The sequence below is a fragment of the Pagrus major genome, chromosome 4 (assembly GCF_040436345.1).
Source record: "Pagrus major chromosome 4, Pma_NU_1.0".
Classification (NCBI taxonomy): Eukaryota; Metazoa; Chordata; class Actinopteri; order Spariformes; family Sparidae; genus Pagrus; species Pagrus major.
Genome location: NC_133218.1, coordinates 14466854 through 14611032, shown reverse-complemented (window position 1 = coordinate 14611032; position 144179 = coordinate 14466854). Strand labels below are relative to the sequence as shown.

General features: G+C 40.1%; 6 protein-coding genes across 7 annotated transcripts in view; 2 read left to right on the top strand and 4 right to left on the bottom strand.

Moving 5' to 3' along the window:
• The window catches only part of hsd17b12b (hydroxysteroid (17-beta) dehydrogenase 12b), a 21457-nt gene extending 18219 nt beyond the window's left edge, over positions 1–3238 (bottom strand). Inside the window, exon 1 of the mRNA XM_073464607.1 lies at positions 2937–3238. Coding sequence (XP_073320708.1) covers positions 2937–3114 — 178 coding nt within the window. The 5' untranslated portion in view covers positions 3115–3238. The remainder of the gene's footprint in view (positions 1–2936) is intronic.
• A 16485-nt stretch (positions 3239–19723) lies between these two features.
• On the bottom strand, positions 19724–37370 carry ttc17 (tetratricopeptide repeat domain 17). The gene is made up of 25 exons (XM_073464010.1): positions 37187–37370; positions 36524–36613; positions 36096–36265; positions 35785–35896; positions 34453–34584; positions 33865–33974; positions 33607–33754; positions 33222–33361; positions 32594–32754; positions 32093–32205; positions 31686–31838; positions 30996–31111; positions 30701–30857; positions 30418–30489; positions 28701–28925; positions 27425–27644; positions 25264–25383; positions 24472–24767; positions 24223–24376; positions 23987–24107; positions 23300–23459; positions 22846–22929; positions 21602–21721; positions 20933–21076; positions 19724–20818 (listed from the first exon to the last, which is right to left on the bottom strand). The coding sequence occupies exons 1-25, from the start codon at positions 37355–37357 to the stop codon at positions 20687–20689; spliced, it is 3621 nt and encodes a 1206-aa protein (XP_073320111.1). The 5' UTR covers positions 37358–37370; the 3' UTR covers positions 19724–20686.
• An 86-nt stretch (positions 37371–37456) lies between these two features.
• On the top strand, positions 37457–45904 carry traf6 (TNF receptor-associated factor 6). 2 transcript variants are annotated; one of them, XM_073464011.1, is made up of 8 exons: positions 37457–37527; positions 39408–39733; positions 39981–40131; positions 41135–41293; positions 41426–41497; positions 41871–41948; positions 42101–42427; positions 43683–45904. In XM_073464011.1, the coding sequence occupies exons 2-8, from the start codon at positions 39408–39410 to the stop codon at positions 44286–44288; spliced, it is 1719 nt and encodes a 572-aa protein (XP_073320112.1). In that variant the 5' UTR covers positions 37457–37527; the 3' UTR covers positions 44289–45904. The 2 variants fall into 2 exon arrangements, with proteins under 2 accessions (XP_073320112.1, XP_073320113.1); XM_073464012.1 differs by lacking the exon at positions 37457–37527 and adding an exon at positions 37587–37627 and having other exon boundaries at positions 43683–45902.
• An 829-nt stretch (positions 45905–46733) lies between these two features.
• On the bottom strand, positions 46734–65627 carry trpm5 (transient receptor potential cation channel, subfamily M, member 5). Its single transcript, XM_073464570.1, has 25 exons — positions 65565–65627; positions 63810–63966; positions 63537–63717; positions 62913–63079; positions 62602–62779; positions 60643–60707; positions 60059–60244; positions 59625–59724; positions 59306–59424; positions 57347–57694; positions 56381–56524; positions 54125–54248; positions 53760–53905; positions 52859–52971; positions 52187–52288; positions 51524–51782; positions 49382–49500; positions 49083–49215; positions 48777–48951; positions 48223–48391; positions 47921–48099; positions 47552–47684; positions 47306–47378; positions 47102–47192; positions 46734–46967 (listed from the first exon to the last, which is right to left on the bottom strand). Exons 2-25 carry the CDS (start codon positions 63900–63902, stop codon positions 46822–46824), a joined length of 3543 nt encoding a protein of 1180 aa, XP_073320671.1. The 5' UTR covers positions 63903–63966; positions 65565–65627; the 3' UTR covers positions 46734–46821.
• Positions 65628–70521: 4894 nt separating this feature from the next.
• cdkn1ca (cyclin dependent kinase inhibitor 1Ca) lies at positions 70522–71263 on the top strand. Its single transcript, XM_073463797.1, has 2 exons — positions 70522–70981; positions 71093–71263. Exons 1-2 carry the CDS (start codon positions 70555–70557, stop codon positions 71191–71193), a joined length of 528 nt encoding a protein of 175 aa, XP_073319898.1. The 5' UTR covers positions 70522–70554; the 3' UTR covers positions 71194–71263.
• Positions 71264–77178: 5915 nt separating this feature from the next.
• kcnq1.1 (potassium voltage-gated channel, KQT-like subfamily, member 1.1) lies at positions 77179–130772 on the bottom strand. The gene is made up of 17 exons (XM_073464936.1): positions 130360–130772; positions 121737–121827; positions 111389–111515; positions 110810–110888; positions 109467–109563; positions 102462–102602; positions 98624–98734; positions 95037–95132; positions 94725–94841; positions 93070–93208; positions 88671–88727; positions 85872–86001; positions 81842–81917; positions 80200–80294; positions 79955–80001; positions 79780–79841; positions 77179–77869 (listed from the first exon to the last, which is right to left on the bottom strand). The coding sequence occupies exons 1-17, from the start codon at positions 130710–130712 to the stop codon at positions 77612–77614; spliced, it is 2076 nt and encodes a 691-aa protein (XP_073321037.1). The 5' UTR covers positions 130713–130772; the 3' UTR covers positions 77179–77611.
• Between the last annotated feature and the right edge of the window lie 13407 nt (positions 130773–144179).

Genomic DNA, 144179 nt, shown 5'->3' with positions numbered 1-144179 from the left:
AAAAAGATCAAAGGCAACTTCAGCTCACATCCTCAAAACATCTGAGTCTCTCAAGCAGACTGATGTGACCATGAATGCACAGGTTGAGAAAGACTGTGATAAAGATTGTAAAATGCAAAGGAGCCAAGTGTCCAGGTTAAAAGATAAATACAGACATACAATCTTTTGATTGGGAAATATGCATGAAAAATGTACCTCAAAACAGACATTTAACAAGAGTTTTGTTCTTCATCTTGGGATTCCCACTGACAATTAAGGCTGCAACTAATGATTATTTTCATTATTGATTAATCTTTTCACACTTAATTGATTTATTGTTTAGTTTATAAAATGTAAAAAAAAAGTTACAAAAGCACAGCACTCTTGCCATCATAAATTATAAAGAAAACCAGGAAATCCTACATTTAAGAAGCTGGAACCAACAAATATTTGACATTTTATGTTTGAAAAATGATTGAAATGATTTATTGTTTATCAAAAAATACATTTTCTTTCTCATGACTAATTGTTGCAGCTCTACTGACCATGTAGGACATGGTGTAATAGAACTGTACCTAAAAATACTTTAAATTTGTCCCATTTCTTTCCAAGCTTCTGTCTCTCCAAGCTCTTTTGAAATGCTGAAAGAATGATTATTAATCATACAGAGAACAGCTTTTTTTGTATTATGGTGTGAACCTTGAACACCAGACTTGCCAACAATATAGCAATCCCAACAGCAGTCTGTTCAAAGGTCCAAGGTTCAGTCAGTGAGCAGGTTGGACAGATGGACAGTATTCAGTCTGATTTGATAATCCCCTCGAGCTGTAATCCAATCACAAGATTTACTGCAATTTACACCTGATTACAAAAGGCTGATCATTCTCTGCCCGTTCCTTATTTAATGTGAAAAACATATCACAGACTGATGCTGTAGTCTGCTGTTGCTGGAACAAAGTGTGCTGAAATCATACCAGAAGACTTCACAATCATCAGTGTGAACCATGAAACAGTCAGGGTAGGACTTATTATGCAAGACAGCTGTGACACAGCTGTACTGTACAGGGTGTTCATGACGTGTTCAGATCAAGATGCAAAAATGGCATGTGTCTGCTTGCAATTTACATAAAGTGACCAATTTACCGGTAGGTACACCTGTACAATCTAATGCAATCCAACACAACAATTCTGCCATGAATCCTACCTGTATGAAGTTTATAATGTTCAGTCTTAGTTTAATTTACACATTTCTGAAAAATTCAACAATTTGTTTATTTCTGAGAAGAGCTGCAACAAATAATCAGTTGGTCAATTAGTCATCAACTATTAAATTATCTCGGACTATTTTCTGAAGTATTTTGAGTTGTGGACAAAACAAGACATTCGAGGATGTCATCTCGGGCTTTGGGAAACAACATTTTTGACATTTTCATCATTTTCAAACTTTATAAATGACTTTAATAGAGCAATTAATCATGAAAATAATCAGCAGATTATTCAACATTGAAAATAATCGTGAATTGCAGCCGTATTTCTGAGGATAGTTAAAAGTGGTGTTGTACTGGACTATATTATATTAGAGAAGTTTCAGATTTTTGTCCCTACCTTGTATACTTGTATACTGTAACCAGTATAGAACTACTGTTTAAGTCGCTAAAGTAAATTTTTTTCTTTTAGAAACTACAGGAAATAAATAGTAAATACACATATTATAGGCACAAAGTGTTTCCTAAACACAGTTCCTTAGGCAAGCTGGTTCAGAGCTTGCAGGCCTTCATTGCTCAATGTCCTGTTATCTGTAGTCAATAATCTGAAACAGCCAAGCAAGGTTTGTTGGTACATTTATGACCATGGAATTTAAAGATTTGATTTAATACTACATTTATAAGCCATTTAATAAAAAGGCTGTTTGCTGTTGCTACAAATAATCAAACATTAAATTGAAATATCATTCACAAATTCAATAAGAGGCTAGTGTTAAAGCTGAGCTGCTGCAAGAGCTGCAAAGATCAGTTAATTAATCCTTCAGTTTTGAGTATTTTGTTAAATCGATGATCATTTCATTGATTTCAGTCATTTTTCAAGCAAAAATGTTGAATATTTGTTGGTTCCAGCTTCTTACATCTAAGGATTTGCTGCTTTTTGTCATTTATGATTGAAAATAAAGAGTATTTTGGTTTCGACTGTTGGTTGTAAGAAGCAATTTAAAGACGTCATTTTGGGCTTTGGGAAATTGCGATGGGCACTTCATTATTGTTTTTGACATTTTAAAGACTAAACGATGAATCGAGGTAAATAATCTGCAGATTAATCAATGATTAAAATAAACGTTAGTTGCAGCCTTAGCTCCTGCATACATCACCTACAAAACAATGATATTGGATGTGGTCAGACTTGCATCAGACTATAAATTTTGGCAGTGGTCACTGAACAGTGCTTCATGTTAAGTTACTTTTTGACAGGAATGCAGAAACGTTTTAAACCCTGTCAAATCGTGACAATGAAAAGCTTTTGTTAGAGAAATTGTTGTTGTCACTTCTGAAACCTTTTTGATATTTTTCCGACTTTTTTGGCAGCTTGTTTCCATGTTTAAAGAAAGACTGGCTGATTAATACAACCACAATGGAAAACATGTTTCCTCAGCTTAACAAGTAGTAAACAAACCTCATGTTCAGATTAAAGTTGATGCTACAGCTGCAAAGAAGACACCAGAAATCTGAATAACATTTCTGTATGACTGTACTGATAAAATGTACACAGCTAAGAAGACATTATTTGCCTTCAATAACAACTTTGGCCCTTTTTGTCCTGTGTGCTTTGTAATATATCTTATCTTTAATGTAATCAATGAAAATACAGGCTACTATCTCTTTGCTTAAATGTTGCTTAAACGGTTTAACTGTCTGACACTAACCATCCTAACCTGAGTCAGTGAGGTTATTGTCCCAGTTTCTCACCTGCCCATTTCCCCAGTTTGGTGGGAGAGACGAGCCGCCCGTTGCCCAGCACCCACACCTTGATCCCGGACAGCAGCCGGTACACGGAGCACACAGACAGCCAGGCCGCGGTCAGAGCACCGAGCCAGAACAGCGGCGCCTCCAGGGCCCGTAACACTACTTCTCCGCTGGACGACATACCGGCAACACACTCACCTCTGTCTGTTTTATCTCTTAGTACTAACGCCTCGACTTATAACCTCTGTTGTAATGCGCTGAGAAGTGCTCAAAGTGCAAATGCATGCGTCAAAAAGGATTCAAGAAGCGACTTCCGCGTTGGACACTTCCGCATCAGCGCTTGGCTGTCCGTGATTGGCCCGTTTTCTTCTTCTCTTCCTGCTGTTGCGAGAATATTTTAACAAATCAGAGCGTTACTACCACCTACTGTTACACCACAGCCCTCCATGTCATCAGTCCCGTCTTCTGTAAACATGTCAAATAAATGTAATACGGCATTAACTGATCTGTTATGATGTTTTACAATTTATGCTTATGTCTTACTTATTATATAAAGATATTCATATGATTCATAGTCATAGATGTATTTATTTTTGTGTCTCCAGTCGCCTACAGTGTTATAAATCACACACGTTTTCTTTCCTCCTTTAACGTAGGTGCACCTAATTGCCTTTAAATGCCTTATATTTGACTTTTCATCCCACTACCTCTGTAGCTTTGTAAATTCTTAATTGTATCTCCCATTGTCTATTGTTCTGTGTTGCCTTCACCAGTTAAAATATCTGGAATATGTATTTTCACAAATGCTTACCATTTTTCTACAACTTCAGCAATACACTCTGTATCACTCCTTCACCCATCCGTTCATCTTTATTTTAGTAATAGTTGCTCATACTTTTTTTAATAATTTAACTTTGATTTTTGACAGATTGTGGCTGTTTATATATTCCATGAATTTCGGTAATGAGTATTTATCTTCATTTCAGTATCTTGTAATTGTTCTCAGCAGGCTCCAGGCACTGATCATTTATTTATTTATAATTTATTGAAATGTATTGAATGTTTTCTGGTACATGATATAAATCCTTCACACCAGACTCTATAAATCAAAACAAACCATACAAGAATAAAGAAAATACCACAATTTACATATTCAAAATTACAATATTTTCTACATTATCACAAATCAGCATTATAAATACAAAATATCTTCTGGTGACTTTAAAAGAGTTAACAGAAGGAGCCTACACCACATCGTCTAGAAGATCCTTCTATGCTTTAACAGCATAAGTTGTAAAGACGTTTTATCTCACTGCTCTTTTCAGAGAAACGCTTTCATCATTCAACCACAAGAACTGCATCAGTACTCCTACTGCCTACTACAGTATGTCTGTCATTGTACATGCATCATGATTTATTTATATTAAGTCGTCATGCCAAACCTGCTGGCTGTGTTTATACCCTTCTGGTGGTAAATGCTTGACTTCTTGCCTCACAGTAGCCAATACAACATATAAATGTTTTACATTTTCTCATTTTACAGCTTAAGACTATGATCAGTAAATATATTACACCTGCTTGCTGTGCAAAATAATACTTTCTAAACATTGATGTTATATTAACTGCTGTGGAGTCCTTTATTGATCACAGTGATCTGAGCAGATGTTTCAGATGTTTTGTAGTTTATGGAAAAAATAAGGTGAGTTTTATTTTTTTGAGTAGCTTGAAATACCTTGTTTAAAAGAATGTAACAGAAATCAAATATGAAATCCAAGCTCAGACTCAGTATTATACTACTGTGTAGAATTATTTCTCTATACTTAGTCAAAGCCTTGCTCTTAAACCCCTCACGTCTTTTAAGATTTTGTATTAATTCTAATGAAACCTGGCAGAATATATTGCAACATGAAACATGTTTTCTTGGTTTTATTTAAATACTTTGTAAACTGTGGATGGGGCTCAATTACAGTGTCGTGACAAACCCATTAACACAACAAACACTTGCCAAGTCCACTTCATCTACCCAGAGATTAACAAAGGGGAGATCTAAACAGTAATTTGTCTTCAAAACAGGCTCTTGCAGGATTTTTTTTGAATTAGACATTTGATGTTTGTTGTAAAATGTTTGTTGGATTTTAACATGTGTGATGCACAGCCTTGAAAACATCTGTTTTTAATCTCTCCTTTAAATTAATCTTTATTTCATAGAAGTTACAAGACATAATTGAATCCAACTTAGTCCACACACACAGAGACACACACACATGCACTGACACAACATGGGGAGTACGCAATTCAGCCAAGTGGAGCAGACAGCAGTGGTCCATAATGTGAGAGTGAGCGTTACATAAGAGCATTGCGTCTAAAAATAGAAATGCAGCAATGGTAAACAGGAGTCTAAAATGTTGGCTCTAAGCTTTCAAAGGAACCTGAATGAAATTTAGATTGAAGGGCCATACCGGACCTAAATGGACCACGTGTGAGTGAGTGTGAATGAGGCGGATGACGAGTGAGAGTTTAAACTGTTGCATTGAAAAAATATCAGGGGAGAAATCTCACTCGTGAGTTTGAGAACAGATACAAAAATACAGTTGTTTTAATATATTTGCATTAAAAGTGTGCAGACGTATTTAATCACACAATGTAGTGTGTGAGGCAGTAATTCAGCACCACATGTTGATGGACAGCTACACGTCATTTCTTGTTGTTGAGACCTTGTTGATGAAGTGAAAATTATAACTGCGCACAGTAAGAACAATCTGCCTGTTTTTGGATAAAACACACCGAGACACACAAGGAAAACAACACATTCATATTCGAGCAATTGCAAAAAAATAATACCCTTCATAAACTCTGTTCTTTGTGCAATTTACAGACGTATACACACTTCATTCTACGTCTTCTTTACCTCTGTCAGAATCCATTCACACAAAAACACAAACACATCGTCTTCACATGTTTTTATTCATGTTTATTTCCACGTTTTGCCAAACATCACAAAGGTACACACAGATTGCAATTTTTCTCAAAACATGGCACTCCAAATGCTGTGGTGTCATTTACTAAAACTTCAAATGAGGACACACGATAGAAGATTTCACCGCTTTTATTATTAAGCTCCTGTATAAATGGTTAAAAGCATCATTAATATTGAAACACAGTTCCTTCTGAAACAAAACACACAGTTAACACAGTTCCTTCTGAAACAAAACACACAGTTAACAGCATACAATTAAAGTGGGAATGCATTCGTAATCGGAGCAAAAGAGGTGAACTTACCATTAACACGTTGGGTCAGATATTTCCTTTTTTCTGTGAGATATAGTATAAAATTGTGTTAAATTAATTTTAACAAATGGGGGAGATAAGAAAGCACACACGAACAGAGGAAATAAAAAGTGTAACGTAAATAGAAACACAGACACACGTACATCTCACATTGCATGCGCACATCTTGCTCTCTCTGTCTTTTGTCTCTCTTGGTCGTCTGCTGTTAAGCTGAGAAGAGGAGCGCAAGTCAATGATTCAGCTTAATGACACATTCGAAAGAGTTCCACATTTTGAAAGTGTGACAGTTAATGTGTATCTGTTTTAGGGGAATATTTCCTCGACCCATACAGCATGAGTTGCAGATTTATTTTACTCAATCAGTGTTAAGTGTCTGCAAACTGCAAACAGGATCAACTGATTTTACTGGAAACACCTCTGCCTAACAGATAATTCAGGATCAGAACAAATACGTAGATGTGGTTTGCAGGCGTTTGGTGATATTTGCACATAAATGTCTCGAATCAATCACGTGGATTGAACAGTCGTGTTACCTGTGAGCTGCTGTTAATGTTCTGTCCGTACACTAAATTTCAGACTGTGCACACACATCTGAAAAACACAAATGAACTCCACTAAATAAAGCTGTAAATGTGCTCGGTGTCAGAACTAAATAGGTGATACTTTTGTCACAGCAACGACAGAAAGACAAAGCAGACAACATATCCTGATGCTTTTCTATGTAACAGGTCTTTGTCGACTTTCACAGGAAAGTGTTTGTCCAGTTCAAAACATTCAAAATGCGTACGTCACATTGCGAGTATCAGGATTTGTTCACACTCAAAAATGAAAATGAACTAATAAAAAAAAAAACACAAATCTTCTTTATGTTCACAAAGACATATAAATTGTGACCCTGCAAAAAAAGGACACACACACACACACACACACACACACATACACAATCTTGACACCCTGGATCTAAACTCCACTATATACAATTTTACTATGAATTTGTATTGTTATAATTCCTTTGAAATCTTTATAATATTCCTGTGTTTTGGGCGTGTTACTGTCACCACCCTCACATCGCACAAAACAGCGACCTAAGGCAACACACTGCCTTCTGACCGGTGTGTGTTATTCTGACTTTAGTGTCATTGTTATCACTCCACCTTTAGGCAGGTGAGCCGATTAAAAAAGATGGGAGTCCTGGAGGGGAAACTGCATGGAGGAGAAGGCTGAAACACATTCTCACTCTCCTAAACCAGGTGCTCCCTGATTTGTGAGCTGCAGGACTGCTCCACATGGAGCTGAGGGGGGGGTCACTACTTGCTCACGGGCGTGCGTGAGACCCCAGGACCAGGAAGGGGTGGGGCCTCGGAGCTGGAGCTCCTGTATGAAGTGACTCATTAAAGTATTTCACAGTGCAGATTTAAAGGGGTCGCTCACTTGTGTCACGTTACTAAAACATTCAGAAAGTATCATTTGTCACTTCAGGTTTGCCGAAGGATGTTCACATTTTGTAATCGATATTGAAAATAATATAGAAAATATGTCGCCAGTAGCGTAGCGTTAGTGGAAATATTGCCCATGATTGATTGTCAGCACAATGTCTTCTTGCGTCACATTCTCCTTGTTTTAGTGCTGAGCCTGAATGGGAACAAAGGAAATCCCTTACATGGCTGCTAACTATTGTGATTTGAGCTCATTATTAGTGTGATAATAAGCGGATGCTCTTTTCTGTTGCAGATAACACTGCAAAGCAAGTTTACTGCTTAATTTTAAAGGAAGAAAAGGTTGTGAAGACAAAACTAATTTCAATTCTTGTAATATTTGATGATCAATAACATTTATAATGAGAAGAAGAAGAAGAAGAAGAAGAAGAAGAAGAAGAAGAAGAAGAAGAAGAAAAAGAAAAAGAAAAAGAAAAAGAAGAAGAAGCAGAACAACAACAACAAAATCTTAGGGTGACGCACACAGTGGAAAATAAATGCAGTGTGGGGGGGTCACGTCTATGCTGCGTGAGCATCCATATTATTGAAAATCACTGTTTACGTCTCTTTTACAGTCTTTCCCACTCACTCTGTGGATTCCACCTGCTGACCCAGCTGTGGTTTGGTCACTGCTGCTGTCGCCCAGTGTCGTGTGTATGACGTAGATAGCCTGTGAGACCAAAAGACATAAACAAAAGTGTAAAAACATTATGAGAAAGGGGAGGCAAACATATTATCACAGTACAGAGAGCAGGTTTTTTCTTATCGAGCTCCTGCTTCAGATGGAAAAGGTGTAACTGGGAAAATGCACCAAATTCAAATTAGAAGAAATAGAACAAGAATAGGAATTCTTGCACTTTCCAACTTGCATTTTGTTGAGTTCTGAGTATATGTATATAAAAATAGATAAAAGGTGTGTTTGAAAAGGTGAAATATTTAGATTGCAAGAGGATTTCAGAATGAGGTGAGTGCACTTCAGGTGTCTCCAGTAATTCAATGATTTCTAGCACATGACGTCTACGCAGAAGTCTCAGAACCCCAGAGTCCTGATTTAAAGTTAACACACTTGTAACCTGAATCTGTCGCATTGAGGAAAGGCTTTGAATGAAAGCCTTAATAGCTATTTCTATAAACACAGGTAAAAGCAAGTCCTCAGAGCTGATTCATCTTCAACATTCCCAAATGTTTAGTCAGCAGAAATACAAGAATCAAAACAACGTGTTGCTAAAAATAAAAGCTTCAACCAGAGAACATGTCTGCATTTTCATCTGCTTGCGTGAACAACAAAATTGTTGCATTTTGAAGATCCTGTCAAAAAAAATTATAAAAACGAACATCAGATAAGAAGGCGTTACACGTCCAGAGAAGAAATTAGGATGATGTAATTCTGATGCAGAATAATGAGTCAATAAAAACTATTTTTTGTGTATAATAATGCACACATTTATGAAAAGCCTCCACATCTGCCCCTGTTTCAAACATGTTTATTTATAGCACAATAGAAACAAACATTGTGCATAATTAGGCAAATCACAGGCCTAACAGCAAACAATCCAAGGACTGCTGAATGAGTGCAAGACAGCAACACTCCTCATGATGTGTCACAGCTGGAGAGGCAGGTGATTTAAACCCATTTAAATGTTTAACATCATGCTGTTACAACTGTCTGTCGTGTGTGTGCGCGCGCGTGCCTGCATGTGTGCGTGTGTGTGTGTGTGTGTGTGTGTGTGTGTATGATGAGAGCATGGGGCACTTTGTGCGTCCAGACCTCCGTGTTACAACTGAGCCTGTGTTGACAGCAGCAGTGTGACTTCTCAGCCTCAACAACATGCACGACGTTCACATCCTCCACAAATGCTTTTTGGGGTAAGGGCTTCCCAGATTCGTGTATGCACAGCAAGCCCAGACCGCAAAAAGATTCGTGACGGACACAACTGTTCCAGCTCCCAAATCCACATCCAGTCCAGTCCACGACTCCTCGGGGCTCTCCATCCTCCAAGTGTTTCGAGATACAGAACACCTCGTGCATGCATTCAGGGTGTTTGTGCACTCGGTCGTTTGGTTCATCGTCCGCCAGAAGATGTAGAAGCAAACCCCAAACTGAGACCCGCTGGATTGGCATTGCTTTGCAGCAACACGCAGGCTTGTTATTAAAAAGAGCGGCGGTGAGGAGAGGCGGCATCTCATCGCCGTTATAGACTTTAACGCGCAGCAGAGGGATGGCCGCGCTCTCATTGGACGGGACGAGTCGTCATCCACCAATCGCGGCGCGGAGGAAAAGAGCACCTAAGCAGGAGGCCAAAGCACCTGACAGTTTCATTACTCCCCCAACATCCACTAGTGCGACATTACACCAAACAACAACCAATAAGAGAGTCTTTAAAGATGAAAATACGAGAGGCAGCATCCTGATCTGATGCGTAAATTTCTATTTTGGGATCATTTTTATGACTAAAAGAGAAACACCACCAGTTGAAATGATGATTAAAGGCTCCAGTTTCATTAATAGTAAAGTTCTCTTTATTTGCAAAGGGTTAATTTGGCTCCAAACCTCCAGCTGCCGAAGCAGGGGCCCCACCCTCGCTCCGTTTTCATTGGGCCGTCCAGCCCTTCACTCGTGGACGCGTCTCCCAGCCGGTCACGATTCCCCCCATCTGTCTCGAGCGCACCGGAGCCAGACGCCACTGACGCAGCACGCGCCTTACTCACTTTTAGCAGTCACGACTCGAGACTCATCGCGCACAAAAGGGAAAAAACCTGCAAACAGGCAGCGAATCGTGCAGGCGGCGGGCTGCCCTTCAGCTCCTGCGCGGAGACATCCGCGAAATGTGAGGCGATGGTTGAGATTTGCGCGCTCAGAATGGTTAAGAATGAAAAGAAAAAAAAAAAAAAAACAAGCATCATGGACGATATATCCTGATTTTATGTGAAATCTGGTGCGTAAAACTCATCAGATATGCCCCAAAGACGCTCCGTGTGAAAAGAGCGGAGGAGACTTCAGCACCACAGCCAGAGGACAGCTCCCCTCTCACACTGAAACTCCAGAAGAATCCACACACATCTTCCGTTCAAACACACTGACACAGATGAAATCAACCGGAGCACGCCGACAGAAGACACATCCACCCCTTTTTTTTAATCACAACTGAGGGAGATTCCCGTGTAGCTGCTTCACAGCGTGCTGCAGAAATCCGCACAAAAACACTCATGACATCGCGTTTCTCTCCGCACAGAATCAAACAATCACGTTCGCTGCTGTGGCGTGAATATTAAAAAAAAGCACACACAGGCATCACATTTACAGCAAAGAGAGAACAGGTGCAGCAGGAGAGAGAAAGGGTTCACACAACTCACCGGTGTAGCAGCGGAGCCTCCTTTAAAAAAAAACACCAAAAAAACAAATAAACAAAAAAAAAAAAAAAAAAACGCGTAAAGTGCCACAAAAAAGCCCGTTTTCTCCACAAAACATGCTCTGGCTTTTCGCTCCTTCAAACTGTGCACACACTGTACTCTTGAATGGTGTGCCTTTTATAGGAGTGATGCCCCCTATCTATTTCTGGATCACGATCCAACCCCGTTTCTATTTTTAGCACCGCGCGTGATGGAAAAAAAAAAAAAAAAGAAAAAAAAAAGAAAAGCTCGCAGAGGTTCCTTGGAGGAATTTCGAGCGTGCGGCGTTTGAGAGCTGGCGCGAGCTCCCGCTTCGATTCCCCCCCTCACCCACCACCATCGACCCCCCTCCGCCCCCTCCCCTTTTGCACGACAGATGCGCGTGCACGATGCAGCATCTCCTTTAATAATGATGATGATGATGCTGTTGGGGGGGGGGGGGGGGGGGGGGGGGACAAACTTGCACGCAATAGAATCGTAGAAGTGTGCAGAATTTGGCTTTTACTAATTCATGGCGACCCCCCAACACACACACACACCACCACCCTCCTCCTCCTCCACCCCTTCCTCCACTTTCCCCATTCACGCACGCGCACACGGACGCCACCACCCTTTATAATTAGAAAACTGTGCCTGGATAAATTCTCAAGCTCATTGGCTCACATGTCTTGTTTTGTGTCTTCTATTTAACCCCCCCAAGAAGAAAGCGAATAAAATAGACTTCCTCTTCCCCGGGGGTGGGGGGTTGATGGGGGGGCTATGTCAGTCACTGTTGACGTCAGGTGGAGAATCTCCCACTTTGAAGGTGGAAGCAGGAGCCACCGTTGCCTATACCGCGGCTAAAAAAGCGGCGGAGGTCCAATGAAAGACCTGCTGGAGACGCACAACGGCAGAGGATAGGCTACAGAAGGCGCAGCAACCCTCCTCCTCCTGCTCCTGCTCCTCCAACCTGGAGAGGCCATTGTTTGCAGGCTCCCTCTCATGTCACAGGAGGAGCCTGCCACACAGATAACATGGTGAGTAAACTATGAGCTCCACTGGTCATCATGAGACAACACTATGGCGTTTATTTATTTATTTTACGCATCCTCCTTATTTCAGATCACAGGGCATGGTCTATGTAAATGACTCCACCATCAGAGCCAGAAGTGGCCCCTCAGTGTGATGATGCGGAGCTCCACACAAAGGTGGAGGGCTCATTACAGGCTGCCGCGGTCTCAGTCCTGCAGACTCCCCCTGCACAGGGCAGAATGCTGAAACGCGTAGTAACGGAGCGGCGCTTGGCCGACCGATGATGCTATTTTTAACTCCCATCCTCAACATGCCTGGCGCTGCGGGTTTCTCTGCTCAGGGTAGCCTACTACTGTACGAGAGGCAAAACATAAACACAGGACAGCTTCCAGGCTGCATCTGCTGGTCTCCCACAGCAAAAATATACAACCAGAGAGAGAAATAATCCTGGGCAGATCATGAGATGTGGTCTTTTTTTTTCTTTTCCTTTATCAATGTGTCTCTTTAAGAATGAGAGAGTGTCTCATTCTTTAAAGCTGCAACCTGTAGGATTTATATGGCTTTACATTCACAGGAGACTTAACCTTTGGAGCATCTGATAGTTTTATGTTTCCCCCAGTGCTTTATATTCATATCTTTTCATCATGTATACTTCATTTATTTTCAGATTTTATAAACGCAAATATGATTTAGATCAGACCTCCGAAGAACATCACACACATTATGCACACCAGTGTAAGTTTTGGTGTGCTGTGTATGATAAACCCTTAAAAGGTACATTTCATAACATTTCCCGGAACAGCTAGAAGGCACTCAGTAGAGCGCACACCTCCCCTTTAATTCAGTCAAGCCTCATCCAAAAATCAAACTCCACAAACTGTATCACTCTGAATTTTAAACCACTCATATTTAAAGCTCACCAGATCTGTCACAGCCAACCACTTGGGCAACAAAGCAATTCAGATGCACTCACAATCTCCATTGTGTTGTGGAAGAGTAGCCTAATAGGTCGATGAAAAGAGAGAAGATCATGGTATTTATAAGGATCTGCATCAAACTGTACTCACTCATGGATAACAGCCGCCTGAACACGCCTGAGAAATTAATGAAAATATTGAAAAACACCCCGTCTCACAATGTTAAAGAAAGAGTCATCCCATCCTGTTTGTTTGAGTATGTTCTTATTCCATCTGATCATGTTGTTGGTCAGGAGCATTACGGGGCTCACAGTTGACAGCAGGCTGGTTGTTGTATTCCACAAAATGTTGAAGCAGTGAACCTTTCACTTGCCCAGAGCCTGATTGTTGCTGATGAGGCTCACTTTGCAGACAAACATACTACCCTCTGTTCATACTGTATGTATGGTCTCCACCAACAGCTTTTAAGTGTCGATGTTAAGTTTAAACCAGGAGCTAAGTTGCAAACAGGTCCTGATGCCCATTAGGACAGAAAATACCTGCTCTGATGAAGAGAAGGTCTGTGGTTATACCAGGTCGCTCAGAGGTCTTCCATATGAGTGTTACCTTGCAGCTCTTGCATACTGTGAGTGTGTATGAGCATCAAAAAATTAATCAATTATTTCAAGTGCAAAAGCAAAGATGTAAAGAGATAAGAGAGTCCTCACTGCTCTTAAACCAGCCCAGTTGCTGGGTAAAATGGATGGAAGGATAAAATGACGTTCCTGCAAACCACTGATACATCCACATTTGTACGTGTCTTACGTATCATCACCATATTGAATTTTCTATAAGTTTATGAGCTGACTTTACTGTCAAAAGGTGGAGGGGCATGCGTTTCAACATTTGTGAGCGTGACACCCAAGGATCTTTTTAGGAAGACCTTGGGACAGTTTCTGGCAACAGAACCGAGGGATTTTAACAAGACCTCAGGATATGGCCAGACATGTTTTCTCGTGACCAAAACAGGTATTTTAAGCCAAAACACGATCTTCTCCTAACCCTAACCTAGTGTTTTTGTGCCTAGACCTAACCAGACCATAAGCAGTGTTGTCAGAATATAAAACTGAAAAATGAACTTAAGGAAAAGTAAAGCTTCAGCATATCTGTGGTTTGCAGAAACATACACTGCCAACATTTTCCGTGTGTTGTGCACACAGAAAAACTTCAAACTTCAACACAGATAACTCTTGACTTTATATTTTTATTTATTACTTTATTTTATTACTTTATTTAGCCTTTTGACTTTACACACTCCCCAGGCAACGGCAGGATTTCTGTATGATGTCACATGACTTCTACGTCAGGGTGCACTGAAGCTGTCCTGGAAGCATGTGGTCACAGAAACACCTTTCCAAGACATTTTATGTATGTTTTTTTTCCTCTTGTCATCTGTCTGCATTAAAAGGTAGTGATGGAATGTAACTACCTAGATACAAGTTCAATTTTGAGGTACTTGTACTGTACTTGGGTATTTCCATTTTCTGCAGCTTTAAACTTCAACTCCACTACATTTTGACAGTTACTTTACTTTTAACTCTACTACTATTTTTAACTGCTCTAGTTACTACTTACTTTGCAGAAGTAGCACATTTTTAGAATAATTTATTTTATTGGCAGTCAAATAAAAAAAAAACACCACTGCTTCCGATAATACTGGATATCAGATCTGATCATCGTCCAGGCCGATAATCGCTCGGTCCATAGTATACAGCATACATGCAGATATATATACTTTATCTGTACCTGTACATTTGATACCGAGTAATATTTTGACTTGATATCTTTACTTTAGCTCACTTGTGATTTGTACAACACTGTGAGCGGGGCTGTGACTTCAGTGGTGCAGCTGAGGACAGAGTGTGATGACACTACTTCGGAGCTGTCCATGGTACCAAAACAACAGTGACGCACGGCCAGGACTAAATTCAGATTAGACGGGGACAACTGTTTGGCTGCAGAGAATTTCCACAATGCATTAGCCACTTTAAGTAAAACACAGAGTAATATACAGCAATCGACTGCAGAACTAAACTGATTCAGGCTGCAAGTAAGGAGGATGGCGAGACAAGAAGAAGAAGAGACTTTAGTGTTAATGGCAGTGAAAACTATTGTTCCCACAGGGCCAATGCATTTTTATTACACTGAAGTAGAGAGAAATGGCCAGAAAATCCCTTGTGGATACAGCCTAGCAAAACATAATGCATGCTTTATGAATGTCTAGTGAACTACTGCTGTATTGAGATGAATTCTAACCAAAACATAAAGGGCAAATTGTGGAGAAAATCGATTTTTTTGCTGTATTCTATTTCGTCGTATGGACTCAGAGATCTTCAGATACTCTTCTTCAAGTTCAAAGATCAGAAGAAGCAGACACTGTCCATTTATTCTGTGCATAAAACTGGTAAAATGGGATTTTACTATGGTGTGTATATATACGCAGATGTATGGATACGTTTACATGTAAAATAAGAACTTACATGTACATATCAAAAACACTTGTAGTGCCTTCTTAACACAATGCTAATGACAAGCCAGTTTTCTTCGTATACACTTTTATTTGTTGAAGCTATAAACTGTAATTTTCTTCTAATATCTAGAAAAGTCACCATATCCTGTCTCAGATCCGGTCCAGTATTACTCTGCTGCAGCATCTGAGAAGTCACAATCTAACGTCATGAAAATAAAAACAACAATAAATGCAAGTGTTTTTTCAGTCTACACAATAAATGAGACAGCCTCATTCAAGTAAACATTCTGTCCTTGCGTGTTGTAATCTCGATCCACTCTGAATACACTGCGTCTTTAAATCAGTCATCTCCTTTCATGTCAGTGTAGGAAATTCACTATTATTATGTAATATCTTGCAGCAACATCCATTCAGTGTTTCTATATTGAGCCGTGGTGAGCCAAATATATCTACACACTGTGAGGTGCAATAACAAATTCCACCGTGCTGGAAATGGGCATCAGAAGTTGAGCATGGGAACAGATGACGACATCAAAAACCTCAGAGAAACTTTGAATGTTCCTTCACCCAAAATGTCTATTGCATCATCTCTTTGGATATATATAGATGCAAAAAGAAAACAATGCTGTTTATCTTCTCATTGACCAAGTGTGTGAAATGACACATTGGATTATTGCATTTTCACTCATTTTACTCAAATAACACATATCAAATGTAAAAAAATGTATGTTGTATGTTTTTTAGATATTTTCGTGCCTTTATCTAAAACTTTGTATCTTGCTGGGAATTAGGGGTGTCACGATATTCTGATATTAACGATGGAAAAGTGATGAAGGTGCAGTAAATAGCGGGCTAGCTTCTGCCACAGTGTGTGGATCCTGCACAAAATCAAGTTGTGAGTTGTGAAAATCCATTATCGTGACATTCCTACTGGGTATATTCCTGGTAAAATAAAGGTTAAAAAATAAAATATATAATAGTATTGTTGAATTACGAGTTTCATTTTCAAGATAACATTTGAATTTTAATAAAGTCCCCTATGGGCTTCCATACTTAGATATCAGTGTTGAAATTTTTTTAAAAACAACCCTAATACTAACATGAAACTGATGTTTGTGTGATTGCTAGATTAGTATCACACCCTATCAGACAGTATACACAACAGCAGCTCTACATTAATATAAATATTTTGAGTTCCAGTACACAGTGAAATGCATCGATATTAGTTCAAATGAATCTGGATGCTAGTTTATCAAGATGAAAACGTTTAATCAATATTAAACATGAGCACACTTCAGCTAATGAAACATAAAGTGCATTATTTAAGCGTATACATTGTTTAAGTTCATGTTTGGCGAATGCAAATATAAAATGAGCTGCCTCAGCTGCAGCAGACTTAACAAAGGACTCTCGGTGAGTATACTATCACTCTGAAAACACTCAATGGGAACAGAGCGTCACACACACACACCCATTCAATGCAGTGTCTCTGTGGTGTGCCAACTCACATGCCTATTACATAACAGGGCTCCTACTCCCAGGCCTAACGCCCCTGACAAATCCACGCACGCTTTGCTGCACATGAGCTATTTATACACTGCACCCAAGACAGGGTTGGTCAAAAATACCACTCCAGTCAATTATTCATTGAGAAACATTCCAAAACAGAGAGGGGAGTGGGTTCGCCTGCACAGGAATAGAGCATGGGGCTAACAATAAATAATGTCCATTAGCAATGCAGCAGCTCGTTTGTCCTCAGTGGTTCTGAATCTGAAGGAGAAGGGCGGGAAATGTGTAGCTGCAAATTTGCCCTCTCATGTGTTGTGCTTGTATTTATAGGAGTCTGTGCATACACTTCAGCTCCTCTGCAACCATCTTGTTCCTTTACAGCATTCTAAAAATAGCAGGCCGCTCTGTGTGTGTGTGCCATTTTTAGTTCTTGCAATTTAAAGGGAAAAAAAGGCAGCGGGGGGGAAAATATGTGCTGCTTCATAAGGATACTATGTGGAGGCAATTCCTTTTGTGTGAATGGACAAACTGTTCCATCCATGTATGATGATGCTGCATCGGCATCATCATATTTAAATAAACAGCTTTAAACTACAAGGTTTTAATTTAAGTCGTCATATTTTTTGCTTAAGCATTTTGTTCTACCAATGCAAATCGTCTTAGGCTAAATTAAGCTGATTGTGGTGCTTGGGTGTCACCAAAGTTAAAACTCTATGGGAAAGATGTGCATCCATTTACTCAGATTATTTAGGCAAAGGGACTGGTCGCAGGAACACTAAGCAAAGTGCTTAGCAAGTTATGAATGCTGCTCCGACCCACCCCTACAAGGCTTTATTAGTTCTCCTTTACAGTATGCAATATAAATTGGTGAAAGAAAATCTGTACTCAAGTTTTCATTGGCCCGTCTGTGATCAGATAGCCTTATTGGCTACAAGAATGCAGATGAAAGGTTTAGATATCAACTCCAATTGTACTCAGAACTGAATTATGATTTTAAAAATAACTATGTAGATTACATGGTGTAATGCACTAGTATGAGTAAAATTACAGATTTGAAAAAATACAAGTACAAAGTACAAGTACCCCCAAAAATGACTTAATTACAGTAATTTTAGTAGCTGTAATTAGTTACCTCCACCCCTGGCAATATACATGTTGTTTCCACAAACTAATGGTTGTCATATTAGCTAAATGTGATGATATATACGAGATGAAATGTGAATATGTTTACTTGTGGTCTGTGAAGTGCTTTGAAACTAAACTGCTGTAGTTCTAAACGTTATAAAATGCTTTCTATACAGAATTCAATGAAAGATGATGCACTTTATGTGTTAATGCAGTTAATGTTAACGTTAAGACTGGAGGTTGACACTGAAAATGTCAAGAGATGTGTTGCTATAGTGACATAACTCATCATGTTTTTTCCCCAAAATCTGCTTGGCCTTTATATGCAAGAATTCATTTGACTACATGAAATATAATGAGCCTGTAAATGGTTCATTCACACCCCTGACACTAGAAAAAAATACAAGAACTAGAAACTAGAATCTCTGTAAGTGAAAGCAGAATTAACTTATTTTCTCTTAGCTCTTAGAACTAGAAAAGTACATCTGCTCACTCTTGCAGCAGATCGTTTCAAAACACCTTTGAGTCAAACTCTTCAGTTTTTCCATATATGGTATAGATTAGGACATGAAGAAGATCTTTATTTAAAGTTTAACCTATTGCTTTCCATAAAGATCTTATTTTCAAAGAACCTGCCACCAGCATTGCTGGAGTGCTTTAGTAATGTACACTCATTGCCTGTTGGCTCCACCTCAGTCATAACCAGTGTAACCACATTTTTAAAATTCTACTTTTAATATTTATTTTAACCAATTGTTGCAAACTAACTACAATATGCATCACTTCCTGTGCAGTAGAGAAGCCAAGCTTTTATTTACTGGCTGACGGTTGATTCATGACTGTAGTGTCAAGTATCTGCTGACAGGTGCAAGGTAGAAAATGTACCAATTAAAAATATATATATATATTATTCTGATTGCAGGTTCTTCATGAAAAGCAAGGCTGAGAGCAAACATTGCTGGATCGAAGATGCTCATCAACCTAACCAAAAGCTGTGTGTAGAACACGAAGATCACATTGGAATATTGTGGAGTTTGTATGATGTTATGTAGTAAAGCTGTCATTTCATCCTTCAGTAATAAGAGACTGCAATTAGAGCCTTATGACGGCAGTTTCCATGTCAGATATACATAAGTTAAGTGTATGCAGTCTTCAAAATGATCTGATTTGTAGATTCAAAATAGTGATAACATTATTGGAAGGGATTGTAGTTGAGAAAAGGAGTGTACCTAAAAAGGTCGGACAGTGCCACCATGGGGGTAGTTTTCAAATTTTTTTTTTTTTCCAAATGGTTGCAGTCATGTTTTATGACAGCAGTTTTCAATCAATGATTGTGGTTGTAAAGTGTTAATGGTGATACGCTACAACCTCTACAGTTTAATTTAAAGGCATCAAAATGTAACTTCCTGGCAGCTTAGGTCGGACGTCGACTAAAAGTGTCGGTATTTGACGACCTGAAGATGAGACCCAACCAGGAAGTTACAATTTTTTGGTTTTACACTGTACACTTTCCACCCTTTTTTTCAATTTCCCAAAGACACAAAGAACTGATGCAGAGAAAGGAACTGATGAAATCCACACACTGCCTTTAATACTGTACATTTAATACAGATTCCACTTTAAGAGTTTTTTTTTTATAGATGGTCAATGGCAAATCCTTTTTCTGCCTTATGATTTCCATAAGTTAAGAAGCAAATGTAATAGCATATTTCAGTTTGTCTCTTTTGTATTTAAATTACCTTGGAGCAAAATCAAACAGTTTGTAGGTCCCATATAAATAGGAATGATAGAGAAAAAGTGCAAAAACTAAGAATTCCCATTCATTTTAAGAAGCAGAAGTAGTGAGGGCTTATATTGTTTCAATTCCAACTCCTTTAACCTCTGAGTTGAGAGCCACATTTCTTACCATCTCAGCAAAAGAATTAAACAAACACTGTATAACATCCTTTCCACATAAAATTTCCAGTTAAGTTACATTAAAACATGGCGCCATCTCCAGGCTGTAGTGTGTTACTGTCCTGAAGATCCTCCGATGTACCACCTCCTCATACCAAAATGCTAAATTGCTTCCCGAATGACAATGTGAGCTATTCTTCCAATTAGCATAGTTTGAAATCAGAATATTGCAGAAGGATTAAGTGGAAAACTTGAGAGCCTTATTCTAAACCCCCCCTCCCCCTTCCATTTTTCGCAAGCAAACCTAGAAAAAGAGTTTCATAACTTCTCGATTGTTAGATAACAAGAGGTCCTGCATTTGACAGATACGTTTGGGGGCAAATTATCTACAGTTGTTCTCTGATGTTTCAATCCTAACTCAGTTCAATCTCAAAGAGAAGAGGAACCCAGATTCTACCAGATATGAATTTTGATACCTCACCTTTGACAACAATCAGGGTTCTTGTGCTTTAATTTTTATGCAAGATCTCTGGTTGTCAGATGAGTGTGTGTCTGTGTGAGTGTGCATGTGTCCGTCTGACTATTCTTTATCTGGTGTGTGCATGATTGCCAGAACCTCCCGGGTTTGGTGGTTCAGGGCTGACGGCGTTCCCTCTTGGTGAGCAGGTAACACTGAATCGTTCTTAGTCGATCTTTGGCAGGGGCGAACTCTGGCTGCAGCTTCAAAGTAGACTCGTACCAGTGCATAGCTTTCTCAAACTCCTCCTGTCGTCAAGAAACACAACAACCATGTCACCATAAGGACACATGTCTTGACTTTGAACTTAAGTAGCAGTAAGTCAAAGAGGCGGTAGCTGAAAATGTGATGGTAGTCATTACCATTGTTATATAAACGTTGGCAAGGGTAAAGTGGTTCACGACAAAGTGCGGGGCGATTTCTACTGCCATGCGGGCGACTGTAAGAGCGTCCTCCCATATCCGAGCGTTCTGGAAGATGTTGGCCAAGCTGATGAGGGGCACATCCTGGTTCACAATTCAGGAATGGAAAAAAAATTATATTTTGAAAATAATCCTTTATTCAATAGAAGTACCAAATGGGTCTGTCACTACCCGATCTGAGTAGGGCCGGAGCCGGTGGGTCCATCATCACCACAAAGAGCAAGCACATACAGAACTGCAGTATAATTGGAGTATCTGTTAAGTTTGTTTATGATTATGACTACATTTTCCAATGAATATTTCGGATGGTGGCGCGTGGTTGACTGCGTAGCATAGCATATTTTTCAATGTTCATGTTGCTGTTCTTGTGCACTTCCCGTATATAAAGCCCTTTTGAATTGAAAACATGCTATGACAAGTAACCACAACCACATCATAATCAAATCTAACCTAACCCAAATTTCCACTTTCAATTCTTTTGTGAGCTTGTCCAAGTGTTGTTGTGTACCTAACTGTCCAAGACAGAGGTCATACTCAGATCAGGCAGCCACTCACACCGGGTAATGAATGACAGGGTCAATTGTTGGGAACAGCCGATGTCTAACTTGCCTTCATGTGATGGGGAGCGTAGTTGAGGGCCTGTCGAAGGCAGTCGATGGCTCTCTTGCCCTGACCCTTCACCCTCCAGTACAGTGCAGCCATGCTGGATAACACCCATGATGTCTGATTCTGCAGTTTGAAGGGGGATAAATGCACGGTTAAAATCTAATTGGCTGAGTGTTACAGTTAGGTGTTACTATACTAGGGTGTTACTGCTAAAGTATGCACAGCAATGACACTTTCTTCAAATAATTGTTTTTTTCCTGTAGACCTGCAACAGGCTGCATGCTAGTTGCACCTTTATATTTCAGAAGTTTCACTGCAAACGCATTCTAGGCCACAAGGATGATAACTCAGCAAGATCAGGATTGGGCTAGGAATTGCTATAGAAGCTGCCATGAAACTCAGCAGTCTTCTGCACCTTTCATGGCCAAAAAGACATTTCAAAGTTTGAATCCTGTCTCTAATGACTGTGATTATTACATTATCTGGATATCTATATTCAGAAAATCAGAAGAGTTAGACAAGATTGAGCAAACAGACCGTATGAGTTTCAGTACAGAGTTTCATAATGGAGAGCTTCTGTTTTGGAGGTAAGCACTAAGGATAGCTGTGAAAGCAGAGCTTTATCGATTTGTGTTTACACAACTGGACGTGTTTTAACATGTAACTCAATCCTTGCTAATTCACATTCACTACCATTAAAATTAGCATTTTAAAGGGAGTCTATGTAACAATTTGATGCAATTTACATGTATTAATCAGTTTTTATTAGCCATATGTGAGCGGATTGTAACGTGATGTTAAAAAATTGAGACCTTCCTCGTCTCTCATGGTTGCCTATACAATCCTGTGGATGACTTTTTGAAGGTTTGTAATGGTGCTGGACTGTGGATTTCTTTGTAAAGGACTTGGGTCAGATTTTACACGACAGTCCAAAGGATGTGACTATGCATGTTAGTCTACTGCCTCCTCTCAGTGCCTCTCTCTGCTTCGCTAACAAAGACCAACAGTAGCTCACGTTAGTTTAGAAATGGAGTCAGCTTACACAAACTAACAGCGACCTTCACAACACACAAGTTCCACAGCGCTCCTTTAATTGTTATCTGTAGTAAATTGTTGAGTATAGTAGGAACCAAAAACAAATCAGATCTAAACTAAATTAAAACTTCTTTGCTGTTGTACATTCAGGCTATTTTCGAGGTTGTCCAAACATCCATTACGTTAATACAGGAGGATGTGGGAGCCCTTACCTTCTCCAGTACTTTAGCGATGCGTGTGCCCACCTGCTCAAAAGACTGAGGAGAGAACTTATCTTTGCCGAGGTTCTGCAGGACCTGGGTGAATGACAAGTTTTAGTTTCAATGCATTAGGACTGACCTTGATCATCCATTATCTACAGTTGAGCATGTTCTTAAAATCGGCCGATGATTGTCTTGACTGTTGAACCACTTTAGATTGAGACAATAACCTGTACACCCTGCTGGACATGACTTTTTGTGGTTCCCAGTACAAGTTATTACCCTCCTGAAATTTGAATTATCACAAGGTTGCATTAAGCGTCATATAATCCATGCATTATGGAAGTACAGCTGTGGAACTGAAAAAAACATCTTTTCTGTGATCCTGTTGGTTGATATTTTTTGGGTCTAGTGTTAAGGAACAGAAAAGCAGAGTATGTAATCTATGGCTTCTGCCTCCGCTTACCTCACGCAGTTGACTCTCTCCAGTGTAGTGAATGGCGGCACGATTGGCCACCCCTGCCAGGTGGTCGAGGGTGTGCATACTGGCTGCTAGGTTGGCATTGCATAAAGGTTCAGCGGCTGGCTCCTGGAGTGGAGTGGCAAAGTCTATGTGCTCTGTGATACTGAAAAGAGACAGTGAAGAGGAAAGACAAAAACAGTTCAGCTTTGGGTGTTGGAATGCTGTGATGAATTGACATCAATGAGGCAACAAGGTTTTCTTTTTCCTTTTGTTTTCCATTTCTATTCACTCAACAGATATTTCACAGAAACACTTCACATGTTTCTAAGGAATCTTAAATGGATTTGGAATTCTTTTATACTATTTTTTCAAACAAATGACTGTAAGCACAGCTGTTAAAAAAAAAACACATTAGAGCCTTCACACCCAAAACAGTGTGCACTTGGTCAATTCTTCTCTTTGGAACTGACTACACAAAAAAATAAAAAATGTGTCCTTGAATACCGTAAACGTCTTTAACGTCCCTCTGCTCACTCTTCTACATTCTCTACTCATCATGGAGACCTACATACAAGTTATGAAGTGCTGTATAAGGATCCTCTGACCAGCCTAGCAGTCGTGGATGTCTTAGTTTTTCTTTCTCTGTGCTTAAAAGATCTAATAAAATGAATAGATCAGTGACAGTCTTACTCAATGTTCTTAGCAGAAACAGCCAACCAGGTGCTGGCTACAGTGGTGAGGTCGACCCTGCGTGTTCGCTGGCACTCCTCTGGCCCTGGCCAGCCAAGACTTGTGTAGTCCTTCCAGCGACCTGCCCGAAAACACAAAAACCACAACACATCTCGCTCAGCTGGGTCAAGTCCAGGACCTCAGTGCTTTTTTTCATGCTGGTATAAGTAAATAAAATGCAAGTGTGTGTGCGGTACCTGAAGGGCCAGGTGATGGGATAGTTGGCCCGCTTATCTCCAAGACAGAGTGTCCTCCAGGCGGAGACTCCCCGTTCTGGCTGTCATCAGAGCTGGCAACACTGTCTGTCCCATCCACCTTTGCCTTCCTGACCCGCTTTACCTGGAAGGTGATCTGATAAACAGCAAACACCCTGACACATTCTGTTTGGCTATACACACTTCTCACAACAGCTACAAGAAAGAAGAAGAACAAGCAGGTACACTTACCCATTCAGCGCCGTCGTCATCCTCACAGTTTCCAAAGCAGGGCCCACCTCCAGCACGGGCACCCATAACACGGTCATTCTTCAACACTCGGATACCTCGCAGGTCCCCTCGTTTGCCTCCAACATCCAGAGCGCCCTCAAAAGCTCCCATCAGGTCCTCCTTCAGCTGCCACTCCTCCTCCCCTTCTACTCCTCCACCTCCAAATGGGGTGGCCATTTTAGCGGTTGCTGAGGCAGAGGGAGAGGCCTGCTGCTGTCCAGCTGCCTCACCTGACCCGTTACTGTCCAAGATGACCTCTGAAAAGCAGGGATAACAGGTGTGAACACAGGATTAATGAGTGAAGTAAATCAGAGTTGTGATGAGCTACAGAACCAATTAGCAAACAATTTATGTTAGATTTTAACTTTATTTTTAACAGTTTAGAGTTTGATAAATATTTTTTCAGGAAGCAACTGACATATGAGATTTAAGCTGTCAATTTTAAACGGCATGTTGTCAGTCAACTCAAGAAAATGCTATTATACTGTTCGAGGATATTAATGAGTGTATAAACCCCATTCAACTCCAGGACCCAGACTCAGAACAGTGACCATGCTTGCAATCCTTAAAATCAATCAAATTGTAAGTACAAAACAAAGCGTTACTTTAAATTCTTGCATGTTTATGTTGAAAGTAGAAGAAATTTGTGCCGTGTGTGTTTCTTTAACAAACACTCTTCACTCCAGTATACTGGAAAGATTGTTTTGACTGTTTCATATTGCCACTGAAGGTGTCACAAAATCACATTCTTACTCTCAAAGAGCAAGGAGTCCTCAATGGCAGAAATGGCTGGTGCATCCTGTTTCTCTTCGCTGCCGTCCCATTCCTCCAGCTGTATACCAAGGTCCTCCTCAGCCATGCAAGCAGCACCCTCTGGATGTAATGTCATTATAATGTTAGTACACACACAAGTCAGTATGTTCACTTACTTTGAATTAAAGTAATAACCTTCAAATTTTTATCTGTAAATATGGTTCCTATTGCTACTCTGTTACTGACCAATTTAGTGGTTCAAACCAAGGCCGGATCATTTAAGTTTTGCACTAGCTCTTTCCTGGGAACAATTCCCTTCTGAACAGAAAGTGATGCATTTTATATTTGGAGACAAAGCAACTGTGTTTGTTTTTTGGAACAAACAAATCAGTCTTTCAGCTTCTCTCTCTGTACACTCTGCTGACTCCATTCACTGTCTCAATTTACTCTGGCAATGCTTGGATTTTTCAACTTTGAAACTCCTACTATTGCCAGGAAGACATTAGATCTGTGCACAACGCTACTGAATGTCACAATCTTGTAGAAGCCATGGGAGACACACAAAAACAGATGTAGAGGCGCAAGGGACACAATAGATAGTTGGTGTGCAACAGCCAAGTATTTCTTTTTAAAGTCTTATGATGCTACATAGGGCTGAGCGACAAAATCAAATCTGGTAAGATCAGAAAATTACATCCCTGGCTGGTTAATAAGTGCAGGAGGCTCTTAAGACAGTAATGAGAACATACACTGCCATGGATTACACCTCCTAACACAGCAGTATTGCAAGAATGCTATTATTGTTGCAGCCCTGTTTGGCTCTCCTTGTTGCACTGGTATGTTTTTTTGTTGTTTGAGAGGTTTTTTACAATGATTGCCATCATCACAATGTTCAGCTGTGGAGCTATTTCTCAAGTGCAGTTGTTAGCTACTAACTGAGATTCTGAATCTATGTATGATATGCTGTTTTTTCACAACCATTAAACAGAAAGAGACCCCTTTTTTTACTGTTGCAACAACCCCAACATGATCAATCATGTGGGAGGAACTGCATCCAGCTAAGAATTTAACATGAGAAAAGTTGTGTATTTTCTCTGGATAATTCAACCATTTTGACCTGACTTAAGGTGGGTGTGTGTTTTATAAGTGCTTCTGTGACCTCATGTACTCAGCGTGCTTTATGGGAGCAATATTTAGCTTTGCAGAGTAAAATATAGACCGTTCTAAATTTGGCATTAGCTATTTTCTGCAGCCTAAATTATTGAGTGGCAAAATTTCTCCACTTCAAAGCACTTTTCTCTTCACTCCCACTGATATGAATAAAGAAGAAGGTGCAGTCTCTATTCGCATTTAGAGCGCAACATACTACTTATTTTGCACAGCTACTCTAGCAGCTTCAAGGGACAACATGGGGGGGGTTTAGTGCATAACCTGTCTGTAGACTTAGTGCCCAGCTTAACATAGCCAGCTGGTGGAGCTGGACAATATACTGTAGCAAAAAAAACATTTGGTTATTTGTAATGTAATAAAAAACTATCCTGTCACTGAAAATTATTAACTATTTTCAGTGATGAAACTAAATTTCAAATTTAAAGAAGAAGTCACAGGTTTGGCCATATCCCTTAATTATCAAAACAAGTTCTACAATCAGGCAAAACATGGAGAACAATATCTGTAACTGAATTGCACACTATGAATGTGTTGCAGCAAATGAAATTAAGCCAAGGATCTATGGTGTCTTTGAGAATTTGTCTGATAAACAGCTACTTTTGTGCCCCTGCTCCAATTTTTAAAAAGCTTCAGGAAATGATGCTTGTCACTGCTCTGCTCCTTGCATGTTTATTAACTATGGCAAGACTAACCAACAAAGAGGTTTGTGTTGAGGATTCTACAAATGATTAAGCTTCTTGCTCAGTTTAAACACAATCTAATGAAGCAATTAGCCTTTAAAAACCACTAAGAATCTTTAAAAGCTTAACTTAATTTCACCGTAGCTCCCTACCTATGTCCCCAATATCCTAAACTTTACCAAAATTAACACTTTAGTTGCCTGCTATAACAAAATCAAGGATTGTACCAATATAAGTAATCAAATTCTAAGGAATAATCCATTATATATATGAGAGAGAGTCAAATAAGTCTGTGTGTGTGATTCTTTTACCTGAGCAGGGCTGTCGCTGTGACAGATTGTAAAGGAAGGGGTAGAACTGCAGACAACGCAGCAGAGGTAGACTGGTGCGACACTGTTTACAGCCAGCAAGGGATGAGAAGGAAGAGGAGGAGGAAAGGGCCGTCACCAGGATGTGGCGGAACAAGGCCAGAGCACCTGTCACATTGCCCTGGGCCAACTGCAGACTCACCAGGCTGAATAGGGTGTGGGGCTGAAGGAGGAAAGCAAATCAGAACAGGGGAATATTAACTGATGGGTACCATAGGTGGAAACTGATATTCAGGTTTAGCAGATATATTTCATATATATTAACAATCTATAAATTTGTCATCTTGAGTGTCCCTTCTGTAATTGTACTATGTTGATCTACTCTGTACACAAAAGCTTGTTTTTTCGTCTTTTTTTGAAGTTTAAGGGGTTTTCCTCTTTCTTTAATTCTGGTTTCTGGCTTGGTATATCATCAATGTGCATAGTTTACACTTAGGGCAGATATTTAACCTCTACAAATGTTTTTCCAAGGCTTGAGTTGACAACTCATGCTTCATATCTTCCCAGGGTACTCTTTTGTGTTGAAATGTGGAAAATCTGCAGGCCACTGAAGAGGACTAAATCTACATGTTCCTGGAAACACCTTGAGATGATGAGTGCTTTGTGACATGACACGATATACTGCTGGATGCATCCAATCATCAAAAGGTACAGTGAGTGGTCATGAAAAGATGCACTTAGCAATGTTTGGGCATGGCAGGCCACAAAAATGTTATTTTACTGGATTTAAGGGTGGGTATCTTTTGAATAACCAGTATGGCGAGTAATGATTTTGAACAAAGTACACCTTTTTTCCAAACACGTCATATAAAGGCAAGAATGAACTTATATAACCTTGTACTGTTAAAAAAAAAATGCATTTATCCAGCAATTCCAACATTCAAGAGATAACGCCTTCGATCCTTTTTACCACAGTATTCATTTCAGCCTCTAGACTGATCCTCCCACTTAATGTATGAGATATTCAGTGATCCACCTTTAAAGTGGATCTTTGAGTATTCATGCATCACTGTGATTGAATTTAATCAGCTTTGCATACATTCTGTGTGCTGTGATGGCAGAACTGGAAAGGATGACATAAGCACGAGAAGATGAAGATCACTAAACATAGCAGCTGCATGTCTTTGTCAACAAACCAGGTTGCCTAATATAGTGGCCAAAACTATAGCGTGAAAATAATGCAGTGTGTGTGTGAAACTCCCTCCCAAACTCCCTTTACCTCCGATGCATTGACAGCCAATGCTTGTTCCAGTAGTGTTTGTGCTTGGGTGGTCAAGCCGTGGTGTAGCAGCAGGTTAGCAGCGTTGGTGTGGGACAATTGGCGGTGGGAAGGCGGGGCTGAGCTCAACACTTGGCGCAGGCACTGCAGGGCATGGCTGCCATTGCCTTTGGCCCGCCAGAAGAGAGCTGCCTCGTTGTGGACCTGCCAGCGGGGTACAGTGGCCTATATATACACAAACACATTTCTGTTAGCTCTGAAAATGATTTAAGATAGGTTCAGACTACCGCAGCTGTGAGCAATTTAGCACGGTTTCAGTGATTCGTGAACCTGACAACTCTTATTGGTATAGATTTTCCAAGCCGATCCGAATTATCAGTATTGGGGCCAATCATGGCATATGTTAATGGACTGGTATCAGCTCAAGTAAAGCCAGTCAAAAACCGATCCTCTCTTTATTTAAATCTACAGTGTTTTGTCCACATCAGCCTGCTAGTGTTGCACCGCAAATAGTTATTAGCGTGAAGGTAAAAAATTATTTGATTGCACAAGCAGCTGACTCTGTTCTTACACCTGGTTTGGCAAAATTTGATAAGCTTGGATGGTAACAAATGTGTTATCTCTCCTCTCTCTTTCTCATTAGCAAAGAACAGAGTACAAAACATTCAGAAAGCAGCCTTTCATTTTTAGCCAGCTCTGATTGTCACTTTTGCCAGCTAAAATGACAAATGTTTCTAGTGGCAGGTCATATCCGCTGACGCTAATTAATGCTAATTCCATGAGTAAGTAAGATGACAGGCCAAAAAAAACTTGGATACTGTCTGGTTTGTGTGCTCTCTGCAAGCTGGTGTCTGTACTCTGCCAAAGATTGTTTATGAGGTAACATTCAAAGACTCTGTAACACAAGTGTTTTTGTAGTTCCAACAACTCCAACAGTGGGCTACATTTTTGCCAGTTAATTGCCTCACGTCAATTCCAGGAGTCACATTCTCCCAGTTCCAATCTATAATCTAAGCTTTGCTTTGAACAAGGGCCATCAGTATTTGGATCAAGTGGCCCATGAAGTATCTACAGAAGTTATTTCAATGTGTCAGATATATATTTAATCACCAGTTAGAGGTAAATATTGGTATCAGATTGGACTGTGTGTTGGACATACCCGATATTACAATAAAAAAGATACAATAAAAACAGAAAACATGTTGTGTGCCACTCGCTACAGATTTGTGTGGGAGAAAAATATGATTCTCCCAGGACACTCTGTCTTCATACGATAGGAGGTCATAGCGATTCGGAGCTACTGTAGATATGTCTACAGAACAGATGTCTGACGAACCAAGCCAAAGCAAAGCTGACTGTTGTAGTGTAAAACTCGTAAGGAGGCCTTCGATCTATCTATGTTAGCAGACTTACTGTCTGTGACCTAATTTCCTCCTATTTCTCACTTGGCTAGAGGTGAGAAGCTCTGCATTAACCTCCCTTGCTATGTTGTTAAACAGATAACCATGTATGGAAGGGATGCTTCCTGAGCTGGAGATATAATCTGAGCATTTGGGAAGACTTCTCAGGATTATCATGGCATCACTCTGTGCAGACAGATGTGCTGTTATTTTGCTCCTCCTTGCAAGTTTGTATAAACTACTCTAACTTAAGTCATCGGTGTCTAGTCGTCTTCTTATTGTTGCTATGATGACATGGGAGTGAGTAGCCTTCTTACTTGTTTCATAGCCTGAGCTATTCTGGAGCCAATCTGCTCCAGCGTCCATCCTCCACTACGTGATAGCAGTATCTGTAATTACACATAGTAATATTAATCAATGGACATTCTGCTGCACAGTTCCACATAGCATAGACATCACTCACATGTACACAAGCACAGACATACACATAAAGGGCATAGGTATTCTGTAATATACTGCTCATGATTTCTATACATCTCTAATTTTTTCCTGTTCAAATCAGACACACACCTATATAAAAATAAACAGGCAGACAGATACCTGGGAGGCAGAAGAATCTGGCAGCTCCTTTTCCTCCAGAGGCCAGTCTAGTGAGGCAGGCAGGAGGGTTGGGTATGGTTGGGGGACAGGACCACAGTTTGGGAGTTCTACCGTCTGAGGAGGACTGCTGCTCCCATAGAGAAGAGTTGCCACTGGGCTGAACGTACACAACATAAGACATATTTCACTCAAATAATTTTACTGTGGTAAGTTTTGATAAATAATGTGACTCTCGAGACACAAGCTATAACTTTTCTCATTTAGATGTACTCTTTGTCCAGGAATGTGTAACAACCTGAGGCCCTGTGTTTCAGGTGAAAGGTAGTAGGTTGGCAGCAGGTGGGCAGGGGGGACACTTGGGTACTCATGGGCACAGTCACTCCTCTGAGGCCACAACATCTTCTGTACGTCCTAAAGCAAAAACACACTTTGCTCTCATTCTCCAACAATTGCATGGTTGAATAATCATAAACTCAAAATCAAACTGAAATGTATTTTAGCATGTAAATAATTACACGAACAATTTGGAAAAAACAAACAAGAATTAAAATTAATGCCAACAAAGCAGTACAATAGAAAACAATGCGACGGAGACTTTTTCAATTGACCGAGCTACAGCTTATTGCACCTATACTTTTTACAAAAAAATAATCAGTACCTTTAGAAATTTGGTAATCTTATGCTTCTAATGGGAAACAATTTCAGAAGTCTAAAAGACCAGCAAACTTTTTCATATATTTTTTGGTCTGTCTTCAAATTCATATGCAAGACAAAATGTGATCCAACATTTTTTCTGCAGGATCATAACATTGTTTGACAGGTCTAGGGCAGTCTCTGAATTTTGATGAGTGTGCATCAGCATTGCAGAGGTATCATTTGTACTTTTGATTTTAATTTAATAGAGTTCTCCGCAGTCACTGGGCTCACCTGCAAAAAATTGATTCTAACATAAACAAAGACAAATTCAGATGTAGTTCTGTCTTGCCTGTGTGTAATCCTGATGGCTGCCCCAGAGGGCAGCAGCAGGGTCTTGGTCTCCAGACACAGAGGGATGGAGCGGGGGGCTGGCTGATGTCTGGTTTGAGTTGCGCTCTGACACAAGTGCCACACTGGATGCCACCGATACCTCCTCCCCAAACTATAAACAGACATTAAGACAGAAAACAGAAAGAACTAAGAAAACAGAAACTGTCACTGGTTGTGTTTGCCTTTTTGTTTGCTTCCATTGATAAATATCCACTGAAACTTGCACAACAGACACGTTCTTTTCACTGTTAAATAGAATTTGTGTGGTCACCAATTAAATTCTATATTAAAGGAAAAAAATAACTGGGCTAATGAACACCCTCCTTCCTAGCCCTTACGTTCACCGTTATATCTCAAAAGACTCACTTGGACAAACTGGACATGTTCAAACAGATCACCACGGTGATAACGCACAGGCAGGTCAAAGGGGCAGTAGAGGCTGCGCTGCTGCTGACCCAGCCGACACATCTGATGGTTCCCTGGAGCATACATGACACAATATTCAGGTGCCGATTTACTTTTTCTACCAAATCAAGGCACAATATGTAGAAATGTGTGTGACTGTCAAAGCTAGATTAATGATCTTTTGGCTTGCTTTGTCATGCCTCAAATAATTTCCCTACAATCACATTTATCTCGACTCCAAAACACTATGAAGTTTTACCCTTTTCAATGAAATGTATCACTTTACTGCAGGGCACATATCACTTATTATTTCATAATTAATAATATCTGAAATGATCTGGTTAAAGCAATTAGCTTTTATTGAGTTAAGAATGGAATATACTCTATGCAAAATCCACAAAGTAATATATGCCTTGCACACATCAGGAGTGTGTTATCAGCTCCATGTTCGTGGCATCTTACCAAGTTGGGCTTCCTTGGCCATCTGGGTCTCATGGATAATGTTGCGCAGGATCTGTTCTTCCTGCAGCAGCTTGTATTTGTCCAGTGCCTCCTGCTGGTGAAGGTAGTGGTCATGCTGCTTCTGGTACTCCTTCAGCTCATTCAGTGTCCTCTGCAGGGATCTACAAATATATTAAACGAGGGAAAAAAATACAACACAGTTAGCGTAAATAAATAGCAGGGAACCACAGCATATTACATTAAATTGTTTCACTCGTAAATACCAGTCACCTAAAGGTGCTTTAAAATGCCTTCCAGCTTAAAAGCTACTTTGTAAAGAACAGCTGTGATCTTAAATATGAGTTCAGCTCTATAGTTGTTTTGTTCTCAAGGCATTTTTAAACGGAATTTGAAAGGGAGAAGAGGAAAAAATAAATATATGAATGCTTTCTGAGACAGCCTAACCCTGAATCAAATGTGTTGTATGGTAATCTGATTAGTTGTTGGTTTGTAACTGTTGGTGCATCACAGTTGCATTTAATGGGAAATGTTTGGAAATGTCTTCTTTCTTATCACAGTTATTTACAGTATTTCATAATTCTGTGGAAACGACTGCAGTACTAAGACGTACATACGAGTGCTTGCCTACCTATGCTGAGCTTCCAGACGCTGCTCCAACTTTTGCTGACAGAGCACAGCATGTTTCCTCCTCAGGGCCTGCTCGAAGCCTGGCTGGGCCTGCAGTGCCTGCTCATAACACAGCACTGAGTGGTTGTATTCCCCAAGCATCTAGTCAGACAGCGATAGGAGAGGAGACAGAGAAACCATGGATATAGAAGAGGTCAAACACTGATTTATTTAATGTAGAAAACAGATGCTGTGACAAAAAATAGAAAAAAAGCAGCAGCAGGAGCAATAGCTGTGATACTGTGAACTAAACAGTTAACAGCCTAGTAAATGGTTAACCAGATAGTAAGTATGTGGCTCTGATACACAGGTCTCTATTGCAGTGGAATGTTTTCTCTTTAACTTACAGCATAAATGTTGCCTAAGGTGTAGTGGCTGGTGAACAAATCAGAGGTAAGGTCCAGGGCAGCGTGGGCAAGAATAGCAGCATCTGCTGAGAAGTGCGCACGGTGGAGGATGTTGGCCATGTTGACCAGGGCTACATCCTTCTGCTGCCTACAAGTACAATGCACACACACACAGTGTGAGAATGTGAACACCTGTGAACAGTCTCATGTGATAAACAGCATACTACTGCAGTGGCCCTCCGAGAAGCCTGACAGTACCTTGGGGAGAAATGTAAAGCACGCACTACACAGTCCACGGCCTTCTGAGGCTCATTCTTCATACGCCAGTAAAATGACGCCATGTTGTACAGCACCCAGGATGATGAGTTCTGGAACACACAAACATTAACACATGCACACATGCACTTTTAAACAACTTAATCAAAAGGACTAACTGCTGACTGTTAGCTCTTAGTTTTCCCAACATAGTTCTGTTGAATTTACAATGGATCTTAGTCACATGCCTGTTTGTGCTGACTAGATTCTCTGAATGTGTCTGGGCTTGTGCTGACAATGACTATTCCTTCAGTATCTTGATGTCATTAAACCACTTACAAAACTACAGATTTTCTGATGTTGACTGTCCGACTGAAAGAAAGGCAGATAATTACATACACACACTTTGTTTTAACAATGCAGGTCTGCTCCCAATTAGCAGATATTTTTGTATTTTCCATTTCTACAGAAGAAAAAAAATCTGAATCTAATAAATGCCAAAATGCTTTCTTCCAATATCTGCAAAGAGGGAAAGAAATGTCTTGAATATTTGTGCAGTTTAGTGAGGTGAGTTGTACAGGCAGCTCTTACCCTCATTAGCCCTTGATGGATGCGATGGCCCACCTCATCAACACTGCGGCCCAGCTTATTAGACAACGAACTAAAAATTGGATCCTCCTTAGAAAGCAGTGGGGAGGTCAAGTTTGCTCTCTCTTGCACACCCTGAACAGACAGAAAGAACGGGTCACTCACTTGTAATTTTAGTATGTGACCAGGCAAACACAAAGGCTACATCTCTTTTGTAATAAGAATTCACAAAAGATCTTAACTGACAGAAAGGCTAAATTAAATTGTTTAATAACAAGACAAACAGCATACAAACTTCCAACACTGACAGCTTAAATGTCTCTGAAACTATATACAAATGAATATGTCGTGCTGGTGAACACCCACTGGACTCCAGCCTGATAAGGCAAGTAAGGACAATAAATGGAATACTGAATGAAATGTAGGGGACTTAAAAAACCACTGTCCTTTAATCTTTACCCAAGGGCCTCATTTATAAATAGGCTATTGGACATGAATCCAACCTTAAGACAAAATCAAGCTGTTCTCGAGATCCAGAGACACATATTAAAGTGGTTTACATATCCCCACAGCACAATTTTTTATTGCTAAAAAGGACCATAAATAAATGTGTTGGTATCTGGCCAAATGAAAAACATATCTTCAAATATCACACAAACAACTTTGTTTAAAAAAACAGCATCAAAAGCCTGGCTGTTTATACAGAAACAAAACCAGCTTTGCTCTAAGCTGTAACATGAGAACTATTGAAGTAATTTTCTTATTAGTTCTGAACTACTGAGATGTAATTTATTGACATGCAGCTGCCTCCATTCTCTTTATATATTACTTCCAATTAAGTTTAGGGTCATTACTAAGATAATTACAATACTCACAACTACATTTTATTTAATAAGGTTGGTTGGGCTTCCCAGTTTATATTTATACATCTGCAAAGTCTTTGGCAGAAAATGTCCTGTTTAAATAACATTTTTGGTGCTCTTAAACTTTAACTGACTAGCTGATGCTTCAGTAACCTCGTACCAGAACTTCTCGATTAAGAGCTTTTCTTCTTTTTCAACCTGAATGTTGGAAAAATCTGCAAAGCCACCGACAAATCTAACATTTTTATCCATACTGCAAGACCTCTCTTGAGAATTATCCTTGACTACAGCTAATGAGTTTCAAATTAACAAATTTGAGAATGGATAGTATTTTTATTAATACAGTTACCGCACACATCTACAGCAACCCCCCTCTCAACATTAAAGCAACTTAGATGGTACTCATTATCATGAGTCATTCACATCTAGTTCCATTCTGCACAAATTATTGGAAGATTTGACCTCTACTCACCCTGAGATGCTGGAAAGCATGGATACTATAAGGTAGTTCAAACACTTTCGCACAGTCAGGCTTTTCTAGATCTGGGGGCATAGCTGACCGGGAGTCCACATAATCTTCAGGGCTATGGGAGGAGAGGAGAAAAATCATGAGACAATTTCATCATTAAAGAGACACTCTTTTTAGGTTAATACACCTTGTCAGAAGATAGCTCCATGTTTTGGCTATGTAAGATTTAAATGGTGCCCTAACCACTTTTAGAAAAAGCACTGTGGAGATAGCAGCAACGCTGGTAGTGACATGTTTTATTGATGAAGGCTTACCTGATGTCTTTGCTTTCCAAAGAGATATAAGTACCATCATACAGGTCCAGGTCTCCCAGTGGTACCTTAGCCATGACACAGTCTGGATCCTCTTTGTAGTGTCTCTGCTCCAGCCCTGTGTCTCTGTCCTCATTCTCCTCAATATGAATCTTCTGTGCCACGAGCTGCTTCTGCTCAACAATGACCGGGACAAACAAACAGTGAGGACTCGTAAACACAAAAAAAATGGACAGCTGTCATGACCAGTGCAGTAACTCTAAGCAATGAATGAAGTAGTGCCAGAGTGCTCTTTCCCCCCACAGAACCGGATACTGGTACTTCTTTTCTGCACAAATTAAAATGAATCTAAAGGGTTGGAATCCAAAGATAAACACACAATGACAAAATACATATTTGCACAGGATACTGTCAAAATGAAACCCACACACCTCCAGCTTCTTGAGGTAGTTAACGCGAGCATCTTGCCTCATGAAGATCACAACGTCATGTGGATGCTTCAGATTCAAAGGTGAGTGAACCTGGAACAAAAACAGTGCGTTAACCAGCGGGTTAATCTAAGGATATAATAGTATATTGCAATTATATTGAGTCATGTTAAAAATTGTCTATCCAATTCTAATTCAAAATGTGCAAAATCAGCTTTTCAGAACCCCAAAGCCTGTCACATAAACACGGTCTTTTCCTCTATCTACATAGGAGGGGACTGTTTGCTGGTATGTGCCTCCATAAATCGTTAACGTTATCTCTGGTACATTGATGAGCAGTTTCCAATGCGGATGTTGACATGGGCCTGAAATACTTTGGTCATCTTGACCTCAAACACCTCGCGATAACGTCACTTTTAAGGTAGGGTTAGCTCGTGTATGCTAACCGATTTAGCCAAACAAAACGTATTTTGTTGTTTCTTTCGCGCTGAATGCTACCTTAACAAAGCTGGCAAACGAATTTCGTTGAGTTCAGATAAAGTGCTAGAATAACATTCACAAACCACGTACCAAAACGTTACCATTAATGCTAACAAAAATAGCTTTACATGCTAGCCACCTAACGTAAGCGTTAGCAGGTCAATGAGCTAACATTAACTGTCATACTTGTTGTTGGATTTTCCCATCCTCTGTGACAACCCAATGGGTCGTAGCTCCTCCGGAGTCCACTATAAGTATGCAAAGAAGGATGAAAAGCTTCCCCTGAAATGACGGTTTTCGCGAATAGTTGACACGACAGGGCAAAGACTCAGGACAGATTTTCCTGAGGTCCGCCATTTTTCTGTCTCAGTTTTGCTCTGTGGCAGCTGTTACCAGCCTCCGGCCAGGCGGCGGCGCTCGCGTCCGCATCTGTCGACAAGTGAACGCATCATCTCTGATGACGTTTGGACCGAAAAAACAGGAAATTCTGTAGAAACGAAAAGTTCGAGACGTTTTGAAATCAAAAGGTAAGTACAAGATAAGAATGATACCTGCATTCACTCATACAGTCACTACTTTACTGCCTCTGTTGCTGGTGAGGACGTGTGTGTGCTGCCTTCTGTTTAGGTCAGTATCTGTCTTTTACCCGCTTTTTATCAGTCAGGCTGCAAAAGTTCCGCATCCAAGGGCATGACTGGTCCACCAAGTGACAACACTGCCAGCGCTGTTTGTTCTATGCTGGGGTTTATCTTTACTTATATGTTATGAAATAATTTGTGACGCCTTCTTAGTGTTAAAGTTAGTTAGAGTTCAGTGAAGGTACAACTTTAGTTATAGCTACGTTACTGCTACGTTAATACCTTACAGGGTACTTCCCATGTAGCTAGGTGTAGCTTCACCTCATTTCACAGTTTCGACACATGACATCCACTGTGTATCTCGCAGTCTTAAATGACTGGATGACAGTAAGTCAGTAAATTAGACATAGATGTGATGTTTTAGTTCCGTTGCAGTCATCCAGTTAACATACTTGAATGAGTATAGCTGCACTGTGATCGTGTTGATATTATTTTGTGTGTTAAGCTACAAATCCACTAATATATTCATAGAAGGAGGTGCCTTAACAAGAAAACTATGTTCAAGTCAAGTTTATGGTTCAAGATTCAGGATTATATTGGCATTAAGTTGATGGGAATTCATTTTTAGTGACCTTACATTGAACAAAAATCAAAACAGAAACCGCAAGACGTCACATGTCCTCATCTCACTCAGATTAAAACCTGAAAAATGACTGTAAGGGTAAAGGTTTGGAGAAGAAAAACTAAAAATTTTAATATTAATAATACAAATTCAGAAATATTTATTTTGTCCATAACTGAATAAACAAGTTGTTCTCAGAGGAAAATAAGGTACCCAGAACACTGTTTGAAGCTAGAAAGGTGGCAGGGTCCGCCACACATAAACACAGTAAAACAGTATGAAATTGTGTTGTCCTTTAAGGTAAAGGTTTGATTATTCAGTCATGAAAACGAAGAGTTTGTTTATTTAGTTTGTTTAGGCATAGAAAATCAGTCAGTACAGATCTTTCTCCTCTGATTAAAATGTATTCCCCAAAACGACATATTGCAGCTTTAACAGTATTATTCATAAAAACTAACAGGAAAATAAAACAATCATTATACAGCCGGAATGATTGGTCGATTGGCAAAAAAATGTTACTTTTCAAGCGAAAATGTCACACATTCCCTGAACTGAAGCAATTTGAAGACATCACATTGGGTTTTAGAAAATTGTGATGGACATTTTAAACTATTCTCTGCTAATTTAAAGACCAAATGATGATTCAATTATTTAAAACACAAATATACTGATTATTCAATAATGAAAATACTTTTTAGCATCCTTGAATGCTTTTAGCGCAATATGTTATGTACTATTGTGTATTACACACAATACATACAGTACCTTATAGTAGAGGATAATAACACCTCTGTTGTTTTAAGTTACAGAAGGTGTCTCTTGATAAGTGCTGTAACATGACCTAGCTGTCCTAGGTCTAATATAATGTTGTATAGAAGAGAGGAAGTTGAAAAGATAGAAAATCCTGTGTCTACTTTTCTGTAGCCTAATGGTGTAAATTTCAGCAAGGGATGATTGCTGACCTGTGATTATTTTATGCAGTTTTGTCCAGCTGTTTCCTTAAGTTTAGCTATTGCCAAACCACACAGTTATTACTTGATACCATCATAGGAAAATGACTTCATACCATCCCTTTATTAATGTCATGTCGTAAATATGAAAGTCTTTGCTGAGCGTTCTATGATACTGTTAAATATCCAGCTTTGAGAGAGGAAATAGTCGCTGATGCCAACTTGGAAAAATAATGAATATGTCCCACTCTCCACAGATGGCTTGCTTTGACAGCAGTAAGGGGAGTCTGGAGGAGAACAGCTATGAAGGAGCTGTTGGTGGAGAGCTGTCCGGCTGTGCATTGGCAATGCAGGAAAAAGAACGGGAGTCCCTTCTCAGCCCTTCAGAGAGCCCTGGCACCTACATCAGCAGCACCTCTGCTAGTTTTCAAGCTGCTGTCCCTCCCCAGGGCTATGATGTGGAGTTTGACCCACCTCTCGAGAGTAAATATGAGTGCCCTATCTGTCTCATGGCTTTGAGGAATGCCATTCAAACACCCTGCGGTCACCGATTCTGCAAGAACTGCATCGAGAAATCCATTCGGTATGCTTTTGTGCAGCTCTCTAGATAACACTGAATGCTAAATCAGGTCTATTATGCATTTGTTACCAGCTTCATGGCATTAATTCTTGATTATTAACAGAACAATCTGTCAATTACTGAGTAATAATTAAAGATAAATGTCATCTAGTTACAGTATGCATCTGAATTATGCAATATTTTCACTGACACTAGCTTTCCTGCTCTATGTTCAGTAAAAATCATTGCTGTTCTCCCACTTGCAAAACAGTGATACAGGACAAAGGTGCCCTGTGGACAATGAAATGCTGTCAGAGGACCAGCTGTTTCCTGATAACTTTGCCAAACGTGAAATTCTGTCACTAACTGTTCGATGTCCCAACTCTGGCTGTGCTGACAAAATGGAGCTCCGACATTTAGAGGTGAGAAAATTTTAGTGAGTGAGTGACGTATCTGATTTTGAATGCAGGGCAAGCAAGAACATGAAAACAAGGAACTGAAATGACCTTTGGTTGCTTAATAAGATTCATGATATTCAGATCATTGTGATATTTGAGATTATACTTAATAGACTATAAAATATTTAAAAAACTTGTAACTGTGATCATTTATGGTTGATCCATCACTGTCATTGAAAATAAAGTCTTCAACAACTTGTATGCATACTTAGATTCCTGGAGGACATGTCCTAGTTCATGTTAAGATTGCATCATAGTTTCAATGTTCAGCATAGTTCTGTGATTGTAGTGCAACAAATAAAGATCTCCATCAATATGTGAATGAGGAAGGAAGTAAAGTTTATTTAATATAGCACCTGTCACAGAGCAAGATCACAAAGTGCTTCACAAGTAAAACATTTTTAAAAAATAAGACAAAGACTGTACACAGAACAAGCAAGAGGCCAGAAGCAACAACCGATCTTAAAGAAAACACAAAAAATCACAATAATAGACACAAACTAGGAGAAACAAAGGCCAGTTTGAATAAAAAGGACTTTAAAAGAAAACTGGCAACAAATAAGTTACTGGCAGCACAGCATTCCTCTTCTCTGTCAACACCACCAGAGTCAGCACAGGCTGTTCCTTCTGACTGTCCCTCATACTGTTGGCTCCTAATCAAGGAAGGATTAGTTCTGAGTGACACATGTTGGAATCCTGATAATGCCAGTACACCTAAAGAGATTGTTTGTTAACGATCCTTCTGGAGGCATGATGAACATCTCATGCACTCACTACTGTCCACTAAAGCATGATGAGGAATTAAGGGAGCTTTCTATGTGTCTATATAAAAAAAATATGTTAGGTGTCAAGTTAATAATAGCATCTTCCTCTGGTGTGAACGATGAAATTGTTTACTGTGAACCACTGTTGTCCTGCTACACAATAACATTAACTGCATTGTGTCAACATATTGTTTACCTTCCAGAATCATTTGGCTTACTGTCAGTTTGCCACTGTGCCTTGCCCACAATGCCAACAGTCTGTGAGGAAGAGCCACCTAGAGGAGCACACAACTGTTGAGTGCCAAAGGAGACCTGAGTCGTGCCCAGATTGTGTGGCAACCTTTGTTTTTGAGGAGAGAGAGGTAATGTGGACTCGCTTATGTAATTGCTCCTGTTGCTTTTTCCAGAATATTTCTCATAGGAGAATTACACAGCTGCATTGTGAATCAGTGAGGATTAGTCTCCTTACAGTCTGGTTTCGGTTGCTCCCTCAGCTCCATGAACAACAGTGTCCCTTTGCCAGCGTGACATGCCAGTACTGTGAGATGGATCTGATCAGAGACCAGGTGGGTGATAGAATGTCTACTGTGAATTAGGCCTCAGATAAATTAAAATGTTTTTCAGTTGAGAATTGTTATTTATTTAAGCTAACTTCTGTCAACATTAACTTCTCTTTTGTTTTAACAATGGGGAACCATTCCACACTCAGTCGCACGCACAACACATTTCACAGTTAATGTAGGCCACCACCGTTTCTTCTGTGGCAAATGCAAAAAAAAAAAGATCTTTGAAAGGTTTTTTTTCTTTTTTGAGGAAGTGAGTTATTTCCCTCTTTACTACTGTCCACAATTAAACAGTCATAACTGAGATGTTGAAATCCTGATTTGAATACATTTGTAATTTGTGAATGAAGCGAAGCTGATGATGATTTTGTTTCAGATGGAATCTCATTGTGATACAGATTGTCCAAAAGCACCCATTGCCTGTAACTTTAGCACCTTTGGATGTAAGGAACGGGTAGGTAATCAAATGCAAAGTTTCTTGCGTTACAAATCTTCCACACATTACTGAAATAAACATAATTGAGAACTTGGTTTTGTTTCACAACTATTCGTCGTGTCAGCCCTGCAGATCATGTGTCACAAAGAAAAAATTGTTTGCCTCTGCAGATGCAGCGCCACAACCTGGCTCAGCACATGCAGGAGTTCACGCAGATGCATATGCGCTACATGGCGGAGTTCTTGCGTGGCCTTTCCCTCAATGGCACCACACCCAAATCCCTGTGGGCGCAAGGACCTTCTGTTTCCGCTGACGATCAAGGAGCGGCAGCATCAGTACCAGCTTGTAGTGGACCCAGAGGAGCTGCGAGCTGCAGCGGCAACAACTGTGCCCCAAGTCAGCCTAACGAGGAGATGCAGAGGCTCAGGGAGATGGATGGACGATTGGTAAAGCAAGATCACCAGCTGCGTGAGGTCATCATTTTAAAGGAAACACAGGTAAAGGATGCAATGCATGTGTAATCACAGGACCTGTGATCACAAATGTTGTCTTTGTAATGACAACATGTCCCCGTCATGTCTTTGATCTCTTTCATACACGTCAGACAGGGCAGAAATCGAATGTGAAGTTCCAGCACATCGGTGACTCTAACTTAGTTATTAGATTGTAATTATCTTGTCACATTAACGATTTAATGCAGAGTGAGTTGGTAGCTTTGAAAAGACCAGGACATACCAAAGAGTCAAGCGTCATACTTGTGTGGTACTCGGTGGCTCAATGGTTGCACATAAAGGGATACTTTAAGTTGTTTAGTTTTTTCATCAGACTCTATTCATTTCGGAAAGTGTGAATAAAGAGAAGAAAGGGTGATTTGAAACGTACTTTGTAGACAAATATAGCTGTAGTTAAAAAAAAAGTGTTGTAGCCTAGCCATCATTAGATCTTAGAGGTATAAGCCAAAATATGTGTCTTCAATTTCCACTTCCTGATGGTTGAATAGTTCAGTCAGGGCCACTTTAGTAAACAAAATTAAATGCCCATTTGCAGTAAGTTATATTTGGCAGTATGGCTCTTCCACATGCATACATGGGAAGCCTATAATAGGAAGAGCAGCAGCAAAGACCCCCTGCAGGGTGCAGAAAAGAGCAGGCATCAGTGACAAAAGAAGTGACTTTAATTAAGGCAGACACAGCATGAAAAGGAGGAGGTGGTGTGAAGGTCGGTTGCAAAGCAGCTTGCAGAGGAAGCAGCGAGAGTAGGCAGGCGAAAGCAGCGAATAACGCGCCTTGTGCAAGATCATCAGCTGATGTGATGTAGCTTTAAGATCAGCTGTTATCAGCTGATGTAGCTGGGATTGTGAGCTGAGCATGACTTCCGTGGCCTGCCTGAACTTACCTTATGCTTCATTCATGTTGTCTTTCTGTTTGAGCACAAACAGTTTAGATCTTGTCATTACGCTTTTCAATGGTGTGTCTACACAGAAGGCATTTCAGCTGCATTTTTAGACATCGGGCTCACACGTATCTGACATAACAGATCCACTTCTATTTTAATTAATACATTGTAGCTACAGTATTTATATATTGGAGCACTGCCAAAATGTGGTTGACCCGCAACCTGAACGCAGCCTGTGTAGACACAAATAGAGCACTGAGGCTGTTGGTGCTTTGCGAAGTTGCTGCTCACACTGCTCCTGTGTGAACATCGTGTAAGCCTTTATCAATTCAAATTATTGTCCCATCTCTTCCACAGGCTGGCCAGCTTGCAGAACTTAGACGTAGGGTTTCGATTCTAGAGGAGACAGTGAAGGAGCTGGAGTCCCAGCAGTGTCACGGTATCTTCATCTGGCGCCTCAAAGGTTTCTCTATGCACCTGCGGAACCAAGAAGCAGGTCAGCCAGTGGTTGAGCACAGCCCCGGCTTCTACACAGGTCGTCCGGGCTATAAGCTGTGCCTACGCTTACACCTGCAGACCCCCAATGCCCCGCGCTGCTCCAACTTTATCTCCCTCTTCGTCCACACCATGCAAGGAGCTTTTGATGGGCAGCTGACCTGGCCGTTCCAGGGCACCATCCGCCTTTCCATCCTAGACCAGGGCCCTGAAGGTCAGCACCACACCGAAGTGATGGAGACTAAACCAGATCTGCAAGCCTTCCAGAAGCCCACCATCCAGCGCAACCCCAAAGGATTCGGCTACGTCACCTTTCTGCATCTGCATCAGCTGAGTCAGAGATCCTTTGTTAAAGATGATACTCTACTTATCCGCTGTGAGGTGACTCCACGTTTTGACAATATGGTTCACCGTGAGGGACCACCAGTGCAGCCTAGAGGACCTGAGGCCTCAGTTTCAAGGGACTAAAGTCAAAATCATATCTACTGGATCAACATTTTGCTGAGATGTCAGTTCAGTACATCACCCTGTATAAGTCATCGACAACAGGAGGAGGAAAATTGATGTGCTTGCAAGTATGCTAGTATTTATTTGTTTGCCTACTTTTTGTTTCAATAAATATATACAATAAAATCCTTTTAGTTAGTTAGTTTTTAAAAGTATGTACTCACACATGGTACCAACATTCAGCAAGCCTCATAAGTTCAAAGTCTGTATATTGTACAATAGTCAATAATACTTAATCAGCTCAATATCACCAGTTTTAAAATGTACACTTACTGCCTGCAGACCAAATGTTACTAAAGACTTTGCTCTCTTGGTCTGGTTGCTGGACACCGCACTGAATGTTAAAGATCCCCTGTGGAGTTTTTGATCACTGGTGGAACCGTGGAGCTTTTTGACAGAGGCAGAGCCACATAGTGTAGTTTTTACCATATCCTCTCCTAGCACGCATACAAGGATTTAAATGTATGCACAGTGGCATGTGAGTCACGTCATACACACTCTACTACTGCACAGGACAAGACTGACATTGGAGTTGAGACTGAAGTGCCTGGGTCCCGAAAGACATTTTCCTGTACCAAATAATAGAAAATAAATTACTGTAAAACAATAAAGAAGTGCCATGAAAACTCTGAAACTACTTTTCTTAGGGCTCCACGTTGCAACTATTTTGGTCGCACATCCACCCAAAAATCTATCAAATGCAACTTAATATTTTCATAACGCAGCAGTCAGAGCAAAGAAATAAGTCTGGCCATGTCAAACAAAAGGAGGGTTATATACGGTAACATCACTTTGTTTCTTTGTATTGTACAGAATATTTGGTGGCGCTAATATGGCAAGCAACCTCCAACAAAAGGTGAAGAAGAAGACTACTAGTTCATGTATGTATGGATATTTGGAAGCAATGCAAGTTTCAAAATACTCAAAGGAATACTCAAGGAAATGCGTTCAACACATTTGTTCAACCTCAAGGATACATTCAGTATATTCTGATTGGAAGCTGACTGTAAACATAACTGTGTTTACACTTAAACTCCACATGGTACCTTTTAATTAAGGTCATTGTAAGGAATGGGAAGAGCAAAACTGACATTAATATGCTCTCCAAATTCAATATTTCACACTCTACTGTTTATCTGGTTTCATTATCACTGTGGATCTTTAACATAACACATTACAGCTGTGCAGATTTGTCACTACACTGCTCATTTTGCTTTTAATAGAACTTCTGGTGCCTTTCACACAAATTCCTGCCTAATGTGATGTGGAAAAATGTTTTCAAGAGTAGACATAAATCCATCATCATGGGTCAGGGTCTTAACTTTAAAACCATATCACCTGTAAAGCCTTTACATAATGTAATAATTAATATATTGTATTTTTTTGTTCCCCATCTGTAACATTTATTCATTGTTATGATGCCATGTAGAGTGAGCTGACTGTGTTGTTTGTGCTGTGTCAGTGTTGTTTGTCATGGATCACAGCATATGATCCCATACTGATGAGAATAGCTGTAAACTTAGTTAATCTCATGTAATGTCTTAAACTGACTTAGACCATAGATAAAAAAAAAAAAAACATCTACTCAGTTTTATGTCTGTATTTTTTCCCTTTTAAACCAATGAACCACAATTTCTCCTATCCATGTGTGTCTTTGGCAAATGTTTGCTGGCTTTTGCTGGACTGAAGGAACATATTCCCATAAGAAAGAAACAGAGTAAAAGCATTTTAGGAAAGTTTTACAACTACAGGAGGCTGTAGAAGTACTAATAATGCATCCTGAAATGCTGAAACTCATTTTGTGAGATCATTTTGATATGATAATCCTTTCTTGATCCCCAGTGGGAAGTGTTGCAGTAGCACAAAGACAAAGTAGCAAGTAGAAAAAGTAAGCGCAAATACAAATTTAAATAGGATAGATAAAGAAAAATATACATAAAATGAAATAAAGATAGGAGGTAACTGCAGTTGTTAAAAATGGCAAATTAAAGTGGCAACTGTTGACATGGTGTGATTGCTAGCAGAAATGTAAGTAAACAGCAGGGTACAGTATAACAAGTACGATATGAGTGAGAGTGTCACAGTTCTGAGTTTGGCAGGTGCTGTGGGGTCTCTGTGTTTGTTTGGGGGTGGGGGTTGTGCTGTCGTTGTAGAGTCTGATGGCGGTGGGTACAAAGGAGCGCCTGAAGCGTTCAGGTTTGCACCTGGGTGGGATCATTGAATAAATATTTTAAAACTCAAAAGTTTAATTTGCAGAGAGATGAAAGCAATCAAGTGAATTTGTTTTCCTAAGATAAACTAAGACAAACTTCTTCTGCAACAACTCTGAAACACACAGGGAGACGTCTGTGAATACATCAACATCATTTTATTAATTTAAATCAAGGCCCAAACCGATAACTCCTCATTACACCATAATCATACTTAAAAATATTCTAAAAATCTTACATATCATAATTATCTGTCTGCAAGCCACCAGTTACCATCGTCACGTTTATTCATCAATGTAAGGAAATTTCTTGTTAGCTCCGTATCCTGAATGACCTGGTCTGGCTGCTGCACCTTCTTGTTTGACTTCTTTCTCTGGTTGACTTTGAGGTGCGTCCTTGTCGCTGGCTGGCTTGGAGCCTGTTAGAGACACTGAAATGCCATGCTATGTTAGTACTAAAATAAAACATACAGTAGCACATGAGTATAATCACAGTATACTACAGTATAGTCACATGATTGCCAGTTATAAATTACTCTTAAATGTTTCTGAATTTTTGTCTCACTTGGAGCTCTTGGAGCATCTTTCCCGCACTTGAGGGTGCTTTGAGCAAAGCACTCTGCCATCCAGGACAACACCTCTCCACAGTACCTGATCTAGAGGCAGAGACACAAATGACTGACAATGCAAACTGTCATTTTACTTTTACGCTAAATGCAACCTGATTATGTGTCAGACGGTGTTATTGAGGTCACTTTTCCAGGTTTACCTGCGCATCCATGGATGCCATTCGTTTCTCTTGGTCCTTGAACCCGCCAACAATCCTCAGCAAGCTCTGAACCCTTGATCACAAGTAAAAATCAGTTAAGATCATATTTAATGCTGCAATTTTTTTTACCACCAGGGGGCAGAAGAGCTTTAAAACCAGCTACAGTTTGGCATCAAACTCTGATGGACCCACTGCACATCACCTGCCCTGCAGTAATGTTTTCAAAATGTGCAAAACAACAGTTACTTTGAGGAGGTGCTCTTCAGTCTCTCCTCGCTGCTCTCCCAGTGCTGGCGCTCCAGTTTGGCCAGGTAGTTCTCTTTCTGCACTGTCTCCCATGTTATCAGCCTCTGGTCCAACCCTGCCGGCAGCTCCCTCTCTGGAAAAACACACACACAAGGAAGGAGTCCAATAACCAATTAACCAACAGGTATTTCTATGGATAGAGCAGGTGAAGGACAGAGATAAGCATATAGCATGTTTTCCAGTATTTCATTTTATTTTAATTTAGCCTGATAATCCACGAGAAACTTTAATATGTGCTTGAATTAAAACAGAATGACTTTATGGTTCCTAATGGAAATGTGCTGAAATATGTGCATATAACCTTCGTACCAAGGTGCTCCTGCTTGGACTCAGGCTGTTTGACCAGGCTGAGGAGGAGCTGGGACAGATGGCTGATGATGATGAAGGGTGGGGCCAGTGCTGGACGGCTGTGGTATTCCACGATCAAGTTGTATCTCTGGAACTTCCAAAAGATGTCTGTGTTGCCCTGGACCACCTGGAATGTGTAGCTGGGGAAAACACAACAACAATTCAATAAAACCAAGGAAAGACAGGGACAGAAAGAGTCGAGTAGCTCAACTCATTTCATCAGACAAACACTTAAATGGTTTACTTGATTCCCAGACCCTGACCTGAACATGGCAATGAGCAGGTTCAGCAGCAGGACATTGGTGACAAGAAGGAAGATAACTAGAAGCAGGATGACCAGCCAGTTGGCGTAGATGTTGGGACACGGCGGCCGTAGGCCCATGATTATCTCCTCTGAGTCATTGGTGCAGTTAATTTCAGGCATGCGAGCAGCTGTGCTCCGTTTAATGAAAGAACAAGAAAATTAGATTAGAAGATGTAACATTCAGGCCAACAGAAAGGCATCCCCGACTGCACAAATGATCAGAACAAACATTGTTCATGGATAAAAACACATTCTCCATCTTATTTTACATTCATTACCGCAATCCCTTTGTTTATGCATCCTTAATCTAGTTTTTACTGCTATTATCAAGCAGGTTTTATTCTCTTGTTTTTATATGTGAAGCCCTTGGTGCATGCTTAAAAATAAAGAACTTTGAGCTGCACATCTTGTATAAAGGTTACTATAAAAAAATAAAGATTATTATTATTATTTAACAGTTTAATCTTCTTTTCACTGAATACATTAGAAGTTTGCATCTACTGTATAATTCACCATCTATTTCCTCCAAGGGAATCTGGCCGAAGATGTGCAGGTAGGGGCGGTACAAGGCTCTGCGAAACACCCAATCAATCCTTGGGTCATTGGGGTGGAGAAGAGCCTGGGTGGCAACACCGTAAGCAATGAGCCACACACTCAGGAAAAAGAGGAAGAAGAAAACATCCTTCATCTGTAAAACAGAAACAGACACGTTTTTATTCTTCTTCATGAGCCATTTTGTCTTCATCTATGACCATCAACATCATAAAAAAATGAAATAATAACTAGAATGTTGAGATAGTAGTATTATTTTTTGGTCACCATTCTTTCCACAATGATGATCTTAGGGCCCAGCTGTTTATGAATGGCAAAGATGTGGATCAGACGTAGAGTGAACACCATGAAGTCAATCGCCAGAACCGTCCTTCCTGCCTCATAGGTGTCGTTTGCCATCCTGCAAAATCAATGAAATCGTACATTACTGTGGCCCTTCTCCCAATTCAGTATTTCATCCATTCACTCATCCTTTATTTTAATGCTCTAGCCTAGACCATCAAATGTAGAGGCTCCATACTGATGTATTGTCCGATATTTTTTCAGTGTTGTCTAATGTTAATTACCTGCATGAAACCCCAACAACAAAGAGTGAGAGGGCAACCATGTCGCATTTGTTCCAGTTGTCCTCAACGTAGAGTTTGAACTTTTTCAAGATGCTTATCTCTTCATCCGTGAAGAAGCTCTGTCATGAAAGATAGTTTATGCATTATTATGATGCACTATAAGACATTATCATTTATACATTTAAAAAACACGTAGTTCACTAAAAAATCATAGCCAGTCATTTTCGAGAAACCTTATCTTTGGTATGAAAAGCTTGAGGCTTGCTTTCATTTAATTTCTTTTAAGTTGTTTCCTTATCTGCTTTAATAGTATTAGTATTTTGATAGAAAGTGATATGTGTTTTTTTTTAAACATTTGAACTATTTTGTGCTCAATAAATGGGACTGAAATATAAATAACATTACGGACGTTTAAAGTAGTTTAGGTTGTGTACTAAGTGTGTAAAGTTGGCATTTCATACGTAAATGTGTTCACACCCTAAATTGTTCTAGGTTTTTATGGGTAAATGAGGCATTAACAAATATTTTTAACCTTTTTAAGGCATCCATTATGTCTGAACTGAGTGGGTTTTTTTCTCTCTAGGAGAGCTGAGTAATATTTGCCCTCTTCCAGGTCATACACTCTAGCTCTGTTCAGACGCACCTGCAGGGCCAAAAGGGAGTTAGCGGGTACACAGCTCTGCTGCTCTACAAGCACCTGCAGTGTCCCAAATTCTCAGTACTGTAAAATGTCTCTGACACCTAGGCTGTAAGGTTGAGTTGTCTCCCGTGGTTTGAACAGGGAACATGAAAGTGCATCAAGAACCAGTGCTTGGTCCCTCACCTCAGTGGTACATATAGTTCAAGAACAAGCTGAGGTGTGCTGCCTCCATAAAGTGATAGACTGGTGTGAAGGCCGTGAGTGTCATACTGTCCAACATGACGACCAAATACGTTCGCTACAACCCTGATTCCAGAAATGTTGGGACGCCATGTAAAAAATAAAAAAAAACAGAATGCAAACTGTGTTTCACAAAGTGGTGATGGTCTTATGTTGCTCCTGTCCCAATGTGTTGCCAGCATCATCAAACTAATGGCTGTTCAGGTTCAGTGTGTTTAGGAGTCAGAATTCCCCGACAAAATGTTTTAATAGAAGCAGGATGGGAGTCTGCTCTGCATTGGTTATTTCTTTGCAGCACTACTGATGGTGTTTGATCTTTACAGGGCATAAATTGATTTGTAAATAGAGCAGGAAGTGTTATAGACAGAAGGTAAATTGATCCTCACTTTACCTCACATTAACAACAGATGTAGTGGTGTTGCCTTAATATGAGGAGGTGATGGATTCTGTTTAAATAACAGCAAAACAGCCCTAATTATCCAACATCTCGCCTAGACTGACACACAAATTGTCTGGAATTTTAGTAGCACTGCAATGCGAAGGATTCAAATGGGCTTATATAATATAAACTGTACATACAGGCCTGTAACAATATATGCAATATCATAGTAGCTGTCACACCTTTGTGAGAGTGAGCAGCCTTGCACCAGCCCATCAATCAGATTTAAAAAGCTGGTAAACCCACAGTCTCTGAACTTGTTCTGTGACAAGTATGGTAAGAACAGGGGCCCCTGTGGCACCGTCTTCCCTCAGGGAGAGGCATGAACCCCTGGGCTCGGTAGCATGCCAGAGCCGCCTCAAGCTGAGTGGTTCTTTTTTTGGAAACCTGTGCCACAGTTCTGCTCAGCTCAGGGACTTTCTGAGATGCGCGTTGAAAGAGCGAGCGGAGGGAACAGCGGTGAAGGCCTGTCTCATCTGGGGCTTTTGTGCCCAAGGGAGGAAGGCTCAGCGGGATCAGTGCAATAAGGGATCATGCATGTCTGACCGGGCTCACCGGGAGGAAGTCAAACAGAGAGGCGAGAGGCTTGTGAATCCTTAAAACCCCGGAGAGATTGAGGTCATTGAAGTGATTCACATCACCTCCTACTCAGAATTGTCTGAGTTGTCGAGCCTGAACACTGTGATGGAAACACATCTAATAAGTATGACAGTGAATAGGGGTATACTCAGATCCTTAACAGAAAAATATCACTAAATCATGGTGTGACAACTTAAAATGTGTATACTAAGGGAACAAGTGATTTGGATGCTTTGACGGTTACCTGTCTGAGTTCCTCCAGCACCAAGGTGAAGACCCAGAAATAGAGCATGATCTCTGCGGCTCCTGGGCCAAAGGGCGGCGGTGGGCGGAAGTCTAGCAGGAGCACGTAGGTGAAGAGGAAGAGGAAGGCGAAGTACATGATGACATTACCGAGGAACACAGTGACAGGAGCGCTCCAGAAGCGACGCCAGCGGCGAAGCAAGAAACGCCACCAGACAGAGGCGCAGCTCTGTGCTGCTGGACCACCAGGTGGAGAGTCCCTGAGAAACAAAGAGAGGAAAACATGTAATATAATGATCTTAATATAGGCTTCTGTCTGTTCTTGTTCAAATTTACACTACCTGTCTTATCTTTTTTCCCAACATTTGTGATTGCTCTATTAGTCACACCTGTCCTGTATTAGGCTTCCCTAACTAGTATATTTAGGTCTGAGTTTTTCCTTCTCTTTTTGTCAGTTTGTCTGTGTTGAAATTAAATGTAAATCAATGCATTGCATCTTTTATACTCAAGCAGAATTTAGACTGAGGTCCAATGCAGTTTAATGTCAATATACAATGCAGGGTAATGCTACATATTTCAGAAGGAAAAATGAAAAATAAGAAATTTACAAGACAAGTTATGATTATTTAAAGCTAATTTGAGGATTAGCTGATTTCAAACTTACAAAGGGTCGTCGTCGTCAGTTAACAGTAAAGCCTTTTCTGTGTCCAGGCTGTCCAGCTCCACAAACTGCTCACGGCCATTACGATTATCAAGCTCCTCATCGCTGAGAAACACACACAAGAGCATCAGTGGACACAACAAAAAGACATCAGCCATGTTCCCACCCAATCTAACAGGAACTTTTAGTCCCAGGAACTACTTTTCAGGGAGCGAAAGGGTTCCTTCAGCCTGTTGTCTGACAATCCATGAAGATAAGGCAAATTAGTCTGCTGACATATGAAGAAACTAGTTGTACACATCACATTTTGCAGAAGACTATACAACAACAGTGCTGTAACTGTAGCCTATATGTAACTCCACGTGTATCTGTCGATGTGTTGAAGCTATCATTAAAAGAAAAAGTGGTTTGCAACAGATTTTTTTAAAAATGGCGGCTGAAATAAAATGCTGCAAGGCCTCGACCAACCAGAACTGTTCAGTGCTTCATAGTTCCTCTTATGGAAAGTACTACATTCTGAGCCGGGACTGTTTGGGGGGTAAGAACTTAATATAAACCCTGTTCCCTTCAGTGGAAACCTTCTAGTCCCTGCGAAAAGTTCTTGCTGTGGAAACACGGCTAAACAGTACATCCGCGTGGCAAAGAGAAATGTTGGAGTAGCATCAGACTGATCACCTGAACTTTATGAGGTTGGTCCAGATGAGTGGAGGACAGAAGAAAGACACCACAAGTTTGGAGATGGCTGTGTCTGTTGTCATCGCCCCCCACCAGATCTTTGTGAGGAGAGCCTGCAGTAAAAGTTCAGTTGTGTATGATTTATGTTGAATCCAGACAGGGCAAAGTTCACCACAAGAGGGCACCACATGCCTTGGAATAATTCTGCCTAACAGCCTTGTGACTATATTCATGGATGCATCATACAGAGAGTTACCTAAGCTGGTTAACGGGGTGGGGGAAAGTTTAATATTGCATAAGACGTGAACTATTTCCTTCTCCAGAGCTGTCTAGCTGCAGTTTGGAATGAGATCTCTTACATGAAAGGATACCTAATACTTAGTCATGGGCTTGTCCCCTCTTAATAACATCCCAGTAAAATCCACCTTCTCTCGAAACATTACACATGTACTGGATTATGATTAACAGCTTCCCATTTTAAAAAGGCTGTACGACTGTGACTGCGTGCTTTAATAAAAAATTACTTTGCTGTCAAGATTTTTCTGCCTACCAACACTCCCTGCTGACATTGACTACCAATTAACTCTCAGTGATGACTTTGTGATGACAAGGTCGGTTGTTGGAGGGATATTCAAGCAAAACTGTGCACTGATTGGAGCCCAGGGAGCAGCAAAACATACGACTTTAAAATAAGTAATGGCACGCAAGGCCCTGGAAAAGCTTTTAATAACTGCAGGGCAAAACACTATTTAAATACAAAAGGCAGCACGCTCTCTTAATCGAATGCATAATACGTTTGAAACCGTTGAAAGATGAATGATGAAAGTTAAATGTTTTATAACTGCTGAAATAATCAGTTCAATTGGAGCCAAATGAGCATATGGATGAGTCTCCTTGTTACCTGAACTCCGTCGTGGGCAAAGAAGGATTTGGCATCTGCCTCAGTTGCCAAGTTAAGGACTGTAGATTTGCTCCAGCAGTGTGTTCTCCTCACTAACAAAGCATAAGCCCTGTCTTCACTGTTGGAGTAACACTCTCCAAAGACATCTGCCACAATAAGAACAATAGGTACACAGTGTCAGCCTCTTGGCTGCAGTTGAAGGATTCACACATTCAGATTCATATTTATATTCCCCTCCAGTTGGTTGTGTTTGTGTTTGTTTTGTTGTGCTGTTGAGGTCAGGAAATGAACCTCTTGCTATGTTTGACCTTTACTTTTTCCAATCACACTGTCAGTTGTTGTCATTGAATGGTTTGTGTACTCACCAAGGGCAAACTGCTCATACTTGGCCTCCTTCATACTCCGTGCAGACTCAGCTTCAGATTCCAGTCTTGCCATCTCTTTCAGAATCTTACAACCCGCCAGCGCTGCCGCAACTGCCTCAGGGCCCTGAAGGATTAAAAGAAAGCTGGATCCGAGAAATGGGTCTGAGAGAAGGATCTGAGAAATCCAGTTAAGAATTTTAGAGAGCTGCTTCTTTTTGCATCTAAATGTGGCGTACTGCACTCCTGTCCTCAGCTGATCATATTTGAAGTTATAGACATCTATATACATTTTGGTGTTGCAGTTATTTTTTTTTTTTTAATGGTGGATTTCAAATGTCCAAATGCAGTCTTACATTGGACATGACTACAGTGGTGTTTTTATAGACCTGAGAAAGAGAAAAAAAACTACCCTCAACCTCTGAGGACTTCACCTCAAAAGGATTACATAATGTGTTTCAAGATGTTTTTCCTTCCTGCCTACTTTTCTTCCTTCCTTCTTTATATTGATCACCATCGCCGCCTGTTGATTTAAATAACACCAATGACTGTCTGGAGTGTTAGTTTTTGAAAACTGGTTAAAAGTATTGGCAATTTTGGTAAATGGTAATGATACGCAAAAAATATCGATATGGTCCTTAGCTTGAAGAACAGTTCAATATTTAGGGAAAGGCACTAATTTGTCTTCTTAGCGAGCGTTAGATAAGAAGATAAACACCCCTTTCATATCTGTCCATGCGATATGAAGCTGGAGCCAGGAGACTGGTTTTGCATAATGTCTAGAAATGGGAAAACAGCTTGCCTGACTCTGTCCAAGGTCTCTGCCTGAAGCTGAACTGCTCCAAGAAATAGCCTGCTCCCGACCAAGAAATAGATTGGCACCTACCCCCTGGTTAAACTATGTTTTATGTACGGATTAAACATCAAGATGTTACATTTTAATTAGTGTGCTTCAGAGGTTCAGGTAGGCAAATTTTGTCACTTTCGGACAGAGGCGGGGCTAGCTGTTTCAAGATGTTACGCTAAGCTAATTTAACTGTCTCCTATAGGTCCTCCTTCATATTAAATGGTCACATATGATATATGATATGATAGTGGTATCAATCTTATTTGTCTCTTATTAAGATGGCAAATAAACTTATTTCTGAAAGTGTTCAACTGTTTCTTTAAACAACTGTTCCACTTCAGATGGATTTCTTGTCACCTTATACATGTGAGTCCTCTTTTTCACAAAGAAAGTCTATAAAGGCAATTAAGTACATTATTCTGTACGTTATTCTATTGTCATTTTCTATAATCAGCAGGCAATAACTTTATAGGACTAACATGTCAAATGTGTAAATGAAGAGCAACATAGGCCAACTAAAACAGGGAGGTTTCACTTCATATCCCTTCACACCTCATTATTAAAATAATCAGTGATTCTTATACATTACGCTGTAGGCTATCTCACTCCTAGGTTCATATGTATGTACATATTTTGCTAGCATTAGCCAGCCTGCAAGAATAATAGTGATGAGGCCTTCAAACGTGAGCGATACTTCAAACAATCTAATTACGAATGCAGATACCTTGGCCTGAGTCGGAGAGTTAGGAAGATTTGCAGTGGGGGATGTACACACACTGAATGCAATTACCATAATTTCTGATAATGTTTGAAATAAGACACAGGAACGGAGCACATCTGGGTGACCGCTTGTGGGATTACAATAATTGGCTCCCTTAGTTCAGTTAAGGGCAATAAAGAAATTAAAGGTGCCTTGAAAAGATGTTGAAAACAAAGAGCAATTATCATTGATTGGTGTCATTTAAACTATTCACAGGGCATCAATCCCATGTCAGGATATATTTCTCATTAACTTCATCATGACTTTAGATACGCCTGCACTACCTCACCGCTAGATGAATATACTGCCCCATGAAGCAGCATGACCTTCATTTGAATAATGTTCTCGGAGATAAGATAGCTTTTTAGTTCACCTCACTTCTTGATAAATATGCCGTTTGCCAGGCTCTTTTATCTAAAGTGACATTTTCATATGGCAGGCCTGACCTGCACCTGCGCTGTGCTGTGCTGGCCCACATCACTCTTGTTCACACTGAGGCCAGAATACAAACTATCGCAGTAAAATTCAGCTCACTTCAATTTGGTTTGAGTTAAGTTTTTGCCAATGCCAGGCACATTTAGACGTTTAGTGACTGAACCACACGGGGCTGAGATAGAACGAGCCGGAGCTTGACTGACTACAGAAGACTGACCATGGCCCAGAAGTAGTTAGCCATCTGCTGTCGGTTCTGAAGGACGGCCCAGAGGAAAAGATCCCTCCAAGGATGTTCACAGCACTCCTCTAACTCTGGCAGGTTCTTCTGGGTGTGGAACAGTCGACCCTTTGCTGGCTTCTCCTGGAGCACAAAGACAGTCCACTACATGTATTAAATATGAATTGTAAACAGGGACGCTGCAAACGGTGCACAGAACATTTTATAGCATGAGTCACACATAGCAAAATCTCTTGTAGAACCAATTACCTCCTCTGCCAAGGAGACAGTCTGGTAGGTGTCTGTCAGCAGTGGATATTTTAAAAATGTATGAAGTTATTTCTATGAAACACGCTGACCTTCAGCCAGGAAAAACAAATGATTTTCATCATTGTACGAGTTATAATTTCTTCCCTGAGATTATCACCTTTTAAAGCTGTGTAGTATGATACATATAACATGTAATACACCACAAAGAGGAAGGCGATTTCACTTCTTAGGGTGTAACAGCTAATTTCTATGGAAGCCCAGAGGGGCAAGTGAAGAGTTGTTTTTCTTGGTGATTAATTTTCAAAGTCTGATCTAAATTGTTATTATTGGATAATCTTGAGTTCATTTTTTTTGCCATCTGTGAAAACATGTGAAAAAAAAATGGGAAGGACAGGATTACCTAAATATTGTGATGTCCTTAGTGTTTAGAATTTATGTTTTTCTCCCACTAATGCAATATAAGGTTGCCATATAAGATTCAGTGAGGGGGTTTACCATTATGTCTGCATATTGTCTGTTTAATTGCATCTTTCAGGCCTTTAACAGAGGTTAAGAAGGGAAAATCACTCACTGCTCGCAACTCAAAGCCAAATGTAAACTGCTAAAAGGGGGCACAAATAGCTTCAATTTAAAAGGCAAAAAGAATGACCCACTGCAAGAAAGCCTTTCTTAGTCAGTGTGTAGTACATCACTCACCGTGGGAATCTTTTGGTAAAAGCCTTTGCAGGAGTCGTGCAGAAAGTCTTTCAGCACTTTAGCAACCTCGAAGAGGGTGAAGCGTGGTTTCCGGTCCCCTTGCTCAGGCGGATGGTGCACGGGTGGACCGGGTGTCCTGGCAGCTCCGAGCACCAGCTGCTTCTCTGCGTACTTTTTGAGGAGCAGGTTATGCAGGAGGCTCTTCTCCGACACGGACCAGTAGAGCTCCTGTAGACGGCCGTAGGTGAGGAACTCGCCCAGGTTCACGCCATTGTCCACAAAGAGGTGCACAAAGTCAGGTTTGTCATTGATCAGCGCGTCCATCATCACCTCTTCAAGGTCACATGCCTGCAAAGATCACGTGTCCTTGTTAGAATAAAGCAGCTGTGTTCTTTTCATCTAAATAAAATGTTTGTGTAATTGTCTGCTTCCTTTCCACTGTTAGACAATGTGACTGGCTTGTCACTATTTTTGTGCTATTTAATGAGTCACTAGTCAAGCAGCCCCTTTCATATTGATTGACTAATATTGACTGTGAGCATATTAGCATACTGATGTTTATTACAAAGCACCACTGTGCCTAAGTATAGCTTTACAGAACTGCCAGTATGGTGCTAGACTCTTTAGTCTCTTTTTTCATTTGGGCAGCAGAAGCTCAGTCTGTGGAGACTTGGCTTACCCAGCATGGGCCACAGTACACAGTGTGTAGGAGAGGGGCCAGTTCAGCTCCTGGGCACTGCTGCTTTAGCAAGGCAACAGGGGTTAACCGCTGAGGGGGCTCCGCTATATGGCAGCCCCCCAAAATCAGTAAGCCCCCCTATTTTTCTCACTTCGAGGTAAACAAAGTTCTCCTTCTTCTTCTGCCTCATTTCGTTGGTTAAATATGCTCAATGTTGACTTGTTTGCAGATTTAATTTAACAGTTTAAACACACGCTCAAGCCTGAAGCTAGCATTGAGGACACCGAGGTCATGTCCTCGTTAATTTTTTTATATATTTATATTCCAAAATGTTAAATTAAAGTGACAAATTGCTCACATTAATTAGATGTATGGTGTGTTTAGAACAAAGAAAGCAAGCATCATCTCGCCAGCAGAGCCGAACAGCCTCCTGTCACGGATGCAAAATGGCGAGGACCCAAATGAAATTACAGAGACAGGCAGATGAAAACAAAAGCGAGCTTTAATGAAGCTGATGTTCTAAATACAGAAAATACTAAATCCAAAAGGTAAGCAATAAAGGCTGCGGAGAAAAGTCCAAAAAGCAAGGCAGTAAAAACTTCACAGAAATCAAGGAGTGAAAAACTAAACTAAACAGGGAGATACGAGGAACACAGGGAGGCACACAGGCAGGCACAAGTAGAGCAAATGACCAGTTGACAGGTGAGACAAGCAGACGAGCCAACGAAGAGTGGGGAGAAAACAAAACACAGGCTTAAATACCCAGGGACTGATTGACTAATGGGACACAGGTGGGCAAACAGACAAAAGGGAAGAAGTAGGAAGTGAAACATGACACATAAAATTACAAATCACAAAACTAAAAACCCAAACTATGACACCTACAAGTGAAACCCATGACACTATGTGACATATATTGTATGAAAGGAGTTGCGCACGTCCTGACTGATCTGAGTTTTGTGTCCATTACTAAAATGTTACAAACATTGATCACAATTTCATTGATCAATAATGAGAAATACAGCTTCTTTTGACTCATTTACATACAGTATTTATCTCTAATCATAAAGGTGTATGTATATTTTCAACAACTCAATCTGTGAAACATGTTAGTATTTTTTTTGCAAAGAAATCAGTTTAAATCAAATTATATCAATTATAATGAATCCCACCAAACCCACCTAAATCCTGGCCACAGCCCTGCACACACTGGATTAAGGACAAGTTTAATTATCTGTTTGTGGCAAATATCTAATCATGTCACTATGTTTTCGTCTCACCTTCCACTCCACATCTCCATTAAAGATGTCACTCTTGGCAATGTCCACCCTGTTCCAGGCCACAGCCAGCTTCAGTTCATCCAGGAAGTCTTGAGCTTCCTGACTTTGGCTCTTACAAGCTGAGACACACACAAGAACACACACACACACCCATAGCCATGGCCATGATGCACGTGATGTCAGCAAGTTCGCAGCCCACGAACTACTCAAAATGTCAAGGCTCTTGTTCCATGTGACCATCAAGTTTCAATACCTGTGATTGTACAGCCTGAGAAAATTGCAAGTTTCTTGATAACATATTTCACACAAGGTACTTTACCCTTGACAAGAGCTTTGAGTATGACCGTATCCAGCTCAGAGCTCTCCTGTTCAGGGTCGTGGACGGTAAGGAGGTGCCCGTGGTCAAGTACCTTCTGGATCTGATTGGCAGGTTGACAGTCAGTTATTATTAAAACCTCATTTGAGTGAAGATATATGCATATTTGTATCACTGATGCATTGTTTTCTAAGATTACAATCCCTTCACTGTGTATGATAGCTTGAAAACATGTTGCATGACAGGTTTCTCTCCCTCCTCCTTCATACTCTTAATTAGGTCATCACATACAAATTTTGACGATAAGGATGAAAATCCCACTTTAGCTTCCCTCACAATCTTTCCCCAGTGTGCCCCATTTTTCTGGCAGCGTTCAAGTCTTGTGATCTGCATATCTGTGTATGTGCCTGCCTCCATGCTGTGCACAGCACTCTCACCAGCTTGACCCAGTTACTGATGTCTGTGCTGTGGTGGGCATTTGGAAAGGTGTCCAGCAGCAGCTCATGAACGCTGTCCGTATCCCAGCAGCCCCTATTCATCAGCGTGACGAGGATGTCAGCCACGCCTCCTGAGCCTGCCAGGATGAGCCATGGTGTCGAATTGCCAATGCCTTTGTACATCCTCTGCAGAGAGGGACAGGATGTTCAGACGTGCAGCCAAACTCTCACACGTCTTTATTTTCAATAAATGACAGGGAGTCATATTGACCAGAGTTAGTGTATTCCGTAGTCTCGGTTATGGTCTATTCATGCAAATAAACTGGTGGCTTTGACGGGCTTTCTAGCAAAAGAGATTAGGTTTGTGAAAAAAGAAAGAATTTGTTTCTCAGTCTGGCTTTGGCTCGCAACTTCAGGATGTGGCACAACCAAAATTTGATTTGGAGCCTAATTCAAGCCTGAGCTACTGTTCTGTCAGATTGTGCCCATTCGCATGACAGAACAATCATCCAGCTTTCAAAAGGCCTCTTTGCGGTCACATCTTCAAAGTTCATGAGTAACCAACGGAGCAAAATGAAACTCACCTTTAGAATCCTGGGTTCTCCGTGTACCAAGAGACACAGAACAGGGATCTCAAAACTTCCTGCACCTGCAAGCACCAAAAAGTACATTCACATTATTATCTTTCGCATCTCAGAGTTTCTCAAATTATTATCACTCTGTAATTACCACCCACTGCAGCATGAATGGTGCATAGGCTTTTCCTGTCAACTGCTGTCTAACCAGTGCTTTTTTTCACACATTAAGTGACACATATCTTTTCCACAGATTCGCTTTGCCTCAGAGTTGTCAGCAGTGGAACAAAAGAGCGATGTTTCCGTCTGAGATTGTTAAATTTGAACAGTCTTGGAGGTTAACGAGTTAAACAAGCAAAACAAAATGGAGGAGAGAAAACCTAATTTGTATCATTAATCATCTCTCAGTTCTTCATATTTATCTTATAGTGCCTCTGGAGATATCGACCCCTAAGCTGTGAACCAACTTATTAACAGGTAGATACTATGTGCTGGGATATCCCAGAAAAATAAAGGAATATAAAATTTTGCAGTGGCTTTAAGGCAGTAAGAGGTAACAGTAAAGCAATCTTTGAACGTAAAGGTATCCTGTGAGGTTTATATCCACTATAGTCTGCCAATTGCTAGAATAAATCTTGGCGATGTACCTTTCTGAAAATCCTGGATATGTTAAAACTTAACATTTCTTTATGTTACAACTTTATATTTCTGTAGGTTCAGTCTTCTATTTTATGATTCGACAATGCTGTGCTTACGATCTCGTTTGGTTCTGGAGCAAGAACCACTTGGTTAGGGTTAGGAAAAGATCTTTTTTTTTTAAAATAACTGTTTTGGTCGCCACAAACATAGCTGGAGATCCTGACGTGAGGTCTTGTTAAAAATGCACAATTTTGTCCCCACAAAGTCTCATTAAAAGTAACAAGTAGTGTTTTCCCTCGTCAAAAATATCCAGTTGATTCACACTTACAAATGTTCCAATATGAAAGTCAGGTCCTAAACATGTAATGTGAAAGTGATATGACACATTTTGCAGGATTGTCAGTATGATATTTAGCCTATGACATGTACAAATATGAACATGTCAGTCGCTTGCAGAAATGATAACTGCCAACATTTTATCCTGGCGACTGGGCTGGAAGTCGTTCCTTTAAGGCTTCTCCACTCGGTGACAGTTGTTGGTAGTAAGCAATGCCCATGCGAAGGAGGAGAAGAAGAAGACGGAAAGCTAGCACTCATGGAAGTAAACGAGGCAAAATGTATTTTCTATTTATAACTCATATTGTTTTAAGTTTAACTGGGTTTGCAAATGTTTTTTAGGGATGGAAATGCACCAAACACATTTGTTAGACATCAAGGATACACAAAATGTATTTGAGATATGCTAAGTGTAAATTTTTTGTTTATTCACAAGTTGATTATATTGTTTATATTGTTCTGTCTTATTCTCTTCTTGTTCATATGTTGCTGTTTTATTAATTCATTTATCATTTTTTATTTATGCTTTTCTCTTTTTTGCTATACCCTTTGCTGCTGTAACAATGCTAATTTCCCCACTGATGGACTAATAAAGCATTATCTTATCTTGTGTTGCCTGAAGAAAACTCCACAGGGTACCTTTGATTACTCAGTATATTTGTAAAGTAAATCCAGTAACCTTTGCAACCATCGTGCATTACACGATATTGCACTTGTGTACTATATTGAGGAATGTGACTTTACAGCAAGCCATATGAAAAGGTCATGAAATATAAAGCAGCACCTGTACTACGAACAGCGCCACGGTGAAATAATGCTTTATGCATCTTGATGCATAATTTAACACCATGAAAGGACCATTTATTGGACCATTTTTTAATATTTAATTACACTTAACTGTTTAAAAATGTATATAAATTTTACACTGATATTGTTAATATAGCTTAATTAAATCCCATTATTGGTTCCCAGCAGTGACCTAAAGGGCTTTACCTCCATAACCAGTGCGCTGGAGCGAGATGTGTTTGAGCAGCTTCACCCTCATTTCACTGGTGGCTCCCGGTCTGTTGGGATCTTCTTCCACCAGCAAAAAGTGAGAGTGGTGGCTGTCCAGGGAATACACTGACCCATGAGGTAAATCCTGCGGCTTGTATACTGCAGGCTCATCCACCTTGAGAACAAGAATATGCAGAGATACAGACAGAGGACAACATGAGCATGTTAATGTGAAATATGTAAATATTTGCTGACAAACGTTGCCGCTGTTTTTATTAGCTCTATAATGTCTGTGTATGTACAGAAACCTTGGCAGTGAGCAGCGCCTCTCTGTTGTGGATCATGTTCCAGGGTGCAATGCCAATGGCCACTACACGAACTTTAGAGGAGGTGCTGGCCAAGGAGTGATCTCTCACTGCCTGGCCCAAGTGTTTGGTGATGCCAAAGCGAAAGCCATTTGTCAAAATCCATGCCCCTAGAGAACAGAGAAGCGGTTCCATTTGTGTTTGTGTGGAATAACAGTTTTTTGTGCACTTGGAAGCAGAAAGCAGGGGAACTAGGAGCCAGTCTCTAACATGTGTCTGTATTAAACCAGAGAGTTGTGTCCTAGATTCCATATAAACAGCTGGCCTATTGATTATGCTTATTAGATTGTTGCCTTATATGGTTATATACCATTCTGTGTTTGTCCTCCTCACATGCATTAAAATTCATGACTAATTATGCAATTAAAAACAAATGAAAAAAATGATAAATTATTTATGACTCTTATTTTGGACTTCATCCATCTACATAAAAGACAGGCTTTCATCTTGGTGATTTGTCCCCAGTAATTCTTCTACCAGCCAAAGGAGGGCAACAGAGAACCCATTCTCTATCATCGACTGTTGATTTTTAAAAAAACAGGCCAGTTTTTGCCTCTTGATTATAACCTGTACTCTGTGCAGCCTTCACAAGTCCTTTTCTCAGAGTGTCCCTGAGCCACGGCTTCATCTGCGCCAGCTCGTCTCCTCCCACCAGGGCCACCACCAGGTGTGGAGGAGCCAGGCCCCACTCCTCTGTCAGCATCTGGTAGATCAGCACTGGGTCTGTGTTGCTGCGTACCCTCATAAACTAGACATAAATAGACATGTTGGTATCAGTATTCAGCCTGAAACTCTTCGTATGTTGTTATATAACCTTCAGTATCTGTTATCGAGCCCTACCTTTGCTCTTGTCTTAGTCGAACCAAGGAAGTCGATGTCACCCACTCTTCCGGCTGCCCAGTGACTCTTCTCCTTCTTCATTCTGCTGGCCATACCTCTGGCTACATTCTCCAGTGTCTCATCCACTGTAGAGCAGCAGGAACAGCCCAGCAGGACACTGAGAGAGGCACACATTAAATTGATATGTGTGTTGTATCATACAGCAATTTCTAACAAAACACAATCGTGAAAAAATACTTTTACTTCTACTGCTCACCCAGAACATCCCTCTCACTAAGTTCCTCATAATTATGCACCAAGACTTTTCCCTCCTCCTGCATTCCTGGAGGGTGTCAAGCACCTGGATAGAACCAGTGGAATCCCTGGTCTTCTTCAAACGCAACCTTAAGACTCACCTCTGCAAACTTATAACTTTTTAGTCTCTACTTTTTCTGAATTCAAAGGAAGTCTATAATCTGTCCTATAACTGTCAGATCAGATCTGAATTTAAACTACTGAAATAGATTATAGGTTTCTTATGTTGCTCTGTTTGCCTGTTGGGGTTTTATTTAGCAGGGGGTGAAGTTTGCAGGACAGTAACGCCATGGGCCATGGACAAACAAATTATCGCCACACGTGGTTATTTATTAATCCTTTTGGATCATAACTCCTGTAAGACATTGAATGCAAATTTTCAGTATAAACCCATTTCTGTCTAAATGGCTTTCCACCAATGTGCATCTTTTTCAAAATGTCTTTGTCACTGCAATTCACTGAAATGATCATAACAGGCAATTAATATTTGAATGAGCCCAAAACACTGTTATTCTTTTTTTGAAAAACTGTATGCAGTATCATTTCTCTTTTGTTTTATACATATTTGGACATTTACTCTTTGATCAACACCATACCATCACCCTCACTTTCATCTATAATTGGCAAGGCCCTAATATTTCCAGACAGTGTAAAAGCTGAAACAGATCCAGATGAAGAGATGGTTTATTTACAAAATCTATACACTATCATTAAAGGTACCCCGTGGAGTTTTGGACCATAAGCAGCGCTATGGAGCTATGGTTATTTATGTGTGCGTCCCTGTTTTGTTTTGTCTTGCACTCCTGCCAATGATTTTACACTGTTCTACTGATCGACAGGTGGTGGAAATGAGCCAAGGAACACAACAATGAACCAACAAAGCAGTCAGAAAGAAGACTGATAATCTGTAAACATGGATGTCAACAATACAGGATTTAAAGTACTTTTAAAAAAGAGCTTTTTAAATCATTCTGAACATTTCGTCCACTCATTTGAAAGAGGGACACAATGTGGAAAGCTACTGGTGTGGACTAATTTTACGTGATTTGGCCACTTTGTCTGGTTTGCTGCTGGTTTGGCAGATCTGTCCATAATCTGCTGTATCAAGAATATCGCCCTTTGCTTTTGCTCTTAGTATTTAATATTAGAGAGAGCATTCTATTCAACAGCTAGGAAATTATGGCCGGCACTCATGAATAATTTAGATAGAAAACTGTACTTGGAATTAGTTAAGGCTTGTTATTCGTGTACAAATATTTGCTTATTGGAGCAACTCTTACACTTATGGCCCGCAAATGACTGTGCTGATTTGATTATCGCAAATAGCTATTTTTTCATTGATCTAATGGGGATTTCTTCATCATGAATACTTAATAGCACTGTAACTGAATAAAGAGCTTCTGCCAATTGTCACTTAATAGGAATAGGACTCTCTTTACACACACACATACACACACACACCTGTGCTCCTCTGACCACTCCAGTGCGTCCCCACATCGCAGGCATCTCGTTTGTGGCCGCAGTGTCCCCTGTAAACAAATTAATGCACGGATATTATGTCCATTTTGCTCTAAATGCATTATGACTCACTAACCACTCTTTTCACAAAGGGGACGGTTCTTAGAAGTACTTGTGGTGAATGCAAAGTTGGCAGAATTTTCATCCTCGCTTCATATGCAAAGTGCTTCCTGCATTTGAACTAGAAATACACAAAACGCTGTCGCTCATATACATGAAGCCAAGAAAAGTGGACCACAATGCCGCAGTCTCCCACCAGAAACCTGCTGATATTATGTCAAATGACAATAATGTATACAGGTTTTATTACTATAAGCAGTCTGGAATGTGCTTTTTGACATTATGACTTGGTTTGTATAGTTACTGTGTAACAATAACAACAGCTACAGTCTGTTTATCTCTGCATGATTATTTTCACGGAAGTAAATGACACTGAGTTCAGAAAGGAAACTCATTAATTATTGATAAGATCATCCATTTGCCTAAGTAAACGCAGACTTTTATCAGCCAGCCTTATTTGCGTGGGCACGTGAAAGACGATTATAACAAAAATGCATGAAGCACAGGCGCATAGACAAAATGCAGCAACCTCCCTGGGTACGGTGTGTTTTAATAGAATTGAGGTGCGATGGTTAATACACAGACTGAGAGTCAATTTGTGTTAAGCCATCTGTTTAATGTAAGTGAGCAGCTTGTTGTGGGAGCCTTTATTTGACTACAGGTCTGGGTCTGGAAGGGAAACGACTATTGGGCATGCAAACAGGATGATTTGCATGCAGAGGTAGAGGAGAGGATGCCCAGCTGATTGTGTGTGTGTGTGTGTGTGTGTGTGTGTGTGTGTGTGTGCGTGCGTGCGTGCGTGCGTGCGTGCGTGCGTGCGTGTGTGTCCCTTACACACATACACACTTTCCATCTCGCTTGAAGTCTGGCATAATGAACCTCCCTTCTCAAGCAGAAGAGATGATGATCTTGGATGTCAAATTTGTGTAGCTTCAGCATGAGCGTGTGTAAAACTGTAGGACCCAGCGACTTCATTTAGACGTACACAGAAACCTCCTCTAAATATAAAGATTTTAGTGTTTTTGAAGAAAAAGTAATATAATGTTTTGAAATCAATATTTGTTTTTCAATCTTAGCATTTTCCATCGCTCCAAAAAATCCAATAGAAACGTAGTTTAAAAGTTTCCAAATGTAGTGATGAAATGGTAATATCTGAGCCATCCTATTAAAGTACATAATAACAAACCAATATTGTAGAAATGAGGTTTTCAGCAGAATTTCAGCAATCGCCCCTCGGGTCCCTGATCGTTTTAACATTGAAAAAAATCAATCTTTAACTTTAGCATAAACCAAGAGAGGGAAGATAAATAAAACATAAAAAAAGTTTTGCTTACTAATATATAGGGACAACTGGGTAATATAAGGATTGCATTGCGCTAAATGACAAGTGTATGAAATATGTGTCTAGTCATATTTATATTATATTATATAAAATATTTTGGGCACATAGGTACATCTCTTTCATCTCTCAGGTTAAACTCTTCAACTATGTAATTGCACCCCCCAGATATGAAATATTTTACAATTTTCCATACGAAACATAATTCATAAGATAATTTCCCTGTTGCTTTATCACCCATGACCTAATATAGACATAAAACTGTGCATCATTAACAGACACTTTATGTGAAAATGTTGATCATCATGTACAATACACATTCAACCTTACCAGAAAGCATCATTTCAGATTACAAAATTTAAACATTTAAAAACTTAACAGCTGCTGCACTGAGTGTACTCACCAGAGGTGTGTCTTGTGTCTCCTGCATGGCTCAAATGAATGTGCCTCTCCTCCTCCTGCTGAACCACACCTGTAAAGGCTGAAGAAATTTCCTTAACAGCCCACAGGTGAACCGCCGGGGCCATTAGGAAGTGGGTCAAAGGTGGGGCTCTCCCTCCGGCCAATCCTGGACGCCTCCGTGCAGCATTACTTTGCATGTTGGTCAGCCGCTGCACATGGCTTTCATCAGGACCATGCAGGCATATGTGTCATTTACACCGATGATGCTGATGACACTGGTGACCACTTTTTGAGAGGGTCATTTTTGTCCCCATCACTTTTTTCTGAAAAATAGCTAGGAAAAAAAAGTTAACTAGAAAATGAGAGCGAATGCTTGGCTGTCCATCAGTACCAGCAGTTGAAACTGACCTCTGCTGGTTCTCGTGTGAAATATAACAAAATTCCTACTGAGGACCTCGTATGTAAAGTACACTGTCAACTTAAAACAGCCTACAACATGTGCAGGAAACAGTTATTGTTCGTTGGACAGCAGCCCAGTCGCCAGGATATAATGTTAGCGGTTAAAGTTTCTGCCAACCACAGATAGGTCCAAGGTTGACATTTGTACCAAATGTGGCATATTCTGTTCACATTATATGCTTGTTGGCCACCTTTCATGTCAGGAGATGGAGGGGGTGGTGGTGGTGTTATTACAAGCCAACAAGGTTGCCATCACACCATTCAATATTATGACGACACCTGGGAATTTCCATCCGTTTTTGTGCTGTCAAAACCAGCTATTTTTCACTGGAAGTCAGATGAATTTCAGATTAGTGCTCTACTTAACTGTCTTTTTTTACTCAGGCATCATATGCACAGAGAACACAAAGGAAACCAGTAGTTTGTCAGGTTTGTGTCTCAGTATGCCAGCCTCGTAGCCACACTGCATTTCAAGCATCCTGGACTGACAAGCAAAATGTGGGTGGAGAAAGTGAACGCCCCCTCCCTCATTACCACCACTAAAGCTGAGCAAGGCCCATAACCTCCAGCTGCTCCAGTGGAGCTGCTCAGTAGCCAGCAAATCAGCCTGGGATTTTACTGGCAGCTATGAATGAGTTTAACTGTGTGAGAGAGAACAGGGACTTCCTCAAGTTTCTCAGAGAAAACTTAAAAAATATCAGTTCAATCAAGTAGATATAACAAAGGCGTAATTAAAGTAGCTAAATTGATTTGGTTGTCTAAAGCAAATGCAGAAATGAGAACCTTTCTGTGACTCTAACCTGTGGGGAAAACTCCTCTTTTAATGAGTAGAAAAAGCAATTAAAGCAATGACTTGTTAATTACTGTAGGCCTGACCTATATGTAACTTAAACTAAATCTCATCTCCTGATTTGAACTACTTTTCATTTTGGACCATAAACTTACTTTCAATCTTTTCTTGGCAAGAAGACTCTGGCCTCGATTGCCTGCAGGCAGAAATGCCTGTAGTGGCCACTAATCACTGTTCCCTGGTGGCTGAACTGCACTGCTGCATTTTATTGCTCTTTCATTTGGAAACACATAAAGTGTAAAGTAACACTGAGGTTTTTTCGGATTGCTTTGCTCTTGCTCACAGTTTGCCTCCATGCAAATAACAAAAGCAGGATTAACTGCGTAGGACAAAGGCACCGAGGATGATGTCAGTCAGACGATAGCGCCATTGTTATGATTAGTTAAAAATGGATCATTACACAGGCGTGAATTCCAGGCGGGACAGCGGGGGACACAACCTGCCCATTCTAGAAGAAGTATGATTGATTCAATAATCGTAATAACACACAATGAAAGCACTGGTGCATCTATAGCCCTCAGTAGCAGCACATGAGGTAGGAAATCTAAGTCTGTTGTTGGTGGTTGACGTCCTGTAAGTAGTTCCAGAGGTGTGAAGTAACAAAGAACAAATACTTGTTAATGTTTTTAAGTCGATTTTTTAAGGTATCTGTACTTTACTTGTGTATTTATTTTTTCTGACAGCTTTTTACTCTTACTGCCTACGTTTTAACACAAATGTCTGTACTTTCTTTTCCTTCCATTTTCTTCCCGAACATCACATGACTGTCATGACGTCAAACACAAAACAAGATGGAAACAGACAGAGAGGGAGACGAGGGTGGAGAGAAATGTTGTGTTAGTGTCTCATATCTGCAGAGACCCTGCAGCCCTCTGCCTGGACTTTCTTATCTTTTTTTATCTTTTCTCATTTTTTTTGCTGTGCTCGGGATGCTTTCCCAACCCAAAATATTGGTATTTGACGTCCTGGAAATGAGACGTAACAATCAGCAATCTTGCTGGTGCATTTATGAACGGCTCAGACAAATCCTACTGATTCTATCTTAAAGTTTAATAGTCTTTGAATTATATTAATATGACATGAGGTGCCGTTGGTTTTGCACAGAAATGGCCGGTAGAAATGTCTTTTAGAGTGAGACTGTTTACTTTTATACTTTGAGTACATTTCAGAGCCTGTTCTTTCTTACTTTAACTTGAGTGAAGCATTTAAATCAGCACTTCCACTTTCACCAGAGTCTTTTTTTTAACACACGTATCTGTACTTCTACTTGAGTAAAGAATGTGTGTACCTGGCCCCTCTGAGTAGTTCAATGCTCACGTTTTATGTCAGTGGTTAGCTGATGTTTGCGAGTAAGCCACAGTAACATTAACCAGTGTTTGCAGTAGCAAATGCAGCGATGTAGTTTCCTTAGCTGGCAGGGTGACAGTGTTTGTTAGCAGAGTTACAGCACAACTTTCATTGTCCCCCTCAAGAACTGCTGTTGAGAAAATGTAATGTGGCTGTCCCCTCCAAAGCTGAAATTAGATTTTTGCCCCTGTATCACATCTTATTTTATAACTTAAAGTCTCCCAAACGGCCTCAGAGTGCTTTATTGATGGTCTCAGTGGTCTTCATCACAATGACTGAATTTCACCCCCTCCTCTTGTCGCCTATTCAAAGAGCTGCAGCCAATCAGCAGCCTCTGCTCATTGTGTACAAACACAACACGGTGCGCCCTGCAGCCTTTAAATCGCCCTGCAGCATTGTGCTGACCACAGCTGACCAGGGGGGAGACAGACAATAACACCAGCTTCATCTTCAACCAGAACTCAACCATTTGCAGGATGAACCCCATCAGGCGCAGAGAGTCGGTTTGCAGGAGCCTGTTCGGCCCGGTGGACCAGGAGCAGCTGCGCCGGGACTTGAAGCAGAGGCTGAAGGAGATCACCGAGCAGGACAGCCGCCGCTGGAACTTTAACTTCCAGGCTGACACGCCGCTGCCCGGCAGGTTTCAGTGGGAGGAAGTGCCCGCAGACTGCGCTGCTGCGCTCTACCAGGAGTCCGCAGAGAGGAGGGACACTGTCTGCTCCCCTCACACCGAGGATGGTGACAGGCTGAGCGACCGTGAACAGAGCGCAGACACCGACCAGGAGAACCGCTCCAGCGTCTCCAACACACACAAGTGTCCCGCTGAGGTGACGCCCGTCCGGAGGAAGAGGGCGCACTCCAAACCGACAGCCAAGCCCAGGAGCAGTAACGCACGGATTACAGGTGAGGAGCAAGTCTGACAGATCCAAAATGAGTTTCATCCTGTAACCTACTTTTATTGAATTGTAATGACAGAATATTAATTCCTCTTTCCTCTTGTTTTTTTCCTGACAGATTTCTTCGTAAAGAGAAGGAGGACGACAGAAACAAAGAGCGTCCTGAATCCTTTCCACACAAGTTCCAGTGAAGCAGCTCAGTGCAAAACAATAAGATGAACATGCGACTGAAAATGGACTATTTATATCTCTACACACAGTTTTATGGACTGGACCAAAGCATGTTCACTGCACCAAATGGGCTTTATGTTATGTTATGTTATGTTATGTTATGTTATGTTATGTTATCTTATGTTATCTTATGTTATCTTATTTTATTTTATTGCCAACTTTACACCACTTGGTGTTATTTATTTTATTTATGACGTTTTATTTAATTTCTTTGCAGTTTTATTTAATTTCTTTGCATGTTTTCATTGATAATGTCACAAATGTGTTGTTCATCTGTGTTATCTTTCTCATTTTCATCAGCGTTATTGTTATGTGAGCAGGAGCATCTCAAGACTGAATGATTTTTTGTTTCTGTATGGTTCATCTCTTTGTCCTGTGAATTACTTGAGCTGCTTCTTTTATATAGTAAAGCACTATGTTGTCCTTGTTGTGCTGCCTATGTGAACCGAGATGCAGATCAAAAAGCTTGTAAATGCCAACAAATGTTGTAATTGGAATAAACTATTTTATCAGTAAAACAAAATGTACCTCTGATTTAGTGATTATTATATTTCAGCCGTCTACTTTTCCATACTGAAACACACATGCAGGCAAAAAACCCACAATAATCCAGTCTAAATTGATTTGTTGAGAGAGGCTAATTGAATGATTTTGCTTTAACTGCATCAAACTGGTTTATTTAGTCATGTAGAACATTCACAGCTTTGTAATTGTTTTCCTATCCCGAGTTAAATGTGACAAAACAGCTCCAAAAACAGCATCAGTCTTCCGAACCAAAACCTCACAAAATATAGTCTAGGGATTAATTATCTAAAGGCCCTGCAGCACATAGTGGAGACAGTTCAAGAAGCGAGAAGTAATATACAAAATAATGCAAGTTTATGTGAAACAAATTTCCTCTTTTGCAGTTGGCCTGAAGCAAAAATCTCTGGAAGAAGTCTTTGCGGTAAAAGGAGGTCAAAGATCTCATTAGCTCTGCCTTTATACATATGCTAAACACAGCAACTGATTTTCTTAAAGTGTTCATAGTATTAACTTCAGATTCTGGTATTTAACGTACTCTGTCCTCATCATGACAGCAGGGTTGCGACGGTATGATAATTCAGAAGTATCAGTTTCAGAAAGTATGATGTTCTGACAGATGTGAAATTTGAAATAAAATTGAATTCGTTTTTCTCTTTTCTCAGTAATAGAAGCTGAAAAATAAAATGTACACAGTATGATATCCGTCTCTGCTGCGACCCGACACAAGAGCGACTAACACTCCTTAAACTTCCCCTCAGCTAAAAGCTGGCACAAGAAAAATGACCCTAGGTTTCTATAATTACAGCCATTTGTGAACAGATTTTCAAATTATAAGACTCAATATGACTTCACTTTTATGAGAAAGTACATCTTTGGTTTTTTGTGCTGACTCTTGTGGTGGCCACAGATGAGTAAACTAATAATAAGTGTCCTACTAAAGTCACAGAAAAATCAATTTCAGTTGCAAGTTTTGCGATCGAAAGAAGAAAAGCATTTTCGAGTAATTGCTTTTTCTGGGTTGTATTATGAGATGTGTCATAACCACAATCATAAGGACTGTGCTGTCAGGCTTAAAATTATATCCGTTAATATGAGCTGTAACTGCCAAATTAGCCCATTAGAGAGGCCAAATCCCACAGGGAGCATATTCACTCCCACAGTGTTGGGATTTCGGCTCTAAAGAATTTCAAGAGGCCATCTGGACGTAGGCAGGACAATGGCCACAATGCAGAGTGTGCCATCCATTTCACCTGCAAATCAGCCTTTGGAGCTCCTCGACCCCCCCAGGTCTTTCCTCAACTTTTCTCTTTTCACACTGTCCCTTTTCATAGTCAAAGCAGCCATTATCATTGACATGTGCCCAAACCAATCCTACTAATGTTTATTCTCACTTTGGCTCGTGTTTACTTCTAAGATACAGGAGCCAAGTGACTGTGTTCGAGGATAAAAGAGAGAGCAAACATCACATTTACATGTTAAAATGCCTTACTACCAAGGACAACCAATTTTGAGTGAATTATTTCTGCATTAGAAACAGATGATCTTACAATCTGTTCCAGTGGGTACATGTCTAGATTACCAGCCCTCAAATCAATAAGCAAAGTATCCCACGGGTCCAAAGAGTCCCGTGGGCTCCCCAGCTCCACACCCACTACCTCAATTAAAAATCTCTTAAAGATGTAACTACAAGCTGCACAGTACATCATCAGTGAATTATCTTTCACAAACAGCAATGCAGTGGTTGTGTCAATTAATATATCAATTATGTTTCTAGATGTATTATAAATGTATCCTAACAAACCACATGCTGCAAGCTCTACTACTCAGAACTGGAAATTGTACTAATCTGCATGATTGTGGCTTCTTCTAATCAGGCTTTGATTAAATTGTCCAAATAAGAAGAAGTGAAATGAGAAAACTGCCGAGAAGGCACACATTAGGACTTGAAAGTCCTTGATGTGATACATTAGCAATCTAGGAGTGTTTTAGGACTTCACAGGTTTGAAATCTAAAAGTGAAATTGACCAAAAGATCATTAAGAATTTGTGCAGATTTGTAGCTTTCTACATTTAGGAACAACTCAGGAAACAGCATCTCAGTAAATTGCAGCCTAAGATTGAAATATGCTTTAACCAAAGCTGGTATTCACGTAAAAGGGATTTTTTTTTTTTTTTTTTGCAGCATTTTGGATAAACTGATCCTTTAAATTGTTTCAATGTTTACGACTGATATACTTTTTACAGTTTTCCTACGCCAAATAAAACTAATTACCTCCACAACTCTCCCCTCACCCACCTCCTGGCCAGCACAAAGGCCAACCACCCTCAGCACACTTTAGGAGGGTGGGGCCCATTGTTGTGGAGACCAGAGGCAGATGGTCATTTGGGCCTTTTCACCACATGGCCACTTGTGTGAAGGAATGCCTGGACACCCCATGGATGGCCAGCAGGGAAAAGGTCACCATCTGCTGCCCAAAGGTCAGCTGTTTAAAGAGCCATGCTTTAGCCATGCTTTTGGATATTTCCATAAGTCAGTAAGGACACGATATCACCACCCCCACATCACAACAATAAAGGAAAATCTGCTGCCAACACGAGTGATACATGATTATTAAAGAAACAACTGAATGAATCTCTTAAAACTCAGAAGTGAAGCATCCATTTGATTGATGATCGAGAAGAAAAAACGATAAAAATATTCACTTTTTAATGAAAAACATAACTTTTGTCTTCCTATTGAACCACCTCTAGCAAAAGAATTAAGAAAAAAAACTCCCTGAAACTGAAATATTTAGCTCCTTTGTATTAGTCAGAGATTCCCCTTAAGGCACCAGACACAACACATAGACACTTGGTAATAATTACTGCAATCTTTTATTGCTATAGAAGAATATATCTAAACATTTACAAAAAAGTGAAAAATTAAAACAGTGAAAATAGAGTTTGATTAAAGTGAGATATTCAAGTGAAGTATTTAAAACATAAGGCCTCTTACCCAAGATGAATGCAATTAAATTTGTTATTTCACAAGAATCTCAGCTATTAGATCACAGAGCATGATGGCGTGGCAGTTGGCATTAACCTGAATAAATGTCAAGTGTAACACTCACAGGCAAATAATGAATTCTCCAAAAAATAAGGGACATTGAACTTCAAGGTTAAGTAACTCATGCTGATACAATATGATGAAAAATCAGTGTTGAAATGTCAGTAATGTTGTTTGTCTTTCACATTAAGTGAAAGTTGTACAGTACGCCTACCAAAGGGAAAACAATCAGCCCCAAAATATGTAACCAAGGGGCTGAAACGCTGACAAAAATGCCGGTAAAATGTACAAAATGCATTGTGTTCTCTCTCTCTCTCTCTCTCTCTCTCTCTCTCTCTCTCTCTCTCTCTCTCTCACACACACACATACACACACACACACACACACACACACACACTTGTATCGTGTGATAAAATCAGGCACAACCGTCACCTTTTAGAGGAGAAGTTGCACTCTGAAATCTTGCTGGAGGTGAGATGTTGCCGAAGGAGCTGAAGAGAGGAGTTTGGAGTTTAACCTCGAGGAACTGCCAGCAAGAATGTATTTCCAAAGTCGTGGCTGACTATTTAACTGATCTAGATGAGGCAACGACTGCAACAACTCACCTCTTGTGAGATTTCAGAGCGAAACAAATCTCAGCCCGTCAGTGGACGTAACTTTGACGTGCCATTGCATCCGTATCGTGGCTGCCAGGACTGAATAAATCATTTACACACCAAAACATGCAAATATATGGAGATCCACTGGAGTCAAAAGCTGAGATGACAGTAACTAAGATCTACTAAGCTAGTTATGTTAGCTTTAGCAGGACTTTCACCTACAGTACCTTGTGTGTCCAATGCTGAGATGGTAGCTACGGAGATCTGCCAAGCTAATAATAGTAGCTTAGAAAGCTATCATGATTGGCCAGTTAATGCCATATTGAGGTCCGTGGGTTACCTAACTGCATTACCAACATCACATCACATAGAGACTTGATGATAATTACCGCATTGTTTTTAGAAGAATATTTCAAAATATATTTTAAAAAGTGAAACAAAATTAAAACAGTGAAAAAAGCTATATATATTGAAGTCAATGATTTCAAGTGAAATATTGAAATCTAAGGCCTCTCCCCAAAGATGGGTGCGATTAAACAGACAGTAAATTCAACAGAATAGGCTTATAGATGTCGTACTGCTGTGATCCAGGTTGCAAGTCCTATAAACATAGGCTATCTGACAAATTGCTATTATTATGCTGCTACCTGATTTATCAGCAGCTGAAAAGACACTGGATAGTGAAAATCTGGAGGGACGCCACGCCATACTTCGGTGTAAAACAACAGATTTGATCGTTCATTAGCTTCCGTTAGACAACAGCTAACCCTTAGCATTCAACCACTTCCTAGCTAATGTTATTGTTTGATAGAGTTACGTGACACAATAGAAGAGTAAAATATCAGCGTACATCTTGGACACATTAATTTAAGCCTAGAAGTGAAACGCACTGGATGAAGCCAAATTAAACTGTAATGTTAGCTAGGAAGTGATTAAATGCTAACATTAGCTCGTGGATTATCAAATATGTTGTTTTACTTGAAATACAGCCAAATGTGCTGCCAGATTTTTACTATCCATTGTCTTTTTAGTTGCTAAACAATTGGGAAGTGGTGAAATGATAACCTCCTCCTACATGACATTCAACCTGGATTACAGCAGCACAACTTTAATCCCAGCATTCGAGATTCCCACCCTGAGCGTGACACCAGAGGAAAATGGCCGCCGTGTGAATATGGTCTATAGGATAGACTATTGAATCACAGTATATGATGCTGTCGCTGTGGCAATTTCTTTGGCATTTACCTGAATACATTTTAAGTCCCTTATAGTTTCAAAAAAGGAAACTCAGGCAACTTTGCACTTCAAAATTATGAAACTAATGCACAGAATTCAATGTTGAGAAGATTTTCTCTCTTTCACATGTTTCATATATTCAACTTCCTCTGATGAGATATGTCACATAGTTATCACAATGCCACGGAATAGCCTCATGTAGTATCTACCAGGGGCGGCTGTAGCTCAGGAGGTAGAGCGGGTCATCTAGTAATTGGAAGGTTGCTGGTTTGAATCCCCACCTCCCCCAGCTGCATGTCGAAGTGTCCTTGAGCAAGATACTGAACCCCAAATTGCTCCTGATGAGCAGTTGGCACCATCAGCCTCAGCCATTAGTGTGTGTGAATGGGTGAATGTGACAAGTGTTATAAAGCGCTAGACTGGAAAGCGATATAGAAATGCAATTCCATTTACCAACCACCCTTTTTCAGCTTTCTTGTCCATTTAGATTAGTTTGTTTGAAAATGTGTACAATATAGGCAGTGGATCTGTTTTGTGAGCTTTCAGTCTATCAATATTTTTTCTTTGCCTCTCTGTCTGACTCCTTTCACTCAAGTTTATCCATTTTATCTGCCTGCCTGGCTTTTGCTGCTGCCTATTTTTCCTCTGTTGCCTTACCTTTCTGTCTGTATGTTTGTGGCCAATAAGTGCTGAGGCACTTAGAGCTATGAGATTACCAAAACGGAGGCCAGTTATGGCAATAAAACTTTTTTTTAGCTCAATTTTCTTTGGTACTGCAATTCTAAAATACATTTTTTTATAGAAACGCTTATCTTTTATGGCATCATATATTTAAATTTAATAAAACATATGTCAAAAAGTCAAATGGATATCCTTTAAATCAATTTTGAGCAAAAGTGTGGTTGTTACTTCATTATTAGATAGCTAAATTGAAAAAAAACAACTGCATTATAAACTGAATACATTATATTAAAAGAGGAAAACTTTGAGGCTGTTAGCTTTCAGCAGCTCTCGTCCTGACTGGCGGCGGTGCTAAGGGGAGGGTTGGGACAGGCCGCGGGGTTGGAGGAGAAGGACGAAGGTGATGACGATAGCTGGTCGTAGCTTGGCAGGCTGTCATGGCTGGGGACGACAGCAAAGGTCCGTCCAAGCCGTGGCCTCAACCTGCCTCCACCTTCACCCTCAACGACATCCCTCTGGTCCAGCAGGAAGGTGAGGGATTCTGCGATGCGGTTCAGCGTCTGGTCCATTTGTGTTATCTGTGAGAGGTGAAGCATATATTTATAAATACAAGTAAAGATAGCATAGGGCCTCAGATTTGAATTCATTACTCCACAAATGCTTTTCACTCATTTCAATTAAATAAAGTGAGTGAGAGTGATTCGTGAGTTCAAGGATAATGTTACCTTCTGCGATTCAATTAGCATGTGTGTCTGACAAAAGCAACAACCGTTAACCTGTGCTGAATTATGTTACGGCTGTATTGTCTTCGGTCTTTCATGGTCCATCAAACAAGATTAAATTTCAATGATAGAAATGTGTTCATGATTACAAGTTAATAGGATACAACAGAGCTTTGAGCTCAAACTTTGCAGGTTTTCAACCAGCTTTGTATCACTGCAATGTTGGGGACATTTTTTGCCAACAAAAGTCAAAGAGTTGACATGTTTCGGGCTGTTGCATCAACTGCAGATTGTTGTTCTGTATTTTGTATGTGCCCATCAATGAACACAAAGCCTATGGTCGGATCAAGAGAGAGAGATGCCCCTTTTCAGGTTTCCTCCTGGGGTCACAATCCTGAATTTGTGACAATTTTTCACGTTTTTTCCCCTTTTAGCTAACATAAGCTGTTTCTGGCACTGTACAGCTTCTAGCCTGATGTTCCGCTGCACCTCGTCCCCCTCGCTGAGTGAGAGACGCACAGAGAAATGGAGAGGAGAAAAAATATTTAAACGGAAGAGGCTGTATAATCTGCCACATCGATCTCTGCATCATTCACGAGGGTCGCAGTGAGTCAATCCCCATCAAGAGGCTGACAAACAGATGGCAGTAGCGTGCACACACTCCCTAACGGCCACGGCCAATAAATCAATTCATGAATGAAAAGCAATAAATATTACTTTATGCCACAGGTTTACATAAGTTTATGCTAGAGGGCAAATAACTTCTGAGAAATGAAAGTAAAATTACTATTTAAATATATTATTAGTTGCATTTTAGTTATTATTTTGTTAATTCATTCTTCAAATGTCACCAGAATGCAGAAAACACACTCTACACACAAGGCAGTGCTGATCAAATATGAACCACGAACCTGTTCATTGCCTATTTCTCACCTAAAATGAGTTCAGAAACATATTTTAGTGGACTATTTAGTTGCAATATGATGATGTTTGTTACTAGCTGGCCGCCAAAAGCAAGCACCACCCAACTCAGTCTGAAATACCACTGCCCTTTTTCTTCTGTATTCTCTGGTCATGTAGCAGCAATTTCAAAAGTGTTTGCGTCTTCCTACTGCATAGACAGCCCAGTTTCATGAAAGAGCCGTCTTTCCAATGGTGAAATACAACTACAAGCCGCCACTGCACAAACATTTGAGTTATTTCTTCCTATTGGACAAATAAACCTGAAAATCACCTTGTTATTCATAAACTTTATTTCTCAACAAGAAAAGAGTTTAGTTCTGTTAGTTGCAAGGCAGAAATGTGAGGCGCACTTGGTGAGGGAGAAGGGGGGTTTGTGATTCAACTTGTTCTTTGTTTTGACACGTCTTAAAAAGAAATGAAAGAAACAATCTCATGGTTCCTCTTCTTGTGCTGAAGAACTGGCACAAGCTGTCAAATTTTCATATTTGAGTTCACAATAACGGGGCCACACGTCTAAGCACAGACATTTCATATTACAGCATTCAAAGCGAGTTAAACTTTTGTTGCATTATCCAAAACGATTCCCAGTTTGAGTGATAAGTGAGACTGCCACAGTGTTGTCAACATCCTCTTGATGGAGGCTTGTAACATTTTCAACAAAGTTTTTCTGTCTTGAATACAAGACGAACACGGCCATGTACATTTTTTGACTTTGCTCTTTCACAAACAAAACAAATGATCTGAGGCAGTAAAAGACGAGGGAATATTTCTGCCGTTTTCCACTGAAGTTGTACAAATCCCACCTTGTCCTCCATCCTGTTGAGTCTGGATCCAATAGAGTTGTTGCCTTTGTCTTTGGCTCGGTCTTCAGAGGGAGACAATAGTCAAAACAAATAATAAGACCAGAGGATTAGGACTGGGGTTTGTTCCATAGTTGCTGTACTATATTTTTGAAAGAGCAGTGAAGTGATTAATTACCTGAGCTGGTCTGGAACAAAGTTAACTTCCCTAAAGACTGGTCCAGTCTGAGGGAAACAATGGGAAGCTCAAGTCAGAGGAATATATGTACACACTGTCCATTTCCTCTGTCATCCTCCCACCTCTTTTTGCTTTCATGTTTTCATCTACCATCTTCATGTTTTCATCTACCCTCTGTCCAAACAATTAATTTGAATTTATATACATGTATAAATGCATATATTCTGTTTAGTTAAGCAGTTTACCTTCTCTGCAACTCCTTGATCCGCACCATGAGGTGGAGGTGACCCTGGGAGTATTGCTCGATCACATCTCGCACATCGTATGGCTTACGCGCTTGCTACACCAAGAAAAAAAAAATGTTTGAAAATGATTTTTGTTTGGCTTTATTTACATGACACCAAAATATTATTATTATTTTTACATATACAGTACTTAAGTGTTTACTTAATAATGTATTTAATCATTTTTTATCAGATTGACAACTGAAATGAACAAATCCCGTATGTAGACGATTTGCTGAAACAGGGAGCTCGATTTAAGCCGCCAAAGCTCTGCCCACTTCTTTGTTCTGTTATGCTGCTGCTCATTTGGAAATTCTGTTGTAACATCGCCTCAGACACTATAATTGGAACCTGACTTCTATCCACTTGCAGGTCTGCATTTAGTTGCCCTGGGGCAGAGATTGTTATCGTCACTCTCCAGTCTCTCTGGCTGAACTTGCTTGTAAGGAGTCTGAAGTCAGAGCGTGTAAATGCCAAAAAATGACTGTACTTTCTGTATACGTACTTAAAGGTCCAACGTGGAGGATTTAGCTGTGTCTATTGTCAGAAATGGAATACAATATTCATAGTTTTTCATTAGTGTATTATCACCTGAAATGAAGAATAGTTGTGTTTTCATCACGTTTAGATTAGTCTTTTACATCTACAGAGGGAGCAGGTCCTCTTCCAAGAAGTCTGCCATGTTTCTACAGGTTACACCCCGCCTTTCTGAAACCCCGCTGTTCCGAAAATAGACTTCCATTCTTCGTAATGGCGGGGATTCCCATTTTTTCTAAAGACTCCGCTATTCCGAAAAGGCTATTGGGGAAACCCTAACCCTAACCCTATTGGGAAGTAATTGGAACTTGAAAGTCGGATTCGGAACAGCGGTGTTTCGGAGTGGAAGGCCGTCCCCGTTTCTACAGTAGCTCATAATGGACAAACCAAACACTGCAATCTGCAACCTCACCTCGATGCCACTAAATCCTACAGACTGGCTTTTAATAGTAAATTCATTTCAGATTATGTGGATAACTCAAATGTTAAACCAACAATATGTAACTCCTGCCACTAGGGAGCTCTCTATCAAAACAAAAGACATTTGCCGAGTGTTGTGTGGAGGGCTGGGTGGAGCGAGGTTAAGAACGGCTGCTCAGCTGCTCAGAGCCGACTGGAGAGTCAGGTGCAGAGCTAGATCATCTGTAGACTAACCACGCGGAGTCGCATCGGCTTCTGCTCTGATCCGGAGCCGTGTAATGATGGCAGGAGATTGCTCAGAGATTCCATTTGAACTTTTCAGGTTCAAAAGTGGATTTATCTTCACTCCAGTTTATCAATCTGACTGCAGCAGCCATCTGTAGAGTGTTTAAGTGCTGTAATGTTGACCTGGATACCATTGGTTGCCTGCTAACGTTAGCTTACGGCTAATGCACAGTGAAGTAATCTGGCTGTTTGCGGCAGATAAACACTACGTGAGTAACTTCTGATTAAACAATATTGGATGTGACTATGGCACAAATGTTCACAGACAATGTTTTAAAGTTGAATTCATGTTAACTTTAGACTCGTTCAGAAACTTCCCTACCCTAAAAGTTGTTTTGGTATTAAACAGTGTCATACTTACCTGAAAATTCCTCTTGGCCACAAAATAACGCATTCTCTGGATCACCCTGATGGCTTTTCGGTGTGACTCTGTCAATCTGTGTAAAAGAGTTTCATTTGAATGTAGAAAGTAGAAAAATCATAAAGGAAAATAAAAGAAAACTGACAGTGGCAGAAATTACTGTTGAAATTGATTTTTTTCATTATTTTTTTTTAAAGCAAAGTATCAGAGAAGAAGAAGAAGAAAGCAGACCAACCCCTGTAAAATTTGAGGTTATTTTTCTTCAAACACAGAATAGATTTGTTTTAGACCCTTACCTGTTTCATTTTTCTTGTATGAAAAAGGTGTCACTGTGAAACCATGAAAAGATTGACCATGGCCTTCACACCAGAACTCTTAATGTGTAGTAAAACATTGACTGAGGTGCAGTTTCACGATTACTGCTCTGTCTGCATCAAAAGCCTCTCACTTCCTTTGAATTTGATCAAGGTGAGCTGAGGTAAGAACAAAGAGCGGGTGATTTCTGGGGTCTGTGTTGCTCTGAATAACATTTAGAAAAAGCTCTGAGGGATTGTAGAGCATTTAGCCTCCATTATGATGTTGTGGGTGTTGTTGGGGAGCTATTACTCACCAGGGTTCTCAGGGAAAAGCAGAGAATAAGTCTGCGAGGGGGAAATGAGGGAGCTCTTTGTTGAGTCCAGTTAGGTGACAGACTAAAGGCACAAGGTCACCATGAGTCTAGCTATGGACTTTTCACAGGGGCATATGGTTTTTAAATAAAACCGTAAAATTATCTCTGTATAATGAAATGAAAATGCTATACTCTGTGACCTAATATGGAAAATACATTTTCCAACACAAATGGCGATGACGTATCCTGAAACAGGCAGTGAGGCAAATTGGTGCACACAGTTTCTTTTCACCCATAATGACGTTTTGAATTGTACTGAAAGTGAGACTTGAAGTATGTACGTGGGTCTGTTCTTTACCTTAACATTAGGAGACTTAACTCTTAAGCTGTAAAAGCTATAATAACAAATAGGATAGATTAACATTTTTGAAATCAAGATTATTTAATTTCTTATTTGACGGGAGTCAGTTCAATATCAAACTGGAGCTGGGAGCTGATTAGCTTAGCTTCGCACAAAGACTAAAAAAAAGGGCTGAACAGCAAACCTGACTATCAAAATCCCACCAAGCACTTTTTAAGCTCATTAATTAACACATTAAGACACACACACAATTAGCACAACATTTTTATTTTGTAAGCTTCATCCTCATGTATCACATTTTGTTACTTCCTGTCTTCTTCTTGTTTTCCCTCCCTAGGTTTTGTCCTGATTAGCTTCACCTGTCCCTGATTAGCCTCCTGTGTATTTAAGTCGGTGTCTTTCTGCCTCTCTTTGTCAGTTCATCTGTTTTGTTCCGGGAGTCTCTCCGTTGCGCCTCGTGTTTTCTGCCCTTGAGTTTTTTTTATTACTGCCTCTGTTCCCCAAGCTTCTGGTTTGTACTTAATTAATTTTTGTATCTCTTCTTGGTTTTTGGTGGATTTGCCCCTGCCTGTTTATTTTGAGCTTGGTAGTTAGTTGCTTACTTTTTGGATTTTAGAATTTTAGAGAACAGCTTCATTAGTAAAGCTCGCTTTTTGTTTTCAACCTGCCTGCCTTTATGTGTCTTGTGTTTGGGTCCTCACTGTTTTTGCAAACTGTAACAAACTTGAGTTTTTACCGGGGTTATGTGCCAAACTCTTTCTGGCAAGAAAGTTGTGCATTGTATGATATGTGATCAAATAAAGATTCTTATTCTATAATTAGGACTTAAATCTAGGATTATAACTTTAGACGGATCAGAATCCATGTTTTTACCCACAGGTGATACAGTAGGTGTTAAAAGTACATCTGCTGTATAAATATATTCCAGTACCTCCAACAGTATAAACGAATTTGAGATGGTACAGCCCATCCTGCCATCCTTTGACAGTTCAGAAAGTTGCTTGATAAAATCGGTTTTGAGGTTAACACTTTACTGTTATCAAATCCCTTTTCGCAGAAGCAAAGTAGTGATGCTGCGTTCCAGACAACTCAGAACTCAAAAACATTTTGACCTCCTGCTAGAAAAAGTGCAATGGAACGGCACTCAAACAGCACTCGGAATTTCTACTTGTAAACTTGAGGCACATCCATCTACGTCGACACCATGAGGGAGCAGTTGTCTGACGTTTAGATATGTTATAGTATTAGAGTGCCATAAAATAATGTTACCTTATGTGCCGTTTTTTTCTCCTCTGTTTTGTTTAGAATTCAAAAAGGCTGCACTGCTGAGGGTTCAATAGTGTGTGCGCTTCATTGAAACATCATTTTGTTCTCGTCACCCAATTTTTTTGTTCACTTTTGGCAAGTGTTGGAAGCTTCATCTTGGAAATTCTGACCTCTGGAGTTGTCTGGAACACATTTTCAGCAATTCTTTCACACACACACGGGTATTTGGGGGGTGATGACCAATCTGCTGTGTAGATGGAGGTGCAAACGAAGAGGTCATCAGTATTGAGACAGTATAAATCAGGCAATTACGCTGAAATATTCCATTTTTGTCAGTGCAAGTGCAAAACCATGGTGAAGTGGTGTAATGCAGGGACCTGCAAGAACCATAATCTCATGTAAAATGAAAACTGGAGCTCTAAATATGCATTTTTAGAATTCACGAGCCATGAAAAAGCACTGATGCAAATAAAGAACACATAGGGACAATCCTTCAGTACACAAAGTTTCAACTGTTATAGTGCACTAGAGCACCTTAAAAAAATAAATAAACACCGACTCCATATCGTCATGGCGTGCTAAAAAAGACACCCCCTGTCGTGTTTGTTTACACCATCAACAGTAATAATATTGCTTGGAATTGTGGGTGGATTTTGCGATCACTGTAGTTAAAGAACAACTGAAAATAAAATTGCATGATTCATTTTTCAGGAAAATTGCGCTTTAATGTATTCAGTTAGAAACCTCTGTCACAATAAAGTAAAAGTATAATGCTATGGCTCAACGCCCCCTCAGTGTGTGAATGTAGCAGTGTTTGCAAATTGTCTCCACCTGACTCATGAGATGGAAACAAACAGTACGATGTGAGAAACATGAAAAAGGTTTCGAGAGGAACTTTTACCCCCCACCTAGCTAACTGCTACAATCCCAGCTCTTTTAGTTTTACTTTAAAGGCCATGTCTGTTGTGTTACTAGAGGTGTAATTTGTTTGTTTGTGACAAACATGTAGTAATTTTGTTAAAACTCTCAACACCTCAATCATCTTCAATTTTCCAAAACATACTGCACTGCATGTCGATTCCGAGGCAGCTGCAGAAATATGACTTCTGTGAACTATTCAACATCAAAAATCAATTCTGCATCTTGGCTTCGTAACAATAACTCAAATGAGATTTCCACCCTGCTGTAGACAATTTGGAAAATTTGGGTTTCAGTCTGTAATTCAGCCTAAAATGGAAGACTTTTCATGAAAAATTGGCAAACATGGTAAAAAAAAATACATCTTTCAAGCTTTTTTATCTACATGTACTCCTGTCATGGATAAAACACGCAGAAGTATCTTGTAATGGCTCAATTTAGCATGGGATTTGATGTGTCATTGCTCTATGAGTACAGTTGGTTACGTATTTTAGAGTCAGCAGAGCATGGAGTGATTTTTGCCAACAGTGCTGCGGCATGCAATCCCCACTCTGCATCACCACCCCACCATTTAGAAAGAAAATCCCACGGGTCAGAACTGTCGCTCCATTTGTTTCACTTACTGTGCTCTTACATTACACTGCAGTTACTTAACACTCATTTCCTCATATCAGTCTCAGTCTCTCGCTGTGCAAGCGCCCCAGCAAGCACAAGTGCTTTTCCCTAAATGGGAATCATTACACAGAGGAGACAGGAGTGCTCTGGGGTATGGCATATTACAAAGGTTAATTACAAATAGCAAAAAAATACATGCAAACGTTCTGTGACAATACTCACACAGAGAGACAGCATCAGTGTAATGTTGGTGAACTCACTGTGACACTGAGGTGGCAGGATACAGCTCACTGTGTCGCTCTGGCTCCAGCTCCAGGTCATCTGCAAAGCTGCAGTTCCTCCGGAGGGGGCCGGGGGAGTGGACGTCCCGAAGGCCAGGGTTTCTTTTCACTGTATGATCACACATTTACACACACACAGCCAGTCAATTGAACAGCATATAACTTAGGACTCAGGTTCAGGGTGGCTGACCACAGTGCAGTTTATTTCATTGCTCTCTTTTGAACTCTGGCTGCACCAAGTGTGTGTATTATAGGGATGGGACAATGAAAGATTTTATCACAAACCGCAATAAAAAGCACTCTCAATGAGTTGATCGTGATGAAATGTCATCATCTGGATAATCGTGAATGGAGATAATCATGACTGTCCTCATGTAAATGACTTGAAAAAGCTGTCAAGTGTCTGACGTACAGATCTAGATTGGTTTCCTGATATAGTCTGTCATAATGGCTGAAGGCATGTCTATCACATTGTTTCCCCCACAAAAACAAGTTAAATCAGATGTGTGTAATTACTACAAACTAAAGGACAACAGACAGTTGAGGTTACCACCATTTTTACCAGTTTTAGTGCAATTTAGTGGGTTTTAATAATATTTTGATGATTATCGGGATAATATCATTAATCGCAGTTATGTTGAACAGAATAATCATTTTCATATCATCCCATGCCTAGTGTATACTACAACGCACAATGGGAAAAGAAAAAGAAATTAGCCTACATGTTAATGCTTAACATGCTGAGCTAAAAGTCAGAGCCACAGAAACCTCAGATGTCTGCATAGAAATGCAGAATCTGTAGGCATGGGACAAGATTTGGTATGTGTTCTGGTTTCTGTACGTAGTCCGAGTAGTTTTGACCAATCACGCTTGATCTTTGTCTGTGTGGAGAGCAAAAGAGACCTTTTTGATTTTTTTTTCATGAATTTATCTGGCTGACTGGGCTCTGGTATTTTGCATGCTCACTCACTAACATGGCTTAGCAGGAGACTAAATAGAATGGAGCCCTCGCTAACGTTATTGGCCACACCTGAGCTTTTCCTGCAGCTAAAATGTCTGCTGTGAAAAGGGTCTATTGTTGTCAGACGATGACCAATGACTTCCAAGATTGGAGCCACAGAAAATGGCTGAAACACAGTGAAGAAAAACATGAGCTCAAGCAGCTTCTCAAAATGCTAATACTTTGTGGAAAGCTTTATCTTTATGGGAACATTACAACCTTGAGGGACTAGTATCCCTGGATGTCTGATATTATGAAAGAGCTGTCATTTTCAAATGGGAAGAAAATCTGCGTTTACAGCCACATTCATCTGGCTCATACTGGAAATAGTTGAGCTTCATTTGGACAAACAGGTAAGGCAGATGGTGGATATTATGTGATTTTATCGTGCTGGGTTGCCTTGTCGTATTCTGTGGAGCAATTTATATAACATGGAACATTGTTTTGCACCTGTGAGACACCTCACTGTGTCTAAGGCACATCTATTTCTCTTTGAGGAAAGAAAAGACTAACATAAGGCTGGTTTGAATTTAGGTCTCAAATTTGGCAATGCGAGTCGGCCTCAGTCGAGTCTTAAAAACACAAGAACTGGTCAGGTGTAGGTGTCAGTTTCATGCATATTTATAAACACAAATATGTATACAAAAAGAGCTATTTTAACTACAGGAGCTAGATAACAAGGAGGACTCCAATTTTTACCATAACCGGAAATCCATAATGTTGTTGGCATCTCCAGCAGCAAAAGCTCTACAGCAAAGGTGGCAGAGTTGTTGTGGAAGACTGAGCAAAAACCTGCTAATTATTTGAATTTGCAGAGAAGTGTGAGGCAACTCGTCTAACCCTTGATTTTTGACATGTGAAAATAAAAACATGACGTGAAATGCAAATGCTTTATTGACGGATTCATTCCAATGATGGATTGGATTGAATTGGTGGGGTCAACCAGGACGGGATGTGACACAACGAGCCATGAAAAGCTGACTGATATTCCTCAATAACAGAGTGCAGAGAACTGCTTCAACCACTTGACTTGTTTGATACTCCACCAGATCTACGATTTGTTTCTAAAAAACTGCTTTAAATTCTAGTAAAAACTGTTATTTGACTTCACATGGTACAGATCAAATGAAGACATCAACCCTTTAGTCCTCCAAGTCCCAGCACTTGAGATATCAATACTTCAGACTGGAGTTAACTGACCCAGGTGAAGAAACTACAACCCTGGTTCCAAAACAGTTGGGACGCAGTGCAAAACGTAAATAAAAACAGGATGCAATCATTTCATTTTGTTTGCAAATGAACTGTTTTTACTGACAACTGTTTTACAAAGTGTTCCTGAGCCCATTCAGTAATATCCTTTATATAGTTATGTGTTTCACAAAGCGGTGAACCTCGCCTCATCCTTGCTTGTGAACGACTGATCCTTTTGAGAACCCAATCATGATACTATCACCTGTTACCAATTAACCTGTTTACCTGCTTAATGTTCCAAACAGGTGTTTTTTGAGCATTCAACAACTTTCCCAGTCTTATGCTGCCCCGGTCACAACTTGTTTGGAATTTGTTGCTGGCATCAAATTCAGAGTAAAGCATATATTTACAATAATAAATGGAGTTAAAGAGCATAAAACAACAATGTTGCATACATGTCAAAAAGGATTAGCAAATTATCACATTCTGTTTAACCTAGCATCCAAATTTCTTAGGAATCAGGTCAGTTTTCTCTTCCGGAGACACAAAGCAACATTAAGACACTCACGTCAACAACATTCTGTTACCTGGAGGCGGTGAGCTGAACTGAAGGGAAGACAAAGACGTCCAGGACTGCTGGAAATCTGAAGCACACACATGAAGAGACACAAAAACATCACCACTGTTTAGCACAGGGCAAAAAAAGGACAGCAACGACGATGTTAGTCAAAGACTATGGTGCTGAGAATGCAATTTTGCATTCATTGCTAAAGGAATCAAGTGAACACAACACGACAGGATTATACACTGTAAAGAACATGCTCTTAGAGGTACTTAGACGATAAAAAAGGAGGGCTGTTAAAGCGGACAATAATGGAGGACAGTGGGAGTACTAAGGATGTGTGCAGGACGTGGACACTAACAGCAGCTCACCGCATCCTCCCAAAGTGTGAGATCCTGCTGAACATGGACAAAACATCAAGAGAGGAAGAAAGACACAAGCAAGGAAATAGGCAGTTAAATTGGATGAAAGAGGAAGATTTAAAAATAAAGATGAAAAGGCAGAAGCTACATGAGTTACAGAGTTGTTTGTTCTATGAAAGGAAAAATTAAAGACACCAAGATATGATTGCAAAGGATGAAGAGATTCAAACTGTTTCATATTTTAAAATACTGACTCACAGCTGTCCTTTAAGCAGGTGTCTAACTGTAAAATTAAAAAGGGACTGTAGGATTTAAATTGTATATGCACTCAATGATTTCTTTACACACCTCCAAAAACACACATACAGCTTCTATACAAACAGTCAAAGCACTGGACAGATCCATCAAGGTACCATCATTAACATAACCTCCTACCCCTTGACAGTTTTGTGCGTCTTGCTAATGATTGTTTATCTTACAAAGTGATCAATGATCTGGCTCCCTCCCCATGAGATTTCTTATCACTGCCATCAGCTAATAGATGAGCGAGCACCCTTCCGGTGTGCCCCATGGGACCTTATTTTGGGAAAAATTATACAGTAGTCAATGGTGAGGGACAAATACACTTTGTTTAAATCCCATTTGAATTGTGCTATGAATGACACTTATGATTTAACAGATAATTTTGCAGAAGGTTGTTGGAGAAAGATAGTGAAATACCATTTAGCTGTGTGTAAAATCGCTCAGTGAACTACATTGTCTCGCCCACATCACCAACACCAACATGGCCGTCACCTCTGCACCAGAAAAGTATTCAAAAAGGTGAAAATCACAATAAACCTGGCCATGATGAAAACTGCAGTTAAGTGAAAGGCGAGTTAGTCACTTTTGGAACCGGCTCTACAAGGTTCCAGTTAAACAAGATAACGTCACTGACGAGGATGTTGGGTGTGTAGTCATTCTAATTATGTACTATCACAATCTTATTTTTCACTAGTTTTATCATATGTGTATTTCATGGTACAATTCGAACAGGATCAAAAAGATATTTGTCCCTTGCCATTCACTACCATGCATATTTTCCCTGAAATAAAGTCCCACGGTCTAGGCAGATGTTATCTCTCACGCCTGCCCAGAAATTACAGATGTAAATTAGCTTATAGCTCACTCTGGTACAACTGTGGACTGTCCCTGTCAAATTAATAAACAAATAAACAATAAATAAATAATCAAACTGCTGCATCAGACTGCATTCGTTTTAGCTAGGTGTACCTAAAGAAGTGGCAACTGAGTGTAAGTATTAGTAGTTCATGCGATTGATTTTTTTTTAATGCATCCATATAATGTAGTCTAATAATCTGTTAATCAACAGGTCAAAATCTCAACAGTGTGACATTTAGATACACAAATAAACTTAAATTAGGACTGAAATGACTAAACCTGAAATTCACAGTTTATGTCTTCTGAAAGTCCATAGAGGACAATTATGTTAATAGACAACTCTTGAGCCACAATCAGTGTGTGTGTGTGTGTGTGTGTGTGTGTGTGTGTGTGCATCCAGTCAATATATCGCACACCAGATGGCAACCTGGGAATGTCGTTAAATGATTCATCGTTAAAAGCAGCATGCTGTAGATGTGAGATGTGCAGCACAACCTGTAGAATCCATTTATCTTCAAATCAAAGGCTCTGATTTTCATTGAACATGAGGCAAACAGACATTTATATATACATCTTTACAACTGTGCAAATTAGATTCGGCTGCTGTACCGAGTACTGACTGCAGAGCAGAACCATTTGCACAGTTATATGTTGGTGGCAGCACTGCAGTCACGCATCTAGGCAGCTTTTCAGGTTACCAGCTGGTGTAAAAGAAAAAAGGTTATATAACTAAGCACAACAAAGTGTTTGATCCAAGTAGATGTTTACATTTTGTAGACATGGTAAAAAGGCCCACATTTATCTCCTGTGGAGGACAGGCTGTCCTCTCCAGTATCTCATTTTGTTCATCTACATTCATCCAGTAATGTCCTCCATGCACCACTGATAGTAATAATGATGATGATTCATTTTATTCAAATAATTCTTTTTATAAGGTAGCGTTTACAAATGAATGTAATAAACTAAATGAGGAGGAAACATTAAGGGACACGATCAAGGATAAAATCAATAAACAGAAAAAATGAAATGACTGAAAAAATGAATGAGGCAGTTTCACAGATGACATTGAATTAGTGAGTGTTTTGTACTTGTGTTTTGTAAGATGATTAGGTTTGATGAAAACAACTCATCTGTCTATCTGTCTGTCTGTCTATGTGATACTTGTGAGAAAGATGCATTTACAGATCCAGTCTTGAGCATCCTGAACTGCTCACAGACTCATCAGGGCTGCCCCGATAATATGAAACATGTTTGATATTTTAAATCTGGATGATTAAAAACCAATGAGAGAGGATTCTCTGAGCTGCTGATGGTGCTGCCAAGCAACAGTAAACGTTCTAGCGATTGAGCCAATTTTAGCTAGCATAGAATTTATCTTCTGGGGACTTTGAATATATGTAGCAAATTTCCCAGCAAGAAGCTGAGTAGTTGTCAAGATAACTCACTCAAAACCGAAGATGTCAACCTCATAGTGGCACTAGAGGAAAAGTCAAGGAATCACCAGTTGTTAGGCTTCATCATCTGGGGATCATGAATGCCAGAACCATATTTGGTGTTCATCTATCCAGTAGATTTTGAGATATTATGCTGGATAAGCATTGAGCCTTGGCCTGCTGGTAGCGTTAAAAGTAATGTCAGTAGGATTCACAGCAGGATGTATCCTCTGGCGATCATGGATATCTATGCAAAATTTCATGGCAATCCATTTAATGTTTGTTGAGATATTTCAGTCGGAACAGCTGACAATCTGACATCTCCATCCTTAAAGTGGCGCTGCGAGCATGGATACAAACTAGATGCTGTCTTGATTATTAAGGCCAGGCCATGTGTTCTGGTGACTATCATCACTAAATTCCATTATGTGTCCTGATAATAGTAACACCCTACACAAGGACAACCACCATCATTTTTTTAACATATTTCTGTTGTTTCAGTCATTAAAGTTTCCTGCCGTTCCCCACCTGCCATGTTGTTGCCCTCAGCTTGTTCCCGGTCATGTGCTGCCCTCCCTCACATTTCCTCATCATCACCCCTGCATATATAACAGCTCTCTTGCCCCACTCATTTGTCTGATTGTCTAATGTACAGTACCACCTAGTCTAAGCTCTCCAGCCTTCGTTTATTTTTCTTCCCTGCCTGTTCCGCCTGCCTGCCCCCTCGCCCACTTCTTATAGATGACTGATTACCCATTGCCGAACTCTGCCTTGAACTTCTAACCAAGTGAACGATTGATTGCTTTCAACTGCTCTGCCTCTGAGTTCTGCTTTTGAGTCCACATCCCTGTGAACCTTTACAGCAATGAAGGTGAAGGTATTTTCAAAATGAAAGTCAGCTGAGATTTTTACAATTTCCCTTGAAGTCAGTGATTCAAGTTTTTATAAAAACTGCAACAAATTCAAGTTACATTGATAGAGAGCTATGCAGGCTGCATTCAAAGACACTGAAAGGATATCCAGTATAATTTGATGTGAATTGCTTCTTTATAATGTATCACCCTCACCCTCACCCTACTATTGATCCAGCAGAGCTGCATGTGGTGGGATGCTCTGTAAGTTCAGCAGTGCAGTGTTTTGACTTCGGCCTTCCCTCTTTCCCTTTTCTTTGTACTGTATCTTTGCTGAATATGTGGTTCAGAGGCAGTGCACCATCGATCATTTCTGAGCCACATCTTTAGTGTTTACTCTGATTTTAATGGAACCATGTACATTACTTTGGAAACTAATTAACCGGTTTGACATCCACCAAACATAAAAAGAATGTTTGGATTTTGGCAAAATGTCTTGTTTAGTGCAACATCTGTTCAACAACATAAGTGGGAAGTTTTCTGTTGTAAAGTTTTTCACACTGATTGAAGTGAATTAGAACAAGCCGGTGCATCAGAGATAACGTACTGTACGGTACCTGTGCCCACAGTGCTGTAAACATCTGAGCTCAGCTCCCTCCCGCTGTCAAATACAGAGTCGTAGGTGATGTTAGGAATTGTGGGAGAAGTTGGACCGTTGTCCTTGTCGCTGCTCTTCAACTTCCTCCTTATCTTCACCTGCCCAAGAAATGCATACAGCTTAACAAAGTGTTCCAGTGGAGGGTTTTATTTGACACCAGTGTGAAAAAACAGCAAAACGTACCTGTGATCACAACACTGCACTGGAAAAATGCCACGAAATAAGTTTTTAAAAAAACAATGAATCCAAGCTGTTTCTTGCTTGTGTTAGTAAAAAACATCCCAATGCAACAAGTGAAAATTGTCTTTAAAAAGTCCCATTTATCTCACTGAAATGCTACTTTCTAGGTAATTGTGTCTAATGTGTAATAAAACGCTTTTGTGTAGAAATTAGACAAATACACGTGGTAAGATTTGGAGTTTTTGCAGTGTGATGCTCTTTTAACGGTCTCGCCAAGCACGTGCTGCATGCTCAGCTGTGTTGACAGCTCAGGAAAATGGATAATGATAACCCACTACTGCTGTACATTGCACGGAGAAGCAAAAATAAAACTAGAAGGATATGGGTTCACAATTTTTTTCAAAGATAGGAGGAGTGAGGAGTATGCAGCACTTTTTGTTGTTCTTTGAAGACAAATTTTCTTCATATATTCGTAGGAGTCAACCCCATCAGCACCAAAGACCATTTGGCTGTATGTCTCAGGTAAAATTATGTTTTGGTATGTGCAGTTTGCAGCCTAATATTCTGTTACACAGTATAAGCATTTTATAAGTTGTGAATGTGACTCCCTGTAAATTCAGATGAAGTTTGGTTGACTGTCAGTGTTTCTATCGTTGATTAAATCGCTCTGAAAATGATCCACACAATGTTGCTCGCCACTGTCGTTAACAGTGACATTGTGGAAAGACTTTGTCAACTTATCAGCCTCTCATAAACGTGGTCAAATATTTTTGCTTTGCAGAAAAGTTGAGAAGTTGACTGTCTGCGGTCAACTAATTTTAATACAGCCAAGAGCACAAAGAAGGAGACACCATGAATTTATATTCCTGAGGCCCTGCAAAGTCTTCGGGGAACATGATCGAAACATTTTAAAATGCATTCATTAGTGTGGGCATTGGTCAGATACCCAAGTAGCAGTCATATTGAATAATCAATATTAATATTAAATTGCTGCTGGCTGTAACTTTTCTTCCTGCCTTAATTCATTGCATTTATTTCCCACACAAATTTTGCACCTATCACAGGAATTCTATGTTTTTATAACTCAAATTTCAAGTCTTATTAACCCGTTTGGTTTTCAGTCACCACAAAAATACATTGTGACAGCTATCTTTACAGTAACTAATGCAATTTAGATTCTTGTCCCTTCAGTCTGTCTTACACTGGACAGTTAGTGACAGACTTGCTGTCCCTTTCAATTCACCACAAACTACAGCTTTCAAAATGTTCTTCAAGTTGAATAAAAAAAAAAGAAAAGAACATAATCTTCATAAGGGCTTATGGTATTGCAGGGCTGTTGCTTCAGACTACATTGGTTTCGCCTTTGTGTACATAATAAGCTGGAAACCGAATATAGGAAGCAGTTACAGTGAAATACATAAAATGATTACAAACCGATTTCTTGGGCTTGGGGGTGGACAGAGACGAGGCGGGGATGTTGGATCTCTTTCTCAAAAACGTCTTGAATGTGGCAGAATCCAAGTTCTCCACTGCAAAACATCTCCATGCTGTCTGGAGGGGGCATGGAAATAGCAAAATATATTGGTTGAACAGAACTCATTTCATGCCAACATGTGTGCCATGTAAGAAAGGAAGTAAGGGTTACAGGAAACGATGGTCTCAATAACAAAACAGGCTTTCAGACAGTTCAGTCCCCCGGCTGTATTGTTTTGCCGTTTCAGTAGTTGTTGGTCGAATATAAAATACCTGAATGAGACAGGCAGCTGCGGGGATCTGTCTATTGAAGTGTTTCTGTCTTTGCTTCTGCTGCACCTTCAAGGCAAAGCCTGAGCCTAAGATTCCCTGTGAACAACAGCACAGCACAGTTACTTCTCATTAATTCAGTTTTAACAATGCACTTACGGTACAGGCAGTTGCGTGATCCAAAAGACAGAAATAAACCCAAAATTAAGGAATAATGTGCTTTTTAATGCTATTATTATCTATTATTCACGTTGTTCATTAAGTGAAAGAGACACATTAAAATGTTAATCAGCCTTTTATTTTAATATGAGGGATTCCTTGTTTTTCTTTTTCTTCTTCTTGTATTTCATACCACTAAGAATTGAACACAGTTTGAGCTCTAATAATTTAGGCATTTTACACCCTAAACTATCATTACTGAACCAATGAATATCACAGTAATTGACAGTAAAAATAAACTTCACTTGCCTTGTCTAATTCCTTTATGCACAAAACTTGGGGCTCCTAAAACTGTCTTTTGCAGTCAGTAACAAAAAGGATCAAATATAATGTAATCCTGTGAGCTGCTGCATTTTGTCTTCATTATTAATCTGGTAAGAGCATGGGCGTAGGTTTCTATATAGATGGTCGTGACATGTCACAACCAATGTTCGAGGATTGCAAAATAGTCACTACCAATATTTGTCTGCTGCTGAGCCAGTAGTAACGTTAGTGAGTGGTAGTAGTGAGCATCTTCCAAACTGTGTCCGCTACTTGAAATGGATAAGAGGAAGAAACAGCTGAGAAACAGCGATTAAAAAGTTGAAGTCTCTGGAGGTGGAGGCTGCTAAATGTGCGAAGTTGACGGAGCTTTTTGGTGCTGGGACCAGTGACACCGACCCGCCAGCAGCCACAGGTGCTGCTGCGCCGGGAGACGAGGGAGGAGGACCTGACGATGATGAGCGAGTGGAGGCAGACAGGGTCAGTAACGTCAGCCTGGGGCTGGCTCGGCTAAATGTTTGAGACATGTCCAAAACAAAGTAAAAAAACGTTTTTACATTGAATGTGATGCGACCTCACTAACTGCATACTGATGAACGCAGCTGCCGCTAATGCTAACGTAGCTGCCGCTAATGCTAACGCAGCTGCCGCTAATGCTAACGCAGCTGCCGCTAATGCTAACGCAGCTCCTCAGGGACTGAAGTCGTTATTTTCTAACTTTGACAATCTAACATGTGGCAGCACATCAGCCCAGAGTTAAAGGGCTGTGACTGTTGGTAGTTGTGGTTGATTTTGTTCAAATACGCCGAATTGTGATATTATGGGTTATTATTGTTCAGATGATTTAGCTAAGCTAGCTAACAGATGCTAACGTCAGCGGTCTCTTGTTGCCATAGCAACAGTAAACATTCACGTGGCCTGATGAGCTGTAAACAGAGATACAAAACACAAGTAAACCTATAGCAAATAATAAATTTAATTTGCAATATTTACCATTGAATTTATTGTAATCTTTCAATTCATTTATTGTTTACTGAGGTGATAACTATCTAATAGGTATAATTTGTGTGTAAATGTGTTACTTTTACTGTAGTTTTCAAATGGCTGTGTATAGTGTTAGTGTATAGTCTTGAGCATTTTCAGGTCACAAAGATCTGGCTTTTTTGCATTGGGAAACACTAGTAAAGTGTCCTAATGAAAACACGACAAAGCCATTTGACTACCTTGTTCATAAATGATGGTGTCAGGACTTTTTTTTATGACACACACACTTTCATTGATAGGAATACTTGGTTTTGAGGAATGACCTCTATTTTGAGCATGTGACATGCTTTTGCAGGTTATCAACAAGGTTTTGCAGTTTGTACTAATTGTTTTGAGAAATGCACCAACTGTTGTGCAAATGTAAGTAATGATGTGAGAAAAACTCCACCCCGTCTCTGGTTTTGGGTTCTTCCCGTTAGTCTCGTCCCACCCCTGGTCATAACATAACTTCTGTTGTGATTTGACACTATAATGAACAAAGATTGATTGGTTGATTGCTATAGCTGTCAGTTTTAGTCCTTGAGTTCATAGCTACGTGCTTTATTTGTTAACTGCTATCAAGGAATATGACTCTCCTTTGTAGTATGTGTGAGAAAGGACGCCACGAGATTTGTGGACTTCTTCGTGGTGTCCGCTGATAATATAGTGGGCTGGTCTGGACAGAAAATGCCAGAGCTGAATTTTTGTCCCAGTCCACCCCTGGTAATGTCACTACCAAAGCTGAGACCAAACCTACGCCCTTGGGTAAGAGACTTATAGTACAAGGTAAAGCCACTGTATAGCTTGTCAAGGTCCCAGCAGCACTCAAAAGGCATAATTAGAAAGAATTTCGGCACTAAAAACAACTAAACCTATCCTCGGCTCTGCTCAAAAGCTGCAACCATTAAACAAATAAAGGATATCTCTGAAACTACTAGGTCTATATGAATAAGTTGGCATAATTCTGAAGGTCACAAGTGTGAAATTCCAACAGAGATATAAGCATCAGCTTAGATGTTACTGGGTCTGAGTAAATGAAGATATAACACAACAAATTAAATGTATTTTCAATTAACAAAATGTTACACTGATTGAGCTAATATCCCCTTTAGAATTATGCAGTTGATGCCCAAAATTTCTAGCAAAACATAGCACAACATCTGAACACTTTCTGTGCTAAGACTCTTGCTGATTAAGTGAAGCAGGGCAAAGTTAGGAGAGACATGATTAGGCATAATCTCCAATTTGGCCATTTAGACGTACATTGAGTGGGGAAAAAAAGGCAAGGACACAGAAAATAATATTAAAATAAAAAGAAAGCGATCTGGATATGCTCTGCTGTGAGTTCTGCAGGTCCATAATGGCGACCGACACCTGTATCAAACTGTCAGAGCGAATAGAATCGACAGGCAGAACCCAAATCAATGTCAACAACACCATTCATCAACAACGAGTAGACAAATAGTAAATACACTGTGAGTGAATAGCAAGGCCCTGGCTATTCCACATTAGAAACCTCCCCCACAACTGGGAACAGTCTGAGACTGTCAAGAATCATTTCAAAGTGATACAAAGACATTGGATTAGCTGTTAGCAGCGGAGTTCAAGTGCACTGATACACAATTTATGATCACAAAACCGCAAAAGTAAGACATCATTTATTGTTATGGCTGTATAAAGTGAAGTTAATTTTTGCTCTTCTTCAGCTGCTCGTTCAGTGAGTTCTGGGTGTGGAGTGATGAAACTTATATTGTTGGAATCGGTAGAGTCACAGCTTTCACATGACATATTGTTTGTATCGTTAGCATGTAGTAGCATTATTGCTAGCCCCAGCACCCAGACATTCATCATGTGCATGTTTTTGCTATGTGCTTATTTAGTCTGTTATATTGGTTTAGACAGCCTTCACTTAAGCCCTAAGTAGGCCTCATGTTTAATTAATGCATGCTGTTCACGGAAATAATACAGTTTTTCTATCAGGGATTGTTTTTCACTTAATAACATTTGCATGTGACAAGAAACCTTAGAGAAGGACTGACAATGAGCCTGAAAGATGCCCCGGTTCAGCAGTTTCTCTTTCTACTTACTGCAGGCAGAGCAAAGAAGGAGATGGCAAAGACTGAGAAACAGGATGCAATGGTCTTTCCAATCCAAGTTTGTGGCACTTTGTCTCCATATCCAATAGTAGTCACTGTCACCTTTGAGAAAAAAAGTAATTAATACAAGAGGCTTGGTTCAAACACTGCTGTTAGGAATCTTCCGGCACTTCTTAACAGTTGGTTGATTGCAAAACAAAAACAAATAAATCCTTTCAACAGCAAAAACCATCCATAGCATTTTAAACTTTTTTTCTTTAATCAGCTGTTCAGCTGTAAACTTTGTGTCATGATTTGGATTTTGTGGTGGGTATTTTTGTGGTTTCTCTGTGCTTGTGTGTTTGCAGAGGTGCTCTGCAGAAGCTGGCCGTGGTTTCCTGATTGACATGGAGCTGCTGACCCTCTCACACACCTGCAGCACATTTGCTTCAATCAGCTCCATCTTAAGTACCCTGGTCTTCACCTTGCTCTCTGCCAGATTATTTCCTCAGCTGTGGTACAATGGTCCTCTAGTAGCACTTGTATTTCTTGAGCCTCTCTTGTTTCTAGTGGGGTTTTTTTCTGGAAAGAAAATTAATGTTGCTCCCTGCCAGTGTGAGAAGACCTTCTCTGGAACCAGCTCTTGCAACACCGCAACCCAGACTCCAGTACCTCTGCCACCAGTGTCCTCAAACCTCTGAGCTTCTGTGTTCACTCACTCAAGCCCTCCACTTGCGCCACTGTGGTCTTCCCTTCTACACCAGCGGAGTCATTCTCGGAGCCTCACCCTGCATTCATCATTACACCTTCAACCGAGTGATTCGAAAAAAATCCTTTAAACCTTCCTCAGCCTTGGTGTCCGCTTCTGGGTCCTACTAACATCTGCTGCTGAGCATATCACTTTGGACACAAAATTGAAGACTTGCTAAAATCATTGTAATCCATCCAATAGTTTCTGACACATTCCAAAATCAGTAGGCTTCATCCTTGGGGGACCATCAATGTTCGTACCAAATTACATGGCAATCAATCCAACAGTTATTTCAGTCTAGTCCAAAGTGACGGGATGTCTGACCGACCAATATTTTATCCTTAAAGCTAGGGGTGGGCGAGCTGGTCAGAAAATAATGGCAATGTTTAATGGCAATAATGGTTCATGATCTAAATTGTGATCTTTTTTCTCAGTTTTGAAATGCCCTGTAGAGTAAAGCCAGACTTGAAATACCCTAAGAATGTCTCCATTTGCCCCATTAAAACACAATATTGCATTAAAGATGCTGCAAGCTATAATTGCATTGTTTACATCACCAAAGAAAGAGCTACGTGAAGTAATTCATCCAATCAGCATAGCCATGCAGTCGGCTACATCACTCTCTTTGTTTCGTCACATAGGACAGATCTACTTGTCAATAAGGTTATGTGCAGTTTGGAAACAGAGGTTGGTAGCACAGCTGACAAGAAGCATTAAAAGGCTTTTCTAAATAAGTAAGATCACCACTAACAGGCTTATAAGGGAATTGTCCAAATGCTGCCATTTAACTGTTCAGAATTCTTGACATGTACATTACTAGAATGATTTGTGATTCGGACTTGTCCCTGTAGACTTATAAACAATTCTGGTTGAATGTGATCAGCTTACTGTCAGTTTTTACTGTAACACATGAGGCCGACGCTGACCTTTTCACCTCTTTAACCCTCACATCTTCAGAGGTATACCCAGTAGAGACAGAAGAGCATGTGAAAGTGGACCCAAACCTGATAAAACTCTTTACTTTACTGTAAGTAAACCTTAAAGAGGAGTTGTTTGACTGTGTGTGTGTGTGTGTGTGTGTGTGTGTGTGTGTGTGTGTGTGTGTGTGCGTGCGTGCGTGCGTGCGTGTATGTGTACACTTTTCTTAATATCAGAGTCCTTGAAGTCTCTAAGAAGCAGAGTGGGTGGTGACTTATTGTCTGAAAATAAAATTTCATCTTGTATCCTCTCCACTACTTGTTTTGCTGCTCGTATTAGCGGCCCACTGCATGTGCCCAAGGGTTTCAGTACAACTCCTACTGTATCAACAGTAGTACAGATGAAACAGAGTCTATATTTGACCTTTCACTTGCCAAATACTGTCTAAAACAAGTCAGTGTTTACTGCAGAATCTTACTGCTGGCTGGATGAGTAAGTCACAAAAAATAAATATTTAGAAAAGCAGCAAACTACAGTTTCTCTGAAACATAAAACGATTAATGTCATGTTAATGTTACGGTGATGCAGTTTAACTTAGTTCTGTGTAATTTGATCAGAAAAAATTCCGATTGAGAGAATCTCATTCTTGAAAATAATGATAAATAATTCAAATTAATTACAGAAATTGAACAGATAATTGACAAGAGTAAAATAAATTAAATAGTTAGAGTTGACTATATTAACTTGTATTTAAAGGAGCAGTTTGACATTTTTGGGAAATATTATTTGCCTTTTTGCTGAGAGATAAATGAGTTTATTGATGCAATTTAATGTCTGCCTGTTAAAGATGCAATATGTAAGAATTGAGCATCTGTTGAATTTATACTCCAAACAAGTACGGGGTAGCATATCACCAGAGTAACCGCTAACAGCGGTTACCTCAGTTAACTGTGGAGCTAGCGTTCGTATTAGCTGAATCAAGCCAGACTGGAAGCTCAGAGCTGTGAATGACTGATGGTTTTGTTTACTATCGGTCTATCACCTCTTGGGGTACAAAATTGATAGGGGCTAGCAGGTTAGCATGCTAGCTTCAATAGAAATCTCTGCAACACAATACATAGATTTCTTAGACCTAACATCAAAACTTTTATTTTTTCACATTCTGTTGATCATTTTGGTTAATTTTTGAATGTCTTAAACTAAAATTCTTACATATTGCACCTTTATTGTGAAGCTGTAGCCAGCAGGTGGGTAGCTTAGCTTAGCATAAATACTTTAAGCAGGGGGAAATGGCTAGCTAGGATCTGTCCCCTGCTCTTATCAGGCACAATATACCCCCATAGTTTTTGTGTGGATTAAACAAAGATGATACAATGTATTTATCAAAGAGCCTTAGAGATGCACGTGCCTACTTATGCTAAGCTAACAGTCCACTGGCTACACCTTAAAGTGTAACTCCACCAATTGTACACATTAAAGTGTCTTTACCAGTCGCTGAAATTACTACTGCATATGTGAAAAAAGTAGTATAAAGCCTTTTGAGAGGAAGCTACATGTAATCTGATAAACTAGCCACAGTCACTCTGTGGTTAAGTTGCATCATGGGTAATGTAGGCACCAGGTTTTGAAAAGCAGTCTGCATTGCACTCTCATAACACTGTTATCGATAGATATCGCCTTTTTTATTCCACACATTCTTCTTCCTTTTCAGAACCTGGTGCCTATATTGCCCACAATGCAACTTAGCCACTGAGTTATGTCACTGGAGGCTGTTTCTCAGATTACATGCAGTTTCCTATGGAGCAACAAAAAGCTTTATACTACTTTTTTCACGTATGCAGTTGTACTCCCCAAGACCTGTAAACAGAGTTTAATGTGTAAAATTGGTGGTTATTTATTGTACATACTTGAGAGTGGAATCAATCTTCTTATCTCAGGTGTATTTCCCAAAATGTCTAACTATTCCCTAAATTAATTAATTAATTCTGCAAACTAGTCACTCAAACTTCATCATACAGTATATCAGACATGTACATAGTGACTGGACCAGGTCTTATTAAGTATAGTAAATATTGAGGCCCTGGTCGGGAGTAGTGAACAAAACATTTCTGACACAACCGCCACAAGCAAAATCCGCAAGCACACAGGCAGGCAAACATCCACACGCACACAGATTCTTACCACTCCCCACCACAGGGCATCAGCATAGTTTCCAAACTCGGTGGAGCCGCTGCTGTCCACTGCATCTTTCTCTGCCAGGTAGACAAAGTACGAGGAGAAGATCAGGCTCAGAAAGCCAATGTATAAGGTAGTGATCAGCTCCTGAAATAAATACGCACAAATATTCACACAAACGTGACATATTTCAAACTCAATAAACAACAAAGAGACAATTTCATAAGAACACCATATATCTGTCTCTCTATATATAATCTATATATACTTTCTTACTCCATCCCTCCTGTTTGCTCACATATCCATGTACCATTTGACCACCTGGAGTCTACTGTGACTGTGTTTGTTAATAATATGACATATGGGTGTGAATATTCATGTAAATGTGCTGTGAATATGATGATTAAAAAAATTCTGACTATTCTGCTGTCTCTTCTGGCCTGTGTTACTCATGAACTAAAGATGGATTCCCACTCACTTTAAGCTCAGTGGTTTCAGTTTGGTAGAATGATGTTGGACTGAAGGAATAGTGACATTACTCTATATTCTCCTATTTTCAACAAATCTCCTGAAAAGAGTTTCTCAATACTTTCTGACCAAATACAAGCCCATTTGTTCGTTGTTTTTTTTAAAAGGGCTTTGACAAAACAGCTGGGAATTGCAGATTCTTACCTCAGTAGGAGTAAGTACAAGTAAGTGCATTTATTAGGGACTATTTTTGTTCACCAACAATTTCTTATCTTTGTTAAGGACTCACACACATGTAGTAACTAATTATTAAACGATGATTTATCAACATTATCTTTGTCAACATCTTTCCATGATGAAGACGAGATGGCAAAGAAACCAAACTTACTTCATTAAACTATATCAGTGACTAAACTTCCATACAATATTATTGACAAAAAAGAGGGGATGAAACTACACATTTTTTAAAATAACAACAAACAATCATGAAATCCGAATCTCTCGCTTGTCACTGGATGGCTGCATGTTTCTCTTCCTGCACGCCTGTGACTTTGCCCCCCAGCGGCGCGTAGCTAACTGAGCTTAAAGCCTGGAGCTGATGGCTGTAGGAGCTCGGCCAATGTGAGACAGTGATGGGTACTGTACATGATGGCAACAGCGGGGATTGGACTGAAAACAAAGGGGTCGACACTTGGACTCACTTCAAAATCAGTGCAATGCAGCAAATAGAAAAAGTGAGTGTGTAGTAACATTATTGTCAGGAGAGATGCCAAGCAGCTAAAAAATATTTAGAGACACAGAAACAGCACGTCACACAGATATCAAAGTAACGTAAGATGTTCCAAAACACTGCATCATATTTGAACTCGTATTAAAGGTCCTATTTGTAAGAAAAAAATATTTTTGAGTCTCAGTCCAAAAACTTGTCAAAAACTGAAGCTTTGGGATGGTGGCCAACCCATCCTACAATCCCAAAGCGTCATTATTTGACAAGTTGGGAATGAGACTCAAAAATCAACTTTTCTTACAAATAGGACCTTTAACTTATGCCGAATAAGTTACAAAAGGCATTGGTGTAACGCTGTGTATAAAAAGCATCTTCAAAACAACTGGACATTGCTTGCATTTGTGGGTTTAGCTGAAGTTAAAAGTCAGTAGCCTGGCCAGCTGAATGGGACGACGACTCTTTCTTGCTTAAAACAACTTGTTGTTGAATTGTCTCTGTTCAAAATAAGTATGCAAATCAGAAAATGTTTCATGTGTCGGTGTACTGCTGAAATAAACATCAGACCAGACAACCACTCTGTAAGCTGCATTCTTTATCATATAAGCTGTCACTTTGTGACTAATTTTCAGTAACAGTTTCTTATAAGCCGTGAGCATTGGTTGGTAATGTGTGTGTGTGTGTGTGTGTGTGTGTGTGTCATCATGGTGAAATGTGCTCCTGGAGACACGTTGGTGAAGATTCTTAGTCATCCAGGTCATGGTATTTGTAAGTGACTGGACTTGCTTGAGTTTGTTGAAGACATTTCACCTCTGATAGCAGATGAAAGAAGAAACCCAAGCAAGCCCAGTCGCATCTGTATAGGACTTAGATTTCCTCTGGAGACACCTTTTGTAGATGGAATAGACACAGAGGAAGTTTTGAGTATTTTGGCAGGTGTCTGTGGACAGATTTTTGCCAGCAAGTTTCACAAGAGTCACAACTGTGCAACATACAAACAGAAAGGCACAGTTTGAAGATGGGCGGGGTCCGATCAAGGCAGCCAGAGGTAGGTAGGAGTAGTCTCATGCTTTACGCTCAACATTTGTTATAATGCAGTCACGAAACTTTACAGGTGTGTGGTTGAGATCAAATGTAAGTCTGAGTTTGAAGAGAAGCGTGATGAAAATGAAATCGTATTTGACAGCAGTTTTCAGACGTTTTGGTCATTCTTGTTGATCAGATTACTGTAATTAAGAGATTAGTTGACGAAAAGGTTGTGAACATCTTAGTCTAGTGTTACAGTGTTTAGTGTTTAGTGTTTTTTAGTGTTTGTTCATCTTAGTCTAGTGTTAGAGTAGTGTGGCTCTTTAAGAATAGGGCAGCATGTGAGGTGGGAGTTGTTGAGCAAGACTGTGAGAGCGAGCAGTGAGTGTGCGACAAAGTGTGCAGTAAAGCGGCTGAAAAAAGAGGGCAGTTAGCTGTATTTCTGCAGTTTAGCAGGAAATAAAATGTAAATAAAGGCTGCAAGGTGGAGTCTTCCATGTGCTGTTTCATCAGTGTTGGTAGAAGTGAAGGGGTGAGTCTCGAAGCAGAAATTATTTCAGCCTTGGAGGAAAACATACATCTCCCCTGTTCCACAACTACAGTGTGCTTAATTTTTTTCATCCACTAAAACTAGACAAAAATGTTCCCTGTTTTCTTCGTGTTTGACAGGATTTAGTTAACTAAAAATTGAAAAGAATGGAGTTGACAAAACGTGACTAAAACTCGCACTGACTTTTGATCACAGGACAAAATGAATACTACTTTAGTATGTATTGTTTACACAGCTTTCTCCAATGACTGATGTGAAAGTACAAAACAAAACATCTGTACCATTATGCTTTATGCAGCTATAAAGAAATCAAGTATAGCTGAGTTAAAACTGAAAGTGAAAAATCACTCATCACTTGTGGTTCAGCACAGTCGCCAGGATAAAGATGACGACAGTTAACATTTCTGCAAACCGCTGTTGCATTTAGATTTGTACATGTCATAGGCTATGTACCATGTTGACATTTCTACAAAACGTGTCATGTAACATTCACATTACATATTTATGACCTGACACTCTTATCATGAGGTGGAGGGGAAGGTGGTGGAGTTACAGACAAGAAAACTACCAAGCCAGTGACCGCAGTTCAAGACTGTGTTTCAACATTTGTAAGCGTGACACTACTGGATATTTTACGAAATTCTCAGGACAATTTCCAGCTGTGTTTGTACTAACAAAAACAGGTATTTTGAGCCAATACACGATCTTTTCCTAACCCTAACCATGGGGTCTTTGAGCCTAAACCTAACCAGACCAAAAGCACAGCGTTGTCACAACATAAAATAGAAACTTGAACGAAAAGAAACATAAACGAATGTAAAGTTTCAACATATCTGTATTTTGCAGAAACATATGCTGCCAACATTTTTTCTGGCAATTGGGTTGTGAGGGTTGTAGACTGAATAAATCAGTATACATTAGTTTGAATCTCAGAGAGCTGACTTCCCCCGCTGCATTTAAAATAACTATGAAGCATCTTATTGCAGATTCAATAAGGAGCTGCCTGTGATTTGCTCTGGAGGCCTAATTGGGCTTGGCTCTTATCCCCTCTGACTCTAATTGGACTACTGCTTTGTGAAAGAGCTCTTTAAGTGAATGTCCTTTTTGCTCTCACCTACTTTGTGATTTAACCACTCACAGCACTAAATCGTCCTGAATTCATGATCAGTGAAATTCTTATTCATGTCTCGGCCCAAAAATGTCACTCCCAGATGTTTCAGAGCATCACGTAGGACCAGCAGCAGATTATTGTACAAACGATGCGCGAAATTGCTGCTTTCTTTGCCTCCCTTGAAGCATCATAAACCTATCCTTACATTACCTTACACAAACAGCACATGTGGTCCATTGGTACTCAGCGTGAGTCTCTGTATTATTCATAAAACTACACATTTTTTTCTCAATGTTTTCTGGGCATCAAAGCTTTGGCAGTAAATACGAGAGCCTGTAACACCTTCAGCACCAGAGCTCCCAACATATAAGAGCGTGATTCTCTGGAAATAGAAGCGACTAAAGCATTCAGGTACATCTTCCTTGAGTTGCTGCCAGAGATTTAGTAGATGTGTAGAGCTGCTGCTGTGAACTGGCAAATGCATTCCGGAGAAATCCTGCCAGCAAGGAACCACTGTGCAAATTGTGTTTACAAGCCACAAGCACCAGAATGTTACTCGGCGTGTATTTAAAATGCACGGAGACTGGATGCTGATTGGAGTGCATGAAACTCGATTGACTTTAAAAACTCCAGCTGTTAACACAGAAGGGCTGCAGTTTTGTGTGTTTGTGTAAGAGAATGGCTAAACAAAATATTCATGTCTCCTGTTGACTCAACCATAGTTAGAAATTCTCAAAGGAACAAATACTGGAGGCACTGCACTGTAGCGTCCAGCTGGTTGGTGACAATTTGACCTCTGCTGTGCTGCCTGTTGTACAATAGCTTGCTATGTTTTCCTAGCGCAGGGCTCTGTGGGGCCTTAACAGAGCATGTCATTACTTTATAGCCAAAAAAACAGTGCAAAAAGGAACAATGACAAAAAAGAATATAAAAGCAGCAAGCCCTCACAGAAAGCTACCTTTACCTAAAACATTTCAGCTTATGATGTCTTAAAAGCCCAACCACTATGTATAACGTTGCGTATCCCAAGGTCAGTTTCTTTCTGGCCCCATTTCTCCTCTGTCTCAATTTGTCCATTGGTGGGTGGGAAGAGTGTGCCATATTAAGGTCTATCACCAGCTAGTATGGAGTAAAACTGGCCACTAAAGCCTTCAAATAGTCTGCAAAACCAGTACTGATTCAACATTGTCCACTACCCTGAATGCATCGGCAATGCAGGTGTCGGATAATGGATTAAATATGAATTTTAATTCAATCTTGCTACTTTGTTAAATATCATTTTGGTCATGTAAGTAGCCTAAACTGCTGGTTCTCATCCTCAGGGGTGAATAAATCAGAGGGCCTCACAGTAAAAATGATGCTACATAAGTTTACTTTGTTTTTTCTGACTTTTCTCTCATTTTTGCTTGGTTTGCCTCAAGGATATCGCCATGTCGGTGTTGTTCCTTCAACAGCGTAATGTTGTTCAAACGACCACTTACATTTTTGTATTGTCTGATTATCTAATTCTAGTGAAAAAGAGTAAATTCCTGCGCACAATTTTGACCTCTGCATTGATAGATTTTTTTAAAATACAAATTTGTTTTGGTCACTAAGACCTTCCTCAACATAAGTCTTTGTGTCCAAAACATCGACCTTTTTAAATAAATCTATCAATGCAGAGGTGAAAAATGTGTGCAGGAATTTACTATTTTTCACTGGAATTAGAATCGTTGGGGAGATTTGGTTTCCTGTACCACAATGAAAGAGATAAGTGGTGTTCAAGTGGTGTGCGTGTGTCCTTCGAGTCATCTTGTGAAAGATGTATTTAACCCAAATCCAGATATTTTCCTAAACTTAATTAAGTACTTTGCCTAAACCAGGTATCCAAACTGTGGCAAGTTACTGCAACAAAAAAAACAACCTTAAAATAATATCTCGACTAAGTGTACAAATAATAGCTCAATAATATAACAGTAAGTTCCATATAGGGCATAAACCCCGGTTTCCTTTGTAAAGGTCTTATGGTTGGCCCCCTCAACCAAATTGACCTACTACCTATGTGGACTTTGTCTCTTTCTGGTCAGTTGCATCGACAGTCCTGGAGCAACATTAATTATGATGTTGTAGGAACAACAGCAGCACAGTGATATCAGATAATGTAGCCTCTTTAGGCCTATGAATGTACTTCAGATGAAGCAGTCTGAGAAGGAGAAACAAGAAGGAAGGAACTCGTTACAAATCATGCACACAAAAAAGGACAACCTGTAAAGAGGTTCACAGCAGACATTGCTGTAAAACCACTGGCCTGAACCTTTGCTACACTTTTCCTACACGCTGCCTTTTCATGGTCAGTTCAGTATCATAGCATGTGCAGTCAGATTAGTGTTAATAAAAACATAACCATGTTCTATCAAAACTAACTTGATACGTCTTATACTTAATAAAGACTGCACAATCTGTTTTATTACACAGTGATTGCTTGTGGGACATGAGCTTACTGCAGGGAAACACAACACAACAACAGCTTCATAAGCAGTCATGAGTGCACAGTATCCATGGTGACAGATGTGTCCTAGTTAGTGCGTCTCAGAGTTTGCCTGTTATTTTGTATCCTCAATCTGAAGTGAATTGATTTACACCCTGTAGCTTGCTGGTAGGACTCAGTTTGTGAAAGGGCCACAGTATCTGCCTGCACCGACACTCACTTTGTTTACAGACTCGGTCAATGGCTGCTAATGGCCACCCTCAGCCAGGAGCAATATCGTCATCAGCCAAGGCCAATACAAGGAAGCACAGCAGGCGGTACTGGATGAGATACATCCCTGACGCTCTGCACACCTTCATCACTCTCTGTTTTCACACTGGCAGTGAAGACATCTACCGTGGCCACTCGGGGTAATCACGGCCACCTCTGTGTCTCAGCTGAATGATTCTCTGGAGGGACTGTCGTCCCTAAGATCCTGCTCTTTTCATCTGGCTCTGCTGAATATTCTTTTTGTTGTAATATGCATTCCCATTTAGAGATTCTGCACCATGTGGTAGTGAAAAATAATACATGACAAGGTAATGCCATGAATCCCTTGACAGAAAGCATCCAGCTTACCATGCCTTAGGACCTGAAATGCAATTTTAAAAACAGTGATTGTGTACCTGCCGATGGATGAAGACAACAGATCCCAGGAGACGCCACGTTCCTCCCTGCCGGTCCACATGGAGCATTCGCAGGATCTGCAGGAAGCGAATCCCTCTAGAAACATAACAAAAGTGTTTAAAAGTTGACATTGTACTCAGACCAAGAGCATGTAGGTATTCATGTGCACACACAAAATAAAGCCGAAAGTATGTGGACACCCAAACATTACACTTATATGCAATTGTTTAACATCTCATTCCAAAACCATGGGCATTAATCTGCTGCTGTATGAGACTCCTCTCTTCTAGGAAGGCTTTCCATGAGATTTTGGAGCCTGGCTGTAGTGTCTTCTCCTGGGAGAACTGGTGAGGTTGGCCACTGATGTCATGCCTGACCTGGCTCACTTTTAGTTCATTCTTACCACTGGTGTTGGATGGGGGTGAGGTGCTGGTCAGGCAAGTGCTTCCACACCAAACTGGGAAAACCATGTCAGCACTCTGAGATTCAAACTAATTTATACTGATTTATTCAGTCTACAACCCTCACAACCCAATTGCCAGAAAAAATGTTGGCAGCATACGTGTCTGCAAAGGCCTACCCCTCCAAAAACACTAGGTGAAGTGTTAGAGCTACGCTGCCCTCCAAACGCAGGCACAGTCCTTAGACGCACATTTCAAACCAAGGGTTATGAGAACTCTCTGTCGTTTTTACGTGTTATTGTCGTGTTCTTTATAACAAGCATAAAACAATTGCTAATAGTTTCCTAACTAACTAGCTAGCTGATGTTACATTGTTATTGCTGATTTGTGCATGACAAACTCACATTTTTACGTATTTCAAAGTTGCAGCTTTGATGGCATATGATGCCCGAAATTTAACTAAAGTTAAGCAGCGAAGTTGCTGCACTTTGTACCGCTCCTCTCATATCAGCGCAGACTGGTTGCTAATGTTAGCCTATTTAGCACTGCTAGAGGCCCTGTAATGATGCAGCGCTCTTTTTTTATTTGATAACGTAAATGACAGTGTGAAGTTGTGAACAAATTGAGAGTGTCTGTGCTTTTCTATCTCCACCAGATAAATGGCATTGTGATAATACCAGGGTTGCCAGAGTAACACAAGAGGAATCACCACAGCTGATGGTATATTGGAAATGTCCGGTCCAGTTTGTTTATATAAACGCCATCGACAACTTTGATGACATATGAGGGTCTTGAAGGGTTATCCCATTTCAGTGGGGGAGATTTATACCCCTTGTAACTGTGTTCTCAAGGGCATGGAGGAACTCAAAAACAATTGGAAATGGGAGTGTGTCCACATACATTGGCCATATGGTTACCACCTGCACACCTGTGTCTCTTACCTTACAGCAGAGGTGGCAAACACCTGGCCTTTGGAGCCCACGGACAGCACAATTACTGAGGCAACAACTACAATCAGATCTGTATTGATAGAGAATGAGGGGCTGTAAGTGTAAATAAAGCAGAAGCAGATGTTCAATATACAGAGGTGCAGAATAAATGAGCAGGTGTCATCCTCCATATGAGGTTTTGGAAAATTGCATATATTAAAAAGTGGATGGAAAGTGCTCCATTAAGAAATTACCGTTGGTTTTCATTACAAAATGATTCTATAAATCAATTGAGGTGAGAGGGGTTACAAATAATATTAATGCTAATACTCATTGCTGCATATTTTAAAAAACACCTGGAGGTTCCAATTTCATGAATAAAAAGGAAGGTGGAAAAATAATATTGCGGGGCCTGTTTTAATTTCATGCTGAATTTGTCTGAGATATTTCATTTAGGGATAAAGCTCAGGATATATTACAGATATTGTTTAAATATTGTGTGTGGGTGGAGAGTGAGACGTCTGCTTGTGTGCCTGCTGTAGAGATATGTGTGCGTGCGTATGTGTGTATGCATAAGGGTTGTGTTCCCACCGATAATAGATATTGGCTTCCTGGCAAAGCGCAGCCGGCCCCAGATGCCAACATATTTACTGCGGCAGCCTGCCGACCAGAGGCGGACAAAATATTCCACACCGAAGAACACCACAAGGACGATCTCCTGTCAGAGAAATGAGGGAAACAGAACAGACAAATGAGGGAGAAGGACAGCTGGAAAAAAAATCCACCACCACATGTTGTGGCAGGTCATGCAGTGCAGCAACACCTCAGACTTCAACAAAGTGTGCTTTAACAGATATTGTTGAATTATAGATGAAGTGGTTGAACAGTTGTTCTCTCAACTGCCTGTTTTGTTTTGAAGTGGAGCTTCTCACAAAACCTGTTTCAGTAGTTCATTAAGGTTATTGATTCTTGCTCAACAGATACACCATTTATCATTGTTTAATTTGTACCACACAACTGATCAATTCCTTTTTCTCAGCTCTGCTAATTTCAATGAGTTTATTACATTCAAATTCAAATTTTGGGAAATGCACTTATTTGCTTTCTCACTAAAAGTGAGATGACAAGATAGACACCACTCTCGTATCTTGGCAGTGAATATGAAGCCATCGGCAGCAGGTCTGCAACACAAACTCATACCAAAACAACAAAATGGGTCATCTGCCAATTAATCCGGAATTTTAAAACGTACTACAAGAACTTTTAACAGGTTATGAAACAGTCTCACTTTAATTTGGATGCATCTATATGACCTACATAAGCAGACAAGACCATCAGCAAGAAGACTGTTTTTTTCTATAAAGTTATATTATTCTTACTGCCTGTAACCAGGCCACTTTCCGACATATCCAGGTTGGATAAGTCATACAATTAAAATTGTTTTTTTGTGGCAGAGTGCTGAGGATGAGCTGTGGGGTCTCTCAGCTTAAAGGTTGAAGCTGCTCTGAAATCTGGTGGAAGGGTACGGCACAAAAACAGTGTGATACTACAGTTATTAATCTTACATAGCCACAAGTAGATACATTAACCCATCGCTATACATCCTGCAAACAGCTGTGTTTAACAAAGAAAAGAACTAAAAATTAGGGGTTGACCGATTATCGGCCTGGTCAGTTATTGCGCCGATATTCAGCATTTTTCTGATTAGCATGTAGTATCTGTCAGATTACCGATAATAGATTTAAAAATTAACTTCTTTGGCTCTGATGCAACATGTTCTCTCTGTCTGTAGTCACCACTCTGAGGTCTTATCAATGTCCCGCCCATTTCGCTATCTGATTGGTTACATGTCACAAGTAATAGCCTATCAGCACTGAATAATCTGTGTCTGCAAAGTAACTAAAGTTATAAAATAAATGTAGTGGAGAGGAAGTATAAAGTAGCAGAAAATGGAAATACTCAAGTGAAGTACTTAAAACAGTACTTGAATTAATTCAACTTTATTTAATCACTGAAAAAAAAAGATTTGTATTTCTTAATGCAAATGAATATCGGCCCCAAATATCGTTTTTCAGTTTCCTTGATTTCTCATAATCGTTATCAGCCCTGGGAAAGTCATATTGGTCGACCCTTACTAAAAATATGTTGCCTCTTTCTTTCACCCACTTCCAAAACAAATGCACATTCGAGCCAGATCTTTAGACATAAGGCAGTCATACCACTTTCTTCCACAGGGGCCACCAAAATCAAGTTAATCAGGTGAGTAAACCTATGTATGTAAATTCAAATTATTAATTATTATTATTATTCCTTGGTGAAAGTTCTGTTTGACCCATCCATCCACCCTATCCACCGCCACGTCGCCTCACTTCCTTCTTTGATCATATCATAATTACTTTATTATGTGTTTTGTGCAGGACAATGTCTTGGCAGTAACTTCCTGGTCTGCTCTGCTGATTGCCTGGCAACCTCATAGTGACTCTAGGAAATAATCACACACATAATCGCTCATAAAATCACAAAATGCCATTGTTAATTAGTGAATTTTTGAAGTTCCCCCGTGTTTCCAGTCTTTGAGCTAAGCTAAGCTAAGCTGGTGGTAGCTTCATGATCACCGTACCACATCTAGATTACTTCCTCATTTTCTTCCTGTTTTGAATTTGCATGACAATAATTTACACAAGCAGACAGAATGTGTCCAAACATGGAGCCCAGATAATTAAAGCTTCTTAATTAGAGTTTCTCTATTTTAATTTCATGCAAGTTTCCTCCATTGCTCCTCGAGGACAAATGGATTCAAAAAATCAATTAACGCACACAATTACACCAACATGTGGAAATTAATGAACTGGTGTGAATGCAATTACCTCCACATGTCTCTTAATAATTGACAAGGGTTTGGAAATGAAGCTGTCTGAAAGTGAATCACTAGCTTTTCACAGATTCTGAATGGTGACTGGATCATTTCGCGTTGAATAATGGGAGGAAAAAACTGGGATTCAGGCAGGAGATGTGTTCACTGTTGTCGAGCCGGAGAATTTTCAGCTTGAAATTATTGGAGGTGTTTTTCTTCATCGGAGCCAAAGATTAAAGTGTCAGTGAATATAAAACAGCACGTCTTGTAAAACAAAAATTGGATTAGTAATATGTTAAGTTGTGTTCTTGGAAGCAATAAATGGTATATTAATTTATTCAGTGAGGATTTCTGCTTCAAGGTTAAAAAACAAATGGTCTATCCAAATAAGGAATATATTAACAAACAGGGATGGTTCAAAAACAGGCATAGAAGAGAATCAAAACAGTTGTTTTTGGTCGAGGTGGAAAGATAATTCTGACCTTTTAAACAGCAGATGACCCTGATGTCTGTTTACCTGCTCCTTCCAGGGCTTTTGAATGCACGACATGATCTTCATTAACAAATTATAATTTTCTCAGATAACTCTAGGTGTTGACTTAAAGGTTGAGCTTAACAGATAATTTTTAGGACCTTGAACAGCTCCTAAAAATGCTCAAACAACCTGGAACCACAGCAGCTCGATAATTCTTTTTTCCGACTTTATAAATAGAACTTGTGACTTAGCCACTTTTTTCCTGACAGTCAAAGCGAAGTGAAGTGAAGTGAAAGTGAAGCTGATCACTCAAAGCATCAAAGCAAGTTTGTGTCCATGTTCATGAATCCAACAGATACAATTGTATTTATTTCAACATACAAGTGAAATCAACATCTTTCCTAAACCTTAACCAAAGTAAATCATGTAGATTTTGTGACTGTTTCACAAAATAAACTATTTTTTCCTAGCATATGCTTTTGTTGTCTAAACCCTAACCACAGAGTAAATGTGAACCTTAGATTTTAGTGTGAAGGTCCTGAACTTTGTACACCTGCCATTGTTGTTTCTAGGCTGTCTTCCTTTGGTGTGTAGTTTGGTGATAAAAGAATCTCTGGAGGCAAAGCTAGGTGGAAGATAGAGCAATCTTTATTGAAACAGCTTTCAAGCCTGCGTCTGAACCAGTGTGGCCACACCCGGTTTTCCCAATATCTGACAAAGTTCTGCCTAAGGCTTTGCCCTCTGCTCTACCAGAAATCCTACCAAACCTTCGATCTAGGAAATCTTACAAGTACCCACCTAACCTTCTCTGTCTGAGCGGGCCTTTTTAAAGTACTTTAGCCTGCACCTACCTCTTCTTCTAATTGGTCACTTTGGTGGATGAGGGTTCATCTATCCAATAGGTGAAAGAGGAGTTGGTCGGCCTCCGACCCCTATGGGATGTCTCATCTTCTATAAATTACCTAACTCTGCTGATGTCCCTCTTTGGGACCTGCACCCTAAAGCTGACCTGACTGTCTCTCTGTCCTTATAGGGAAATATATAGTTGAGCCGGCTCCAACCAGCTGGCATAAGAGTATTTCATTCAGTCAAAGAAACACGGTACAGGCAGAAAATATAGTCATGCTGAAAGCACAAAAAACAACACTGTCAATGTACACAAATCTTGCAGATGATATTTTGTGACAGTTTGACTGCTGTGATACTTTATTGGCTCAAAATAATGAAAAGTTTGAACACCTACAGCATGACAACAGAGCAAAATCCACCTGCTAATGGCCATCATGTGATAGAGGTCCTTACTGGTCCATGAGGAAATGAGACTCGACACAGGACCAGAGTGGGACTGGGTCCAAACTATTCCCTAAACGAGGCAGGTAGGGTCTTAGTTAGCTGATGGTTGACACCTGAGTAGATCGGGATGGATTCGAGCATATCAGCTCCGATCACATGGTGCCTTCAAAAACCACTGCATGAGGAAATACTGTAGTTTAGGAAATCAGTAGCTTATGAAATATTTCTGCCATGAAATGCAAAATATTTTTTTGGAATTTGATTTGCAGATATTAAACTGGTTATAAGATTAAGGTCTGTTCTGGACGACCGCATATTGGATCAAGTCTAATTATCTGCAAGCCGATTTGGATCAGGTCTCAATCATGTTTTAATAGGTCCAACTTTGGACCTGAGAAAACTTCTACTTTGTGATACCGTAGGCAAAGTGAGTATGGGGATCTCGCAGCAATGATTTTTGAACACCTAGTTAGAGATGATGGATTCATTGTGAATCATTATAAGTTTGATTTGGGAACAAAGACTAATCCCCATCCCCATCCAACTACCTGTACCTAAAGCCTTTGTCTTTGATAGCTCTCAATTCTCACACCCCTCACCCTCCAGTCTCTGCTCTGCCTCACCTTCTTTCTCTCATTAGAGGAACCACAGGGGGGACAATAAAACCAGTATACCTTGTCTAATCATTCCCCCATCACTGAGTATCACTCCCCAAGTTCCTCTCCACAACAAGCTCCAACCTAAACCAATCAGTGATCGACATTCGACCCACGGTTCATCCCTTCATCCAACCCGCATTGCATCCCACCGTTCAGTCTCCACCTCTATCATCCCTCCAGCCCAACACGCATTCATGCTCTCTTTACAAAAACATAATTTGCATCCAGAAGAGACTTGATCATCTTCTGTTAGTGAAATCTCAAGTGAAATGTGTTTTGTTCCCAGGACTTCTCTGCAGAATGAGATAAAATGCAGCAATACTTTTTAATAGTTCACAACCGCTGTGGATCCTAAAAACAAACAAAGTTGTTTTGAGAATGTGAATCCTTTGGGCAAACTGCCAAGAATCTGGCCAAACATACCACTACAAACACTGTCAGCCACTGCTGCTTCTCCGAGTAGAGAACAGAGTGGTCTCCGTTAACCTTGAATGTGCAGGAAGAAAGAGGCAAGACAAAGAAGATGCTTCTGTGATGGAGGAGGAGAGAATGAAAGAGTGGCAGGGTCAGAGCAAATCTAAACTAGAAAGCACAAAGTACAAAACAGTCCCTCTGGGAGGGAGGCTGGAAAAGATGAATGTTTGAGCTTTTGGTAGGTTTAGCAGCACAGCAAATTTTAATTATTCATTATCTGTGTAGAAAAGAAGAATAAGAAGATTAAACATCTCCAGAGGGCGAACTTAAGGCTGAAAAACATTTTGTTATAAGATGTATATTTCATGATATTGTGTTATTTAGGAACAAAATTCACACTTCCCTTTTTAATTACAGGTCTGACTCTCACACACAGCAGCCTCTGCAGCAGCCTGAACCTCTATGAATCCAACGCTGGACCTGTAGGATTTGGAGATTCTGATTCTCCAGCTCATGAAGCACCATGACCATTTCATCCTATTATCCTCGGGCCAAGGTGAACTTGTCACATGTGGCATGCTCCAGTCCTCCTTTAAAGAAAATCCTCAAGTCCTTTTTATCCTTTCTTGGGGGTTTCTTTTGTCTGAGCCTGAGTGACTCGAGCATCACCCAAGCAGTTCCTGTGCTCAGCAGCTGGTGTCTCGGGGTTAAGTTTATCCCATTTACTATTGATTCGAGAGGAGGAGCCTTCGTCCTCTTAGGCCAGCGGGGCGCCCTGAAACTGTCTGTAGAAATAGATGCCTATGTAGGGTCCCGAAATTGTTTTTTGTCAGGCAGCAGTTAGGTCAGTCTACCCTTGAAATTGCTTTTCAAACAACAAAAACTGAGTTGTGATACTTGTTGTTTTAGCAACATTCACGACGATGTTGCAGTAACACTTATACACGTACGCACAATATATATACAAAGAAAATTAATTCAACATCTGTTTACTCTTATTCAGGCCTTTAATAAACAAGGTTATCCGACACATCTGCCATTCACACAACTGCATTGTTTCATAAGCGTCATTATCACTTTTTAATAGGTTGGTGGCATGTAATGGCAACAAAAACCCTCCTTAACCACATATATAGTATAAGAATCGGGCCTGTTTTGCAGATGCCAGCCAACAAAAGCAGACAAAACAGAAGTGCTGAGCAGATGGTGAAAGTCAGAGGAAGGATCAGATCAGGAGACAGCAGAGGGAGGAAAGGCTGCAGGCTGTATCTACAGTGTAAACAGTGCTGTTAGAAGATAAAAAGGTGCATCTTGCTCTTGAGATTTTAGATTCTTTTCAATCTCACTCACTCTGTTTATATCTGATCAGGATCATTTAAGACACACTGTGGGGGTTTCATGTAAACAAACATGGCTTTGTTTACATTCAATGTTTTTTTCCCCACACACATTATGTGCATCGTTAAGGCGAATAATACACAGAAACATGTATATAAACATGATGTGATCCTGAACCTGCAATGAACCTGCATTATTTTCATCGGCTGACTGTCTTCTTCTTGTCACCTTACAGCTGTATCCCAATCACCGAGGTCTCATCAAAAACACCCGGCGAGGAGGGGGTGGTGGTGGCGTTATTGTAGCCAACAAGGCTGCCAAACGGCCGACCACAGTTTGAGTCACACAACTGGATATTTTTAAGGACTCCTGGGGACATTTCTGGCAGATTTTGTGGCAAGCATAACCTGCTATTTTTCACAGGAAGTTGGACCATCTCCGACCAAACCAGATATTTTAAGCCAAACCATGATTTTTTCCGAACTCTAACCAAGTGGTTTTTGTGCACGAACCTAAGCAGAGCATAAGCACAGTGTTGTGACAAGAGGGAAATAGAAAATTCAACCTAAACAGATGTGAAATTGCCACATAATGAAACGTTCAGTTTGAACTTTTCTGTGGTTTTGCAGAAATGTGCTTGGTGAACATTTCTTCTGGCAATTAGGTAGGTTTTGGTCGCCACCAATATGGGTAAAGATGTCCTGAGGTCGCATCAATAACACCCAGTTTTGTCACCACAATCATAACTGGAGATATCCCATATGAATGTATCCGTGGTTTGAAGAGATGTTAACTGTCAACATTTCATCCCTGAGTCTGGGCTGCCTCTTTTACTGGTGCGATGCTTCCTTTTACAGAGCAACACAGCCATTAGCTCTAGAAACAGATACTCTTACAAATACCTGCTGTCATCACAACATGAGGCAGTTTAACATGCAGGAACACAAGTTGTTTTGTCTGTGAAAGTGCTACACTAATCCATATAAGCTTTATGGGAGTATACCACGAGTCTTAAGGCTGGTGTTTAAAGCAATTCTCTTCTCTCTTCAGCTGTTGCCAGAATCACTTTCAAATTTCAGTCTTTCAGCCTTTGATTGCTTCACACTACATGAGCACAACCAGACTCGGTGTAACAAAATTCACACACACTGGAAGAAGTCGTGACGGGTTCTTCCTCCTTATTGGTCTGGTAGCATTTCGAGCAGGTGTGAGTGAAATCAGTTCACTTCAGCAAAATCACTGCAATCCACAGATCCACTCCCAGAGGCAAAGTGAATCCTAATGGAGCTTTTTAGGAAGTACACTCACTCGAGAGTTCACACTGCAGACCCCTTGAAAACTGTTGTTGAAGTGCTGTCTTTTTAGTAGAGAGACCAAAAGGAGAAAGCTATCATGTTAGTTGAGTCTCTTCATCAAACTTCATATAACCTCAGTCTGCTGGAGTCTAGAGAAGCAGAACGGATCTGAAGTCTGGAGATACAATTAGTTCAATCAGAGAGAGCAGACGATGCCAATAATATCTTTAATGATGTCAAATTATCGTCCTGTTTGTGATCAAGCTGGCTCGCCCCACAAATAATGACTACATCAGGCTTTCAGTGCCACCTATTTTTCAAGGATGAAAATATATATTTTTACAAATCATTTGCTTTACCAGGCCCCTTGGCATTTCAGCCAGACACACAGCATCCACTTTTGCGTACATGTGCGACGTGCAAAGCCTTCAGACTCTTTGTGATGCAAACTCTATAAAACATTCAGGTGTTTTAGAATCTAAGTAACAGACATCAGGGTCAGAGACAGACCCCTGGAGGGAAATCATAAGGTAACTTCTGTTACTGTTGTGTACAGTGACGCCTGTGTGCAGTTCCTGTAATAGGACATGTGATTTTGTCTGAGCTCTTCATAAAAAATTAGATCTGACAACTAGAGATTGCTCTTAAATATGGAGGTTTGTCACAGTATTAATGTAGTGGTTAAATGTACTGTACAGTCACCCAGACGAAAAAGAGTGGGGGTGCAACATGATACAAAGCTTTCTAAGCCCAGTGCTACTCTACAGTTCTGCGATTCAGCAGTTAAGTGTCTGAACTACAACGCAGACTGGATTCTCTGTGACAGCTGACTCATAAAGGGTTCAACGGCAGGTCCGTGTTATACAGAAATATCACGCATGAAATGGCTGCATCCTCACTACACTGCCCCACTGCTGGTGGAGCATTAGGCAGCAACAATAACCATGATGCTTAGGTTAGGTTACTTTATTATCCCTGTAAGGAAAGTCTTTTTCAGTGAAATTCGTTCATTTGGTGTGACAGTCCGAAACAGACTAAAAAGATATAACACTTCAGCAGATCACAAAATTAACACCAGTTGTGTCACAGTATCAGTACTGCACAGTTTCCTCAAACAATAGCATGAGAAACTTCAGCAGTCACAATTAACACGAGTTATATCACTGTAATATAATATTGCACAAATCCGTTATTGGCTTCTGTGTTACAGAACTAAAATTAAATGGTAATGTGTCACGGACATGACCCGCTGGAAAGAGCCACAAAAACAAATATACGTGTGGATCAGATGATTGATCGCAGAATGTTTTGATTTCTTTTGTGATTTTTTAATTGTTCTGCTCCTGGTGTTTTAATTTATATACCATATGTCATGGTCCGAGTTTTTTGCTAGCCATTTCCTGCATTATGTTGTAGATTCATGTGTCTTGTTGTGACTTTCCACTTTCTGCCTCTGTCTCCTTCCCGCTCTTTTTCTGTGCACACCTGTGTTTAACTTTTTAATTAGTCCCTGTGTATTTAAGCCTGTGTTTTCCCTTTAGTCTGAGTCAGTGCATCTGTTCTGTTTACACATGTCAGTCCTGCTTCTCCCGTCCTGTTTTGCTCCTCGTGTTCCCTCTGTGTTCCCAGTGCTTCATTGGTTTGTGCTTTATTTAGTTTTTGCTCTTTTGTTCTTGTTTTGTTTTTGTTGACGGCTTTTTTGTCGACTGCCTTTTGTAACTTGCATTTTGGAATTTTAGATTATGCAATTTGACATCAGCTTTGTTATCAAAGCGCACCTTTTGTTCTTTTACCTGCCTGCCTCTGAATGTCAAACTGTTACTCGACAATGATGATGATGATTGTGAAAAACAAAATCACCGGGACACATTGGAAAGTCTGAAATTATAACATTTTGTCGCGCTGTCTGAAATGGTCACAGTCTGGAGCCCTGTCCTGTGTGTGAAGCTCATTCAACCCCAACCTTCACCTCTCCTGGGGCATTGTTGCTCTGTATACTACATCGGGTGGCGCGGTTGCTCTGATTGTTTTATATTGCAGCACATCCTCGTGAGAAAACCGAGCAAGGGGAAGTAGTATAGATATAAGAGAGAAAAATCCACACAGAGAGGAGGTCGAGGACAGATGGTTGGGATGAACAAGCACAGGACATCACCTACACTATGTAACTGAAAATATGTACGTAATGTAGGTACATTTCTTGCCTGAACCAAACCAAACTGCGAGCATACGACAACGGTATCATACGCTGCAAGGGTCATGTTGCTTTGGGAACTGTGATAAGTGTTGTTCTGGAAACACTAGCAATCAAACTATTCAGTCGTTTAGGTTTGACGATATGTTAAATTGTGGTGTTGGTTTAAAGCCTGGTGAGTCTGTATGAGACACTCTGGGCTGTCCAGGCTATACCTGCAGAATAATTTTTACCCATCTGACCCAAAACCCTGCTCTCAACTCTGAGGGTTAGGATGGTCCAGTTGGGACTTAACATCATCAAACGTGATGTTAAGCTTTTGATCGAAAAGCTCTTTTAGAAGTAGATCCAATATGATAATTAAGGACAAAACAATATTTTTATGGTTAATTCCAGGTGTCACTTTTAAACACTCACCACCCAGAAGAGTGTCGTATGAGCCAGGGCCTGGTACTGCTCGATGGTAGACAGAACACTGAGGATCAGACAGGCCAGAACTATGAGAAACCTGCAGGAAACAAAGCAGATCACACATGAGTTTGATTAAAGTGTCACATTTTTATTTAACGTTTTACTGTATGTTAGTGGTCATTCTTCTTTCCGTTGAATAAATTGTTATCAGTTAATTGGATTGCAATGTCCAACTGGCTCTTGCTTACTTAAAAAAAACATTTTCCTCAAATCAAAGCTTTACATAAGCTGTCATCAGTCAAGTTATGCAAACACGAATCTGCTCAATCCACTTCTCTGCATTCCACCTCATGTTTATGCCAACATTTCAGTCTTTGATTTACACAGCACATCTTCAGTCAGCTTCTGTGTCTCGTTCGCGTCTGAGCTTCTGAACAACTTTCCCAAAAAAAATAAATAAAAAAAGTTTTAAGACATCATCACATTGCTTTATATTTTTGTCAGGAAATGTATCTCAGTAAATGCAAGCAAACATTCAAGGACAGCCCTCTGGAGGAAATTCTGTGAACCTTTTCAACTCCACCATATGAATGCAAAGCGCATGATAAACTTGTCAAATAAAGCACACAGAGGTTTGCGCACACACACGCACACAGTATCAACAAACACTAAATTGCTCCTTAACATTCTCCTTATTCCCCATCAAGGTCACAAGTGTTTTAACTGCAGCAACAATAAGACGTCTGTTACTCCTCTACCTTCTTAAGAGAGAGATATTTTATTTCTTCGAGATAAGGCTTCAAGCTCGAGTTTTTTTGTTTTTTTTTACTTTTAAAGTCTTCAAAAGAAATTACAAATTTAAAGACCAAGAGGATTACAGCGATCTCTTGATGACCATGTTTTTGTTATTTGGGAAAAAAACAGTTTTTTCTGACAACAAAGGCCTCCATATAGCATCTTGTAACACCAAATAAAGTTTAGCGATTGTTTTTCACAGCTGCTCATAAAAGTAGAAAGAAGAAGTCCTGTTTAATTTGATGGAAGTGCAGGAAGCTGGGAAAGGAGGGCTGACCGCAATATAGGTGATGATGAGCCATTCTCAAACTCATAACCTTGTTCACACTTGTTTCAGCCTGTCGAGCCAGGAGCAGCCTCGGTTCCTGTTTTTATTTGTGTTGTTGCTTTATTGACTCAACGAGTTGAAGGTGAAGTTTCACCCCTTCTTACCCGTTTGTGTGTCAGCAAGATGTCTCAGAACATTGAGTATGAATGTGGACTGGATATTGTGGAAAGGTTGGCATTGTAGCAAAGGACAAACATGAACTCTTCAGATCTGTTTGGCAGAGATGTGGTGGTGAAGGAAAGAACTTTTGAACAGATTCATGTGACACCACATTCACGCTATATGTTTATAACCTGACTTTCATATCCGGAAATGGCGTGAAGATGGTGGTTAACTTACAGGCGAGGAGGCCTGCAAGCCAGTGGCTGCAGTTCGAGACTGTGTCTCAACATTTCAAGTGTGAAACTTGAAATTGGTGGGTTTTTGTGCAATTACCAATAAAATAAATTAATTTAGAAATGCACAACTTTGGCTCTGTTGCAGCTGCCTGTCTGTAGTAGAGATAGACTGATTATCGGCCTGGGTGATTATCAGGGCTGAGATTCAGTATTTTTCGATATCGATATCAATGATTTTTCTGTCAGATTGCCGATACAATAAATGTGCTACTTTGGCTCTGATACAAACCTGATACCTCTCACACAATGTCCCGTCCACAACACTATCTGATTGGTTACACGTCATGAGTAATAGCCTATTAACACCGAATAACCTGCATTCGCAAAGTAGTAACTTAAGTTATCTAATAAATGTAGTGGATTATCAAGTACAATATTTGCCACTAAAATGTATTGGTGTATAAAGTATAAACTAGCAGAAAATGAAATGTACTTCAGTACTTTACTTAAGTAAATTATTAACATTCCATTAAGTGATTATTTGTCTCTTTTAAAACTAATAATCAGTATTGATATTATAGTTTTTATGATGAGCCGTCGTAACATCTCAAGCTGTGCTTGTGGTGACTGAAACACATATTTTTAAACAAAACATGACCTTATTCCGAACTCTAACCAAGTGGTTTTTGTGCCTTAACCTAACCAGACCATAAGGAAAGTGTAAAGTTTCAACATGTCCATGGTTTGTAGCACCGTACATTGCCAACATTTATTCAGACTCAAACTGCTGTCCCATACCAAGGCAAGTGTAACTTCAACCTGAAGCCACCTGAATCCCTTTAAAAAAATGATATTTGAACAATCATGTCCCACTGAAACACATTGGGCATGGAAGAAATCCAATATTGAATTGGCATACCTTACAGAGTTGGTTGGAAGTGTTTACTCTACTGTCATCTAGTTGATATTGTTTTAAACTTTCGTTCAGGAAACAGCCCTAGACTCTGTCTGTCTTGTTCCTATATGAGCACACTTGATGGAAACTATGTGTAGAGGGAGTTATAGTTTCCAGTCAGTGTTTGCACCATGGAGGCCTTTATCGCCACATGCTACAGCCTGAGTTCATTGAAGACAGGCCAGGAATCCAAATACCCCCCTTCAAACTGACACGCATACACACACAAACACAGGCTTGAACGTGCACACCACACGTCAACACAGATAAAAGACAGGAGAGAGAGAGAATTGCTCAGGGAAGATGGACTGGTGAGTAACGAGGCTAACAGTTCCTGTCTGAAGGAACAGAACAAGTCGACAATGCAGCACAGCGAAATGACTCTGTAGTTTGCCATCTCCTGCAAAATGACATCCACAGTCTGCTACCTGTGTAAATGGGAGTAGATGAGTTTGTTAAGAAGGGCAGGCTACATTGAGCAAAAACATGTAAAGCTCTCGAGGATGCAGTGCAATTCATAAGATCTTATGTTGAAATGTGACAGAGGAAGTTAAAAAGAGGATCAAAAAGAGACACAAATGAACACAGCACTTTCCAAACCAAACACTTCAGCATGCTAATGGTGGTAATTTGTCAGTGAATCCGTGCTTCAGAGCGTCTGAAATATCAGTAAACATACACACTCAGTATGCAGAGCAGAGACTTCTGCTCCACTTCTAATCCAACGGAGACGATCTGACTCGTCAGTCCCTCTCTACCAACTGCACCATCATATTTCACTTCCTTTAACTCCACTGAGCTTACAGACAAAATAATACATTGGCTCAGCTACATGGGCACCATTGAACTCAAACAAAAGCTCAAAGCGTTGCACCTATCTATTATTGATGGACAGATTCACTCACAGTGTGCTGTGCAGTGAGTGTAGAGCCGCGGTTTTGACTTTCCCTGTCATGCCCCACTTCAGAAGCTGTAAAAAGTTCATGCCCCCCATCGCACAATGTTTATCAATCATTAACAATGCGAGGGAAAGCAACGAATAAACAAGGATCCAAGTTGATTTTTGGTGACATAAAGGTCAGCTCAATAGCATCAATACATGCTTGTTTGTCCTTATTTTCCCAACATATAATCACATTGTTCCAACTTTGTTTCACTCCATATTTTACCCCTGGTCTTCCCACCACCCTCCTTATCCCCAGGGGAGCCCACTCCTCAGCTTGAGAACCAGACAAAGCAGGGAACAGGATAAGAGTTAGTAGTGATGATGCTGAGAATGTCACTGGCTGTTATATCCTGTTTGGAACAACAGTCACACTTATTTTTATCACTGTTGTGAAGCGCTTTATAGTGATAAAAGACAAAAAAAAAAAAGTAAACAAACCAAAAAGCAATGACACACAAAACAGATTCGGATGAATAAGCTAATAAAAGATCAAATAATTTATGACATAAAGTAAGGGTTTCAGGCCTGATCCCCCCCCCCGTCTGCAATTTGGACAGCTAATAGAGAGGCCTTTGTCTTTGGCTCCTGCGAGGTAAATAGCTCAGAGATATAAGGTGGTCAACAATGAGTGACCTTGTCTCTGTGCTCCATTAAGAATCTGAGCTGTGTCTAGAGAGAGGGAAAGATAAAAGCAATGATGCTTTTTTCCCCGATTACTAAAATATAGGACAGAGTACAAACCGCTCACGTCAAATTGAGAAGAATAACAATGTATGCACTCAAGTCTCTGTTTTACAGAATTGTGTCTGAATTGAAATCTTCCAGCTTGATACAATTTGACAGAATATCTGGTTCAGTTTAATGGATGTCTCAAAAAACACGTTTTGATTTGAGTTTTCTCTTATCTCTGCTGGAAGACTCATCTATTAGCAGCATGTGGCACGGCTGTACACTGACTGAAATGCTGCATTTACTTGTAGACTGTAGCACGCTGCAGACAGACAGGCAGCCAGAGCGTCGGATATACTTTATTAATTGCATAAAGCTCGATATATACACCTCTCTCTGTCCAGAGACTTGAGCTATTGCTTTCTTTTTACTCCAGTACCTGGAGGCATACTGTATCACCACACACACACACAAACTGACAAACATATGCATGTGCAAACACGCAAACACAAGGGAGCCTCTGATAAGGCCTTGGGTCCCTCTGACGTTCCAGTTCTGGGTCAGTGATAAGGCCACGCTTGTTCTTAACTGCTTTGCTCCCACTCAAACACGTGCAAAACAAGGTACTGAACTGACCCTGAAAACCTGCAGGATGGTGAGACATCACAACAATATGCTCTTACAACAAACAGCTGGTTGTATTACAGCACTGAGGGAGATTTGTATGAATATACTATGATACACTCTGAAACTGAGCCTACTTCAGTTTAAAGGGTGTAAACAGTCCTGGAACAATTTTTGGGGTGCTTGACTCTCTATTTTGTTTTTCTTTCCCTGTTCTAGCAGTCAGCATCAAGTACCATACATCATTTGAGTCGGTCTGTCTCATTTAAAGTCCCAATTTTTCATTTGCTTTGTCTGAGAATGGATGAATTTACAAGTTGTTGTTTTTTTTTTATGTGAACCACTATAAGTTTAGTTTAATTTCAAAAGATGTATGTGGATGTTTCAGACTTTTTGTCTATATCTGACCTTTCCTAAGCAATTAGAGCCATTTATTATAATATTATATTATTATGTGCAATCCTATATTTCATTTATTGACTAAGTAGATGTGAGATGCGTTATTAAAGATCGGTTATTCAATCATAACCAAGGACACTGAAGCAAAAGTAACAGTTAAAAATAAACTATTGAACATGAACACTAAAGGTAGACTGGCCAAGAGGAAGAAACTACATGGGTTTGTATGATCGCATAATCACATTTACTAAGAGTCCCTAAATGCCCAAACAAGACGACTGAAAAGCTGAGAAACTCTTTTTAGAGCTTTTTTAGCCGATGCCAGCTGTGCAGGTCTTTGAGGGTTGAGTAAACCGGGGGACCCCACCAGACAGGACAGCGGGACTTCGAGAAAAAGAAATAAAAACTCAAAGAGGTCCAGTTAAAGAAAATGCCCTCAAGCAAAGGTCCAGAACATCATCATTACAAACTTGCGTTATGATTCACTGCCATACAAAATATTACATTTCATGTGCCTTCAGTTCTGATTTGAGTGGGTACGTTTGCTCAAAACATGCTCTTTGCTGTTTAGTTGTGGCACTTCACATTGCAGTTTTTTTTGTTCGCTACGTCTCAGATATGAGTCATACTGATTTTGAACTGGCGTGGTAAGAATGAAAGTGTAAGAGCCCGGTCTTGATTAAAAGCTCTGGTTTCGCTGTGTATTTTCACCGACTGTTGCCTATCGTCTCGGCTCTTGTCTGTGTCTGACTTGAATCACAATGCTTAAGGCAATACACAGTTTTGATTGGCTGAGTAGCATCACGTGAGTGATTTACATAACATGCATTTGGCCTGTGAGTCTCCTGGGCTGCTATAAAGGCTAGAAAAGCTGCACCTGTTAAAATAAAATGTTCTGTCGAAATGTAATCATTCCCGATAATTTAAGTGTAGGTCCTGGTCTAAATAGGAAGTTGCTGGGTCAGCATTTGTTTCAAGAGAGGTGGCGTCCCCCCTTGTTAGCCCTCAAATCACCTCCTGGGTGTAAAGCTTCTTGCCACCTTGTCAGTCACCAGAATAAAATGCCAGCATTGTACGTTTCTGCAAACTCCCTGATAGATTAAACTTGTACATTTCATTCATATCATATAAACATTTCCACATTACTTATCATGTTAGGTTCAGATTACATGTGTTTGATCTCGCTTTCTTATCCTATCTTGGAAGGCTGAGGGGAGACACGCAGCCGTCTTGTAGAAACAAAGTCAGGTATTAGGGGGGGCCGCCAAACGAGAGTACACTGTTTGCTTTCTAATTTTCCAACCAGGTAATTTTAGTGATCATTGGGACATTTTGCAGGTGTCTCTGTGGCAACAAAACTGGATTTTTTAAAAGCCAAAACATGATCTTTTGTAACCTTAACCAAGTCATTTTGGCCTCAACCTAACCAGATCATAAGCACAGTGTAGTCACAACATAAAATTGAAGGTTAAAACCTTAAGAAATGTAAAATTCCAACATTTATTCTGCAAACTTGGTTGGTCCTGCAAATATCGAACTGAAGCCCACAAAAAAGAGGAATTCAAGGTTGTGGTTCCTTGACTGACTCCAGTGGACTTGATGTTTGAAGACCATCTCTGTTCAAGTATGACCATGTGTATTCACAACCAGCCAAAACAAACATCAGTGGAAATGTAACAGCTACATCAATCTAAGAGATTGTTCTCAGTTTGTGGTCACTCTGCTTACTGTTTATTACAAACAGAGAAACTGCTGACATCCTATCCTTTCAAGGGCAATTTCGTTCAGTGGTACACTAATGTGACCTTTACCTACTGAAACCGGAAATCTCAGATCAGGCCAAACAAGAGCTGGATGGAGCTGAGTTGGAGCAAACAAACATCCACCGTGACTGAGTGTGAAAGAAACAAATCATGTCAAATCAAAGGTCAACCTCAAAAAAACACCTCTTTCATCCTTAAGGGGCTTTTAATCCAACAATTATTTAATTATTGATTCATTTGCTTGTTATTTTGACGTTCAGTCTGTACAGTGTGAAATCTCAAGGTGACATCAAATTGCTTCTTTTGTCCAACCAACGGTCCGAAAAGCAACAACGCTTCATTTACTATCATAAATGATAGATATTTAAGAAATAAATAAATTATATTTAAGAAGCTGGAGCAGGCAAAGATTTGACTTTTTTCCTCAAAGAAATCCCTAAAACAATTACTAATAGCGGCTCTATCCAAAACACAGTTTTCCATCTGATCACCATGAGATTTTCTGTTTCGGCAAACACTTGTCGTTTCATGCAGTCCTGAGCTCAGGTTAAGGCACCTCGTCTAGCTGGTTTGCACCTGCTGTACTGTCAAATAATATAACACTGGAAATGTAGATGCTTGAGTGAAGATTTTCCTGTTATCATAGCAGCCACTCGCTTCTCTGTGACTTGTGCATTGTGCGGTTATTCTCTGTAATGTTCCAACGTGTTTGAGTTGCACCGTGTTGGCTCATGCTCCCTTTGAGTCACTGAGACTCTAACCTGCTCCGACAGGCTGCGTTCCCCTGCGTCCCCTCAGACACTGCGGGGTCACAGGGTGGCAGCAGTGCCAGACAGTGCCTCTACCTCCTCTACAGCACACACAATACACACACACGCACTGCCAAGTTTAGCTGCTTGCTATCAGTGCCAGCAAGTGGGGACAGACATGCACACATGGGGGTGAGGCGGACAATCATATCCCACATTCCTTAACCTCGGCCTGGACGCTCCAGTCTGGATCTACTGGACAGACAGTTTCCTAGATGTGGGTTATTCCACAAAACAGAAACAGTGAAATGTATCCTTTGGTACATCATCAATGTTTTAAAGACATGTATTCATTGTTAGGAACACCATTTGTCCCAAAAAAAAGGCAGATTTTCAAGCTACCTGGCAAAACTGCCACATCAGCTCAGGATGGTGAACCACATTGTGACATCTTCATGATATTGAAGCTGTAGCAGATAAAAATCTGCCCCACACGGGATTACTCGAAGTTTTATGTTCATTACAAGCTTGATTTTTAATAAAAACAGGTAGTCTCACACACCTGTCATACTGTCAGGAAGGAAAAAATATTAAAAGCTCCCCTGTCTGGTTGAATCAGTTTAAAAGTCTTGTTGGTTTAAGCTCACTCCATGTGTTGCTGTTGCTGTGCTGCTGCACTGAGATAGTTCTGCAAAATTAAATGCTCAATGGTGCTAAGGAAAATAGTCTCCCACATGAATGATCTGTGTAATATTCCTTTAGTACTCCTACGAGGGCATATTTTGTCTGAGATTCTCTTGTCTATGATGAATTATATGGTATTTTTTAATCTGCTGTGGCGAGACTAAAATATCCTTTTAATGTTCCTGGAGGGACCTCCAGTAGTGCTGTGATATCTGGGCAGCATCTTTCTAAAATTCACAGGATTAACAGTTCTTTGTTGTGAGGGCTTCCAAGGCTCTACATGCGCAATTAACTCCCTGTTTAATTAGGATCTTAGAGTTGCAATTATACCCTTGAATACCCAGTGGATCGGGATGATTATGAAAATAAAAACACTCACACTGTGAAGTGATACACGAAGCACTTCCAGCCAGACGGCCTTTCCAGAAAGTTATATACGCGTCCTTGTATGTAGGCGCGCGTGAGGACAGGACGGACCCCGGTGCTGTACACCGACATCCGCATAGACATCCGGGGATGAGACAAGTACGGGTGGATGTGGACAGGGGGTACCTCGATGGGGGTGTTCCCGTCCTCAGGCATTTTGTCTCTTTCAGGAAAAGTGTCCACAGGTGTCCCTAGTCCAGGCGCACTGAACGTGGTTTCCGACAGCTCCAAATCCGGTGGTCGGTTTCCACGTGCCACACCAGAAGACCTCCTCATGTTCCCCGCATGGGGGGCAGAATTAGACATTGCACCTTCCCGTTGTTGGTCTGTCGCTGGGTTCACTTTATCGCAGTTATTTCTCGGTCACTGATTTAAAGGAACAAATGTTCGCCCATGTGCGCTTACCTTCTGTTGTGCGCCTAAATCGCACCAGGGCGCATATAACTGTAACATAAACTGCGTTATTAATGCTCTAGATCACCAGGACGGTGTTACTTTAATTTAACTTTACAGCTCTCTGGGTTGTTGAGGGTATGGCGAGTCTCAGCCCTGAATGAATATCCCCTACCTCTTTCAGAGCACTTATCAGCCTGGAGAGCACTGGGCGCCAGGCGGTGCGCTGCGAGTCGACAGCTGTTGAGACATATACTGTTTCCGCAAAGCAATCTGCAGCTGATGAACTCCATCCTCGGATCTGTGTGAAAGAAACGCATCACCATTAACTGTTTTCCACCCATAATTAGTTTTCACACAAAGTGCAAACTTGTAAACACCAGTGTCATGTGGCTTCATAATGAAAGTCTAAAAAGTAGTTAGAAGAGATGTGGTGATATTGATGGTCATGAAAGTCTCTCACTCTCACAGGCGTGTATGCAGTTGTGATGGTTTAGATGTACAATAGGAAATGAGTAGCAAACTACATACACTTACAGTTTATACCTCAAGTTTACCAACAATTGAGTTGCAATGGTGTAAAAAAAAAAAAAAAAAAGTTCCTGCATCATACACTATGCTAATAGAGGGCCATTCCTAACCCACATGTAAACAAACAAACCTGACACCAACTCAAAATGCAAGATTGAACCCTTCTATCATCTCTGAAGTGATTAGCAGCTCATTTAGAATCAATAGAAAACAACAAATAATAAGTCATGACTGTTTTATGACGCAGTAAAAAGGCTTATACATAATGACAAAGCAAGAAAATGTCTTCAAATGTCTTAAAGGGGCCCTATGAATTTTTGGAATTTTAATATTTCAATATTAATGAGGTAATAATACAAACTCAAATATATATCTTTTCCATAACCGAATAAACAAGCTGTTCTCAGAGGAAAATAAGGTCCCCAGAACAGTGTTTGAAGCTAAAGAGGTGGCAGGGTCCGCCAAATGTAAACAAAGTAAAACAGTATGAAATTGTGTTGCCCTCAGTTTGTTTATTCAGATTATTCAGTCATGAAAACAAAGGTAGTCTGTTTATTTAGTTTGTTTATAAAAACAAAATAAACAAACTCTCATAAGTTTTCAGAAGATCTTTCTCTTCCGATTAAAATGTATTCCCCAAAACTACATAGTGCATTGTATTTATGCATTTTTGCACAAGCATGCACACATATCCACTTTATAGGCTGACTGAAATGAATGTATAATCAGTAAAATCAGTCACATATCTTTTTTTTTTTGTTATTGTTCGTAAATTCAGTAATTATTCAGGAAATAAGAATCTCAAAAGATTGGCTAAATTAAAGTGCCAACAGACAACTTTTCCTCGCTGGTGTTTTTCATTATTGTTGGCGATGCTGTTGCCAAGACAACTGGATTGTATCCATGCTCCTCAGAGTTGCAAATAACAACAACACAGGACAAAAGGTGAGTTTATTCAATCATTCGGTATATAATAGAAATGGATCACCAGTTAACCTTCCTTTTCCAGGGTGATTGTGTGCCTGGTGGCAGACAAAATTGCGTAATGATAGCGATGTTTAGAGGAACCAATCTAAACATGGATGGTTTCACTATTGTATATACATTAGATTTACTTCATAAAGATATGTTGAAGCAGAAAACTTGTCTATTCCCAGTCAAGCTTGTGCAGAAGTGTACAAAATGGCCTCCCATTGTTTGAGAAGGCACAGACTGTGAGACACTCTCTCTCATTGAACTGTCAGTTGGAAGTAAATTAGAAGGAACAGTGATTGTGCGGAAGTCTGTCACTTTAGAAGCTATACCCAGTTCTCTTTTACATACATGTCACCAACAGCACTCAGATGTGCAAATTGTTGAGGCTCTGTAGGTTTTAACTTGCCATTCAGTTTCACACCTATCTCATATTTTCTCCACTCTGAGCTGTTCAAAATCAAAAAACAAAACAAAAACAAAACACCGAAAAATGAATGATAGACTATAGATAATATTACCATAATTACATTATTACAGAGCTGGAGTAATACAACATGTTTTTGCTTGAAATTTCCAGAAAATTATTCATGTTTTCCTGACTTATGTGTGATTTATCACAGTTTAAACCTAAAGTCGTCAATCTTGGTTTAAGTGTAATCTAAGAAAACTCTGTGGACACAATGCTGCTTCGTTGAGAAGGTCACCCTGTGGGATTTAATTCACAGTGACCTTGGCCAAGCTAGTCCAAGGAAGGAGGAGGAAACAAGCTCGCTGCAGTGGATTTTAATAGGAGTCGAGTGGCATCCATGTGATGACAGGATCTGTTGCCAGGTAGATATTAAACACAACTCTGGCTGATTCTTGCTGTTAGATGCCATACATTTGAGTTTTTGTTATCAATACAGAGAGGGCAGTTATCTTGAAGGTCATCAACACTCATATATTTGATTGTGTGAAGGAAATGTAAAATTTGATTTTAAATGTCCCATTTAAAAACATACGCGTTGATGTTTAGAGATGAAAGGATTAGTAGATTATTCACCAGTCAACTGACTCAAAAGTCAAGAGAAGCCATCTTGACAATTATTTAATTTTTTTAATCATTTCATAAAGCAAAAATGGCAAAGATTCATTGGGTCAAGCCTTTTAAATGTGAACATTTGTTGTGTTCTTTACTGCTGAATATTGTATCTCAAGAAGAAAGAAAGCTGAATTGTTTTCAGCTTTGTGGCAATGCCTTTTTCAGCTCATCCATCGCAGTTTTAAATGGTTTACTTAAGCTAAAGCTGCCCTAGTTTTCCATTGAATGAACAAAAGTTATCATTACATTCAGTGTTATTCACCAAAACATATTATGTGTATGCCTGACATCTAACAAACGTGTTGCATGCACATTTAAAACATTTGGAAAGCTGCCTTTTTAAAAGTACTTACCTCCATCCATCTAACAGTCTTCTTTTTTACTGCCTTTGTTCATTGTTGCATTTCTCGGCACATTTCCACCACCTGTCGATCAGTAGAACAGTGTGAAACCATTGACAGGAGCTTTAGACAAACAAAACATGGACCCACATACAAATAAGTGCTCCACAGTGCTGCCAGCGGTCCAAACACCACAGGGTACCTTTAAGAGGCAGGAGAATTTTCTCAAACTCAAAAGGAACAGCAAATTTGGAGATACATGGTTTTGTTTGGACTGTGATGATGTGTCAGCTTAAGGCCCAGACACACCAAACTGACATCAAGGACCGAGGAAAGCTGACTGTTCCGTTGCCAGTGTCTCAGCCAAAAAGTTGAACACAACACAAAGACTATTGCCGACGGCCAACTAGCTTGTACAGTATGTTCTGTGCCTGCATCAGAGGTATTAACTCTCCATACCATCATAGAGTGGTAGTCTGCAGTTGTAATTCAGATATATAGTACAAACTACTGTTATAATAAAGCAGCATGTTTTGACACCATTCTCGCTAATACAGCCACTTCTAATCAAGAATGACTGAAAAGAAGTTGCAAATGGCACCGCAAAGGCAAAAAATATGGAGAAACCCCTCTAAATGGGTGAAATCATGGATATTACAGGCTCAAGGGGCTTTCTTTTTCTTTTTCCATTGCTCTTCTTGTGCACTGATTCCCTTAGCTTAACAGCTAATCAGATTGTTTCCTCTCACCGATGGGCTCTGCGACTGATTTAACTCGGTTAAGGTTGATTTATGCTTCTGCATTGAATCTATGCGTACCTACAGCATAGCCACTGAGTAGATACATGCCCTATGCCATAGCCTGATGGGCACATCCCCAGAAACATAATTGCGCCTGCAGCAACACGGACCACAATGACCGTGACTGGTTGGCTGGTAGCATGGCAGTAGTTTCCCCAGTAAACACACCACCCTCTTAGGCTGTTGCAGTCCCTCCTGACTTGCCAGCTGTTGCTCTTTTGGGGCCACACTCCTCCTTTGGAGCCGCTGTGAGCTGCTGGACTGTATCTGGGCTAGAGAGAGCTGACAGGCCGGAATGTGGACACTTGACCTGTCCACTCTGCCTAGCCGAGAGACACAGCTGCGAGCCGAAGGGGTCGGTGTGTTTACCAGACAAAGTACATCTTGCAATCCACACACTACCGCCACCAACACACCATCGGCCACTTGCATAGATTACGGTGTCTGTCTAGATCCAACATGCAACCATAAATCCTTTAGTCGGCCCAAACAAACAGCCAGTCCAGACTACAGAGCAGACGATGAAAAACTAGGCCACAGATGCTGATTGCCGACCCATCGGCCTGGTGTGTCAGAGCCCCTTAAGGTCTAGAAAACTGAGATGGGCAGCTTACACTATTTGTTGACATTTTATAGCCTAAATAATTAATTGGCAGATTAATAATTAATCAAATAATCAAATGTCACACACAATGATTGCACAGGCAAAACAGGGAACATTTTAAGAAATTGTTGAAGTTTTTTTGTTTTCTTTAAACGAAGACTATACTGAAGCTTGAATCCACATTTAGTGTGTATGTACATTACTGCATAGTGATGTTGCTTTAGAGAAGAAAACTGCTCAGGTAAGATGTGCTGTATTTTTCTTTTTTATAGGTTTTCAACGTCTATTTGACAATTCTACACTCCACTCTACACATCCCCTATAACATTCATGTTGCATCATCCTTTACTCATTCTCCCATGAGCGCATAATATTACGCGTATTAACCCATGTCTAGCAAGTAATTTGGAAGACTGACTTCACCTCAAGAGGAAAAAGCCTCCTGCTGAGTTTGACACCAGAGGGCAGTCAGAAAGCTCTTGGAGTCTGGTGTCACTCACTGCAATACAGTTGAAGAAATGTAGAAGCTCATTTCCATCCGCAAGGGCATACAAAGCAGACGCTTTTTTATTAACTGTTATTTACCCAGGCTGATCCAGATGAGATTAAGGGATTCTACTTCCAAGCCCCGACTGAACCAGCAGCAGCACGTAATTTAGTTTGTGGTGGAAACAAACAATAACATTCCATGCAATTAATTGATGAACTCAAATAGAAGAAAATAGACACCAGAGAGAAAAAGGAAAGAGGGAGAAGGAGAAAAAGATACAGAGATTACAGCTGAGATATCAGTGGTTTCCAATACATTCATCTCTCTGGTTGTAAATGCTTTGAACTCATGGCAGTTACATAAGGTTGAAATGTTTCTGCAGGGTACTCAACAGACAACATTTCCAAACAGGCTCTGTCCAAGCGTTCAGGCCAGTCAGTAGGAATTAGTCATGGGATCTCAGACTGTATTGTCCTCCATATTTATGAGTAATATAAACGCATAAAGGGACGGAGAGCTATCCCTCGATGGCCGTATAAACAAATTATCAGTGACTAAGCCTATTCATGTAAAGACATGGCTAATCAAGCCACAGCACATAAAGCGTAAAGATGGGTAAGGGTGTCACATCTTGTGATATAACCCAATTAATAATGATGAAGAGTCTCCAGCATCTGCGTCACTGAGTTGAGGCTGTTGTACACTTATTCAGTGTGGCCCAATTTAGGGGGCTGCATCTTTTGAAGTCTGTGTTTCTAGACCAAATATGACAAGGCCGTCCCCGTCCGAAGGTTCCTCTGAATGCAGCCTGAGAAACGAGTCCCACTTATGCTTGGATTTGAGGGACACAATTGGTGTGTCCTTTGCCAACCTAATTCTACATGTAGACACTCAAGGCTAAAACGCTCTGTAGACTGTCTTCCATTTGGAATAATAAAAAGTACTTTTGGTGCCCGACTTTGACTAGCACTGGCTGGAAAATGTAAGTTTTGGAACTTTGTTGTGCCAAAAGGGAAATTCTCTTCTACAGCACTGTACACATTCGACAATAAACAGCACACAGTAATGACATAAAATGACACTCAGCAGCACACACTCTGGCCACTCTGGAGGCCTTTTATTTCTGTTAGTTTTGTTAAAGCCATATGATGAGCCACTGATGTTCTGAGAAGAATCATGCTTTTTAGTGAGGAGTTCAGGTGATCATTGGTCAAAATGTAAAAAATGACCTGGACCAATTACTGCAAATAATGCAATTCGCACATAACGCCACTATTTGTTTGCAGTGGATAGTGAAAATCTGCAGTGACATCAGGCCATATTTCGAGGTACAAAACCATATTTGATAACCCATTAGCTAATGTTAGCTTTCAACCACTTCCTAGCTAACAATATTGTTTAATTGCATCCTCTGTGTTTCACTTTCAGGTTCAAATAAATGTGTCCAAGACGTGTGTTGGTATTTTAGAATTAAGAATTAATCTAGAATTAATTTACTTTTTATCGTGCCACGTACCAAACAGTAATATTAGCTAAGAAGTGGTTGAATGCAAAAGCTGTTCTCTAATGGAATCTAATGGGCTCACAAGTATGTTGTTTTTCCTTGAAATATAGTCCAATGACCTTTCAGATTTCCACTATCCATCATCTTTTCAGTTGGTAATTGGGAAGCAGTGGTATTAAAATGATATTAATTAATGTGACAAATTCCCTATGTGTATTACACATACAGACTCACTGTTTATATGACTTACAACCTGTAAGCAGTAGGCCTCCATCATTTGAGCTTCCCACCCTGAGCGTGATGTCACATGAAAATGGTCGTCATATGAAAATTTTCTGTGATGCTGTTCATAAAGATGGACCAAAATGAACCTAACTTTTAAACTGACCTTTACTGCTGTTGCAATTTCATATACTGTACATGTGTGGGTTTTTTTACTGTTGCTATTTTCCGTGGATGTAGCTACCTAGCAAGCTAACTATGAAGGACAATGACAACCCCATTGTTAATCTCACCTACAATGCTCCGTTTGTGCAATTGTTCGAGCCCATGGCAACAGCCATCAATGGGCAAAACACTTGACCTCCTTTCTCTGCACGAATCGCACGTCTGGGAGGTGATTCAGACATTTGGAATCATTTTAATCTCAGTAAAAGAAGAAAAGCCTCTGCAGTGTACTTGTTAATGAGCTAATTAATCACCATAGCAACGCCAGCAAGGCACGCTTCACAAATCCCTGAGCAGCAGACAGTCTCCCCAGCTGATCTCTGTGAAAGGACTTTTTCCAAGTAAACTTTACCAGTTGTGCGCAAAGATGACAGAATGTAAGTGGACCGTTACCAGTTTACAGTTTTAGAAGCCATGTTGATGGGGTTTTAAGCTCATCCCTCATTGTCTGTTTTGTTACTCAGGGGTTTCTCATGCTACTATCAGCGATAGAGAGCCTTGCTAAGTGTAATAATGAAGCTACATGGAAATATCAAACGCCTTCATGATGAACAGATTTATGTCTGTTGTGTGAATTCCAAACCACTGTTGACTTCTGAGAGTTAGTTGTCTTCTTTTATGTGTATTCCCTGTGTATTACTAAATGTGCTACATTTCTATTTCTTGTTTATAACATTAATAATGAGCGTTACTCACACACCCAAATCCCACTTTGATGACAGACAGATTGATTGAAAGACAGTAAGCAATTGTGCCTACCTCATTCCTTAAACGCTTAAAAGTACAGCAAAGAACTTTTAACTGGTTATGAAACTGGTTATCTCAATTTAATACTGATACCTTTATATGAGCTTCAAGCAAGACCATCAGTGAGAAGAATAGCTATTTCTGTATAGTAACTGCAGTTATTCTTAATGACTGTGATGTGTGTCATATAATTAAAACTTTTTTTATGCTCACCCTGAGGAAAGAAGCTGCTCAGTGGTGTGATGGCATAGTGCAGCACAACCAGAATCAACAAAGTGAAATGAAAGTTTCTGTCTCCATGTCGTGACACCTCTTACTGGTGAAAACCACCTGAGCTAGCTCAATTCTTCACTAGAGGAATTTGATGGTGATCAAACATTTAAACAAAAGGAGAGCCCTCAAGACAGACAGTAACTCTGTTATGAGTATATTGGCAGATTCTGCAAACAACTGATACTTTCACATTTGTACGCATCAAAGGCTACATGCCGCATTGACATTTCCACAAAACGTGTCATATGACGCTAACATTACATTCTTATGACTTGATTTTCATATCCAAAGGTGGAGGAGATGGTGGTGGAGTTACAGATGAGGAGGCTGCCAAGCCACTGCGCCAGTTTCTGGGCTGCGTTCCAACATCTGTAATTGTGAAACAACTGAATAATTTTGACAAGGGGCAAGATTGCTTTAACATTTGTAACCCTGACACCACTTTTACTTGAAACCATTTGTCTAATTCCCTACACTTTTACGACTTGCAACCTGGAACACAGCAATAAAACATTATCCTAGCATTTGAGCTTCCCACCCTGAGCATAACGTCAAAGTAAAATGTCCACCGTCTGAATATGGGCTATGACTCACTTTGATTGGATAGGCTAAAACTGAACACCCCTCACTTCCAACAAGAAATAATAACATTAACAGAATGGCAGGCTGAATGAATGAATTAAAACAAATATTAAATTATTTACCACCGCTGTGGCCTGTCAATCATCTGTATTGATCATGTGAAAAATTGCTTCTCATCTACTCTTCACCTCTTGATTTATAGGAGATACTTTAAGGAACATATTCAACAAAGAGCAGTTGATATTACACAAAAAATCTTGTTCCATCCTGATTAAAGAGCATCAAACAGATGATCCCTGCAGATTTGAATATGTTGTAACTCATCCCTGAGGTTCTCTGTTGGGTTAAAATCCAGTGACTGTGGAGGCCATCGGAGTAAACGTAAGTCACTGTCCGGTTGCATTTTCTTCATGAAAGTATTCATTTGGAATAAAATGGCAGTGAGGGGATGCTTCTGGTTAGCAACAATATTAGGTTATGCTGACGTATTAAGGATATGCTCAAAAAACAGACAACTTTACTGTCGTCACTAACGTGTTTGGGGGGGGTTTTGGTTTTGGTTTTTGTAGATTATTGTTTCATCATGGCCAAACAAGGTTTGTCCCTATTGCTTTACTATTAGATTTGAATCATTGCTTCTTTCTGAAAACAACACACACCTGAGCCTTTTCCATATCAAAGCTCAGGATTGGCAAACATGAAGGAACCACAGTTTTATGTTTTGTAAAAGGGCTACATAATACCTCTTTAATAACCAATGTCATCCCAACATGGTTTCACAACCCTTGAAATCATGTGGCCATGTTCTGCCAGGTAGAGCAGACTACCTCTTATTATGGCCACAGAAAACATTTGTTTCTGACAGCTAAATATGCATCGTCTTTTCCTTTTATCGGCAAGGAACCGCCAAACACATTGAGAATTAGTGTATGATATGAGATTAAGACACAGTAGAGAACAGGACTACCAGCTGTGCAGTACGTCAGGCACAAGGGAAAACACACCGAGGCTGACTGGTGGACAGGTGGGAAATGTCGGCATCTGAAAAAGAGACATAAACACACACACAAAGAGAGGCAGGGGATGATAGTGACACAGGAGCAGCTGTGACAAACACAAAACTTTTAACTGTATTGCGGGAACTAAAGAGATTATTGTATCCCCAGGCATTACGTATATGAACATTTGGCATGTCTGTCTATTTGTTTTCTTTATGCCAATGCTTTAGTGCTTACAGTGACATTTTGCATTATTGTTATACTTTGAAATTCTAGATTTGCTTTCTTTAAATGATTGTCAATACAAAATGAAGGGCATTTTAAACCCTGAATGAGGTTGAATGACGTTTTTCATGTATGGCTCCAGCCAATATATTTTTATTGTCTCACTTCCCCGTGCAGCTGTTCTGCATGTTTTTGCTTTTTTAAATGTATAGCCACTTACCTTGGCTCTGGCTAAATACTATGTCCACTGATGAAATATCCACAACCTAGATGTATAATTAGTAAAAGCTAGTATATCAGTATCAGTGTTGTAAAATGCTCCTAAAAGTCATATTCGCGTAAAAGTAAAGATATCCTGTTAAATATTGCTTTGATAAAAATGAAAGTCATCAATGCAAAAGGTACTCGAGTAAAAGCTTTAAAGTATCTGACATTCAATGTAAATACGTATTTAAAGTAATTTTCTGGCAATAAATGTACTTAAGTAGCAAAAGTAAAAGCGAATTATACGTAATTTACAGGTATGTATATTCTGTATTAAATGGGTCAACTGATCATTGTCTTGTACAATTAATGAATTTGATATTTAGCATTTTTCTAATAGTCATAATCTGTGATTTTTTCGTCTGATTGCCGATAAAACAGATTAATTTAAAAATGCTCCACTTTGGCTCTGATGCAGCATGTAATATAAGCGTGTAAAAAGTAACTAGTAACCAAGCTTATCAAATTAATGTAGTGGAGTAAAAAGTACAATATTTGCCCCAAAAGTGTAGTAGAGCGCAAGTACAACTACTTTAAAATTGTACTGAAGTATGGTAAATTTGAGGTGTCTGCTGTTAGATGCAGCATATTTATATAGATGGTTTGTATTAGGAGAGTATATTGGAATGTTAGTTGTTGTTTGGGCCTTCCTGACTTAGAGTTGGTCAAGGTAAACATATACCAAATGGTAGGTCAGCAGGGTCATGGAAGTCCAGGGTCAGAGGTGGAGAGACATATGGTGGCTTCGTAAAAGAGGTGCCTCTATTCTTATCTGTCCCTCTCCTAATGTAAACCATATGTGGTAACTAAGTGTTTGACCAGAACAAGCTCGGTATATAAGGAGCTGTCTGTATACGTTCGAGAGAGCTTCATTATTCGGCTGGAGGCTCTCCAAGTAACGTGATACTTGTTTACGATACTGAACTTATTGTAATAAATTTGTTATACAACTAAGACAGTGTCGGCGGAGTTTTTCTTCAACCATCTTCATCAGCATCGCCACAGAATATACGACACTTGTTAATGTACTTGGTTACATTCCATCACTGAATAATAGTCTACAATGGTAGTTTGACTCTAATTTGTTGCGATAGGTACTAACTTGTCAATAAGCATGACTATTCATGCAAAAAAAAAAAAGTTTACTGTAGCATTTTATTATTGTCCTTCCCTCTCCAGGCTGTGACTGGATGGTTCATAATAAGTGACATTGACGAGTGCATCGACTTTATGAAAAGTTCAAGATGTTTCAACAAAAGGCAGCCGGCCAGCCAAACTCTAACCTTGCTCTCTTATCCTTATTGTCTTCTGCTTCACGGCCTCAGCTGCAAAAACCTTGACGAGCTGGTATCGCTGGGCTCAGTGGGCTGCTCTCTCAGCTCTCTCCTCTCTGTTGCCAATGCCTTCAGGCTGACTAGGTTTAGATGATTGACTGGTAACAGAGCCAAATGAATAATTTGTTATTTTAAAACATTTGGCTGCATCGGCCTCAAGGAACTAAAACCTCTTCTCTTTTCAGCACTTATTTTATGATTCTCCCTGTTTTTTGCCCATATGCTCTACTCCACTTTATCCAAATGACCACCACCTAACAGAGATGGGAGAAGGATCCAGGTAAAGTTAGAACAGAGTGGACTAAAGTTAATTGGCTGGGAGAAAGAGGCTGACAGGTGTAATACCCAACTGCATTCAGCCCATTTGCTGGGGCCAGTCGGCCACACTGCACCTGGTTACTTGTGATTTGTTGTAAGCCCGGCCTACATAGCTACAGGCCCACTGGGAATTGTCTTGGTGCTCCCGGTCGCCAGTCAGACTCTGCATCACAAACATTTGAATATTTTCCAAAGGCCGGATCTCTCACTGCATGAACAATAAATATGGATTTACGATCCATTATACGGATAAGTTCAGTTGCAAAATGGCCATTTTAGGAGCTAATAGCACCTGAGTTTTCTTTAACTGTACTTTTAAGGGACTGAAAATGTATAAGCAGTGAATGTGTCAACAACCATCTACACGAGACAGGACTCTGCTGCTACCCAGATACCATCCTTTTACCTTACTGCTGTCGAGTGTAAAATTCAAAGGGGATGATTTTAACATTCTGCTCTTTAAATCAAACCTGAAGAACTGTCTGTTTCTACTCCACAGCTGGAGACTTAGCAGTGTAAACCCATGGTCCATGCTGATATGTTGTCACATCTAGTCATCATGCTGTATCACAGAACGCAGATTACCGCTTTTCTTGAGCCCTCTGAAATGCACAAAGGCTTCAATATAGTAACTCAACTTTCTTTGTTGTGTCAGTCCAACTCCCTGACAGGCCCCCCGGCAAAGATTTTAGCACTTAACAGTAGTCTGTGCTACAGGTTGTTTCTGAATCATTTTTCTTGTCACTCAAATGCCAAAAGTTAAGTGTAATTTCTGCTATTGTGTCCTCAGGGTGCTGGTGCTCCCCGATGCCGCCTGTGCTGTGTGGCCTGCAGAGAGGCAGTGAGGGCAGCCTGTGTTTATGTATGATGCTGTCAGGAGCAAGATGGAAGCTGTGGCAGCATAATGTTCAAACTGATTTGATTTCGTGTAGGACGGCATGTACTGCAAGTGTAAGAGGCAGCTACAAGCTCTGGGAAGTTATATAACTTTGACACATAAGAATATAGTCACCAGGCAGTGACACTTTTGATCAACTGAAAGTTTAAGATTAAAGTATAAGGTCAGCTTAAAGTATAAAGGTTATGATATATTTAGTATATGTTATGTGTAATTTTGGTGGCACCATGCATGATATCTTCAAAGTACAAATCGTGTTCGCATGGACAAAAATGTTGTGTGCAGTGCAGTGCAGTGCAGGCAGCACAGGACAGGAAGTATGTCATCTAAAACACTAAATTTCCGCCCATGCTTGATGTAAGGACTGACAGCCCTGATAACTTACCGTTGTGAGCACACCGATCAGCTCTCGCCTCCTCTGTGTCTGGCAGTTGTTATTACCATAATCACATTTACACATGACTTGAGCCTTCAAGCCCTTTTTCCTTTAAGACAAGTCAAATGCTGGCTTACAGTGGCAGCGCACCTAAATTGGTCATCTGGGAGATGTAGCCTCTGGGAGGGCACATCGGAAAAATATGACCTCATGCCAAAGATAATGTGAAGGATTTCACTCAATTATTGTTAGGAACAATTCTCATGTTCCTACACTGTATATACCCTTGATTATCTGTTCATGAGCAAATGAGTGCTGTATTTTCTTTGACTCAATTCCTCACACACAGTCCTGCCACTGCAGATACTCACCAGAGCAGAGCAAATGTGTATTAATCCACTGCTGAAAATAGTCCCCAACAAAAGGCTCACTTCACTCCTGTCTGAGTAACATCGATAAAAAGCTACAGTGCCCAGCTATATTAGCAAATTATTTACCTTTTTTTTTTTTAGGATGTACATCTCTGGTAGGAACAAAAGGTGCCTCAGGCTGAGGGCCTGAAATGGGGTAGGGAAGTCTGAAAGCACTGAAT

What these genes read in the sequence shown, in the direction of transcription:
- ttc17 (XM_073464010.1), bottom strand. Translation starts at nt 37,357, where the DNA reads ATGGCGGACCTCAGGAAAATCTGTCCTGAGTCTTTGCCCTGTCGTGTC. An exon ending in CGTCTGGAAGCTCAGCATAG is followed by an intron (nt 32,755 to 33,221) that starts GTAGGCAAGCAC and finishes ATATATTTGTAG; the next exon opens with ATCCCTGCAGAGGACACTGA. An exon ending in ACGCTCCCCATCACATGAAG is followed by an intron (nt 21,077 to 21,601) that starts GCAAGTTAGACA and finishes ATTGTGAACCAG; the next exon opens with GATGTGCCCCTCATCAGCTT.
- traf6 (XM_073464011.1), top strand. Translation starts at nt 39,408, where the DNA reads ATGGCTTGCTTTGACAGCAGTAAGGGGAGTCTGGAGGAGAACAGCTAT. An exon ending in TGCATCGAGAAATCCATTCG is followed by an intron (nt 39,734 to 39,980) that starts GTATGCTTTTGT and finishes CTTGCAAAACAG; the next exon opens with TGATACAGGACAAAGGTGCC. An exon ending in TCATTTTAAAGGAAACACAG is followed by an intron (nt 42,428 to 43,682) that starts GTAAAGGATGCA and finishes TCTCTTCCACAG; the next exon opens with GCTGGCCAGCTTGCAGAACT.
- trpm5 (XM_073464570.1), bottom strand. Translation starts at nt 63,902, where the DNA reads ATGGCCAGCAGAATGAAGAAGGAGAAGAGTCACTGGGCAGCCGGAAGA. An exon ending in TGCTGGAGGAACTCAGACAG is followed by an intron (nt 49,501 to 51,523) that starts GTAACCGTCAAA and finishes CTTTCATGACAG; the next exon opens with AGCTTCTTCACGGATGAAGA. An exon ending in TCATCATTGTGGAAAGAATG is followed by an intron (nt 48,952 to 49,082) that starts GTGACCAAAAAA and finishes TCTGTTTTACAG; the next exon opens with ATGAAGGATGTTTTCTTCTT.
- cdkn1ca (XM_073463797.1), top strand. Translation starts at nt 70,555, where the DNA reads ATGAACCCCATCAGGCGCAGAGAGTCGGTTTGCAGGAGCCTGTTCGGC. An exon ending in CAGTAACGCACGGATTACAG is followed by an intron (nt 70,982 to 71,092) that starts GTGAGGAGCAAG and finishes TTTTCCTGACAG; the next exon opens with ATTTCTTCGTAAAGAGAAGG.
- kcnq1.1 (XM_073464936.1), bottom strand. Translation starts at nt 130,712, where the DNA reads ATGTCTAATTCTGCCCCCCATGCGGGGAACATGAGGAGGTCTTCTGGT. An exon ending in ATACGACACTCTTCTGGGTG is followed by an intron (nt 111,516 to 121,736) that starts GTGAGTGTTTAA and finishes TTTCTCTGACAG; the next exon opens with GAGATCGTCCTTGTGGTGTT. An exon ending in TTTGCCACCTCTGCTGTAAG is followed by an intron (nt 109,564 to 110,809) that starts GTAAGAGACACA and finishes TTATGTTTCTAG; the next exon opens with AGGGATTCGCTTCCTGCAGA.